Source organism: Apus apus, chromosome 5 (genome assembly GCF_020740795.1).
Source record: "Apus apus isolate bApuApu2 chromosome 5, bApuApu2.pri.cur, whole genome shotgun sequence".
In the NCBI taxonomy this organism is placed as follows: Eukaryota; Metazoa; Chordata; class Aves; order Apodiformes; family Apodidae; genus Apus; species Apus apus.
Window position 1 is genome coordinate 26,774,314 of NC_067286.1, and position 142,367 is coordinate 26,916,680.

A 142,367-nucleotide genomic window follows, 5' to 3' on the forward strand; every position below is an offset into this window, starting at 1 on the left:
TCATCAGCTGGTGGAGCTCTGCTCTGCAGTCGCTAAAGGAACTGGAATCAGAGTCAGACCCAGGTCAGGAGTAGCAGTGACTGCTGAGAAATGTGATGCCCAATCCTCCATTATGCTGAAATAAACCCTACCATTACCATCTGCCACTTCATTTTGTCCTTCCCAATTTCTGCTGGTTTAGAATGCAGGAAACACTTTGGAGTGACTGTTCAGGTTTCTTGCAGTTCAGAAGAAACTTAGGAACAGCAGTTTCTACTCCTTTCTCTGTGGAACCACCAGACGTTGCTGCTGGCTCTGAGACTCTGTTAGTCATGTACAACTGCTCCAAAATCTATTGAAATCAGTGGATTATGCCTCTGCTTGAGGCAAAATGTGGAACTAGGATTTCAGTTTACTGCACTGTTCATCTCCAGACCAGACAAGAGTGCACCACTGATTTTACAAAAGGGTTTGTCAGATGCACTGTTGGGAGTAGAAGACCTCTCAAACTCTGGGCCTTTGCTGGTGCTGAACTTAGGAACAATTTTCTGACAAACTTGATGAAAATATTTGGGTTCTCTTACCTGGACTATTGGCCAGGGGGGGAGGCCTTGACACTGGTTGAGTAGGAATGTGTTTGGGTTAAGTGTGGGGACTGTTTAGACTGTCTGACAATGACTTACCAGGTTAAGCTGTTCTGACTCTGGGGAATTTAATAAGTAGTTGTAAGGTCACTTTGACCTTACTGATGTTAGTATGGAAATGGTATAAATGCATCACTACTCATCCAGTGAAAAAGACCCCCAAAAGGTGTTGCACGATATCTGAGCCTACTTATTTTTTGATAAATCAATGCAGTAAACTAGATGGCCTGAGTCATGAAAGGGCCTGTTTGAGTTATGGTTCTTTGAGGTGGTACACCTGTCATCTTTTAAACTTGCAAGAGGTGCCTGTGGAGACATAACCAATTGCTTTGACTGAGTAGTCCTCTGATTCTAATAATAAAAACTGTTGACTTGGTCTCTTGCTTCCTGGTGAAGTAAGCCTGTACCTTTCTGTAATACTTCTCATGTGAATGGTCAGCATTGAGCTAACACATGTTATTTGAGTTATATCAAATCTGAAACTGATCCTTGGGTCAACCAGGCAGAACTGGTCGCTACCCACAGATGGTAATCTTGACCTGATTGTGGGGTGGCATTCAAGCCTGACAGTCTTAAGTATTTTTGCTCCCTGATTTCTCTTACTGTGTTCTGTGCCCACACACAGTCACTCTTAGCGTGCATGTGAATTGGGAAAGACATCTTTTGTTCAGAAAGATATAAAAATGTACTCAGAATACATTCAATTTTAATTACTGCAAGACAGGAATACTGCCCATCAAAAATGCCAGAGTTTTATGTATCCTTTCTTCATTCCATTAAATTTTTACTTTCAGTTTTAATAATACAGTTAAGGGCACTATATATAGCTTATGCTCTATTAATAAATCATGCTTGTGCATCTCCATATTTATTCAATAAATTATAAGTACCAACACACTTGCATGGATCTGCTAAGGTATTCTAGCAAAGAAATTCCCACCAAACAATCTCTAAGAGTCATTGGAGGTGAACTCAAACATTCCTCACTCAAGGAGACCTATTTTATGAGACTTTTGAAAGTCATCAGTCTTGTCATAGGCCCTGACAATCTCCCTCTTCCTTTTCTTCTAGCTTCCCACAAGCAGATAGACTTTCTGAAGGGTGGTTTTGGTCTTCCAAAGCAGAGGGAATCATGAGAGACCACAGCCATGTGCTTTCTCACTGGATTATAACAGAGAGGGGTTCAGATTGACAAAGACAGTACAGCAGTGGCCTTGGTGGTATCGGAAAGGGTAAATCCATCCACACAGTAGTATTGTGTGTGTTGTAGAGATGATAAATATTAGGACAAGTTGTCTAAGAAGCAGGTGACCAAGGAGACAGATAATCCTAGTGATTTGTTGCCAGAAGACAGAAACTGAAGTCAAGAACAGAGTAGCTGGAGAGCAGGGTGGTGGGCAGCAGATAGGTCTGCTTGGGAATGGTGAACAGAGGATAATAAGGCATCAGTCCAAGATACAAGCCCTTACTTGTGTTCCCTTTGAAAAGAAAGTTGAGTCTCATAGGAAAAAATGTTCTGTAGTAAGTCGTCACCTGTGCTAAAGGCTAAACTCTGCAAAGTAGTAAGCACTGAACTCAGGAGGAATGGTAATATACCATGCCTCAAGGCAGTGGTTGCACTGCATGTCAACACCAGTGTCTGCAGGAATCCACCTGGAAGAGTGAGAGTCCTGAGCCAGCAGAGCAGGGACGCACACACAGCAGAGTCATGCACAGCACATGGGGGTCTCGGTGGTAGTAACAAACTACACGTGTTCTTAAACAAATGTGCATGCATGAGAGCAAAACTGGGTTGTGAGCAGCCAGCGGCAGCTTTCTTCCTGGTGGGAGAGCATGGCAGGTGACCAGGGACAGTGAATTTGTCCAAATATCCTCAGAGATCCACCCATGGGGCCTTGAGTGGCTTTTTCTGCAGCTCTGGTCTACTTTTGGGGTGGAACCCTGAGACCCCATGGCAGTAGCACCTCACTGAGGAAAGGCTTCTGAGTGTCCCTGGGAGTGACTAGGTGAAGCAGGGTTATTTTAAATCAAACCTCTCCTTGCTCACTGGTAACGAGCACACGTCCATGCCCACTGTGCATTGATTTAACTGTGTCAGGCAGGGGGAAGGGTTGTGTATTTTAAAAGCCCAAACCAGCAGAGTATTTACTCATCTCCAGCAATGCATCTGCCAAACATTATGTTGGCTTTTGAGTGTTAGCATGGGATTTCCTCTTTGTTGTTTATCAATTGTTTCTATAGAAATGCCATTTTTATCAGACTACATGGAAATATCCTGAAATAACACACATCTTCAGCAAATAAAGATATTTCTTGCTCAGTCTATATAACTTCTTCGTATCACACTGGGGTTTCCTCCCCTCATTACAACATCAAAATAAAAGCCGGCTAGAAATGAGCTGCTGTGCAGCTGAGACTCCAGAGAACAGACTGCTGTGGAAAGGGGCAGTCAAGGAAATGTGTTTCTCAAGTCAGGTCATTCAAATGCTGCCTCTAAAGAGTACTGCAGGTGAAAAGCAGTGTTTGCACAGATGGTGAATGCGTCGTCATTGACAGCCACTGCTTCACAGAAGGCTTAAATGAAAATGGTCTCTGAGCTCACCCTGCCTGACCATGCCCTCTGCCCCTGCTATCTCTAAGGAAAGCAACATTTCTGGCAGCTTCTCGGGGCTGAGGGCAGTGTCTCTCATGGCTGCTGCTCCAGGATCTGTCTGCCAAAATCTGAGCAACAAAGTGGATGCCTTCAAGTCTACTGTCACAGATTTTAAAGGGAGCCTGTCAAAGTGCCTAAGCCTGATATTTCACACAATTTAAGACAGTTTAAAGCACTGGGTATGCTCAGATGATTATCCTCCATGGCAAATCTCCCAAAGAACTGGCTGCTTTTTTGGCAGTTCAGGATTTGTTCCTTTCTTCTTTATTCTCTTCAGATTATTTACTGTTGTTTCATAGGGAAAAACCTTATACTTCTGCACCTGAGCAGGATGGGAGTGATGCATACATGCTGTGTCCAAATGTCACCTGAACTAGGCAGCACAGATACCTATATATACTGCAGATGCATAGTGAAAGGAGAGCCATGGGTAGCTCTCTGCTCCCAAGCTCCAACCTTCACATCCTGGGAATGGAAAGTGTGGCCTCTGCAATGCACTCGCTTTGGGGAGCTCAGTACCCAGTGTAGGCTTGTTCTGCAGGGGGACCCAAGCCTGAAGTACATAAGTCTGAATATCTGTGCTAGTGCTGCTAGATCTGCCAAGAGTTTTTAACAGCAATGATCATGATGTCCTGACGATTTAAGCGGTCTGGCAGAACTAACTGCAATCACTCAGAGTTGGGTTTTTGCCTTCATCTTTAGAAATGTAAAGGACTGAGGTGGGCAGCTCTGCCTTGTCTTCATGAATACTTGTCCATGGAGCCTTGTGAAACCAGGCCAGGCTGGTTTCCCATCTCTTTGGGAGTGACAAGAAAAGCTGTGGGTTTCCAGCGGATCGTGCTGGGGGTGTGCATTTCTGCTTCTCAAATAGCAACACACACACCCAACTCTCTGGGTAGGAAGAGACAAGCAGCATAATGAGAAACAACTGTGTAAAAGGACAGCCCAGCAAGGCCTGGGAGAGAGGTATTTTAAGGAAACTACCAGAAGTCTATTGTTATGACATGGGATATCTAGTCCCTAGATGTGGCACTGGGACATAGTGCCAAGTCCCCTTTGAACTCTGTTGCCACCTCATATACTGAAGAAATGGCTTTGCTAGTATTCCTCAGGGCAGGAACCTGCACCCTGTCTATCCAGAAGCTCAGTGCTTGTGAAGTTTGTTGTATACCTGGCACCAAGACAGGACAGTTCCCTCACTGGTGGTACTTGGTGATGGAAGTGAGATCACCAGAAAGCTTCAGCTGTACACATTTCTCTACCAGGTTGATGTGAAAGCATCTTTCTAGAGTACTCTCTTATGCTCACTCATTGCCAGACAACAAGTTCTCTTCAGTGTTGGGTTTTTTATTATTATTTTCAAGGGTATTTAGAGCTATTGTGATCCCTCATGACAGTTACCTATGCCAGGAGCAAAGAAGTTGACAGTGGCCAGAAGAAAGCTCACAGGCAGAGAGCCCCCTTCCCATGAGTGGCAAGTGGTACCTCTAGCAACACCAACATTTAAAAACCCTTTTCTTCAGTAGCAGAAGTAGAGGGGAAACAGCAGAGATCACTCCAATGCTTGCCCAGTGGCACCGTGTGGCAGCACTGATTGCTCAGATGCATGTGTACACCTTTTAATTTTGGTTTGTCACCAAGAACCATGCATTTTAAAAGTCTGTTTGGCACTGAACAACAGCCTTGAGTACTGGCAGGCTGCCTTCTAGAGACACAGAGCAGCAGCAACTGCTCAGCTTTCTTCCCACGGGAAAATGTTGGGAACTCTCCAAATTATTGATGCCTCTGGAATGGTACTGCCCATGGCTTTTGTACGTCAGAAGTTGTGAGCCATGGAACTCAATAGACGAGATTTGGGCTTCTGAGTTTTAACTTGGGAAAGAAGTTTACCAAGCCCCATGATAGTTAGGTATCTCCTGCTAAGGATCAGAGGAATTTGCCCTTCCTCTATCCATGTATGCCTTATTTTTGTACTTGGAGCCTAGGATTGCTCCTCTGGTCAGCTGCTCTGCCTAAGGACCTTTTCTTCCTGTTTAAGGTAACAAAACGTTGTGAACAGATTCTTCCATTGCTACCCTCTTTGATTTACAAAGCCTCTCAGTGCTGAGGAGAGAGAATCTGGGGGCTCACATTCCTTGTCACTGTCTGTAGCACCCCACTAAAATCAGGATGCCTTTTCAATATTTGTAAAAAGACTTTTGTCCTCATTTGCTCCGAACAGGTTTGTGGACAGAACCTGGCTAGTTTTAAGCTGAGCTACCAAGACCCACTAAAAAGCAGAGCATGTCAGCTTGGGCTTGGAACAACATGAGCAGCAGCAGCAGCCTCAGAGGATGCTGGTGGACTATTCATATAACCACAGATTGTAGGCATGACTTTTGCTGCTGCCTGTCTCTAGGAGCATCTGTCCAGTTTTATGCAGGTATGTTCAGCATACATGGAATAAGAAATGTCAGCACCTGCAGAAAACAAAACCCCTGTGTACAGAGAGGAGCAGATGCAGCTCTAGGTCCTTTTCATGCTGCCCATGAATGTCCTACTGGAGGCTGAGAGCACAGTATCTGTTCTGTCTCTGGCAGTGGAGGTTGGAGATGTCCTCCCTCACCAGCAGCCTCAAAAAAGAAGAGCAACAGCTTTGAAGAAAAAAGAGAGGTTGGATTGTGCTCCAGTACAGTTAGCGGAGGAATAGCCTTTGCTTTCCTAAGAGCTTCTTAGGAATGACTCAAGAGAGTGCTGTAAGGGGAGATGAAGCTCTTGGTGAGCTTCATGAGTGATAGGAACAGAACTAGGAAAGGCTTCTCAAAACTTAAAGATTGAAAAAGCTGAAATAAATTGTGGGAGATTGTGACTGTTCAGGTATTGAAAATAACACATCAGAAGGAGCAAGGTAAGGGAAAGGTAGAAACAGGAGGCAGGTGTCAAATTTGAAAGGCAAAAGCCAGAGGAATAGAAGAGAAGGGAGAACACTTCATTCTGAAAGGAAAGAGCAAATGTCAGTACAAATTCTGGCATATCTGCACATGTCAATAATGTTACTAAGCCTGGAGCTTGAGAATAGGCATCACTGACACCAGGAAAAAGATCGTAGGAAACAGGACAGGGACACCTAGGAGAATGGGAGGCAGACAGTATGGGAGCAAAAATCCTAAAGTGTAGAGATAGATTGAGAAATAAAGACAAAACAATTAATAGTGTCAGGATGGTGGGACATGACAAGGGATGAGGAGAACTTCATCTCTCTAGAGATGGGCCTCATCCTGGGGCTCAGGTCTGTGTGAATGTCACCCATGCTGTCCAGCCCTGTTGAGTCCCCAGAGGTTTTGTACATTGGCTGCTAGAGCCCAGGTCTCTTGGGGCACCAAGCCTGCTGCTTACACCAGGGGTGCCTTTGTACCAGGGTGGTACCTGTACCACCTGGCTCGTTTTATGCTGTTAGTTGGAAAAGCATCTCACCACAACAGGCTGGCAGTTCATCCCACTGCAGCCCCTGGAGCTATGACCATCACATTGAGTCAAAGTGCCCCTTAAAATGAGGCATCCTTTGTCAGCACCAACATATCAGAGTAATACCTAAGAGACAACATTGCTTTTGTCCTCTTTTCCTCCAAGAAGGCAGAAAAGTACAAGCACTGGAGGATGTAATCCAAGTGCTAATCAATTATTGATGTCTCCCTTCAGCTTTTTTACTTGCTAAAAGGATACCAAAGCTCATTTTGTGAATGGTCCAGAAATATTTTATCTTGCTATATCCACAATTTAATTCATAAGTATTGCACTGATAATATTGAAGCAATGCAGTGCTCTCTATTTACAGGCTTTGCAACAGATAATTGACATGTTTTGGATTACACAGACTCATAAACAGATACAATAAAGGGAATGCCACTTGTTACTTCAATAAAGGTTTGAATTTGTAATTTTTAAAAGGCAAAGCTTATTATTAACTAGGGATATACTTTATATATATATGAAAAGCCTGATTGAAAGCCTGTTGAAATAACTGGACTCACTCCTTCTGGATAGTCTGCATAGTTTTTTGGCCCACACAAGTCATAGGACAATATGACTTACTTTATATATAGTAATAGCTTCTCTCTTCCAATATTGTTGTTTGTATAAGTCAACTAAGAAACCATCTATACTAGAAATACTTCTTCCATTACTGTCAGCTTTGGGGCAGCATGTGGCAGTTCCTTAACAGCATATATTAATTTATGCTGGTTTTTTGAGTAATTTGAAGTCATCATACTGCAATTTCCCTGGTGGGAGTCTTCCCTACACAGAAGGCTTAATATTTCTCTTTCAATAAAGTTGTCTGCAAGTTTTGATGGCCAGAAATGCTCTGGATATTGATAGCTGTCTCACCTGAAAGATAGATGCCAGATTCCCAGGTATATCTTAAAACAATACCAGGTCTTTGCAAATTTAGCCCAAATGTTGTGTATCACTAAAGAGCAGAACACAATTCTGCCTGTTAAATTGATGCAATGGCCCAGCTGAGCTCAGAGAAAGGATTATCAGTGTTTTAACAGGGGCACACTGAGTGACAGGGGCTGATTTTAAACTAACACAAACTGCAGTTCCTGACTGCACCGGTTTCTTCTTGCTCTGAATAGAGGCGGCAGTTGCTACGAATGCATGTTGCCTGTTCTTTACTAGCCATTTAGAAAGAGACAGTGACCAGGCACAAAGCCCAGGAGCAAGATCTAGTTTTTGCAATATGGTATACTTATTTTGCAAGCCAGCCTGCAAACTGCTTATCACGTTTTGGTGCTAGATATATAAATATTCGTAATTAATCTGTGTTAGAATAGAGCGAAAAGCTTCTAAAGAACAAAAATAGCCCCTTCAGGCAGCTCATACCAGTGACAGTGATCCTCTGCATTTCTGAAAGTAAAGAATTAGCTTCTTTGCATAGATTTTGCAGTACTCTCTGGAATCCAAGCTTCCTTTTTTCTCATGTTCCTTCAGGTTGTGAAGGCAACCTTGATAACAGAGATCAATGCCTTGAATCTTGAGCTAGAGAGGTGGAAACAAAGGCACAAAGTGAGAGATGACATTTCTAAAGCTTAAATCTCAGGAAAATCAACATGCACTTTCCCTTCCTGAAGTCTCCTTCATCTCTAGGCCTTTTTTTCCCCTGTGTCTTGGTTTCAAGTGCTTGCAGAATGCTGACAGAATGGCAGCTGGGAAGAGGTACATGGCCGGTCCTTTCAGATCGAAAGCCTGCATTCAGCTGGGGGCTACATGCCCTCAGAGACAGCTTCATTCCTTAAATGTGGAAGGACCAATTAGGCAGTCCTTGGGAGTGCTTGCAGCCACAAGCCAAGCAACAGTCAGGATAGGTTTAGATGAAATAAAATCACAGTTTATTCAACATCAAAAGTGGAGTGTCTGTGGAAATGAAAACAAATTAAAAACCGTAATGAAGCTGTTTGGGCTGCCCCAAAGCCCAGTGGTTATTAGATGTATTTATGAAATAGCTGTATTTCTTAAATGAATTAAAAAAACAGGACTGGAGTAGCAGACAAACCTGACAGGCTGAGCTCTGCCAGGTCTTTGTTTTCTGGCCTTGTCTGACTCAGCTTTTCAATTTTATGCTTTTTCTCCTGGGCTGCTTGGCTTGCCCAGCTGCACGTTTTTTGGTGCACACCCTCCCCTTGCTGGGTCTACAAATGTGGTCCCTAACTTCAGAAAGCTGTCACCCCCTTCTGCCTTACAGAATGGGGCTGCTTCTTCACAGCTGTTTCCTGGCACACTGAAGCCTGGTTTTTCTACCTCCCTTCATGGTGCCTGTAACTGTTGTTTTTTAACAGTCCCAACAAGTAAAAATTTGGCATTAATGTAGCATTCAGCCCAGATTCCTCAGTGCACAATTCTCTGGCTTGGCGCATTTCCCCTCTAACCACAGCACTCCATTACATCCCAGCACAGCCACAGACACTGGTTTTATAGTGTATATGAGGTTGCTGAGGCCATCTAAACACACATGGGTTGATCAAGCAGCATGGGGTTTTAATTTCCCTCTTCCCCTGCAGATCTTGGCCAGTAAGTCACAGGCACTCCTTAACGTATTTTTTACAGCTCCTCCTCATGTCCCAGATGTGACCAGCTCCCTGCCCATCTACTGTCTAGCTTATCCCCAAGAGATTATTTCCCATTGTGCTACTTATGAAAAGGAAGCAGGGTATTTTAAATGTGTGTTTTCATGTGGTTTGTAAATCTGCATTGTATTGCCTTCCACTGTGTGCATCCGGCAACCCTTCTCCAGGGCTGAGGTGAGCCAAAGCCAGATTACTTTGCACGTATATATTGGATGCAGCCAAACAAATGCCATTCCTGCCAGAAGGAGGTATCACCAGGGGAGGACAAAGCACAAGCTTGTGGAGGTCCAGTGGCAGTATACATACTGCAGTGTGATCCAGAATCACAGAAGGCAAAGGGAGTTTGTCAGTTGTCTCTCCTGGACATCCTGCACCTCCAAAAATGGGTGGGTTTCTCCATCTGGCATCAGCCAAGACTTATCCAATGCAAAGAGTATCTTGAAATTCATATTTAGCAGACCCCAGCACTTGTAGAAAATCCCAGCTCTGAGGCTTTTTTCCTCTCTACACTCACACACTAAGCCCCATTCCCTGCTCTACAGTCCTTCTAACCAACCTCTTAACACAACCTGAATGCCTTGAAGCTGGAGTGGAGTTTTCCAGAGAAGCATGCCTGCAAAACAGCAAGCATGTTGTGGCAGGAATTGAGGTGTGAATATTAAAGTGAAGGGTGATGCTTCAAGCATGCACACTTGCCTGTTTGCAAGATTTTATGAAACATTTAAAATATATACAGCTCTAGGGCACAGAAAGAGAAATGGATGAAATGAGTCGAGCCTCACAAGGCAAAGAGTGTAATGAAACATGAAGCAAACATGCAGAGATAAGATGGTGTGGTACACCTGTCCTGGTCAGCAGGACAGCAGACAGTGAGTGCAGGATGCAGGCGGAAGGAAAAATACGGACAGTACAGGGAGTTTGCAGGAGGCTGCAGCTGTGGGGAAAGACCTGCACCGGAGGCAGATGAAGCCGTAGGATAGGCTCAGGCTGCAGGGAGGGGAGGAAGAGGCAGGAGCAGAGGGTGCCTCCATATCTTCTGCCACCTGCTCCTCCGGGATAAAGGAGCTGAAGGTGGGCAGCAGGGCGGGGGTGCGGGGGCAGCTCCGCGCCAACGCTCCCGTAGCACCGGAGGCAGCAAAAATCCCACTGCAAGGAAAGGGGGCAGGAGGGGGCGGCTACTACTCCCCGGCTCTGCTCGAAGGGGTTGGGATGGCAACGTTGCCCTCTACCCCGGTGCGAGCGTCCAGCGACCGAGGAGAGGAGTGGGACACCTCCGGGCGGCGCCGGGCAAGTTCGGCTGCTCCATTGCGGGAGCGCTCCCGAGGCAGCCTTCCTCCCCTTCCTCCTGATGCTTCCTCCTCTTCCTCCTGATGCTGGGCCGCGTCCCGCCGGGGGAGTCCCGCCAGCCCGAGCTAGGTGCGGGCCCTGGGAAATGCGTGAGACGCTGCCGGAGCTGAGCTGCGAGCGGCGAAGCCGTGAAGCTGCACTGGGGGAGGGTGGCCGGCGGCGCGGGGGCACGCCGGGGGGAAGGGGCGAACCTCACCCCGAGAGGGAGACGGGAGGGGGCAGGCAGGGGCACCGCGGGGAGCGTAGGGGTTGGGTCCCCCGTGAGCGGAGGGCGCACCCCGCAGCTCCCAGCCCCCCGCAGCTCCCAGCCCCCCGCAGCTCCCAGCCCCCCGCAGCGGCGCGCCCGGAGCCTCCGGGCGGTCGCCTGCCCACCTGGGGGGGGGGGGGGCGGGAGTGGCAGGGGCACCCCCCTCCGCCTCGTCTTTCTCTCCTCCCCTCCACCGCCTCCTACCCTCCCTCCCTGCCCGCCTGCCTGGGATGGTGGAGGGAGCCGGGAGCACCCGGCGGGGCGGCCCTGGGCGCGGGGGGCGGCTCGCCCCGGCCCCGGCCCCTGCGCGGGGGGCCGCCCGCGGGGGGCTCCGCCGTCTCGGGGCGCCGCAGCCTCCGCCGCCACCGCCGCCGGTGATGGCCAAGGATGTCCTCGGAGAGGGAAGCCGAGGCGGCTGCTGAGAGCGGGCCGGGCAGCACCCCCGCACCGGTGGCCGCCGCCGCTGCCGTGCGGGAGGAGGTGAGCGGCGGCGGGGGCGCCCGCCCCACGCCGGGCCGGGGGGGAACCGGGGGCACCGAGGCAGCCCCGCCGCGGAGCCGGGGTGCAGGGCGGCGGGGCGGGCGTGTGGAGGAGCCGGGGAGCGCGGCGGGAGGAGGGTCTCCCGGCTGGGGGCTGTCTGCGGTGCGGGGGGAGCCAAGGAGCCGGCCACAGCCCGCCTGGTACCTGCACGCGCGGCGCGGCGCGGCGCGGTGCGGTGCGGTGAGCGCCGCGCCCTGCAGCGCCGGGATCGGGCGGCCTCTGGATGCGGGTTTTACCGACGGGCCCTCAGCCCTGCAGCCGGTACCGGGCTCGGGGCGGTGGCTCGGCCAGCGGCTCTGCGCCGAAACGGTGCGGTGGGGGCGCGGGGGCCTGGCCAGTGGAAGTTTGGCTAAATAAGCCCCTTGGGGTCTGGCCTAGGAGAGCCCCCCTCTGCCCTGGGACTTCAGGAGCGCCTCGCAGAGTGGCAGCTCTGCGAGGCGCTGGTGTAACCGGCAGGAGGGGGCACAGGGCGTGCGGGGCGGGAGTGCAGCCTGGGGCTCCGTGGCTTGCAAATGCTTTGGGCCAAAGCAGGAGGTCACCCCTCTCCTTTTCCCTTGGGGCCTAGGCACTCCTGTTGCCTAACCTGCAGTAGAAGCACTCTAAAAACTACGGCTTAACGTGTCTAACATGAGCTGTGAAGCGCTTACCGTGGCCTAGCAGATCCTAAGACGTGTCTGAGTGTTGCCACAAACAATCCTGAGCTAGAAAGCATTGGCCAGACAGAACTGCAGGGCTCTGTGGCAGTCAGTGACAATGCATGTACAGTCCTGCGTATCCAACAGTGCTGTGTTAGGAAAGCATTAGGAAAGCCTGAGATTTTCTTCCATGCCTCATGTAGGCTTTGCTCCCAACTGGTTTTACAGATCTGCCATTCACGTTGTGTTATCCGTGTGCAGATCATGGAAGTGACTGAACATTCTTCATAACGTGGAGTTAAAAACAAATGTACATGCTCCCAGGAATGCAGAGAACAACCTTAATGCAAGCAGAGAAAACTGAAAACAGATGTGAAAGCAGCCCTGGAACATTGCTGTGTGCACTTAGTCTGCTTAAAGTTTCTGTTAATGCTCCTGTGGCTCATCAAGAGTCTCATGGTCCTGCAGTCAAAATTCAGTAGCCTCAACAAAGCCTAAGTGAAGCTGCAGTATACTTAGGCTAAAACCAGATAGCACTTTTTAAAGTAACTATAATAGGAAATTGACTTTGCAGCTCAGGTTGAAAAAACTGCCCTCCACGGGTGAAAATTAGGGTTTTCTCCTGTGCAATTGCTTTTTGGACACCTGCAGCACAGTTCAGCGCAAAGAGCTGTGGCTGGATCCAGGATACAGCTGCTGTTCCAAATCAGCTGTAGAGCTCCTCAATGTAATTACAGCCCTGCAGAAGATCAATAGATGGTTAATGCTGGAAGGGATTTTTTTTTTTTTTTGGTCTATGACCAGAAGCTACAGAAGGCTTTCCAATATATCAAGTCCACCATAAAAATGTCCAAGCCATTTCTAGACATGAGAGCACTTGATCTCTCTGCTAAGCACATTATATCTTGCTTCACTCATCCTCTTCTCCAATTTTCTTCTGTTCCAACACAAACATTTGCACATTTGAGTCTATATCTCAAATGCCTGTAACAGTGATGTCTTAACACTGCAGTCCTACAATACCATTCTTTTCCCCATGCTTTCTCCATCTCTGTGTAAATGGTCTTTGTGCACCTGGATGTGCAGTTGCATTTAAATGCCCAGTGTTAAAAGGGCATTTAATGGACTTCTGTGTTAGTCTTGTCATTTATGGATTTCACTCAGATCAAATGCATGGGCTTAAATCTTAACTGTGACTGAAAAATGCCTTTATTGGGTAATAAAACAATGTGAGATAAAACCCTGAGGTAGCACCAGAGACTGTGTCTGAAGTCTTAAGTTTCTACTCTTAGAAGCAGGACACATGAAGGTGCAGCTGCAGAGCAGGAGAGAAACAGGCAGTTTGCTTACCTGCACCGGGCCTTGTCCTCTTCTGCCAAGGGCCATCACTTTGGTTTGCTGAATGTCAGGCAAGCGGTTGGATTACCTCCTAGTATTTTGGTTTGGGTTTTTTTGTGTTGATATATCAATTGCTCAAGCTGGATGATCTGGAACAGTCATGCTTTTGGTGGTGATATAGGCTTTTACCATCCCATCAACTTTTGCAAAAAAAAAATCAAAATCTTTGAGGGGAAGGAATGTAGAGGACATGTTTTTACATATGTTTCAGCAGTTATTGCTGTAGATTGATTCCCTGGATATATTTTCCCTTTACTTTCCTCCTTGAGGTAGCAGAACCTGCTGCTCTGTATTGTCCTGGTTAAGCTGTGAACTGGTGTTTTTTCTTGTCTTATTACTGTAACAGCCTACACCTACACTGAAGAGTTGGTTGGGACTTTTCTTCATTTCTGCCAAATTACACCTCAATGGAAGGGAAATGGTTTTAGACATTTAAGTCTTTAAAACTTAGTTGGAAATTGTTTTTCAGGAAAGTGAAGCTAGTGCATACAAACGTAATTAATTTGCTACCATAGCCAAGTAATCATTGAAGAAAGCTGAAAGCAGCAGCCACTTGACATTTTTGAAGTATGTATTTGTCTTGTTGCTACTGGCAGAGTCATATAGCAGTTGCCCATGCTTGCTTTTGTCTTCTCTTCCCTATTTAAGAACTTTAATTGGGCATGACATAATGTAATCAGTTAAGCTATTTAAATAAAAGGGGGAAAACCTCATGGGTCGATGTTCCTGAAACACACGATCATCAGCTTACTGGTGAAGATGTTACAGAAGAGGGAGGGCACTTAATACTGTCTCATCTACCCCTTATTGTCAATGCAAAAGGCAACAGGAGCTTGTTTCAAAAGTGCTAATTGTGGTCACAACAGCACCAAGGGGTGTTATAAGCTAAGAAAATATACATACTGCTTGTTAGCAGGCTACAGCTTTACAGTCTGTCAGGTCAAAAGATAGCTGGGTCCTTTCCTCTTAAGTGTGCCACCAAAGAGACATTCTCTACTTGAGGGATTAACTCCATTTAGGTCTCCAGCTTTTGTATCCCTTTCCTCTAATATGAATGTCACATATATGTTTTATTTGTCAAGGTTTATTTTATGGCATTGAAAACATCAGGCATAAAGCCCTTCATAACTTAAATTGGGTAGCTTTAAATTGACTCCATCTATGGGTTGAGTCATACTCACATGCCTGAGCAGTGGTGGAGGAAGCAAGGCAGGCAACCCTTTCAAATGCACCTTCCTCACCAGCAGATCCTCTTGGTCTGATGAAACACGCTCTCTCACCGATCCATGGAAGCCTATTTGCTCCCCACTGCCTTTCTAGCAACCTCCTCTTCCTCTAGAGGCTTGTTGTCTTCCCGAAGAGTTCTGTGCTCAAGAGAAACAAACACAGGAGCAGGGGATGGAGAGAAGCCACAGGGCTTGTGATGGAGGATCATGTTCTTCCTTGCCACCTTTTAAGCAGAAGCAGTGGAGGGACAATTGGTTGCCAGTCTCTGGAGAGGGGCTGTTTCCCTCATAAGACTCCTTTCCAAGACTTGCATAGGGCACTGATCCAATGGCCACTGCCCAGAGTAGAGTAGAAAACATGACAAGCTTCCTGGGGAAGCTCTACTTTACATTACCTGCAGCTTTTCCAAACCTCCTGCCAAAGATCTGCTCAACTACCCTGAGTGGTAGCTGCTGGTTAGCCTGGTGGAAGATAGTTGCCATTCCAACACAGTATGACTGACCAAAGTGTTCTTTTCTGTGCAGTGCATGATATTCCCCCTCTTGAATGAGGGTCAAACAAGACAAACCCCTTTCTAACCCTCCTGCTCTTGGTTTATTGAACAGACATAAACCAAGGAATGCATCTCATTCCTGGGTCCAAGTGGTCTCTGTCATAGAGACAAAGGAAAAAGTCCAGGAGTATTGGTATTGGAGGAGCTGGAAAGCTTTTTTTCATGATCCTCTAGTTCCAGGCAATATTTGAATTGCAGATCCTGTCATAAGAAAATCCATGCAGAGGCATCACATCTTTTTTTTTTCTGTCTTTGTTCTTTTTGTTGTCCCACTTTATTTTCTGATCATGGGTCTGTTCTTGGTGCCCTGAGGTTGTCTGTCTTCTCTGCACTTCACACAAGAAGCTGCCAAGAATTAAAAAAAAAAAAAATAGGAAGCATCAAATGGATGTGACTGAGCTCTGAAGGGCAGCTGGGCTCCAGCTGCATGAGCTTCTATAGTCAAAGTCTTCTGTCTTCTTCAACAGAGAGTGCTCCCTTGCCACTGTGGCTGAGCCTGAAGTGAGTTACTCTTTCTATTTGACTTTCCCAGTTCCCTCTAGCAAGGGAATTTTCTTAATGGAGCACTGAGCAACTGGTGAGTTTATGGAGCTCCACTATTGAAGGACTGTAAGAACAAATTAGATATGCAGTCATTAAGTAGGTAGATGTTACCTCCAGAGAGATTAGGTGAATTGGTACTAGGTCCCCTCCAGACCTGGTTTCTAATGCTGTTCTCTCAGGTGGACAGTCAGCAGACACCAGTGGAAAAGCAACAGCTCTGCACACTGTTTTGGAGCCCCACATGCTCTCCTGGATCTCCTCACTTCAGAGACTCCAGGAGATGATCTCCCTCCAGAAGGGAAGAGTGGATACCAGGACGTTTTTAAATCAGTGCACACCATTGCAAGAGTGAGGTAGGAGGTATCTTCTCCCTGGGAAAAGAGCATGAGGCTTCCTCTCATCTGTTTCTATGCCTTGGAAGAAAATATCTCAGATCATTGCCAGTGACCAGGGACATCGTGGAAATGGAGATTAAAAAGAGTGAAGTGTCCCCAGGTAGTCTATAGAGAGTGGGGCTTGACTCTCGGTGTGTCCTAACACATGGCAGTGAGTTAACACCAAAAGTAGTGGCTGCTGAGCTGTTATCAGCACTGTAAGGCCCTTCTGGTGGATGCAGTGACACTGTTGTGACACTATAGATAAGGCTGTGTTTGATTTTTCACTTACAGCAGGAGTTCTACTTTTCAGAAAAGCGTGGTTATGTAGCTAATTAGTTTTTAAGTTCTAATCATGGAAAATATAGTTCACTCAAGTGTTCGCTTTCAGACTGTAATAATTCATTGGGCTCCTCTGAGCTTAAGAACTGTAAAGTTAAAAATAGTGCATAATGAAACTTTGTTGAGGTCACAGTTGTTAGAATGGCTTTGTTAACTGCCCAAAACTATAACAAAGCAACTTCACTTAAGCAGCAGCACACAGAATAGCTGGTGAGACATTCCAGTGGGGATGCTGCCAGCAGTGGGGCCACCAGGGTCTCTGCCAACAGGAGCCCAGGGTGCAGGTCAGGGGTGGATGCTGGCCCCTCCCTGAGCACCCACTTCTCTGCCCACAGCACATCTCATCCACAACAGTAAGGAAGAAAAGTGCCTGAAATGGGCAGGACAGATGGCGAGTGGGAAGGCTGGAGGAGCCTGGCTCAGCAGCACGGGGAGGCTGGCAGCCTTCCCAGAGCCCAGTTAAGGTTGTGAAGTGGTGCCTGGTGTACCTGGCAGCTGTTCTCATGGTGCCATGCCTGCAGCCAGGAAAGGACAGAGAGGATTATACCCCACTAAATGTCCATGCTTTCAGCTTCTGTGACTTTGCATCAGGTTAATAATGTACAGGGAATCCCACACACAGCACCATTTCTATATGGCTGAGGTATTGCACATCCCAGTTCAGCATCCAACCATCAGAGGCCTTGTTAAGGGAAGACTGGTAACACTGGGCCTCACAGAGGACAGGGGCTGAAAAAAGCAGGCTGGTGAGAGCAGGGACCAGCAGGTGGGACCTGGCAGCAAAAGGCAGAGAGCATGTCACGAGGGGCACACTCCTGACAAGGCAGCAAATAGTAGGTAATTGGGGTGACTTGCCAGTGTGGAGTCTGCATACCTGACCTTACCAGAGAAGTGGATGAGAACAGTCAGAGAATTGTGCAGGTCATGGTGTATTTAACTGTGGGAGAGAAGTGATTTGTGGCCATACATTTATGGCTAGAGGCCTTCTTCATACCCATGTGGTTAATTGCCCTTAGGAGCTTGACTGGAAATTGTGGAGTACATCTGATTGGTGTGGTAACAAAAGTGACTCAACACAAGGGATCAGCATCTTACTTTGAGTAGCTCTTGCAAACCAGCACAGTGTGCCCTGGAGGACAAGAACTAGAAGAGCATGAGTGGCCACAGGCACAAGCAGCATGAAGGCTGGAGTAGTAGCATCTGCCAGTAGGGTTCTGCCATGCTCTGAGGACCAAAAAGGTGGAGAACAGCCCCTTCATGGCTGCCTGGAGGTGAGTGGCCCACAAGAAGCACCAGTACCTGGTGGAGGAAGGGGGTTGTGAGGGCACATACTGAAAGGGTGGGAATGACCCTCTGTCAGCAGGCCAGGGCAGGAGCTAAGTCCTCTGGTTCCACCAGCTGGCACTTGGAGTGGCAGGATGCAACAAGCTCACTTGCAGATGAGATGCCTTCCTGGAGAGTGCTGCTGCCATATTTATGTGAAAGCACTTTATAAATGCTATTTCCTCAGTGTCTTTGGGAAGTATAAAAAGGTGTGCTGAAGCCAGGTCATGGCTCAAAGTCAAACCAATAAATAAATTCTGGGTGTCCGGGCTCCCAGGATCCCTTTTAACCATTAGATGTTTAAATAATTTTCTGGTGAGGTTTTCACCTGCTGTGCTGTCATGTTATTGCAGAATGTTTTGCAGAGAGAGAAGAGAGAAGCCAGAGGAAGAGAGAAGTGATATTTATGGTGAAACCTTGTTTCTCACAGGGAAGCATTAGCTGCTGGGATAGTACCTCACATGAACAGAAGCACCATTATAAAAAAAAAAACCTGATAGCACAGACGTTCCAGCTGTGCTCAAAAAAGGCCCAAGACAGGGAAGCACACACAGCTCGAGCAGTAGCTGGGTGTTATTGAGAGGGATGCTCAGCTCAGCAGCACGAGGGACCTGGCACAGTCACAGCCTGAGCCACGGCAGCCCAGCACTGCAGGGCTGGCAGGTCTTCTGCTGAAGACTGGCTGGCAAGCTCTGACTGGGATGTCACGTGGGAATTGGGAAGACCAGAGGTTGAGAGGTCAAATCACAGAGCTGTTGTTCTGTTTTTACGAAGTAAAAGGACAGCTTTGCAAAAAAGTGAGAATAAAAATAAAACTCCATAGTTCTGGACAAAGCCTGAATCACAGTTCACTTTGAAAGACTTCCCCTGGCTTCACTGGAGCTTGAATCAGTCCCAGATTGTATTTCTTCTGAGGACTTGAGAGATGTTTCTATCCCCCATTTAAATCTCAAGGTGTTCCTTCAAAGTAAGCAAAGATTAAATTATATTAATAATAATGAACTATTTTTTTCGTTTGCCAAGTCTCCAAACAGAGGCATTCAACATCTAGGCTGCAAATAGGTGGTGAGGAACTAAGACTCCTCGGGCTTCCTTCTCCCAAGGTGGTGCCCTCCCGGCTCTTTACTTTCACCCTCAGGGAAACTGGTCTGTGGATGTTGTCCAGGCTGGCTCCAGGTCAGTCCCTCAAGTCCCTTGTCGAGACTGAGGGAATGCTGGGCAGGACACATAGGACCTGTGGCAATGGTGAGAACACTGAGCTATAGGACATGCACTCCTCAAGGTTGGGGAGAATGCTTCTGACCCTAGGGACACAGGATTGGAAAAGGGCAAGCCTTAGGAGACCACTGAACTCTGGCTCTAACATCCACTACTGCAGGCTACTTGTTTGCACTGCACAGGAGAAAATACACCTGCTCAAGCACTGCTGGCCTCGCTGCTTGCTCCTCTCCCACCCTGGAGAGATGCATCGTGTGAGCAACCTGGATGCAAAGTAGGTATTACAGGGTCCCAGTTGAACCCAACGGGGACTTTGTCAAGCACATAGAGGCTGGCAGCTAATTATTCTCCCTTTCTCCCCTTCCAACTGTCCCCATGCCTCCTGCGCTGAAGCAATGGGAGCTGGTCCCACCAGCCCTCCTGTTTTCCCTTGGCTGATGTCAGTTTTCCCTTCATGTCAGTGAAGCTGCTGGTAACACCAGTGCTGTTGGCAAGTTGCAGCTACCGGATCCCCTGTGCCTGTGGTACCTCTGTGCCTCCTGCAGCTTGCCCAGGGGTGCAGGGAGCTGGGTCTGGCTTTCACAGGCTGGAGCACACTGGAGCCTGCTCCTGCCGAGGTGAGGATCACTCTGCTCTGCAGCCGTGGGATAGGTGGGGACACACACGCTGCCATCAGCCTGCTGCCATCAGCCCTTCCAGGAGCTCCCTGGAGTGCAGGAGCAGGGAAAAGGACACATGCCCAGAAGCCCCTGTGCAGTGGGGCTGGCCACTGGCTGTGGCTGGGGGCAAGTGGCCAGTTGTGAGGCAAGCTGCAAAATAGCAAGCAGCACAGCTAGGGCTTAATGCCAATCACTCAGTCGCACCAATCAGATGGTGGCTGGGAGCTGCATCCCAGGAGCTTTCCTCAGGATACATAATGCTTTTATCTGTTGACTGGTTGACTGGACATGTTGTTATACCTGTAAAACTTACCCTGTGTCTACTAGGAACCATTGATATTAAAGGCAGGGAAATGGGGAATATGAGCTAAGTCTGATGGGTCTGCTCAAAGCGTAGGAAAAAGAACCCTTCTAGGAGCTACTTGCTTGCTCTGAGGCAGCTCCAATTCCAGCTTTTCTTTGCTAATGAACTCATTCCCAGTATTGACATTATTGGGAAAAATCCTCTGCCCCCAGAATACAGAATATACTCTTTGTGTTGCTGCTGAGTTGAAAGCCAGTTGCAGCAATATCATTTGGGGGTAAAAGAGATCATTTAGTTAATGTAGCTTTTTTTTTGAGCCTGTAGGAAGCTGCCACTAAAATAGCCCTGATTTTTATTTTGCAAATGGTGACCACTTTGTTGCTAGGATTCCTTGGCACTCAAGATGTATCTGCGCGGCTTTGCTTGGAGCAGTGTGCAGGAGCATCACCAGCAGATGGGATCCCAATGTCTTTCTTTTCTGGGATTTCCTTTACTTCTGCTTTAAGAATTCAAAAGTATCCTGCAAGAGCTACTGCTGAATCTGACATTTTAGAGGACTGGAGGCTCCTGCCCTGACCTCTGCCTTATTCTTCTCCGGGAGGTGGCTTGAATTAATGAGGGCGAATGGTGTGAAATAACAGATTGTCTTTGTATAGTACTTCAGGGAGGTCCTAGCATCTGAAATCCAGGTGAATCTGCAAGATTCGTGTCTTTTCATAGTTTGTTTTGTGTTGTGATAGGCTCTGCTGGGGAGAGAATTTAATGCTGCCATTTTGTTCACCTTCCCACCCCGAAACCTTCCCTCTGGCAGCTCTGTGAATGGAAGGAGGAGATTAAATCTCTGCGAGGACTTAAACAAAAAAACAAGCGATCCCTGCTCACCACAGGAGGGCAACTGCCGAGGCAAATGCCTGAGTCAGTAGCAAATGCCTGTAGCATCAGTCAGATGCTACAAACACATGGAGTGCATGCAGATTATTCTTTTTAAACCAAGTAACATTTCTGCTTGGCATTGACATCACAGCCCCTGCCTGCAGGAAGTTTTCATTCTCACCTGAGTTCCATGGCAGAAAAGCAAATGGTGCATCCAAAACATACATGCAGCAACTGATGCGCTGTGTGTTCGAGGACTGGATGGAAATTCTCTTTGATGCAAAATGTTTTTTTCTGTGGCCTTCTATCCCTTATATTTCCCTTTCCCTCCATGCTGGCAGCCATGCTGAGAGCGCTTGCTACTGGCTCAGCATGAGCCAGGGGTAATGGGCTTCTTGCTGTTCAAGATGGATGGCAGGAGGGATTTTGTTTCAGGCTCCCCAGGACAGGATTTAGGAGGTGATTGTTGTAATATCTTCCTTTTCCCTCACCAGGCCTTATTATCGATGCCCCATGCAGTGCCCAGATCGTGTCACATGGCAGAAAAGCATTGCTGCCCGTCACAGCATTGTTGTGGTTGGAAGAGATCTTTAAGATCACCAACTTCAACCCTTAACCCAGCACTGCCAAGTCCACCACTAAACCATGTCCATAAGCACCACATCTACACGTCTTCTAAATGCGTCCAGGGATGGTGACTCCACCACTTCCCTGGGCAGCCCGTTCCAGTGCTTAACAACCCTTCCAGAAATTTTTCCTAAAATCCAGTCTAATCCTCCCCTGTAACAACTTGAGGCCACTTCCTCTTGTCCTATTGCTTGATACTTGGGAGAAAAATCCAAAACTCACCTGGCTACAACTTCCTTTCAGGTAGTTGTAGAGAGCAATAAGAGCCTCCTTTTCTCCAGACTAAACAACCCCAGTTCCCTCAGCCACTCCTCGTGAGACTTGTTCTCCAGACCCCTCACCATCTTCACTGTTCTTTGGACACACTCCAGCACCTCAGTCTCTTTCTTGTAGTGAGTATCCAAAACTGAACACAGTATTTGAGGTGCAGTCTCACTTCCCTAGTCCTGTACCTGTTTTAGCACAGCCCTCCAGGTTCCTTCCTCACCGTACTAGTGAGTATCTAATGTAGGACTTAATTTGGCCCTGGAAGGTGATAAGAGGTTGTACTCTGACTCTTCTCCTGCAGTTGTCTTCTCCCTGGCCACCCCAGACTTCTTGGGCCAGTCTTTCATCAGGATCACCTCAGGAGCTGTAATATATTTGCACCCACATCTGTTGTAGCTGCTTGGGGAAGGGGGGTAGAGATCTCCTCACTCTCCTTGAATCATCCCTGTCTGCTGCTTTCTGAGCACCAGAGGTTGGTCCTGGTGTCAGAGCTCACCTCACTTATGGTTAACAGTACAGCCTAAGGCTCTCTGTTTTATGTCCTGCCATGTTTATCAGGAGGTAGAACATTTTCCACTGCCCTCTCTTGATCAGAATGGAAGAGGTCTTTTAGGTATAGACAAAAATCTGGTTTCACCTAGGCAGGCCACCACATGCCAAAGTGTGTGACTTGTGGTTATTGATTATTCTTTCCCTTTCATCTATCTCATTGGGATATATTCATCACTTGTATAAAACTGCAGAGACAAATGAAATTATGACTGGCATTAATTTACTTTTTTTTTTTTTTCTTGATTCTCTTATTTCTTTTCTTCCAGTCCCATGTCAGTCTTTCCCCCACTCTTCTGTGTGAACAGGAAGATTATTGTTGATAAATAAAGGAGAAAAGAGAAAGAGACCAAAAAACCCCTCCTGACTTATTGTTCACACAAGTAATCCAGTCTGTGGGGTCATTTTGTTGTTGAAGACAGTGATAAAATTACCCTCTAGCCCTGTAGCCAGGCCTTGGCAGAGAGCAGGAGCATGCTGTGATGCCTACATCTCACTGAGACCCAGTGTCAGCCCTGCACCACGCTGTCACCTCCATGGGTGCCCCAATTTAGCACAACCTTATCCCACTCCCCAGGCTGTGGGGAGGAGATAGAGATGGAGGAGTGAAACGGGTAGCCTGGACATGCTCTGAACACCAGTGCCACTGGGGCAGAGGAAGGGTGCTGGCAGGTGAGGATGGAGACCAGCCAGCCTGGGCAGGGGGAGGAGGGAATCTGGCCCAGAGAAGGGACATGGGTGAGGATCAATGGGGGAAGCACTGAGCCTGATAGCACCTTTTCTCTCCTCCACCTCTTCCAATCCCCCATAGTTCCTTCTCATTTCTCTACTTCCACTTGGGTCATGTCTTCAGTGCCCCCTGTTTTCTCTCATTCATTAATTTTAGACATGATAGCATTTTGCTTCAGCAAAATTGCAGCTCTTGAGGTGAGCCACCAAGGACATTTACACATGAGGTTTATAAGGACAGGAAACACTGTTGGCATGAGTTCCCTGAAGGAGAATTGTAGTGCTTTTGAGGAACCCAGATATCTGACTGCAAACTAGACACAGACAGTCGAACTTGGGCCCAAAGCTGTCTGCAAAACAAACATCAGAATAAATTCATGCGGTGGCAGCATATTTTCTGCCTATACAGCTCATGCTGGAGTTCTCAAGGAGACTGAAGCATGAAGTCTGACAGAAGAAGAAAAAGCCATTTTGTCAATAGAAAGCTAAGGAGAAAGAGTAAACATAAGGCAAAGTTATGTATCAAATTCTTCAAGACTGTAACTCCAAAATAGTTTACTCCATTTCCTTTGAACTTCATGGAATATTCCTCCTTCTCTATTGGGGTCTATTTGGCAACATTCAGTTCAAATTTATTTTGCCAGTGGACAAGTGGACAAAACAAGTAGACAAAACAAGAGGTTTGTAATTGTCACCATAACCATTTGCATGCTATAATCAGTACTGAGGCAGCTAGAAAGAGAAGAGATGCTTCAAGCCCACACTGCTATACAGCTACTTTTGGAGTAAAATACAGCTAGTCATAAATAGCACACAGCAACAGCACACTAGGTGATAATGATCTCCAGTGAAGCTTTAGGAGCTTTTTTCTTAGTATTGTGTCTAAAGCTGCATGTGGGATTACTCCTGGAGGTGAGCACTGGAAGTGTGAGGAGCACGTCGGTGCCCACATAAAGCCCACAGCCTTGTTTTTATGATTGACAGCTTTATGAAGACAGTTGTCTTGTGTAAGTTAATGTGATATTTAGCCATTAGGTTGGCTGAGTTCAGCAAGAATAATTACCAGATTTTACAGTGTCCACTGGAATTTAGTATAAAATCACTGCTGGTAACATTTACAGTTGGCACAAACATTAGCAGGCTGGTCTGTACTGATGAGATGAGCACAGAGGAATCTGCTTCATTTGATAACTTCATTATTCAATCGAAAGCCAAAATTGAAGTTACACATTTCAGGATAGAGAGTCCAGCCAAGTTATCAGCTGTCCTCAGAAACAGTGACTCAAACAATACCTGGGAGCAAAGCGGGTGAGTGGTTGAACATGAGTTTCCAGGGTGATGCTGGGCAAAAATCTACTAATGCAACCCTTGGAGACAGTGAAAAGGGGGAATGAGTGGGAATAAGAGGCTGATTTTATGTTTTGGCATGATGCCAGGGACCTAAGCAGTGAAGTCCTGTAGCCAGTTGCAGGGTACACATTTGAGAGGGATCTCAAGGTGCTGGGAAGAGTGTAGAGCACCAAAAAGAGCTAGAAAAAAGGCTGTGCCACAGAAGTCTTCAAGACCTTGACCCGTTTAAATTGTCAAAAAGAAGGCTGAAAGGTGTCAGAATACAGAAGTATTGTCAGAGAGAGTAGACGGCAATATGAAAGGAGTCTTTTATCACCCAGAGAATGGACATCCCCGCTGCCATGAATGGGGGCTGAAGTGAGACAAAATTACAATGGCAGTAAAATTTTATCACCAGAACAAATTACAAAGGCAATTGTAGGTTCTTCATTTATTTCAGTCTGTCATTTAAAGCAGAGTGTCTTTATGGAGTATGAGCTTTTGTCAACTGTAAGGACTGTTAAGTGAAACTGCATTGCCTGTGTGATACAGGAGCTATGGAGAGAAGGCAATGTCTCCCAGTCTTAAGGTGTAAATGTAGTTTGGGTTGTAATAGAAGCTGAACCTTCCTTACCCAGAATAGCCTTGCAAAGTCAATAGGAGAAATTTCTGTGACTACCTGTAAGCGTCAAATAACTGTCTGGCTGTTCATTGCATCAGAAGTATCCCAGCCACCACTGAGGGACAGCCTTGTGGCTACTGGGTGAGTCCTGCTGTCAGATACACCTGTGTCTGGAGGTCAGCAAAAACAGCAAGCCATCACTGGTAAAACGGAGGCACCAGAGTTTCAGGTTAGGCACCCAAACACCTAGGCTGGTGGAATTTATCTGGGCTTCTCTGAGTGTGGCCCTTACTCCACTTGCTAATGAAGGGGAGAATGGAACTGCCCAGCACCCATCAACTTGAGCCCCAGGAAAATCATTAGTCGAGGAAGGGACCTAGAGACACAAGCACAATTTGATCACCCAGAAATATGTTGTTCTTTAGCATTGATCTGACATTTCAAATATGCCTTTTAAGGGTGAAATCAGGGTTGAGGGGTATGTGTATTTTTTAGCATTCTTGGCCACCCCAAATACAGTTGCTTGTAGGCTCACCTAGGATGGTTATCACCTACAACTTACCTGCCTGCATCTTATTGCTGGTCATTCACAAGGAGTCTAGGGAGGGGTCAGAGAGCCACAACCAGCCTCTTGCTCTTGCCACCAGATCACGCTCGGCTCCAGCTGCTAAGCGGGGGATGTACTGGGCTGTGCACTCCCCCTCTGCTCTCACTCCACCCCTTTACACTACGCAAGATTAGCAGCTCAAATGTGCATGCTACTACAACACAGAGCACGTTTTAATGATTTTAATTATAGTTGCTGCAGCCAGAACCCAACCTGGCTTCTGTTAAGCCAGGACAAGCACTGGGTGGGTGTGCCTGCAGGAGGGAGGCTCCTCCCCAGGCCTTGCATACCTCCTTTTGATCTTGGGCATCTGCCTTCGGGTATCTTTGAAGGCAGTCGCCCTCTCAGCCACCGCCTGGATGTTTTATCATTTGCAAACTAAGTTTTGCACAGAACTTACTTGGAGGAGAAATAATCGAAAAGTTGCCAGCCTGGAAACTCCAGTCTGCAACAGGTGCCAGCTGAAATTCCAGTTCTCTGTCACCATTGAGGACTTTCCAGTCTATTTTCCAGCAACTGCGCCAACAAATTAAATAGCATCTATCATTTAGAGTTTCAGGAGGCTCCACGCCAACAGAGAGAAAACAGACCATGAGAGGATGTGGAGCTGTCTCTTCATTTTGCATGGTACATAGATCCTGTGTTCCGCCTGAGCTTTCTGGAAATCATGGACCAAAAAACCCCAACACAAATGTGGAGCAGTGCTGCAGGGCCAACTGCCTGGGGCTAGGGACAGCTTGGGGCAGGGCTGTCCCCAACCCTTCACCCTCTCCACAAGGGCCCCAGCATGGGCATCTGCAGCCATCTCCACATATGTCACCTCTTGCCTGTGGCATTTTCCCCATTTGTGCTGAAATCTAGTAAGGAATTTGGGAAATATTTTTTGCTGTTGTCTTTAAGTGTGGAAGGGTAAACTGAATTTTGGCTTGTGGTTATGGATAGTTTGAGTAAGAGTTATCCAGAGTTTCCAATCCAGTCAGGTGCAATGGGAAGAGAGGCCCCAAAAAGCTGTTGAGCAGCATGCCAGAGCAGAGCACGACATCATTTACAGTGTGTGTTATTAACACAACTTGAAATTAATAAACAATAATAATGACAGCTTGTCTGTGCTCCTTCACAGCATTCCATACAAACCAGAAGATTTTTACAATTCGTACTGTCATCAGAGCTGGTTAAGACCTTTTGAGTGAAACATTTGATTTGGCAAATGCATCCCTCTTCACAGAAATGGTTGTAGAATCACAGCATGGTTTGGTTCAGAAAGTACCTTCAAAGATCATCTAGTCCAAGCCCTCTGCCCTGGGCAGGGTCATCTTGCACTAAATTGGGTTGCTGAAAGCCCCATCCAATTTGGCCTTGAACACTTCCAATAATAGGAAATCCACATCTTCCCTGGGCAACCTGCGTCTCATTTAATCTTCTGTCTAGAGGTTTATCAGGTCCACAGTGGAAATAAAGCCCAAAGCAAAGTCCCCAACATACAGGAGAGGAAGGACACCTCTCTTGATCTGGGTTAGAGACCCAGATCTGCATGTCTGCTCACAGGCAAAGTGTGTGGTGACTGAGCCTCTGTCTATTCTGGGACAGTCTCTGGCTCTGGCTTTCTGTCAGGTTCTCTGTCTTTGCTTTCATCAGTTGTATTTCTTTATTAACATTTTACAGGGATTATGCTTTTGTTCCACATCAAAACAACACTGATCCTGCAGCATTCCTCAAAGGACTCCCGTTCACTGGCTAGCCCAAGTGATCATGGAAATTATTAGTTTCCTTAAGCATTTATTGTACTCATCCAGAAATACAAGCTTGCCCTGTTTCAGTCTGAAGCACTGTGCGTGGAAAGGAGAAAATTCCATGTAGTGCCACAAACATCATGCTTGCAAGAAGGTGGTATGTTAATTAATAAAGCCTGGGAGCCACTGGTTTAACATATTAATGAATTTTTTATGCAGAGATAGATGGCAAGAGATATTTTCTTATTAGATTTTTGAATGTCTGATAGTTTTATTGTAATTATGTTCTATTTTGTGTCTTTCTTACCAGCACTGTAGCAGTGCTTCTAATAGTATAATTGTATTAGATAGTTCTTTCAGCAAAGGGAAGGAGAAATAAGGGGATATAGGCCAGACAAATATATTCAGAACTTAAAATAGGAGGGATGACTGTAGAGGTAGACCCTGGAAGAGAGATCCTTTTACAACCGAGGACCTGCAGAGAGTGGAATCTGCTTAGGAACAAAGGAGGGTATGAGACAGCGGGTCAGAAGAGCCAGAAGAAAAGAATCATGTTTTACCCAAACAGTTTTCAACACGAAGGCCCTGCTGAACTGGACTGGTAGGTGTGTGAATCAGAGAGATGTGGCAGTGGGCTCTATGGCTGCATGTCATTACTAATGCAAGGACAGAAGCTGCTTTTTTTTACAGGCTGCAGTGAGAATAGTGGAGGTAACCTGTCCTGGGCTGATCCAGCCCTTTCAATGCAGTGAGTTGAAGACCATTTTTTGAAGTGTTTCAAGGGGATGCATTCAGAAACATAATAATTGACCACCAAGCTTCTGAGTCCAGCCCAGTGATTATCCAGGACTGGTGAGACAAGAGCCACCTCTTCACCCAAAGGGGAGATGGAGCTAAACACATTAGGAGGCATTTGCACTCTCTGATAGGGCCGCTGATGGTGCTAAGCAGCAGAGCTGGTTGAATCACCCCTTAGGCAGAAGCCAACAGTGTGGGTTGTAAGTTGGACCACAGAGCTGCAGAGAGTAGAGAAGTTGTTAGTAGGGGAAGTGAGATAAAGGGAAGGTGGAGATTGCAGTGCCTTTGGCAAATAGTGCCTTAATTGGTATGGGACAGACCTTTCACATGGCTGTGCCCAGGGCTAGACTGACAGTGCTTCAAACAAGTCACAGACAAAAAAATTGGAGTTCCCAGAGCTGCAAGGAGTACTTAAGCACCCAACTTGGATTAAAACTGACTGTTGGACATCTTCTGCTGGGTCCAATGGCACTCATCACAGTGTTAACCATAAGCAATTTTACGTTATAGGTACCTGTAGAAACCTATGGCAGCTTAAATTCCTGTTTCAGAATATTGCCCAGCTGTTTTCTTCTCCACAGTCTCTGTGACTGAAGTAGAATGCTCATTGTTAGAGTTTTCTTCACCTCAGAAAACCTTCAGGGGGAAAAAAGGGTAGAGGTTTGAAATTCTTCATTACAGTCTATATTTTTGCATTACTATAGAACTTATAAATTCTAGCTTCTCAAAAGGAAGAGGCAAAGAATCAAAAACAGTGATTCCTGGTGGAGTTCTCATAAGTTTGGAGAGCCTGGGGCTCTGACTTGGGGTCCAATGTACAGCTGGGGCAGAAGCCTACATTGGGGCAGTGACAACACTGGGAGACAAAGGTGGGTATACAACAAGAGTGACTGCACATAGACTCAGGGATTCACCTGCAAAGCTCTCACAGCTATTTTTCAGCTGATTTGGGGACTGCCTAAAGCCACTTTGTGGCTTTCCTCAAGGTTTGCCTCAAAGGGCTAAGGGAAACAGCCCCATTCCTACCCATACTGAGGTCTTTTCACTGCCCTGCCTACAGAAAAGTTATGTACTGTGTCTTTTATAACCCACTTAGCTTCTCTACCCCATTTTGACCACTGTAAAGTGAATAAAGCCAAGAATAATTATTCTTTATTCTGACACATACAAACATAAAAAACATTTAGGATAAGAATAGAAATTCTTTAAACCTTCCTTCTGGATGCATGAGGAAGAATCAGGGACCAGATTTTGCCCTTAGCTGCAGATGAATACTGATATATCTCCCTAGAATCTGTAAAATCACTCTGCAATTATGCAGTGTCAAATTAGAAGCTATGAAATCAAAACCAAACCCCATGAAGCCTAGTTTGGCAGTGCTCACAGCAAGCCATAAACCCCTCTATAGTTACTTAGAAGTGGTTTTCTGTCCCCAAAAAAAGGCAGTATAAAAACTGACCTTAGGGCCCTGCAAGGCTAGATGCCAACACTTCCATCTCATTGAGAAGACAGTAAACTCTTCTTTCTAGTGTTGCCACGCTATTATTTCCTTATTAGGATGCTGTTCCTTAAATTTCTTGCTGGTTCAAGATTACTTACTGAATCTTAACTCCTGTGGGTCTGAGATAAGCTATACTAGTGGAGAACTTTATCCCAGGAGAAAGAAAGAGAGGACATTTCCCAAACCTAGCATTTGTTGGCATCTATGAAGCAGTTTGATGCATTAGAGGTGGCCTCTTGGGAGAAGGACTAACAGTGTGCTTCTATTTTTGCATGAAATCAGGCTCAGCAGAGGGCACGATGATGCATGAATATCAGTGTGTAACTGCTTTCTCACTGTCATTTCTTCAGAGTTAGGGAGGAGGCAAAAGATGGCAGTAACAAGAGGGATGCAGCCAGCCCTCCACATTACCTATCAGGGCAGCAGAGGGTCTTGCTTCACACACTTTCTACACATGGGTGGCTGTAACTCATGCTGCTGCTGCTCTTTGCAGGGAGACAACTCCGTTTCCATTAGGTGCTTGGCTCAATTTGGCTCTTTTTGTAGCCCAACATAGCATGACTATGCAGCTGATTCACTGCACCACGGCTGGCGTAAGGACTGCACACTCTCTTGGGGGGTACAGGGGGAGTATGACAGTATGAACTCCTGCTCTACTCCCAGCCTGACTTTTGGGACTTGAAAGAGAATGTGGATGTGCTACATTTTAAATATTGACATGTACACCCTTAGCTGCTTAAGCATTCAGGTATTTTAGGTCAGAGCTAGTCCTCTAACCAGCCTGAAGCTACGCTGCACTGTGCTGTAATCCTGACAATTTTTTCAACTAAATGTGCTTGGATCTAGTAATTTTCCTGATGGCTCACCTCCAAGAAAAATGGTGTCGATCATTTGGTAGGTTTCAGGGTTGGGTGTGAGTCAGCTCTGAGTCAGGCAGCAGCTCCAGCTCCACAAATCTCCTTGTGCTGGCACAAGCCGTGAGGCCGCAGCCCTGCAATGGACGCTGCTCCTGAGCTTTCCCAGCAGCACCGTGTGGGAATCCAGGCACTGGGCACTTGCAAAGCAAAGGAGCAAGTCCACAACCCCTCACTTTCAGCTGTTCACATGCTGCAAAGCCCCCTTGGCCTTGGAAGATGGCAGGGTGCATAGATCATGTTGCTTCAGGCAGGGAGACAGAGATGGGGACCCATCTCACAAGCTGTGGAGGGGCCGATCTGACAGGCGTGAGGGCACAGTGAGTCCCTGCCTCAAAAACAGCTTCCCTCCCCAGAGCCAGGACAAAGTAAGGAAGGAGTCTTGTCTGGAGAACTCTGTCCATACCACGGTGTTCCTGTTTATATTCACATTTATGTTAAGCAGGGTGGTGTCCCCAGTCCTCAGGCAGTTGAGAGCAAAGCCGAGAGTCACGACGCAGTCTTGAAGGCAACACTCAGTGTGTGCACTGTGCAAAGTGGTGTGACTGACGGGTTCCTCGCTCTCTCTTTGTCTTTCTCTCCCCCTCCCTGGTGGTGCGATTGAAGCAACGCCCTGTGAAGCAGTCCCTGAGTGCCTGCATGTGCCGTGAGTCCCACTGGAAATGCCTCCTCCTCTCCATCCTCATGTATGGCTGCCTGGGTGCAGTGGCCTGGTGTCAGCTGGCCCGGGTCACTAAGCTCAGCTTTGATAGCTCCTTCAATGGCAAGTCAATGATCTACCATGACAGCCCGTGCTCTGATGGGTACGTCTATATCCCACTGGCCTTCCTCTCTATGCTGTACGTGGTGTACCTGGTGGAGTGCTGGCACTGCCATGTCAAGAGAGAGCTGCAGTACAAGGCAGACGTGGACAGTGTCTATGAATGCATCAACCGCATGCAGCAAGCTACTCCGTGCATCTGGTGGAAGGCCATCAGCTACCACTTTGTGCGGCGAACGCGGCAGGTGACCCGGTACCGCAACGGTGATGCCTACACCACCACACAAGTCTACCATGAGAGGGTCAACACCCACGTGGCTGAAGCTGAGTTTGACTACTCTCACTGTGGATACAAGGACATCTCTAAGGAGCTCCTGGGCCTGGAGAGCTACACAGCCACCAAGCTGAGGTTCACCAAGTGCTTCAGCTTTGCCAACATCGAGTCTGAGAACTCTTACCTGACTCAGAGGGCTCACTTCTTCACTGAGATTGAGGGGCTGGATGACTACATGGAGGTGAGGGAAGGCATGCAGCTCAAAAATGTGGACTTCAAAGAGCTTATGATGGCCTATGGGGACCCAGATCACCTTCCCTGGTATGTGTCCCACTATGCTTTCTGGGTGGCAGCTATTCTGATGATCTCGTGGCCACTCAGGGTACTCATAGAGTATCGGACTGCTTATGTTCACTACCATGTGGAGAAGCTGCTGGGCCTGGAGTACACGGCATCCACGGGGGCAGAGGAGCCCTTGTACCGGTACCGCATGCCTCGAGACGCCACGCAGGACAGCGCTGAGCTGGAGTGGCACATCTGCACCAACCGGCAGCTGATCCCCAGCTACTCGGAGGCCATGCTCATGGACCTGGCTGGCTCCCCGGCCTACAACAGCTACAGGCTGTGCCGGTACGGCGAAACGGCTCATGGCTGCGACCGCTGCAATCGTGCCTCCAGCACCTCCTCCATCTTCTCACGCCATGCTTTCCACAGCTGCAGCGGCAACTCCCGCCTCTCCCTCAACACCAGCCGCTTCTCCCTCTGCCGTGTCCATGGGTCCCACAGGACAGGCCTCTGGAGGAGCCGCAGCAGCAGCATCGCGGACCGGGGCTGCCAGGATGAGCAGTGCTGCTCCTACTCCAGCCAGCTGGCTGTCAATGAAAACCCCCCAACCTACCACGATGCCCGCTTCTTCCCTGTCCTGATTGTGCACAGGCCAGAGGGGCACGAGGGGCGGCATTTCTACGTCAGGCGCTCCTCCTGTCTAGAAACCTCTCTGTGACAGGCCCCCGTGGTTTCTCAGCGCCTCTGCTCTGGGACGGGGCTTCCTGCAGAGGTGCCACCAGCAGGGAGCCTGCAAGCACCGGTCTCCACAGCAGCTCAGCATGACGAGCTTCAGCTCTTCCCCCTGCATTGCGAGAGGACTGTAGTCACTCATTTCCAAGAGGTTCTCCCCCTCCTTCAGCTGGTCTCCCTAGACTTTTGTTCCCCTCTTCTTTTTGTTCCTTCACTACTCAACCTTTCTTTGCTCCTCAGTTCCCTGCTTCTCCTCCCATCCTACCATCATTTTTTTTATTTTTTATTTTTTACATTTCATTCACAGCATTTGCCCGCTGTTGCTGCTGGAGGATTTATAAAGCCTGTGCTTTGCAGTATATTTGCCCTCTTGGATGCCCTGCAAGGTAAGAAACTCAGAAAGGCACACAGCCAGCCAGAGTCAAGTCAGAAGGAGAATTCAGATCTGCAGGCACTGAGTCACCTCCTGCAAACCCCAAACAAGGTGCTTTTTAAATGTATTTGTTTTCTGTAGTCTTTTTTCCTCTTCTATCATTTATTCTCTCCTTCCCTCCTTCCCTCCTGTTATTCTCCTCTCTCTTTACCCTCATCTTCCTTTTTTTTTTTTTTTTTATTTTCTTACTTCTGTTTTCCAACCTTTTGGGGTCTTGCTGGTGAGGATGTCTTTCAGGGTGTAATTGCCTTCCATCAGGGAAAATTAAGGCATTCACGGCACAAACGTCACTGACTGCTGACACAACCACAGACTATGCCCCTGAGAAGTGCAGAGGACTTTCTTTCCAGAGCAGTGACATAAACCAATAAAGCAAAAAGCCCTTTGCTCACCTTGCCCTGCCTGGTCTGCAGCACAGACACTGCTGCTTTTCCAGCTGTAGTTAACCTTGTCCAGCTCCACCCCTGTTAGGAATCATTGAGAGCTGTAATGTAAATCAGTGCCCTGTTAGTGCCACTATTTTTAGAACTGTGGATCTGGTTTGTGTTGTTTTTTTTTCCATTCCTACCACTTGCTCAGAGCAGCACAGGCTGGAGAAGGGGAGAGGGGCTGGAGAGAGAAAGGTAAATGTGGTATTAGCCCTCCCACCTATAGTCTGGAGTTGTTAGGAAGCTCTTCCACCCACAGTCTCTACTAGAGTAGTTGCAGGACTGCTCTATGTTATCCTTCAGTTTTCCATGTGCTCTGGGGAGAGCTTTTGGCCCATAGCCCACTTCCACCTTCCCACCTTCCCAGGCAGGATGCAGTGCCACCCCAGCCCCGGGCAGAGGGCACAGTTGGGAGCCAGCCCCACCGGCTGCTCCTGCTGGGGCTACAGGCTCTTCCCACAAGGCTTTCCCCAGAAACAGGTGCAGCACTTTCTGGAAACTATCAGATTAGTGCCAGCAATGCCAAACCCAGGTGTACAGAGCTGGCAGAGTAGACTGCTGCACGCTGGGCTATGGGCTGCCCTCTTTGCCCAGCCATAGTCCTCCCCAGGAGCCAGGAACCAATCGCAGAAGCTTATGGCCACACTGAGGACCCACCAGGGTCCTCACATCTGCCAAACCACCATCCCACAAAGGAAGGCCATCCACCGAGCAAGCTCTGTACCTTTTTGGTGTGTGGATGGCAGAGATTATTATCCACCATGACTCACAGGAGAATGCAATACGATCGAAGCACAGTCACTTTCAAAAACAAAGTGTTGTCACTCCCCACAGCAAGTAGGTAAGAAACCAGCCCCCCAGAGGGGCTGGCAACAAATGCTTCCTCCTGAGTCCATTCTGTGTGTATCTACATGTAATACAAGGTTGGTAAAGTCATATTAGTATGTGTAGATTATATATAACTCTGCATACTTATATGGTGATTTCTTATGGCATTGACTGTTGCACTGTGTTAAATACATTTTGGTTTGGTTTGATGACTCTGTTTTGAAGTGCCGTTTTTATTTCAACTCCAGGAATAGAAACATTGGCAATAACAGGCTAGCCTGCTTCAAATGATGGCACCATCAGAAGGGATGTTTAAATTCATCTGAGTTGATAGTTTTTAATGTAAACACTTCATGTATGATTTATGCGATATTTTCATTCTGACAGCTTGGCATTTATTACAAAATACAGATAACACATATGATGTGTTATTTTATCACCTCTAAAAAAGAATAACCATCCTAGACACATGGAGTAACCAGGTTTGGGCTAAGGGTAATGATTTTGGTTGGTCTGGGGCCAAACTGGATAACACTGAAACTTGGAGAAGAATCCAAAATTAGATCCACCCTACAGTGATCCTGTTCTAGCCCCCAACTACACTGCCACCTACCAGCCCCAGGGAGAATTTGGCATCTAGGAAAGGATCATGCCTGAACTCAAACCTCAGACTCATCCCTGATTTATTTGTATTCTGAAGACAGAGTAAATGCAAGTCTTTAATATGGTTCCCTGTCATAGAATCACATAATGGTTTGGGTTGGAAGGGACCTTAAAAAATCATCTAGTTCCAGCACCCCTGCCATGGGCAGGGACACCTCCCACTTGAACAGGTTGCTCCAAGCCCCATCCAACCTGGCCTTGAACACTTCCAAGGATGGGGCTTCCACAGCATCCCTGGGCAATCTGTGCCAGTGTCTCATCCTCACACTACAGAATTTCTTCCTAATCTCTAACCTAAATCTCCCCTCTTCCAGTTTAAAACAATTAGCCCTTGTCCTATCACCACATGCCCTTGTGAAAAGCCTCTCCCCAGCTTTCTTGTAGGCCCCTTCAGGTACAGGAAGGCCACTATAAGGTCTCCCCCGAGCCTTCTCTTCTCCAGGCTGAACGAACCCAACTCTCTCAGCCTGTCTTCATAGGAGAGGTGCTCCAGCCCCCTGATCATCTTCATGGCCCTCCTCTGGACTCGCTTCAGGAGCTCCATGTCTTTCTCGTGTTGGGGGCTCCAGAAATGGACTCAGTACTCCAGGTAGGGTCTCATGAAAGCTGAGTAGAAGGAAAGAATCACCTCCCTCAACCTGCTGATCACGCTGTCCTTATGTTCATTCACACAGAAAGTTAAAACCAGCACATGTGGAAGATGTAAGAGCTGGAGGTGGCTGAAACTTCACAAAACAGAGAGGCTGGAATATTTCAACAGAGTTTCTTAGTGAAGGAGGAGGTAGGGATGATAACAAGAAAGGAGGAAGGAAGAGATGGTGGAATAATATAAATTAAAAGAGAACAAGAGTTCAGCTGCAGCTAAGACAATTCCCAAATGAGCAGCATAACTCAGTTATGGCCAGCATAGCCCAGACACAGGCAGGATGTGTTCCAGTCTTTTTGTGTAGATGCTGCAGCCACCTGTGGCTTTAAATACCATGCTCAAGGTCTTGACATGGCCAGTTTGGTCTGATATGTAGTTCAAGATGGAGAGTTATATTAGGGTCCTCAGAAGTGGCCATGTTAAACATTATTATTACCCAAATTGAACAAGCTCTGGCAATCCCAACCCCATGGGTTGGGCTGAGAACTGAGACAGTTTATGCCCAGTTTATCCTTTCCAGGCCCCTCAAAAGCCACTGTAATACCCAGCAGCTCTCAAGCTGTGTCCTCGGCACGGTTTGGAAAGCCCAGAGGGTTTCTGCTTCCTCACTCCTTGTGTTTTGGCCCGACTTTGAGGCATTTGAGAAGCCCTCCCTAAGCAAAAAAATCCTCCCCACACATGCAGCTCCTTTCTATCACTTGCTGCAGCCTCTCATGACTGAGCAGCTGGGAGCAGTTCCTCTTCTGACCTGGTGATGAATATGCTGGTTTCAACAGTCTCCAACACAGCAGAGCAGAGCTACTCTTGCAACCCTTGAACGTGACCACTTCATCGTCGCTCCTGCCATTGCTGCAGCTTCCTGATGCAGAGTGAGGGATCTGTCTCCTAGCAATGGAGGGGGATAATGCTGACCTTCAAATCCCAAGTTAAGATGATGGAGCAGACAGGTTCTCGAATCTGAGTGGAAACCAGGCAGCTGTAGGGAAAACTTGTACAAAACACAGGGATTTTGTATCCAACTTCAGACTGGCTACTTCGACAATGCAGTAGTGGCATGTGCCAGCAGCTTTTGCTGAACTTTAAGGGCTATGGTTTCTCATGTAGAAACAGGTATTTTGGGGGGCTTTCTCACTGGAATAACCCATCCTTGTCCTGTTGGGTCTCAATAATTAGAATAGGCTGAACAACAGAGAAGGCGAGGAAGTCCAGCAAATACTTTCTCCCTCATGCCTTCTCTCTTCCCTCCCTCCCTCTCTTCGTTTCTTCCTTTTTCCTGCTCCCTCATCCTCAGAAGTCTCCCAGCACTGTTGATTGTTGTGCAGCTCTTTAGGCATTTTCTAGGACATGCCTACATCACCCAGCAAATCCTGTAAGATGTGACAACACACCATTGCAACAGAAGTAAGAAAAGGACATAAGCCAGGAAGACACTGGCTTATTTACAATCCACTGTGTCTGTGTCCTGTGCCTGTGAGCAGTGAGCACTGCCACTGGTGTTATGGCCTGTAGGACAAAGCCATGTTGCTTAATTCAGTGACACAAGGGGCCAGGAGAGTTTATTTGTCTTCAGTTCCGTAAAGCATTTCAGAACCACCAGTTCCTTTGATTTCTGCATGGTAATATTGCACTCCTCCATAAGTTTTCCCACAGCAGTTTGCACTCCAACTGGCAACACCTACAGGATTTCAGTTCAGTTTTCATGTGGCTCTTCCTGCCTATCACTGTTGACACAAAGCCCTTCTTAGAAAAGCTGAAGCCAGATCCCCTGCTGGGGAAAATTTCCTTTGGTCTACTGCTTCCAGCACAGCTTTGCTCTCTTACACCAGCCCACAGTCTAGGCTATGCTGTGCTACAGCAACTTCCTATCCCATATTCCTCTTTGCAGATGAAAACTGCTTTCCCATTCTCTTTCCCCTTCCCCAAAAAGTTTGGGAGCATTGTGTATGACATTTGGAGCAAGCACAACATGCCCGTCGAGGCAGAAGTGTGCTCCAGGAGCAGAACCCTGGAGCATGCCTCCTCTCTCCTGCTCATATACTAGAGCATTTCCTGAGCCCACAGGGCCAGTATAGTGTTATAAGCCTCTGTAATGTAAGGCTGGAAGAAATCCTCGGAAGGAAAACACTCCAGAAACACAGTGTTATTCTAATGGCGGGGGTTTTTTGTGGTTTGTTTTGGTTTTTGTGTTGTTTTTTTTTTCATGAGAAAACTAAAATCTGCAAAAGTAGCTACTTTCTGGAAGGCTCTATTGCCATGAGTAAGTGCACAAACACACTTGGGCAGCTGGGTATATCTGGATACAGGGGGGAGAGAGAGCAGCGACAGCGCCGGTGTGTGAAGCTCTCAGCAAACACTGGCACAGAAGCTCTCAGCCCGAGAGCCGTCATGATCCCAGCGAGAGGCATGCCACAATTTCCTATCCCCGAGAGCACCCAGGCTTCCTGCAAGCTCTCGGTGGATGGCTTGTCAGTGTCTCCTCCAGGCTGCCTCATTGCAGCAGGAGGCACTGGGGAGGGAGTGACATTTCCATTCCAGTCGTTGCTCCAGTCCCCTAGGAATTCCTATCAAAAATGCAAATTGCTGGAGAGGGGGAAGATCAGAGCTTGGGAGGGAACTACATGAGTTTTTCATACCTCAGTTTCTCTATCCTCTTGATGAGGATAACACTGTTGCTCCATGCTCCTCCAGTTAGTCAGGTTCCCAGACTATTGCAGGAGCTTCTGGGAAGTGTTGCACACCGGTGGCTGTGGCAGAGCTGGAAGCTGTATCGTGTTGTAGCACTGCTGATCCTCACCGTGCCTTTCAACCCAGATTCTCCCTGTAGCTTCTATGAAAAGGCAGCACCAGATTTTTTTCAGAATTGCCCGTGACTTTTTCCACACCGTGCTAGTAACTCAGTGGCAGCACAGATCTCCTTCCTCAGATCTCTCCCTACTTTTCCACTAGCGGTAAAGCGGCCGAGGCTGAGCTTATCCTGCTTGAAGGGCACTGGTTTATCTCCTGATGTTGCCGGTGCTTCTCACAGACCAGCAACCCCGGAGATGGGGTCTCGCTGGTGATAGGAGCGTGGCCGAGGCAAGGAGCTGGAGAGGGCCGGCCAGAGAAGACGGTGCTGGGGCTGCCGTGTGCAGGAGGTGCTGCTCATTCCGGCAGAGCCTTGGTTGAGCCCCGATGGTGGCTCTAAGCCATGCTCCCCCAGGGGGGTAAAGGGTGCAGAGGGGCTGCTGGGGGGCCAGGCTGGCCTCCTGCTTCCATAGGTAGGTAGCAGAAGCAGCGACCTGGTTTCCCCCCTGCCCGGTGCTCGGCGGCTCCCGCGGATGTGGGTCACCCGCTCCGGAAAGCGGGCTGGCCCGTGGAGCGGCCCCGGGGCACACGGCCCCCAGAGACCCCGGCCCCCGCCCCGGCCCGCCCTCCGGAGGGGCCCGACCCCCGGCACGGCGGGGGGCGGCGGGAGCCCTGATTCGCCGCTTCGGGGGCGGCGGGCGCCCGGCTCATGCATATTCATGAGCGTGATGTCAGAGGGGGAGCACAGCTCGCGGTGACCGCCCGAGAGCGCCATTTCCTGGAGGAGAAAGCGGCGGCTGAGGAGGGGCGGACGGACGGACGGACGGACGGACGGATCCGCGCGGAGAAGTCGCCGAGCAGCCGCGCGCCGGCAGGGGGAGACCGCCCGGCGGCAGCGCCCGAACCCGACCTCACCGACCGACCCACCGACCCGCGCCGTCGTCCCCCGGAGGGGCCTCCTGCCGCTCGCCCCGGCGGGATCCGCAGCCAGAAGTTTGAGCGTCCCCGCAGCCTCCCAGGGAGTCCGGTGGCGGGCGGCGCCGCGGGGCTGCTTGGCCGCTGTCGCCGCCGCCTGCGCCGGCGGTGGGAGCCCCCCGCGGCGCCGGGAGCTGGGGGGAGGATGGTGCTGCGGGAGCGATGGAGCTGAAGCGGAGCATGACGATCCCGCGGCTCCTCTTGCTGGGACTGTGGTGGGCTGCGGCGCTCCGGGACGTCGCCGCCGTGGCAGGTGAGAAGGGCGGACAGCCCGCCAGCGGGCGGGGAGAGCGGCCGCTGCTGGTCGCCGCGGCTGAGAACCGGGAGGGGCGGCTGGGCAGTGCCCCCCGAGCCCCCAGCATGGGGTGGAAGGGGCTGCGGGGCACGGCTCCCGCCGCCGGGCCGTGAGTGGGGTCCGTCCTGCCGCCGGGCCCACTCCCCGCCGCTGGCCGCGACCCCCGCGCGCAGCTCCCGCCGCGCCGCCTCTACAGCTCTCGGGAGCCCGGTCAGAGCCACCGCCGGGCTTGGGCCGGCAGCGGCTGGATGTCCGCGGACCGGGCGCCGGGCTTGGGCGGCCTGCCGGGGCGCCGGGGTGCGGGGTCCGCCCGGGGTGGCGGCCACGGAGCCTCGGGCAGCCACAGGTGGGAGTCGGGGCCGGCCTGTTTTGGCTCCCCCACTTCACGGCAGGTCGCAGGGGATCCGCCGCCTCCGTGGGTCCGTCGTCTGGGCAGCTACGTGGCGCCCGGGAGCCGGCGGTGCCCGGCGGGGAGCCCGGGCTGTGCGGGGTGTCGGCAGCCGCGCCCGCCCGCCTGCCAGTACAGAGTGTTAAGTCGCAGCCCAGATAATCCTCCTCGTTGTTTGCGGAGGCATTGCTCTGGTATTTGCCGAGCGCGGATCGCCGCCGAGGAAAGCTGGGCGCTGTGGCATTCCTGAGTGGCTTTTGTTGTTTTTTCCCTCCCGAACTCATTTGCCGAAGTTTCACGCTGGAGCCGGCAGGGAGAGGCGGCGTGTGAGAGGCTCCGGGCGCCCCGGAGAACCTCCCGCCGGTTTCCCCGGGAGCCTGGGCTCCGCGCTGCCTGCCGAGCGGTCTGCGTGCCGGGCAGGAGCTGCAGGGGCTGTGGTACAGGTGGGACCGCTAGGTCAGGGTCCGAAGGCATCTGAAGAGCGAGAAACCTTTCCCTTGGCGTGCATGGGTAGACTTCCTCTCCGCTCCCAAAAAACTTCACAAAAAGCATGCTTCTGTTCGTAGGAATCAAAATATTCAGAGGTGGCAAGTTTTAAAGAAAAGCAAACAAAAAAACCCGAAACCAAACCAAAAACAACAAACAAGTATGTCATGTGTTTTGACAACTAGTATATTTATTTGCTGTCAATTCTTTCTGACAACTGCTTGATAAGAAACTTAATATCCTTTTATTTCCTAGCTGGCCATTTCAACTCCTGCAACTCTTACAGATAGACTGGGAGGAACCTATTTGGATGAGCTTATTTCTTGCACTGCCCAGAATGTTATCAGATGAGAAATTGTGAGTCGGAGACTAGAAAGAGGAATAGGTGGAAATTAAAATCTGTATTGGCTTCCTATGTGCTTTTTCTTGGTGCCTTCAGGAAGAGAGACATGCTGCAGCTAAAACTGCGTTTTTGTAAAAAAAAAACACCCTGAATTTATTAAAAATATTTGGTCTGTATTTCTTCATTTCAGCTACATCTTGGTGGAGGGCTTGTACTTGAGTGACGTGAAGAATTGCAACTCAGGCTGAACACTTGTATTCTGTATTAATTGCCTACATCATTAATTTGTGTGGGAACTGAAAACCAGAAAGGGTCTCTTAACAGCACTGCTTTCTTTCATTTGTGGGTAGCTCTTTCAGCAGGGCAGTTTGAGGAAAGCTGAGTAGCTTGGTTTTCCATGAAGGCACCTGTAATGAAAGTGTGTGTCAATCTATGTGTGCGTTCAGCAGCCTGGCTACATCAGTTTTCTGTAACACAGAGAGAGTTGCCATGAAGCTTTCATGTTTTATTCCAACATAGAGAGTGGTGGAAGGGAGGATGCTTTCTGGCATGCACTGGGACATGTAATTTGTGTAACAGATGAGTTAAGTAATGCAAAGTTAGATCATCCTCACCCAAGGTGGTTAAATCCTTAGTCCAGGAAATGAGCTGGAGCAACTAAACTAGAATTATCGTTGAACCAGTTTTCCAGTGCTCTCTGTGAATTTGCTAAATTAATAATAGCAGATAGAATAGCAAAACACTGAGTGTGGGGAAACCAGCTGTTAATGATCTGAGAGGTCTTACTAAGGAAAGGAATCAAGTACTTTCTGCTTGTGTTGTGGGATTGCTCCTGAACCACTGGTGCTCTGCTGGGCACTGGCTGCTGGTGGCAGAGCATGGGCTGGGCCCTTAGTGCTGGCTTCCCCTTTTTCCAGCTGTTACAACTGCGCTGGGAGTCCCTCTGCTGTTTTTCTGCCCTGTGGGGCGGTGCCCTCTTGGCTGTGGGAGGGTGGTGTGTCGGCAAGAAGGGAAGTGGCACGTGAGAAATACCTGTATGTGATGGTGGGCTGGGCTATAACAGAATGCAAGAGCACTAGGGCTGCTTACGTAGCAGCACTCTGGGTTTCACAACTGGCATTTTTCTGTCAGACTCTGTCAGCTAGTGAGGCATCCTGTGGGAAGCTGACCAGCCAGTGAACGAGGTGAAGTTGTAATGTATTGTAACAAGAGCTGCGAAGTGATCAAGTCATTTGTTTCTGAATGATGTTGAGGCCACTTCCAGGGCATAATACTGAACTAGGCTAGGCCTGTTCTGGGCTGTCAGTCCTGCCACTGCATAGGAAATGGCCACTCTCACTAACAAAACTAGCTTTACATTTATTTCCAACCTTTCTTGCTTTCCCACGGTCTTCTTTAATCCTCTGGTTCCTCCTTTATATGCCTTTCTTTCTTAACTGCACTTATACATCTGGCTTCCGTGTTTTCTCATGGTAACACATTCCATATATTAGCTTCTGCTTGAGGGAAACACTCCTCATCCACCCACACATGTAAAAGTGCTCTGGGCCAAATTCTGTTCACTTCTGTGTCAGTGTAAACCTGAGCAGCTCCACTGACTCCAGCCCTGCTGCTTTGGGGTCGCAGCTGTAGACCTCTGAGTGTAACGTGGTCCTTTGGCTGGACTGGAGGGTCAGGGCGGCTCATTTCAGCACACGCCCACGTCACATGACAGAAATATCTGTTCTGTAAACAGTTCTGCTCCTCAGCGAGGTATGCTGCGAAAATAGGCTTTGCTTTCATGGGTTTTGCAAATTGCAGAGAAGCTTTCTGTAACAGTGTACGCTGAATAATGAGACATAATTGATTCTTTCTCATATCCCAACTCTTTACAAATGCATACAATGGAGCAGGCACAGTGATTTCTTAGCAGCAGAGGAACACCATAGCTGAAATTCAAGCCTGGGGAAAAGAGCGAGGTGTGGTACCGTGTTGAGCAAACGCGCTTAGCCCTGCTGGATCACTGACACAACAAAGCTCCCAGCATTTCTGTCTGGCTCTGCTCTGTAGAAGCTCACCCTGCTGTTACACGAGTTGAAAAAAGCCCAGTGTACAGACTGAGCCACCACTTTTCTCTAGCAATTGTGCTTTCAGTGCTTGCCTTTGACTGTTGCTTAGCAGGCGTAGCAGAGCAGTGCTGAGACTAACAGACCCCTCTGCAGTGTGTGCTGATAGGGTATGTAGTTCCAGACCACCGACCTAGAGTAATTTGCTGTACTCCAACCCCCCTTCTTCTGGGGGTGGGGCGGAGTAGTATTTTTTTTTTAGGTATGAAATTTACAGGATCTCCAATCAAATTAAAGGTGTCCCAGGGTCAACCCGTCAAACTAAATTGCAGCGTCGAGGGAATGGAAGATCCCGAGATGTTGTGGATCAAGGACGGAGCAGTGGTGCAAAGCGTAGACCAGGTGTACATTCCAGTAGATGAAGAACACTGGATCGGCTTCCTCAGGTACAACAGATGCAGAGAAGGAAGAATATCATGGAAACTATTGCAGTTTTCTGCTGTCAGCTCTGTCTATGCAGGCGTGGTGCCCTCTGTGTGGCAGGGTCCTTAGGTCTGCAGTTCAGCGCGTGGCAAAGGCAAAACCGAGAGTAGCACTGAAGCCACTGATGGCTGAGATCTTATCCACTAGGTTTCCTGACTATTATGGTGACAGGTGCTTTGCTAATGCTTGTAATGCTTGAGACGTGACTTCAAGGTGAAAGGATGTTCTTGCTTTGTTTGTTCATCTTGGTCTGCCATGCAGCAGAAGACTAAGGTCTGATTTACATAAATAGGTTTTCTCTCTCATACTCATTCTGTTCTTTTACTCTCTTGAGCAGTCAGTCTACCTAAACGGTGAGGATTATTAATTGAAATGAGACTCCCAGGACTAAATGCCCTTCCTTTCTTTGAGGAGGAGTTTTTTGTCAACCTGAACCATCTCTGAGTCATTTTGCAGGGACTTTTCTAATGCAATTACACTGCATGTTATCAGTCCTGCCCTGCTCAGAGATGCAAAAATTATCTTCTGCAAAGCAGCTCTTTGTGCCTTTATTTCAGCAGAAGGGGATTGTCTGCTAGTTGTGGAAGTACCAAGTTAAACAAGACCCAAGGTTCTGCTCTGGCTTTTCTATGCATAAAGAGAGTTTGTACAAGCAAGTGTGCCATCACTGTGAGAGCTTAAAACTGTTGACTGACAGAATCGCTCTTCCCTGATCTCCAGCTTCATCTCCTGTTAAGTTTCTTGGATTGACAATGCTCAAATTCTACAATTCCAACAACTAACAGTCTCTGTGCTAAAGGTTGTCTGTAATAAACCTTTTTGAAGGGAAAAAAAAAGTTTGTTTCCAATAAAAGTGTTGCATAACATTACACTGTGAAGACAGTTTGTCTTGAAAAAATACCATACGGTTCCCTCCAGTTCCCCTAGTTAACTTTCTTTACCCCTCACAGTCTCTCAGTCTGATCTCCTTTCTCACCCTTCTGCAACACCAGGGCTAAGTAAAGGGTGCTAAATCTAGATGTATCCATATATTTTCTTCCTTTTTCCTTTCTTCTTCTAAAGTGATCATTTCTGCCACCCACTGTGTGACTCTCTGCTGCGATCGCTGTTTCAGAACATGTGGCTGGATGGGCAGGACAGCTGGTGCCATTTGAAGGTACAGCTCTGAAAATCAGGCTGTAGTGGGTTGATTTTGTGCATTTCAGTGAACACTCCCTTTTCTGTCTTCCTTCCTGAGACCATTCTTCCCCTTCCCCAAGGTGGACTGCTAGCATTAGAAAGGTGGGCATCAGATCTCCTGAGGATACTTGCATGGCAGCAGACATGTGGCTACACATCCTACAGTGGGCAATCAGCATTTATACTTTGACAGGTGCTCAGTCACACTGGTGCCTTTGGTAGCTGAGACCTTGTCACTTCGGGACCAAATTCTGCCTTTACTCACCATGCTAGTCCCTTATTGCTAAGGGCTGCAGGGATTCTGCAGGTTTCCAGCAGTGGAGCAAGGAGCAGAATTTCTCCCATGATCTGGAGGCCTATCACTTGAATGCTACTCAGCCCCCATGGCTGCCTTCCCCTGCTTGGATGCATCTTCTCAGCAGGGAAGAGCTGTTGCTGAGCAAGGGAGGACACAGAAGAGTTTGTAGGATGAAGTCCTGTGCTGGAGTAGGCCAGCATAACCGCTTGAAGTCACAAACTGAGAGGGCCAGGGAGTTTTGCAGTGCGAGGTACTCTAGGGATATGAATAACTGAGTGCAGTTGAGGTGAGGGGGGGCCTTTTCTGAGCCATCTGTTCCTGTATGAGGCTGTCACCAGTCCTGTCAACTAACTGCAGCAAAACAGTTGGCCTTGTTGGAGGTTTGTGATTTGGAGTATCCTGCTAGCTCAGACATTGTAGGACAAGCTGTTGCTCTTGAAGGCTAGCTAGAGTCATAGTACAGGATCAAGATGACCAACCCCTTCCTATCCTCAGAGGACACAGATGATGGGCTTTCTGTGATGACATCTTGGAGGAAAGCTGTCTGCTCTGCTGAGGATTCCCTCCACCCACTTTAGAGAAGAGCCTCCCATCTCTGTGTGCTTTGTGCTGGCTAGCTGTAGCCCTCCTCCCCAGAGCTGGCTGTCTCAGTGGGTGTTGTCCATGCATCTGGTTTGGCAAACACTGGAGGGTCCTTTGGGGCAAAAACGTGCTTTATCCACTTAAAATATCCATATGGCTTTTGACTTTTTTCAGCTTGAAATCCGTCGAGCGGACAGATTCTGGGAAGTACTGGTGCCAGGTTGAGAACGGGGGGAAGAAGGAAGAATCACAGCAAGTGTGGCTCATAGTGGAAGGTAAGGAGTAGTAGTAGTAGTGCTGGTTTTGTTTCAGGGCTGACCCACCAATATGCTCTAGGTGGAAGTGGAGCAGATTGCTCCAGTGACAGGCTTCTTGGCTCTGAACCATTGCTGCTAACTGCAGTGAAATCACTACAGAGCAGGAGTAATAAATGGTAGGAGGGTAGATTCAAGGAGAGGAGCTGTCAGTTTATTACCCTCTGGTTTTATTTCAGCACATCTGGAAACAAGGGAAAGGTCCTTTCAGGCTCATACATTTCTTTCCAGCCCCTCAATCAGTTGTTGCTTGGGTTTCCAAATAATTCTTAGAATTACAAGATGATTCAGGTTGAAAGGGATCCAGGGGGATCATCTGGTCCAACCCACTTCTCAAAGCAGGGTCACAGCCTGGTTCAGTGTATCAGCCAAACAGGTCTTTGAGGGCAAGGTACACTTTTAGTCCAGTTCCAGGCTCTGGGAGAAGTACATCAGCACTTCATAGCTATGATTGTTCTACGTAGCACTGTTTTGCCCAGTCTTGTATGATGATAATAATTTCTACGTGGTTGCCCAAAAGTCTCCCAGCAGCATGTATTGGTGTCTAACTGTCTCTAGTTTCATCTTCTTTGAGCCATGATTGTGTTAGATCCTCAGAAGCTGGTAGTTATAGGATAGCTTAATATTTGGTGAGGAAGTTGACACAAACAGTGCATTTGCAATAAGTGGCTTTTTAGATATAACTGGTAATATCTAGGACGGAGTCATAGGAATTGGTGTAGTCTGGGTGTTCTGCAGCAAAGGTCTCACTCAGAGCCATGGAAACATTCATAGCAGTTCTTACAGTGAGAGGCTGCCTTCTATAAATCCCTTCTTAGGTGGGCATTTGTCCACTTAAATTTTCAGGTGCAGTTTCAACTGCAGAACATTGTTTACAGCTTAAAACACTCTCTATTATGCAGGGTTTCTATTTCTATTCCAATTACCATGGCCTGCTCCAGCGGTGGCTGCGTTTGCATGGCTGGTGCATTAGGAGTGCTTGGGTAGCTCAGTGTGTTGAGCCATCTGAAAAACAAAGGAGCCCTTCTAGATAGCACAGGCAAGAAATAACAAGGTCACCAAAAATGAGCTGCAGCTACGTAAGGAGGAGTGTTCAGAATGAAGGCCAAAGCTTACAGTGGAAGTGCAAGCTACAAAAATACAACTGGTTGCCTTTATGAGAAAAGCAAGGTCAGCAGAAGCTGCTTAAACTTGAACTGAGCATGTAATCATGTGAAATGGGAGATAATGGAAAAAATTAAAAAATAACAAGTAGTGATAACTGATGGATTTTTATTAACATGTCAGCTCTTAGCATAAGAAAACACTGGGGAATGCAAAAGCCCATCGGTCCCACTATCCCTGTTATTGCTGGGTGCATTCCCTGGACATGCCAGCTTTGTCTAGAAGTTAGTAGGTTACTTTATGGATAACAACCCTTGGTCTCTGACTGAGAAAGGATCTTTACTCTGGTCACTTGCAACCTTGGGTAGGTGCTGACACCTTTCAGTGTGCCACGCAAAATGTGGACTTCTGGTGATCCAACTTAAAGTGAGCTTGAATGGGTTTTTATGCTATCTAGTATCTGTCTTGAGATCCACTTAGGTAGTCTGTATCAGGGAGAATTTGTAGCAATGGTGTTTGAACTGTCTTTGTAATACAGCTGAAACATTTGATCTTATGAAACACTCCTCAGTGAGAATTTAAAACAACATTATTTTGAAACTGTTTTCTGGTTTAGAAACTAGACTCTGGCCTTACAGAGAACATGATAGTGTTTGATGCCCAGAGAGGTAATCTGAGAGGCACCCTGTGCAGTGTGACCACCTGAAAAATACAGATTATGTTTCTTACAGAACTTGCTCTCTGAAATTACACCTCTGACCATGCAGCTGCTCTCAGGGCTGCTAAGAGTCCTGAGTCACACCTGTATGAACACATGCCCCTGAATTAACACTGTCTAAAAACTGAGCTGTAGAAAAAAAAATATGGCCCTGCAGGTTGGATGCCAGCTTGGAACAGGGAATAGACAGGTTAATTTCCTTGCTTTGCCATTGTTTTCCTGGCTGTTGGCTGCTCAGTGCCTCCATGGTACATCTGTGAAGGGAGCGGTGCTTTCACTCACCTATTGTACCAGAAACTGGGAAGCTAAGTGCGTTACAGACAGTGAGGTATCCAGGTAACATTTGTACAGGGGCAGTGCAAGTTCCTGAGCTGGATGAGTCAGCTGTGCTCTCTGAAGTATGTGAGTTTTTAATTGTAGTCTTGTCTGATGTGGTTAACTGCTCCCAAAGTGAGAAACTTGCCAAGCTGGGCAGGATCCTCCTGAAAGGTTACCTTGGGTGCCATGGCAAAATGACAGGAGGCAGGGATCCTGCTGACAGAAGAAAAAATGGTATTTTTCCCTTCTAGTCTTCCTTGGAGAAGGAGGGAGAAGCAGGCAGAGGTGTCACAGCTGGTATCTGAAAAGCTTATTCACTTTTATTGTTTATGCATGACTGCAATAAAAAAATTAAAGTAAAACATGTAAGCAAAGATCAGCAGTAAATCATGATGATGGATATACTTGTCCTGAGTGTTAGCCTTTGTACAGATAGGCACCATAATTCCTGAAGTGACCCATCTTTAGACCTGCTTCAGTTTGTTCATTTACATGCCACTCTAAAGGAAGTGGCCAGGAGATGAGAAAGGCATAAAGAAACTGCCACCTGGAAGACACAAATAGCAACTGGACAGCCAATGAAAGACCAAGGACACCAATTTCAGCTGGAGTGTAGGGCAAATGCCAAGTCTTAGGCTTCTAAATCCTTATTTATATGCCTACATTGTCTGCTGTTGGAGGTGCTCAGCATATGCCACACCAACTGGAGCCAGTTGGGCTTGTCGTCTTTGGCCAGGGACACAGTGTAAGTTAAGCGTGTGAATGCACAGTGGTGTTGGTTCCTCTGTTTCTGTGAGGCAGCAGATCAACAGTTTCCAGAACACAAGCTTTTCCAGCTGAGAAGGACTAATTTTGGTGTAAATGTCAGCAGTAGCAGCTGTGCCTGACCCCTGAAGTTTAGAGTATGAAAAGGAATTTGGGGTTTCTATGGACTTTCAGTTCTTCCACCAGCCACCAGAAGCACAGACTGGCTGTCCTGCAGGTTCAGCACTGGTGCTGATGGCTGGTGAATTTCATATTACTGGTTTGGAGCACTGAAACCACAGGAGGTTTGGCATTGCCCATAACAGGAACCACATCTCTTGATGTGTTGAGTCGTTACGCTCAGTTATTGCCACTTAGAGATGACCTGAGGTAGCAAGCATTGCAGCTGCATTTTTTTCTGTATGGACTTGACTTAAGGCCTGTTGTACCAAGCAGGAGTTTTTCTATGGTGGAGAACAGAGAGTTATCAAGAGAGCTGTGTCCATGGGTAGCCTTCAGCCCTGAAACGCATTACCCCTAACTCCAAGGCAGCCTGCTTCTCTTGGTGTTGGAGCATGCTGAAAGGCAGCTCCAGTCAATTAAGCTGTGGAGACAGCATTGCAAATGATCCTAGTCTCCCACCTGGGGAGTTCTTTCCTCATTCATGGGTTTGTTACAGCCACTAGTTCAATGCATTCAGAAGCTTCAGTTTTTAATGCATAGCAAGAAGTATCTGCAGCTGGATTAGTTATCTTGTAAAGTGGTGTCTGCCACCGCTCAAGTTGTTGAGCATTGCTTCTTTAATCTCTCCAGCCCAAAAAAATCAGCAAATACTGCTACTAAAAGCTTCTTCATAGGGGAATCTTGAAGGACAATCAGTGAAAGAGGTTTTTCTAAAGCATTTTGGGAAGCAAGCACTTTTTTGTCTCTGACTTCTTCTAGTTGGCCTATGTAGATACTCATGCCCTGAGGTGATCCAGTGTATCTGACCCTTGGTTCTTATGAAGGGCTTGGAAGGAGTCGGATTAAGCATAGAGGTGGGGCAGGTGAGTGTCCAGTATTGGGCACTGGTGTTAGTGGAAATAAACAAGAGGCAAAAGGAGTCTCTGCAGTCATTATCACTTGTTTGTTACTTTTCTAGGTGTGCCCTACTTTACTGTGGAACCTGAGGATCTGTCCGTGTCCCCTAATGCCCCATTTCATATGGCCTGTGCTGCTGTTGGTCCCCCTGAACCAGTGACAATTGTCTGGTGGATGGGAGACTCTAGAGTGGGGCTTCCAGACATCTCCCCCTCCATCTTAAATGTGTCAGGTAAGGCTGCTGCCAATGCAGGGGATCACTTTAAGGATCAGAAGAGGAGGAGAGCACTCTTCTGATCATGCCTGGTGACACTGGGTAGCCTCTTAGTATGAAAATTGTCTTTGACTGTATGTTGAGGGCTGAGAAATCAAAGCCAGATCATCCTAAGGGTTGATCATTGCTTTGTGTATCTTCTGCTGGCTTGAGATACACAGGCTCTTCTGAGCTTGGGTGGGGCTTGCACTATGGTAAAGATGCTACTGGACAGATGATGCATTACGTGCCTCTTTTGTTCCACCTTGTGGAGGATGTTCATGATTATATTAAGTGACTCTGTGGCATTTGGCTTGGAAATCTCCAAGTGTTCACATGTAGCAGATGCCACCTCTTTCTCTACACAGTCATGTCACACATTGCTTTCTCCTCTCTTCCCACCTTCTCTGTTCTTGCAGTCTTGCTGGATGCTTTTCTTGTTAAAACCTGACCACCTCATGTAATTGCTTGATGCTTTTAGAGTGGTTGTATTGGGACTGAAGTGGGCTTGTTGATAGCTTCAGAGACCAAGGTTTGCCCCAGAGTGGGCACTAGATGCATGGTGGTAAGGCTGCCTTCCCCAGCAGCATCAGCCAAAGAACTCGGGAGCCAATAGGTGTTCAGGCCTCTCTTCATCCCCCTTCCAGGGAAGGGGTGATGTATCCCTACCAGGGCCTGACCACAGCTATTCTTGTAGTTATCTCTTAAATGTAGCTTTGTTCTAGTCTGCTGTCCAAAAGCTTTGTGTTATTTCTTCTGTTTTATTGTTCTCAGCAGTCCTGAGTCAAAGTTGAACTAGCTATTTAGAAGGAAAAGATTTTATGACTTGGAGTCATCTCTGGGGCCTCTTCATCAGTGTTGATACAGTTACACCGGGGGGGGTAGTTTTTTTCTCTACATCTTTGGTCATCCTTTGAGCTCTCCAATCCTATTAAGCCTTCCCTTAGAACCTAATTTATATGTAAATCAAAACCTAGTTTGTGTTTTGCAATGGTTTTATCGTCTGCTCCCTCTCTTATATAGTCACTCGATACTGTTCCAAGTTGGAAATGAAAACTGCTCCCTTATGATATGATCTGCCTGTTGAAATGGAAATGGAAAAGACTGATAGACAAGAGAGGGAAAACAATAAAGAAATAAATCCCTTATTGCACTGAACTCATCCCATGATGCATCAAAACCTTTGTGATGCAGTGGCATGGAGACCTGAGGAAGGACATCTGCTCCTAATGGTTCTTCAAATAAATTGCTATTATATATATTAGTCACTGGCACATTTCGTTGCCCCTCTCAGTGTTCTTTGGGATGTCCCTTGGGGACATCTTGTCTTTGCAACAGAAAAAACTTAGCAGAACACAAGCTGCATGGTCAGATTGCCAAAGCCTGTCAAAAAAGACAGTTGGTAAGAAAACAAACATTGCTAACAAAAGAAAGTGTCAAATTCTGAAGGAAATAATAAAGTACTGCATAGAAGGCAGACAGTTAGAAGGTTCAGCAAGCAGTTGATTTGGTAAAAAGACTGTTGAATTTGGAAAGCAGTGCTGGCAACGGTGCAAGAGAATAAGGAAATCACAGCATGGTTTGGGTTGAAAGGGACCTTAAAGATCACCTGGTTCCAACTCCCCTGCCATGGGCAGAGACACCTCCCACTAGACCAGGTTCCTCAAAGCCCCATCCGATCTGGCCTTCTTGGTTTGTGATGTGTTTTGTGTTTCCCTCAGGCCAGGGCTGTGTTTGGTTCTATCTTAGGGACATGCCTACCACATCAAGTGCTGCTCTGTTCTGCTGCCTGGCTTTCAGCCTGCTGGCAGCATTTTTCTCTGGTTCACTAGGGTGAGTGGTAGAAGCTAAAATACTCTGCTCTTTCATTTTGTAGCAGTCCAGTGCAATTAATCTTAGGTTTAGAAGAGGAATCAAAGGGCAAAGACAGACACTGTGCAAGCTGCACTGTGCAGCTCTGAGGTCTTTTTCCCTCCTAAACTGTATGCCCATATTGTGCCAATCATTAACTTTTCTCAGATAGAGCCCTATAAGGCAACTGAGAGCCAAGTCAAGTGAAAACATGTGCTGAACACACTTCTCCAGGCAACTTTGCCAGTCTGTCTCAATTCTGATTACTTAGCAATACCTGTATGCATCTTGGAGCAGCTGGACATCAGTATGATGCCATATTTGAGTCCTGTGGGATGGATGGATGGATGGATGGATGGATGGATGGATGGATGGATGTTCACAGAAGAGAGGGAGCATAAATCTCACTTGCATTGTATTGCCTCAGGCAGGTGCCTCAGTGATGATGCAGTGGCATTTTACTTCCACTTCCTTTGTGTGTCTTTGAAAGTCTGATACAAGATGAGGGGCAGGTGGGCATTAGCTTGAAATCTGCAACATCTGCCTGGAAGTTTGCCTGGGATTAGAGCCTGGTTAGAAGACGGCTGTTGCTCAGGTGGCAGGCTGTGCTTGGGTAAGCACACAGATCAGCACGATCCTTGCTCCAAAGATGCTCACCAGAGTGAGGAGTGGATGTCTACTAACTGAGCACTGTGCACTGCTGTTCTGCCAGATTCGTTTTTCTTTTTCAGTGCTTTCTGAAGCTCCTGTGGAAGCTCTTCTGCATTGCAATGCTCTCTCCATTAAAAATGTGTTTAGCACGTTCATTACATTGAAATTCACCTGCCTTTGACTGGCACCCACCTCAGCCCTCCTATTACCTGTACAGCTTGAGCTGGATGTTGCACATAATGGAAATTCTGCTGAAGGTTGAAGCTGGATCATATAGCTGTTTGTGTTTCCTTTCCTTTTCTTGGCTGATCTCCAGGTATTAATCAAAGCACAGTTTTCTCCTGCGAAGCTCACAACGTAAAAGGATTGTCTTCATCTCGGACAGCCACTGTTCAAATTAAAGGTGAGAGAGTGCAAGAGAATGGGCAAGGGACTCTGGTTTGCTCTCTGGGGAGGGAAAGTAGGGCTTCTTGATGCAAGGGGCTGTCTCAAAGCTGCCAGCAACCAGCACCATTTGGAGCTCTGAGCAATTCAAAAAATGCTTTGTGCTCTAACAGCATTTTCTGCTTGCTGTGCAGGGCTGTATCCCAGGCTGTTGAAAATAAAACACATCTGATTCAGGAGTGGAAATGTCGTGCCAAAGAACAGTTTTTGTTTGAAAAGGAGAGAGTCAGAACAGTTAAATTGTTTGTGAGAGATTAAGCTGGATATAGATCTGTAGCTGGGAAAATCTTTCTTTCTTGGAGATAGATGGATCTTATTAGAGCTAAAGAGGCCATTACTTCTGCTTGCTTCCATTGACATCATCCTAGATGCTGAAAAAGAACAAGGAAGGTAATCACCAGTGACCAGTAAAGTTTGCTTATCCACACTGTTTTAAGGGATTTTATTTTTTTAATTCTTTGTTCTTTAAAAATTCATTCCAACAAGCAATTTCTAGCCTCTGCCTGACCAGTTGCCATTTGAAAGCCCCAAAGTTCATGTCACGTTTCCCCTGTTCCTCCAAGTGACTGAAACAAGGATAATCAGAGCAATCAGCTCTTCCCCACCTGTTCGTGTTGAGATGTTTCTGCATTTGAATTTTTAGTCATTCTTTAATGTGGATTAAATTACATGATTATCAGTTCCAGGAGAGGCATGTCACAAAAACAGTTTGTTCCAAGTAGTAGCTTCTTGCTCAGCACGAATAAGAGCAAGCATTTATGTCTGTATCAGAACTCGTAGTTGTATTAGCCAATATCCATTAAATAGTAGCTTAAAATCCAGCTGTAGATCTACTGCTCTTAGAGTGTATTTTTCTTCAGGACATTGTGGTTACTGCTATGCCAAGAATGCAGTGTGCTGGACTAGTAAGATTTATAACTTAATTTAAAAGTGTTTGGAGTTGTTGCCTTAAAGGCTCGTCTACACAGGGGGAGTTAGTTATTGTGGAATATATCTTCTGTAGATATTTTTATCCTGGGACAGGATTTAGTTCACAAAGCTATTATGTTTTTTAAAAATCTCATCAGGCTGTAATTTGAAATAACATTTAGCATAAACAAACTTTTTTTTTTAAATTTTATTGTAACACTGATTTTTAAATTTATTTTTTTTAGCCATTAATAAGATGATGGGTTACAGTCCTCAGAATTCTTGCATTTCCTAGCAATTACATCTAGCTAAAACTGCCCCATAGTGGTCAGTCATCAGCTAATGAGTCCACACAATTTCTTTGGGAGGGAGTTATCACCATCACATGCTTGTGTGTGCGTGATTCAGTAGATATTTCACTAGTATATGGATTGTCCTAGAGATAAAAAAACTGGTTTAAAGAGCAAGTCCAGTGTTGTAGTTGTTGAAGTTCTACCTGTAATGCCTCAAATACATGTCTGAAAGAGTAGTTACAAACTTAGGGAAGTGATGAGGCTCTTCTAAAGAGCAGAAGTTTTGAAGAACTAGTGTAGACCCTGTTAAAATTAAACCAAAGCTCCTAACAAGAGCATAAACAGGAATAGGAGCAGGCCTAGATAGTGTTTATTTAGTCCTTGATCATATGAAAACGTAGACTTTAATGAAATTACTCCTGGGAGTAGTTGTCTATACATGCATGGTCAGGGCCTTCCTCTCTTACACAAATCCATCTGCTAATGAGGACTCTCAAGTCTTCCTACGATTTATTAAACAATTTGTTTCTTCTGTGTTTCCAGTGGCAAATATTTTTGCTAGGACATTTACAAACTGTTAACATTTCCTCCTATTTGCTGCTGCTGTTGTTCATTATCTATTCTCTGTAGTGCCCACAATGTGCTGGGTTTACTCCAAGCAGAAAATTACTGTTATTGTAGCCCATAGTCCCCAGCATGTTCAAAGCCCCATTGTTCCAGCCACTCTACAAGCACAGATTAAGTTAACTCTCATTATGTTAACACTCAAGGTCCTGTTTTCAGACTGGCTTTGCTCTCCTTCATGTGTGCAGCTAAGACTTTTAGGGTGGTATCCTGTGTTTCAGAGCACAACAGGAGCAGCCACCCAGAAACAGCCTACCCTGTTCAGTGGCTGTCTCCATTGCAGAGTGGATGTGTTAGCAGTAGATTATTTATTTTCATTGGTGGTATAACCCATGCCTCCTTTGAGCCTGCTATCCAGTGTTTAAAATTACCTGTTGCTAAACCCAAAAGTTACTAGTATGCAACTTGAGTGAAGGGCAATTTTTCAGTAATACCCAAGGAAGGAGTGAAAGCACGCTCTTCCCAAAAAGAGCTCCAAACCTGAATACCCAACGTGAAAAGGGAAAGAATCCAAGACACAGAAGAGTTTTAAGTTAATTCACAAAGATCTTTCACTGAAGGGCAAAGAACACATCTGCCCCAGTGCTCTGTTGCCCCACCTCCCTCCCACACACACAGTTCTTATCTAGGTGGCAGCCCCCTGCCCTGAGTTCTGGTAACTGGTTAACCAGGCAACAAAAGCTTTATAGGGTTAATCTATGGCACAATCTATCCCCTGCCCCATCTTCCCCTCTGGGCCCTCTTTAGAGTCCTGGGAGGGAGCTTTGGTCTAAACCATTTCTCTTGCAAGATGGCCCTGTGCAAATGCTGAAGCCAGTATTGTGGTTGTCCTCAGTGCAGTGAGGGACAAAGGTGCTCTCTGGCAGAGTAGAAGATGCAGCTGGTGGAATCCACGGTTGTAATTACTTCTTCACTGCTGCTTTCCACTGGATACAGCTCAGGAGAGGTGGAAAGTTTGGTCTGTAGGCACTGCCTTGTCCTGAGGACCATTGGGTTTTTGAAAGAGGACTGCTGAGGGTACTACTTGTTGAGGAGCTGCAGGAAAAGTATTACTCATGGCAGCAGTGCAGGATTTTTTTAAATGAGCAAAAGGTCAGGGGAGAGGTTAGTATTCATGAAGCTGGCAATTTTTGCAGGAGTGAGGTACCTAAATAAAACAGACTGAGGAGTGAAAAAGAGCTGGTGAGGGATGTATTGGGAAGAACAGGAAGTAACTGTGGAATTACCATGGGAGAAAAAGAGAAGACAAAGGAAAGCACTGAGGATCCTAAACTGAAACCAGAGCTCAGGTTAATGGGACAACATACCAGACCCCCTGTGGTGATGGAGGTGTGTGGTCAGAGTGAGAGCAGGGAGGGGGCACAGCGCTCTGGGGCTGCTGTTTGGGGTAGGAAGCACAGACATCTGATTAAAAGGCCAGTCTGGGGTTCCTGATTTTGTTCTTGGCTCTGCCCTTTATTTTTAAGTGTGCAATCAGCCATGAAAGAGGCGGTCACTTTGCCTCGAATTGCGCCTCTATAATGCATCCCAAGCCTGGAGGATGAGGCACAATTTCAGTCCAGGCGCCATCCCAGGGCGTTTTGGGAAGGGTTTGTAATGGACACCTCGAGGCAGCACTTACACAGTGTGACTGCAAATCCAGCTGCTGTCAGAACAGCAAAACACCGGCAGAGCTGGTTTTAGTGGCCTGGACTGAGAACCAGGGAAGGGATTTTACAGCCCTGATTTGGTTCACAGTGTAGGTCCACAGGCAATTGTGTGCCCAGTGCTGGGTCATGCATTGCAATAGAGGAGGCAGGGAAGAGGACTGAGTAGCCAAGGTGTAAACATCACAGACTGGTTGTGATCAAAGAGATCAACCACTGCATCAAGCAAGTCTGCCGGGCTATTAACAAACGGGTGCCAATAGCTTGTTCAATGTTAAGATAATAGTTTCATTCACAACAGTCAGGGTCACTCACTTAGATGTGATATTGTACCATTCCTGTTAGTGGTTTCATTGCATAATTTCTAGCCTCAAGCCTCTGCCACTTTATGTGAATACCTGCTTAGTTCTGAGTATACTGAAAGGTCTCTTTGTTTCCCTTGTAGCCATGCCTCTGCCGCCTCTCAATCTAACTGTAAGCCAAGTCACCAGCAGCAATGCCAGCGTGGTCTGGGTGCCAGGATTTGATGGCCGTGCACCCCTCCACTCTTGCACTCTTCAGGTATGGCCCCTCTGGACTCCCCCTGCCCTGCATGTAGAATGGGACTCCCTGAGCCACAACACTGCTTGGGCTGACTTTTGCTCTCTTAACGATCTTGTAGCAGTGTCTGAATTCTTTATCCACAGTTTGAAAACATGGAAACTTAAGAGGATGCAACTCAGAGCATAAATAGGTGCCAAACAGCGGGGCCAGTTTGGAGCATGAGGTGTCCAGTTGAGAATTTGAGACTGGCTCCATTCTCCCTTCTGGCAGGTTATCCCATCCGTTGCTCTGTGGCAGCTACTCCATGCGGAGTCATACACTGCAGCACATGTGAACACACATGTGCCCTTGGGTGGCTGCAGGGTGCTCACAACATGAAGGAGCTGGCCCTGGGTAACTTGGTCCAGTGCAGTGGCCTATGACTCCCATGCCAGCTCAGCCCTGGTGCAGTGGCCTATGACTCCCATGCCAGCTCAGCCCTGTGCTCTGCAGTGCCAGAGGAAATGCTTGGATCTGGACATGCTGCTGAGTCCAAGGGATGAAGAACTTGCAAAGTCTAGGATGTGGTAGAGGAAAAGTGGGGATTATGGAGACAGGAGACAGACTGGGCTTTTTTATACAAAGTCAGGCCTGTTTTTATGTTTCTGAGTAATTTTACACCCTGCCTATAAATCTTGATTGGTTTTCCGTTGTCAAAGACCAATTCTGCACAGAAAATCAAGGGTGATAATATCCTTTAGTTCTACCAGATGCTGAGTACTCAACATCTCTGAAAAATTGGTCTGCTTCTTTAGGTTCCTGGGAACAACGGTTTGTGTCCAACTTCAAGCAGAGTTAGTTTCTAGCATTGCACACTTAACTGTAAAATCAGATCAAACAGCTGGTAACCAAGTGTCAGAAAGAAATGGTAATTCCTGAAGCAGGCCATGCAATCACAGCTAGGCACATTCCCCATGGATTTATCTGCCAGGTGTGAATATTGGGCTCCTGTGCTTTCCCTGCCTGATTATAGCAGTAGTGTGAGCTGGAGTGGAATTTCTATGGGATGTTGCCAGCTATGTTAGGAGGATTAAAACAAGGTATGCTGGAAGCAGCCTAGCTAATTTACTTGCAGTCCTCTTTTTATTTGGGGAGGAAACCAGAGATTTCATGCTCTGATGTTTATTTCCTTTCATAAGTCAAAGAAACCATAATCTTGTTTTAACTGACTGGCAGAAAGAATGTCTGAATGTAGCTGGCCCAGATCTCTGGGTTTTGTTGCTGCCTCTGTTCTTGTTCTTGTTTGAAAATGGTTTTCTTCCTCTGATTTACAATATGAGCTATCTCCAGTGGGAACAGCCTATTCTCTCTGGCTTGCACTGCTGCAATGCTGATCACCCTGGGTTTTGAGTTCCCCCTCTCACTTTTGGCAGGGACAGGGTGGGGGGGATGGGACATGTGGAAAAGAGGCTGAACCAGAGCAGCCCAGTTTCTGTCCACTCAGCAGTCTCTCACCACTTTTCTAAGCCTTTTCTGTTCTGTTTGGGGAAGACGAAGTTCCTGCATTTGGATCTGGGGGCAGGGTAACTTGGCAGCAAGCTGTGCTTCCTCTGCTTCCCACACTGAGAGATTTTGTGAGAGACATTGACCCACATTTCCATGTGAAAATGTGCACGCTACTGGCTCCCCACAATTACACTTAGGCTTGCAGCCTCCCAGAAAGAGAAGGGGGACTGAAACTTGGGTGAGGTTTTCTGGCTCTCAGGAATTGTAGCGGATGCCCTGAGAGCACCAGGTTCAGACAGGCAGGTTGCTTCTGGGGACAGCACAGGGACTAGCCCATGTACACACACTGATGTGCTCCAGGGCATAAAGAGGGCAGATGTAAGAGCCCTGACCCTTCAGACTGTTGAACAGAAACACATCATCAAACTGACAGGGTTTTACTCAAAAGTCTGCTTGTTTTTGCCCTGCTTTGGATGATGCTGGTAATGACAACAATATGCGATTCTATTAAGGAAACTTGAGATTCTTCCTTTTTATTAGCCAAGGAAATCAGTGGGCCAAAAGTGCATGTGAGAATGAGCAAAAGGGCAGAGAGAAAGGGAGAAAGACTGCATTATAAATTCCACCTGAGTGTTTCACTTTTGTCAGTACTCCTTGCTTTTACTCCCAGATTTGCTGTCTCATATGCTCCAGAGAAGAAAGATAGGCTGAGCCTGAGATCTGTGCAGTGATTTCTGCTATTGTCAGTACAAAAGCAGGAATACCAAACCTGTCTGTGCATTAAAAGCACACAGTGATATCAGATTTAAATTAACATTCACGTTGTTTGAAAGTTCAGATTTGGGGGGAAAAAAAAAAGGGTTGCAGGAGTGGTAAAAAGTTTTCTGTTTAATTTGGAACAGTGTGGTTGAATCTAGCCACCAGCATCTACTATGTCTTTAATCCACTACAAAACTGACAATATACAAACTTCTGAAAAGGGAGTTGGGAAAAAGGTGACACTAGGCAACAGGGAAGTTATCTACCAATTTTCATTGCCCAGATTTAGACAAGCCCCAGAAGCCAGTTGCTGGCAATCAAAGCAACAAGCACATTTAGTTTTATTGGAAGGAAATAATAATCAACTGTAGAATTTGTAAGGAAATGTTTTAAAATATGGAACCAAATTTTCAACTGGTGGAAAATTGTTGTACTGACAGAGTTAGGAGAGTGATGTCACTTAAACCAAATAAAGCTGTGGCTCATTAATCTTAGTTTGACAACTCCCTTTTCGGTATTTTAAACACTACTGGTACCATATATATTCTTGCACATTCCTAAACCAACCATGAAATGGATTCTTAGCCCTCTGGACCTGTTAACCATATAGCTTATGGTAACAGTCTTCTTCATTTCACTCTTGGCACAGGTAGCTGAGTCACCAGATGGCCAAGAGGTCTCCACTGAAGTCACCCCAGTGCCCCCCTTTGCCTATGGTGTGCAAGACCTGAAGCATTCCACCAACTACAGTGTCCGTGTGCAGTGCAGCAATGAGATGGGCAGCTCCCCTTTCACCGACAGGGTTTATTTCCAGACCCTAGAGCTTGGTAAGCAAATAGCAGACAAGAACAGGAAAGCAGTTCTGAGTTTGAAAAAGAAAGCATAACAAGCTTAATTGAACTCCTCCTTGCTAGTTCTGAAATGCAGGACACGTTATGCTGTCCAATGGTTTGTCCACTCTAACACATAACATAAGAATGTGGAGTCAAATGTGAGTTAACAGTGATGATGTGTGATGCACAAGTTGATCCAGCCAGAGAGTTTCTGCATGCTGGGCCTATGTCCCATTGGCTCTCTGAGATTCTTGGGATCTCAGAAGGAAATGAGACACTGACCAATCTTACCTTCTCCACTTGAAGCAAACATGCTGGCTTGCCAAAGTTGTTCTCTCCCCTCACGTTTACTCTTCAGGCAGACGTCAGGGAAGAGGATGAAACTGTCTTTTCAGCAGTTTTCACTGTGGGTAGTGCCTTATTTTCCTGCAGAGAGTGATTGTTTTCTGTCCTGTGCTTTCAGCTCCCAGCAGCACCCCACAAAATATCCATGTCATCCAAAGAGATCCTGGTCTGATTTTAGAGTGGGAAGGTGTGGCTCCAGATGTGCTGAAAGAAAATGTCCTGGGCTACAGGCTGGAATGGATTCAGGATAATGTAACTCAGGTAACAGATCAAGAGGGAAGCTAAGACGTTTGGCAGAGAGCTGGAGAATGCTCATATTATTACATTTTTTAGGCATTAGGGTCCTTTTTTCCTTATCCATACCAGGGGACTAGATTGCTGGCATTGCTTGTGTGAAAATGGATCTATTCTGATGTGCCTCAGCTCCTCAGTATTTGGCCTCAAGATTTAGGCTCCTTTCTCCATTCCTGGCATATTCACAATTCCTTCACTTGAATATTCATCTGTAGGCAGACCAGTTCTCTGACATTCTTTGTACAAGGACAATATAGAGAGAATTCAGTTCATCCATGCCTCTCTTTAGTGTTGTTCCAAAGGCAGCTCAGACAGTGCAGGATCTGGGATTTCTCTCACCTGGAACTGGGACTTTGCTTTCCAAACCTTAGCAGCAAAGGTGTATTTAACAAGTGAATGAGTTGTACTATAAATCACAGAAAGAAAGTAGCAGATTCCTTTATTTCATTTATAATATGTAGGGAGTTGAAAGGACCCTGTCTAGGTAGAAGGCCTTTCATTTGTTGTTCAGCATTGACCTTTCCCAGGTATCTACTGCCTTTGAAGTTCACAGCATTTGTTATGGTTTCTTGCTTCTTAATATGTATTTAGCCAGTACTTATTAATTATGAACAAGCCTGTAATCATAGACAGCTAGGGGGAAAAGAGACTTATTTCCTTTTTTGTGTGACCCATTTCATACTAGGCCAGTGTCATTGACTTTGACAGTTTTTAGAGTTCCTATTGAATTTACATTGTGTCAGTGGTGACAGGCAAATCTTCATGAGTTTACTGCAATATATGTGTATGAAGAAAATCCACAAAATTACTGAAAAAATGTTGGCCTTGCTATCCTAAGTGAAAATTGGCCGTGAAATTCAGAAGCTATTTGGGCTTTGGTCAACAAGTTAAAACAGACAGACTCCTCCCTTGGATTGTCAGATGCTTTGCAGTATGTTAGCCACAAGAAGGAGGTGTATCTTTTAATGGCAGAAAAAAACCCAAACCAAAACAAAAACATTTCTATAGCGAATTCCATGGAAGGATCTCAGAGGGGGAAATCACTAAACCTCCTATCTTCCTTACACTCTGGGAAGGTATTAGCAGTTTTTGAGAAGAGAAACCCAAGATAATAGCTCAAGTTAGTGGCAAAACTGAGACTAGGACCCAAGAGTCACAACTCCCAACCTTTGTTATAGCACCAATGAAGTAGAAAGTAGTGAGTTTTAAGGGTGACGCTTTATACTAGATTCCTTAGCCAACCATACCTGGGGCTGCATCAAAAGAAATATGGCCAGAAGGTTAAGGGAGGTGATTTTCCTCATATATTCTGCTCTTGTGAAGCCCCACCTGGAGTACTGTGTCCAGTTCTGGAGCTCACAACACAAGACATACATGGAGCCCTTGGAGTGAGTCCAGAGAAGGACCACCAAGATGATCAGAGGGCTGGAGCACCTCTGCTATGAAGACAGGGTGAGAGAGTTGGGGCTGTTCAGCCTGGAGAAGAGAAGTCTCCGGGGAGACCTCATAGCAGCCTTCCAGTACCTGAAGGGGCTTTCACAGGAGAGGGACTTTTTACAATAGCATGTAGTGATAGGATGAGGGGTAATGGTTTTAAGCTGGAGGAGAGGAGATTTAGGTCAGACACTGGGAAGAAATTCTTTAGTGTAAGGGTGGTGAGGCACTGGCACAGGTTGCCCAGGGTGGTTGTGGATGCCCCCTCCCTGGAAGTGTTCAAGACCAGGTTGGATGGGGCTTGGAGCAACCTGTTCAAGTGGGAAGTGTCCCTGCCCATGGCAGGCGGGCTGGAACTAGATGATCTTTAAGATGCCTCCAAACCCAAGCCATTCTACAATTCCATGATTGAGGCAGTTCACAGTTTGTTGCCATTTGCTTTCAGGGGGAGATGATCGTACAGGATACAAAAGCTAATCTCACAGCGTGGAATCCTCTCAAAGACCTCATCATCAGAGTGTGTGTGCTGAACTCTGCAGGATGCGGGCCCTGGAGTGACCTCTTCCTGCTTGAAGCCAAAGAGGTCATGGGTAAGTGTCCACTGTCTTCCCTTCACTTTGGGGAAAAAAGTCAGAAGTGCTGGGGCTGCTGTTTTTCTCTGACTCTTCTCCTTTTGGTATTTACAGCTGACTGAGCCATGTGGCTTTGTGCAACATCACACTTTTACAGGCAGAGTAGAAATTAAATAATTTTTAAAGAACTGGTATAAACAAAACAGCTTCTGTCTTCTTTAACAGGCTTTTGCTGTGCTTAGTGCAGAGCAGGGTAAGGGGAGACAATATAAAAAATGTAGATGAAGGTTTGAAGTGCTTCATTTAGACTTAAGCCACACACATTTACAAGAGTAAATGTGACAGAAAACTCCTCTAACATAGGTTCTGTTCTTTGATTTAATTTGAAGCCATTCCTGACTAATTTCAGTTGAGCCTGCTTTAAACCACGTCCACGTAGGGTTTTGTAATGCTTTTACTGAATGTGTTTATATTAATGCAGTTTAGCTCTCTCCATGGAAAAGTGGAGCTACTGGTAGAAGAGGGAGATGATGGTACAGAATCTGTACTATGCACCTGGAACCATGTGGAAGGGTTTGTTGAGGGCAGAGAACATACATGTCTGGAGTGCATTCCTGATGATACAGAGCATTTAGTCTTATCTGTGCTGGTTTGCTTGCTGCTTGTTTTTCAGAGTGAACAGGAAACAGGGGTCAGGCTATGGAGAAGAAGGACAGGATGTTATATGGAGACGTGGGCAGAAGGAGAGAAGAATGTTGCTTGTGAAGATAACTGTAGAACAGCTAAGAGGAATAGGTTCAGAATAAAAATATGTATTGGTGGACACTTACCTATGTATTGTAGCTTGGAGAAGAGGAGACTGAGGGGCGACCTCATCAGTGTTTACAAATACGTTAAGGGCGAGTGTCAGGAGGATGGAGCCAGGCTTTTTTCAGTGATGTCCAGTGATAGGACAAGGGGCAATGGGTGCAAACTGGAACATAGGAGGTTCCACGTAAACATCAGAAAAAAATTCTTTACTGTGAGAGTGACAGAGCACTGGAACAGGCTGCCCAGAGAGGCTGTGGAGTCTCCTTTGCTGGAGACATTCAAAACCTGCCTGGACACATTCCTGTGTGATGTGCTCTGGGTGATCCTGCTCTGGCAGGGGGGTTGGACTGGATGATCTTTTGAGGTCCCTTCCAACCCCTAAGGTTCCATGTTTGTGATATGAAGTCAGTGTGGTGTGATCATGCAAAAAAATCCCACAGTCCCCTGAGGTTTTGTTCCAAGTGCCTGTGACAGGACAAGACAGCAGTCTCTAATCTCTGGTGTTGACCCCTCTGCTGCTGCTTTCTTTCCAACCCACGTGTCTTTTGAGGAGTCATGCGGACATTGATCCTTTCTGATCACTTCCCACTTAAGGAGTCATCACATGGGGAATCTGGAGGGGAGTTCCCAGGCAAGCAGGAGGTAAGGATAGAGGTAGAGTAACCAGGAGAGAACTGTAGCTTTACTTGCAGCAATGCATCTAATGCTGGTTTTAACCTGCGTGTGACTCAGAAATACCCTTTGGCAACCTGGCTGTCGTGGCTTGGGCCTAACAGGACAAGGAACCAGCCACGTGGCCGCCCACTTAACTCCCCCCCCCTCCTTCCCCTTCACACACACTGGGATGGGGAGAACATGGGGCAACTAGAAGCTCGTGGGTCGAGACAAGATCAAGGAGCGTTCACTCACCATTTACAGTCCTGGGCAAAACACACTCAACTTGGGGAAAAATAAAGCAGGGCTTGCATATGTTACCCCACCCCTCCCTTCTTCCCGGGCCCAAATCCCTTTGTTCCCGGTTTCTCTCCCTCCTTCCCCCCAGCGGCACAGGGGGACAGGGGATGGGGTTTAGAGTCAGTTCACAGGCTGGTGGTTCCTGCTGCTCCTGCCTCCTCAGGAAGAAGGATTCCTTACAGTCCTTCCCTGCTTCCCCACGGGGTCCCTTCCCATGGAAGAGAGTCCTCCACAAACCTCTCCTTCATGAGTCCTTCCCACGAAGGAAGTCCGGAGCTGCTCCAGCCTGGGCTTCCCACAGAGTCACGGGTGCTTCGGGAACAGCCACCTCCCTTGGCGCCGGGGTCTTCCACAGCTGCGCAATCAGAGTCCTCTGGCAGCAAGTCCAAGTTCACCCCTCCTGCCACCTTCAGGGAATGTTCCACCATGTTCCTCTGTGAGTGCAGGGGGACAGCTGCCATCTCGCTGTGGGTTGCAGGGAAACTTCTGTTTGGGCACCTTCTTCCCCTTCTTCCTCATCAGTCTTGGGATGTCCACCCCAGCACTGCCTTTCACCTCTCCAGCACAGCCTTTTTTGCTTGCTCTCTGCTCAGGTCTTATAGCAGTTCGTTCGTCTCTCTAACGACCCAGCCTTGGCTACCTGAGTTGGGCGAGCTTTTTAGTAGCTTCTTACAGGAGCCACCCCTGAGGCCCCTCCCCTGCTACTGAAACTGTACCAGAACCAGCACACTGGTTCTGAAGTCAGTGCTGGCAGTTACGTGTGAGCACACAGTTACTGCAGGATCAAAGCCCTCAGATAATTAAAAGCAGAATGAAGGAGTGTGGAGATACAGAGCTGACTCTGCTAGAGGTTGGGCATCAGCTCCATCAATTTTACTCTCCTGCTTTTTGCTGAGTTATTTTCTGTGGCAGCCAGATACAGAGACTAGTACCTGAAAGGACTAGAAGATCCCTTTGGAAAATGGCCAACACTGGCAAGAAGCCCCAGGGAAGTATAGGGTTTGCATTTTACAGGGAGCTGGAATGGGATAATCCTGAAAGCACAAAATGTTTGTTTGTTTTTATTTACAAACCACTTCAAAAAAGTAGCATTAGAATTGGTGCTTATTTTGGCTAAATGCTCTCTGAAAGCACATGTATTTCTTCACAGGCTTAACAGACTAGAAATAAAGGTTCACTGTGGAAACACTGACAGGCCTCGAAAGCAGAGCTGCAGGAAGACTGCAGTTTTGTTTCAGGCCTGGTAGAAAATACAAGTCGCTTCATTTCCTCGATGGGCACTGGTTGCTTTGTGTGAGAAATGCCAGGGGTGGTTTCTGCCCAGCTCCCAGTGTAGCAGTAACGGTGACTAAGCTTGTATAAACTTTAAGTCATATTTGTCATCACAGCAAAGCTAGTGGGAGCTCCACCCTGCTCATGCAGAGATCTTGTGCACTATTAACAAAGATTGTTTTAGTATTTTCAGAAACGTTGTCAGTAGAAACCTCCTTTCATTGTGGAGTGAGGAACAGAGTGGTCTAACAGCTTTTCCCTGTCTGTAATCTTCATGATGGTATGCAGGAAGAACTCTTGGATTATGTTCTTTGCACACCTTTGTGATATAAAGTCTGCTACAGAGGTAAAAGGGGTTCTCTCATCATCAAAGGACTCCTGAATACTCATTTAAGCTCATCTGATACTGCCTTCTCTCTGCTGCGTGCAGTTTTAGGGCATATGCCAGCTGGAAAAGGGGGGTATGGGAAATGGGAGAGAGAAAGAGTTGAGGGAGGAGAGGCAACTCACTCTTTCCTTAGGCTGCAGTCATCCTCTAGCTCAGTGGCATGAGTGGGAAGCAATGATCTGTGGGAGGAGGAGAAGCAGTGAATTTCAGCACTCATTTCTGTTTCTGACACATTTTTTATAAACCATGGGATGGGCTCCTGATTCCTAGCAGTTTAGAAACAGGGAGAAGAATTTAGTTTTATTTTTTCAACCTTCCTACTTTTGGAGGGACCCCCTGGAAGGTGACCTAAATCCCTGCTCTCTCACCAGGCCAGCTAGCAGAGAGAGACTGGAAAAATAGGCTGAGAGAGGTTTGCCTCACCTTAGGGAGAAAGGAAACTTTATAATTAAACATCAGAGAGGATCTTTTACGTGAGTGTTGTTAATTGTTTCTGCCCTGATTGTTTGGTAGGAACAGCTCAAGTGTTTGGGAATTATGGAGAGGGTTGGAGTTACCTTTCATTGTATTTTAATTCCACTTCTGTTTCTGATTCCTCTCCCTCCTCATAAGCAGCCTTGAAGCCCAAGTCGAAAGGTACAGCAAGAGGGATTGTGATAAAACCCAGAGCCTATAAAGCCTTCTGGGTGGGAAAAGACTGTGTGAGTCACTGAAGGAGATAAGATGCTGACAAATAGATGCTAAAGCTCTGATAATTTTTTCAAGTGGAGAAGTACTAGTCTGCTTCCTCAATGGTCCAGAATTTTCTTTCCTTAAGCTCTACCTGTTTATTAGACTAACATTACTTCTTTAAAAACATGGATGATAAGGCTGGACAATGTAACTAGTAATCAAGCCTTGGAAGCCTTTTACCTGCCAGGACTCTGCCAGTGAAGACGTCTGGTTCCTTTTCACATACATCTGTGCAGAGGTTCATCCAACTCTTGGCCATTTAACCTAACATATCTTTGAAGGACAGTTTTTCTTATACTCTCATGACAGATAATACAATTACTTACATCATCAAAGATGGCTCTTCCTTAGGTTCTGGTAAAGCACAGCCAACTGCTGAAGGTGAGCAAGGGAGCCTGAAGATTAAGTGCTTAGGGACCACTTACCTGTTCTTGTTTGCTCTTAGACAATTTTTGAGGTACTAAACAAAACTTGGAAATATGGGAACTATCCTAGATTTTAATAAACCCATTCCAATTAGCATGTAATTTTTGGTAACTGTATTTGGAGAAGTGATCTTTTAGATAATTGGACTGATTTATCTGTTGTTCACTTGGATTGATTTATCTGTTGTTCACCAGGCATAGATAATATTATTTTATTCATAACCATATTGCTTATCTTTCTTCCCTACAGTTTACACAGATTGGCAGCATCTCCATTTCCTCTGTAGACAGTTTGCAATCAAAAGTATTCATATTCTGGGAGCAAATACTAGGCTGGAATTGGAGCCTGCATGCTGGCTAACTTATTTCTTGACTCGTGGGGCACTTTTTAAAATTTACCTTTTCTTTGGTAGTGAGATATTGAGAAATTACAACCAACTAACAACATTGAGAAGCTGCAGCCAATACCGTGTCCCACAGGGTGCTTCTCTTTGTGGGAGGGGTGAGAGGGGAAATTTAAATGTTTGCAACCAGATCGCCATGAGGCAATTGTCTTTCAAAATGTTATCTGTTTGTCATTCAGGCAGTTCTGTGTAGCCTGGTCAAGCTTCTGCAGGCTGCCTCAAACAGGACAAGGTGAAACCTGCACAGAAGATGCTCATATTAGCAACCTTTTTGTCTTGAGACTCCAGTTTAAAGTGCCGCAGCTCATGAGCTCGTGTAAAGTAGTATAACGTGGAGCAGCACTTTCTACTTTCCTGAGGCTCAAAACCAAGAATAGGTTCTGATAACTGGATGCATCTGCTTTGCCTTTACTGTGTGAAACAGCTAGTTTTTCTGATGATTCACGGAGTAGCTGTTTATGCCAAATTCTACTGTACAATGCCCCACTGTGTACAGCAGATCCTGCAGCATGGCTTTTCCATTTAAAAGCAAAAAGAAGAATTATCCCAATATGGTCTGTTTACCATTGTCAGTCTGTTATTTCCTGACTCGTGTTTTTTCCATCTTCTAGGTGGCCAGAGACAACCTCCATATGGGACGTCCTGGGTTCCTGTGGCGTTGGGCATTCTCACAGCTCTGGTCACAGCTGTTGCCCTGGCTCTTATTCTCCTTCGAAAAAGAAGAAAGGAAACTCGGTTTGGGTAAGGGAGGTTCTCCTTGTGCTGGTTAGACACGTCTGCTTTCTCTTCCAGTGTGGTTTCTGACTCAGTTATTTTTCAAAAAGCATTGAGTACTTTTGGCACTTTCTTTGCATAACTTTTTTTCACAATTTTGGGGGTACCCTGGATTAGAGACTAGCAGGAAAGTGCCCTACCTTTTCTTCAAAATGTGAACACCAAAGATATAGTAGAAAAAAATGTTATGTCAATAGCTGGGCTTTGTTAGAATATAAACAAATAAACTAGATAAAGGTAATTCTGTAAGTCATTGACAGTGCTGCTTAAGAGATTCAAAGAGAAAAGACCCACAAATTAATCCTCTTCTGTGCTCTTAGGGGCTGGGCCCTTTATCTCATGCTAGCTTTCAGTCTAGCAGCTGCTTGTAACTTCCTGACTGCCCAGAACTCTCTCAATCCCCAGGAAAGCCTCCTTTCCATCACCTCTGACAGAGTCTCCCAGACCTCCTTCTCACAGTAGTATCTCTGTTTATGTGATTTCTGCAACCTGCCCCAACCTGCAGCTTCTCCCAGGCACTCGGGAGGAGTGATTCCTTTCTTTCAAAAGGCTTCCACCCTCTCTAGGTGCATCAGAAAAGCGGCATAAACCCATTATTCCTCCTCTCCAGCTACACCCTCTTAAACAAAACAGTTGTAGTATTTATATGACAAGGTGTGAGAAATCATCCGTGTTGTTCAACACACCGTCTTAGAAGTGAATGGCCCATGTAGTCATGGCCCTGTGTGTCTTTTCTGCCTTCTAGCCATGCCTTTGGCAGTGTGGTTGGCAGAGGGGATCCAGCAGTCCATTTCAGAGCTGCCAGGTCTTTCAACAGAGAGGGCCCAGAGCTTATTGAAGCAACATGTAAGTAAAATGACCTGGGTGATTCTGCCTGAGAAGCTGTGTTCATGCATATACTGTGCTCTCCCTTTGTTTTCCCTGAAACTTATGGCTTTGGATCGAGAACATGGGATTAATTTACAAGGAGGTTTACACACTATGGATCACAGAGGTGAATTGCCAGAATTGCTGTTGCCATACCAATTACCTAGCACTTGCTAATTACAGCTACAGTCATTGTGTATATTAGTGCAAGGCATAAATTCACCACTCTGCCCCAGTTTCACACCACAGGGACTCCTTCGAATATTACGCAACAGTGAGAGAAAAATGGCTTAACAATGTAAGCAGTACAGTTTAAACTCAGTGTGCTGAGCTGTGCTACAAGCCTGAACCAATTGATCAGTCTTGGAAGGCCAGGAATGACTAAATTCTCAAACAGTTCCAGGAATGGCCAGGGTTAAGATGATCCATTTCTGTCTCCTGGTTCAGCAAGGTCATGGCTCTCTGTAGCAGTGCTGCATGGCTGGGTTAGGATGACGCTCCAGCTTTGCTCCCCTGGTTTTAGAGGTCTTTTCATTAAATCTAGTGATCATAAACGATTGGACTTTGTTACCCTCTCAGCCAGGGACTGTGAGACTTGTACTGTACTTACAAGTCTGGAAGCCAGTCATTGAGAGCTAGTGCAGCTTCATCAACTTAAATGAAGCTGTGTGAATCTAGTGTCTGTCAGTGTCCCTTCTGGTTGGATTTTGTCTTAGTGTTATTTACAATAATTCTGTATTCCTGTTGCTCTTGGTCTGTTGAAAGGTGGTGTCATCACACCTTCTCCTTTTAGTACTGTTGGCACATTTTCTAGTGGTTGAAAGTTATTGGCCTCTCTCTTATCTGTGGGGAAGCTAAATGACATGGAAGGGAACTCTGCCTTTTTCAGGTTTTCCTGCTTGCAATATGGGAATCAGATTGGGAATGGAGATTAGAGCAGGTGATTTTTGGTGTTGTCACAGAATATTTAAGTATCACTCATTTGACTCTTCCTTTTTTTTTTTTTTTTTTTCCAACCAGTGGAGAGTGTTGGGATCAGTGATGAGCTGAAGACAAAACTCAAAGATGTCCTCATCCAGGAGCAGCAGTTCACCTTGGGAAGAATGTTGGGCAAAGGTAAGAACCAAAACTGAACAAGGCTTTATATTGGAAGTCCCACTTGTGTTACCTTTACCGTTGAGCAGGGAGAAACAATTATAAGCAGCCCGTTTTCTCTCCTTTTGCTTGTAGATGAGAATTTACATTGAACTTTCCCTTCCACCGGGATAAGACTTTTCAAAGGTTTAGCATGACTAAGAGGATATTGGCTGAGCCATTTCTATAATATGGCTCTACAGAGTCATGAACTGTAGCCTATGCTCAGCTTTCTGAAGTATTGTTGATTGACTGGTGTGTGAATTTCAGGGAGTTAAACAAAGAAATATTCAGTTAAACTTCTGCTCTTTCTACTAAGTGGTGCTATAGAATTCCTTCCATTTGCGTAAGCATGCGTCAAATATTAAACAGGCTGAGACAATACAGAGACAGAGATTATCTACCTCAAACACTCTGACCCCTCATAAAAAATGTTGATTCAGTTTCAGACATTCTCAACCTTGGGGATAGTTTGACTTGAGATTGTTGTTTGGGCTCTTACAGAGACACATTTGGATCACGCACAGAATTTTGCTGACATTTGTCCTTATGCATTCAGGTGCTTAAGAACTCTTCTGTCTGTGGATGTCCATCTGAATCTTCCACACAGGCACTCTTAACATTTCTTGGAGGTTTTCAGGTCTGGACAGATGGCCAGAGTAAAGGTGGAATGCTTCTCCCTTAGCTTTAGCTAAAAGATTGACCCAGAAACTCTTGTGAGGAAACATGGTTTTGAATTTAGGTTTCCCAAATGGCAGATCAGTGTCAATCTCTAGAAATAAGTAAAAACATGTAATGATAAAGCAAACAACTAAGAGACGAGTGTAAGTCAGGGATCATAAACAAAAGGAAGCTGAAGTGTTTGGCTTCCTTTTTCTTTATAAAACTAGTTTTACTCCAGTTTTCTCTGACTGTTTCACACTGGGAGTGTTCTTCCGCTTCATCCCTCCCAGAACAAATGCGTTTCTTTCAGAGCAGGAAGATGACCTTCCTGCAGGAGTGGTCTCAGAGGACTTAACAATGCTAAGTAATTAAGCAGCTGTGTCACCTGTTTGTGAGTGTTACCTCTTGGCTAGTTTCTGGGATCCTGCTTCAACCTGTGTGGGCTGTCCCCATGATAGGTAAAAACCTGGAAATCAGCTGCAGGGTGTGGGGATGGCCTTGGTGGGAGGATGTGAGTTTGTAGTATCTGGCCTGTAGTGACAGCCCCATTCCCCCCAACCCCACTCTTAGCATACAAATCATTAAATGGTATGACTGTATTATCTTGAGCTCTGTGGACACTGCAGCTGAGCAACAGCTCCATAATGTGGAAGCAGTACAAGATGCTTTTGCTCCTTCCCGTTTTCCTCTTTTGTGGTCAGATCCGCTGCTTGTGGTTATTGTGAAATAAGCATGTGCCATACTCCTCTTGGGGTAGGTGTCCTGAGTGCCATATTTTGTTTCCTTCTTTGTAATACCACAGGTCCTCAAACTAGTGCATTTTGGGTGGGTTAACCAATTACAAAATTAGGGAGAGTAAATCTAGAGCCAGATCTAATGCGAAGAGGCTGTTATGCTGTGGTGTAAAGCCACATCAGGCTAAAATAATTTGGAGAGGGTTTGGCCCATTGCATTTCCTCTTATCTCCTTTAGAAAACACAGCAGGGTAAACCTTCCCTCTGTGAATTAGCGTATCATGCACACACAAGTAGGTGTTGTATATTTTGTCTGGTCAGCTGTGATTCATACAAGTAATTCCCTGAGTTTTGAGAGATAAAGCCTGATGGTGTGCCAACTGGTTGAGTCCTGGCAGCATTTCTCAGCTCTATTGGCTGTCAGCACTTAGAGGTTCTTCAGCCAACCATCTACTTGCTGATGTAGCTAATACTTCCCTCTCTGGTCAGAGCCTCACTCAGCCACATCCCTCATGATATGGCTTCCCCAGAAAAGTCTGCCTGGGATCCCAGCTTGTATATACTCTGGCTTTGCATTGTCTGTCTGGTAGAGAGGATTGCTTTCTTTCCCTCTTGTTTTACTTTGCCTTCTGGACTGCCAGCACAGTAGCCTTTGTCTGCTTCTAGTGCTGCCTCTCCCGGGCACACATGTGCTGAAAGCTGCTAAACAGAACTGCTGAATGGAAAATTAAGCTGGTAGCTGTATTTCGTATGGTTATTCAGCTTCTTTGCCATGAATCCTAGAGTGAACCTGCTGTGAATCATACTTTCTTCACAAGAAGCTGTTCCCTCACGGCCTGCTCTGATCATTTCTCAGGAGAGTTTGGGTCAGTTCGGGAGGCATTACTGAAGTTAGATGATGGCTCTTTCCAGAAAGTGGCAGTGAAGATGCTGAAAGGTAAGTGAGAGCCAGAGTACCCAAAGTACTTAAGAGAGTTTGGAAAGATGAAATGCTACCTGTCCTTTTCTCCAGCAAACATCCCCTGATGCTTGTTACTCCTCTCTGAGCTTCTCACCCAGCCACATAAACCCATGTTGTCTCCCATCCCTTTCATGTCAGTGTTTTTGTAGTGGAAGCTCTTCAGGGAAGGACCCATACCACCTTAGTTGCTTGTACAGCACTTAGCACGTGGTGAGTGCAACCAAAACCAAGTCATAGCTACAGCTTTTCTGTATAGAGGATCTTGTTCAGTTTCTTGATTCGACAGAGCACTACATCATGTGGCATAAACAGCTCAGATAGGTCTGCTTTGCCATAATTCAGCAGTGAAAGATGGTATCCCTCCAAGGGTGTATCCTAGAATAAACAGAAGAGTGTTTGGGCTGAATGCAGCAGTAAGCTAACTCATCTCAGTCAGGCATATTTGAGCAAGTAGTCTAACTCCCTTCTGATTTGTCATTTGGTGAGTGTACATAACAAGGGCAACTAATACATTCATCAGGCAGAAGTCTGTAACAAGAAGAGCAATTAATAGGTATAAGTCAAAGCCAGTGTGTGCATATATGTATGTGTGTGTGTGTATGTGTTAACCTGTGTTATTTCACTCCTGTTGCCTGTAAGGCAAAAATTAACTGACTTGACTTAAAGCAGAGTCACATTAACTTATCTCTGGAGCTGAGTTTGGCTGCCACAGAATACCAGTTAGTGCTAAACATACTAATAGCACATTAGTGTAAATTCCATCATTGTCTCCAGTTTCATCAGTAATTCTAATCAGTTTGCAATCTGTTTTGTGTACTCAGACTGTCTACCTTCAGGCATCTTACTTGGGAACTCGCTGTCACCCTCCAGAGGCACCTTCCTTTCTCCATTGACTATAAAAGGGAATCTGCTTTTGTCTTCTGAATTGTATTTATATTACTTGCCTAAAGCAGATAAATGTGAATGCTTCCCAAAAGGTCTAAGTCTCGTCTTGCAGCAGGACTGGAGGACTCCTGCTAAATTCAGCAGCAGCAGTGGAGGAAGTAGTCCACTGGGCTAATTATTGATTACATTGATATACTTCCATAAATCTGTAATAGCAATGAGAAATAATTTACTTCAAATTTATGCTGATGTGTGTCACTGCTGAATTTGCTCCAAGCTCTCCAGTAGTGTGGTTATTTAAGAAAACTTAGCTCTAGCATCTTAGAAGATTCAATCATGCTAACGGACATAGAAGTGTTGATCTGTCATGGCACCCTCATCAGAGAATTAGGGTCTGCTGTGCCAGCCAGGGGCTCCAGGGGCTCCAGGCCATCTCCTCAGTTTTAATATTTTATTTATTTTTTTATGACATCCCCTCTCCCCAACATTGTAGTTTAGGTCGTTTCAGCCCATTAATTCTTTCATCTTTAATGCATGCATGATTTCCTTGGCTTCCAAGGGAAGTTGTTACTGAGAAGAGAGCTGCTAATCCCTGGGTCTTTACTCTGCCAATAATCAATTTGCCAGATGTCCCTGATGTGTGCTTACTGCCACCCATCCCAGAAGAAAGCGTCACGCTCTGCTTTGTTGTAAACTGGCTCATCTAGCTGTAGTTCTGAGGATGTGCTGTGCCACAAAGAGCCAGCTTCTAATAATCATTAACTTTCAAGTCCCTTGGAGCCACTCACAAAGGAGGAGAACTTACAGACACATTTTTTTCCAGCGGACATCTTCACTTCAACTGACATTGAGGAGTTCCTGCGAGAGGCTGCATGTATGAAGGAGTTCGATCACCCACATGTCACTAAACTGATTGGTAAGCCAGCACTGCTGCTTGTGGTGCCACAGAGCACCTCCCAGCACCAAACAACCCCACACAGCCTCAGGGACACACCCCCAGTGCACTGTTAGTGCAGACACCTCTGTACTGCCCGAGTCCTGCGTAAATCAGTATTGCTACTTCTCAGGGCTAAAGGGAACTGGAGCGTGTGTAAGTGCTGGCGACACTTGCCCCCATACATCAGCAATAACCATCTCTTAGGTGAGTCATTTCTTTAGTTCTTGCAAACACTACAGAGAGAATCTGGCTGGCTGAGAAATGTCTGAGCTGCTGTGAAATGTGGACAGGTGGTTCAGTAGACAAATAGAGGGAGACAAGATTGTGCTTTTCCAAAATACTGGGTAAGAAGTAAAACATTCCTAAGTGTGCACTTTAGGACATGGGTGACTTCCAGAATCTGGAGGTTGTTCTGCAGATCTTGGGGTTTGGGGCTGCCTGTTCTGGAGAGATCCTGGGAACATTTATAGCCAGTCACAGAATTACCTTGGTTGGAAAAGATCTTCAAGATCATAGAATCCAATCACTAACCTAACACTGACAAGTCCTTAATTAAAGCATATCCCTAAGAACTATGTCTATACAACTCTTAAATACCTCCAGGGATGGTGACTCCACCGCTGTCCTGGGCAGCTTGTTCCAATGCCTGATAACCCTTTTGGTGAAGAAATTCTTCCTAATATCCAATCTAAACCTCCTTTGGCTCAACTTGTGGCCATTACCTCTTGCCCCACCAATTGTAATTTAATTGAACAGCCCAATCCCCACCTCTTTACAACCTCCTTTAAGGTAGCTGTAGAGAGCAAGAAGATCTCCCCTCGTCCTCCTTTTCTCTAGGCTAAACAACCCCAGTTGCCTCATATGCTCCTCATAAGACATACGCTCCAGATCCCTTCATCAGCTTTGTTGCCCTTTGGATACTCTCTAGTAGCTCAGTGTCTTTTCTGTAGTGAGGGCCCCAAAACTGAACACAGTCCTCTAGGTGTGGCCCCACCAGTGCAGGGGTAAGATCATGTCCTCACCAACACAGGGGTAAGATCATGTCCCTGGTCCTGCTGGCCAGTCTGTACAGGCCAGGATGCCATTGGCCTTCTTGGCCATCTGGCACGCTGCTAGCTCATGTTCAAGTCCTGCAAAGAGAGCTGAGAGCCACTGGGCACTTAGTACTGCATGTGGGTTAGAGGTATATTAACACCTTGTGGCACGAAGCCATGCGAAGGAGTTTGGAGCATGGAACTGACCCACCAAAAAGTTTTCCTCCAGCTTTGTAAGAGAAGGGCACAGCAGTCTGTAAGATTCCCCTTGGGACTGATTGCTAAAACCCCTTTTCTTGTGTGTGTCCTCATTAGGAGTCAGTCTGCGGAGCCGTCCCAAGGGCCGTCTTCCAATTCCCATGGTGATCCTGCCCTTCATGAAGCATGGAGACCTTCATGCTTTTCTGCTGATGTCACGGATTGGGGAAAACCCTTTTGTAAGTCTGTCTTACTGTAGAATTTCTTCTGGGAGAGTGTAGGTTTTACATGGGAGAATGTTATGGGATGTGATGTTGAATTATTTAATTCCATGCATGTTGAGGACTAACTCTCCCAATTATGTCCCATTCCTATATCTCCCCATCCCTGCTCAGTAATCTGGCAGCAATTCTAGCAGTTTTTCCATACATGATTGAAAGCTTCCAGGAACACAACTTAAACTGTTGCTTCTTTCAGAACTTGCCTGTTCAGACGCTCCTGAAGTTCATGATTGACATTGCCAGTGGGATGGAGTACTTGAGCTCAAAGAATTTCATACACAGGGACCTTGCAGCTCGAAACTGCATGTAAGTGACCCACAAGTTTTCAGAGGAAAGAAGGATGGGAGTGTGTGACAGAGGGATTAGAACCCTTTCATGTGACAGAAGTGAGAAGGGATCCTGTCCGAGGGTCCTGGTCCTTGCTTTAAAGTGATTGCAGGCATAGGGGAGCCATGGGGGTAGGGGAGTGTGGTGGTGGTGGTAGGGCCAGGGGGCAACTCCTAATGTCCCACTGAGCTTCCAGATTGACTGTGTTTATAAGGAACTTTTCCATCACTGGTCTGCACAGGTATTTTCATAGAGCTGATGACAGTATGTGTTTGCAATTAGTCATTCTCATGGCTGTGTGTCAGCATGGGCTACTTGTTCCAGGATATAATGTAACCAACTGGAGAGAATGGGTTTGGCTGTGTTAGGTGAAAGGAACTTTCATTGTAGCCTGAAATGTTTATTTCTTGTATCTATTTTGAGGATGTGATTGTAACCATAGAAGAAGTGTAGAATTTCCCTGGAAGCTTGTGAAGAATGGCTTCTGTGGAGAATGCCTTTGGAAATAATTGCATGTTGAACACACTGTATGATCCCAAGTTGCTGTTCTTTTACCCAAACTGCCTTGCCTGCTTTGAAGGAAATAAAAGTTCTTTTTTTTATTCTTTGCCCTCGGCTTCTTCCCTGAGAACAGAGTAAGGAACAACCCATTCTGGCAGAAAGAACTCTGCCTCTGAAAAAACCCACGACAACTGGTAAAATCCACAATGAGACAGATTTCCAAAGGCATTTGAATGTCCAGATGTACAGACAGGAGCCTGATAGTCATAATGAAAGATGATGGGTTAGCCTGCTTTGACATTTATGAGAAACACATACTGATTTACTATTTTTTAACATGTAGAAAACACAGACTTCCTTCAGAGGAAACTGAATGCTTGTTTAATCAGATCTTCTGGGAAAAGCAGGGCGTCCTTTATGAGACCTGGGAGCTTGAAGTCTTTGTGGGCTTCACTTTCACTGTCTACCAACATGTCTAGGTTTAATTGGGTGACAGCAATTCAGACCATTAACCAGGCCCGGAGAGAAGATCTTGCAGATCTAGTTTGACCAGTAGTAATAAGCAGTCTAGGGAAGCACCTCTGTTTTTTGATTGCTGATATAGGTGTACGCCTTAGTGGTAGCAATGAGCACTACAGGTGTCCTCTGTTATCTTGGAAACTATAGACAGTATCTGAGTTCACTTTGGCTGCCAGAGTAGACCATCTGAGCATGGCCATTTCCTTACTTCCCTAGTTCTAATTATCTCCCTGTTAGTCTCAAAGAACTGGTTTGAGACCACTGAATTATTTCACTTTGGTCATTAAGTAAATGAAGTCATTATCCTTCTGGGGAATACTTGGTGAATTATATACCTTAGTTCCTTCTCCAGACAAGGATATACCTCTTTTTTGCCTGAGGTGGCCAGTAAATGCTTTTCTCAGTCACTAAAACTTTCTTTTAGGTTGGATGAGAACATGAACGTGAGTGTTGCAGACTTTGGGCTGTCTAAGAAAATCTACAGTGGAGACTACTACCGCCAGGGCTGTGCTTCCAAGCTGCCAGTGAAGTGGCTTGCTCTGGAGAGTCTGGCAGATAATCTGTACACAACACACAGTGATGTGGTGAGTTTTGCTCTGGTGCATTTGGGGAACACCTGTATTCCTGCTGAAATGGAGGAATCTTTCTGTATTCATTGAGGATGGGAAGAGGCCCTGGTGATGGGAAAAGGAGGTTGCCTTGTGTTTGAGGGACAGTGCCACCTCTGCCCAGGGTGCTTTCAGAACTCAAGACTAAAGATGTGTAGAAGTAGTTTATGGCAGAAGGCAGGAACCCTTTTCCTTTTGTCCTTTAGTACTTCATTCTTCAGTGCCCATCCCCATCCCCTCCTTGACCAGTCTTCTTCTTCTTTTCTTCTCTCTTTATGCAATGTATTCTTTCTTACTCTTATTCTTTCTCCTTTCTCTTCGGCATGACAATTTGAAGGTGACATTTGAAATGCACGTAAGCCACACATGCATGGAAAGTGGCAGTGATGTTACTCCCCATAGAGAGTGAGGCTAAACCCGTTAATCTCAAATTTTTCTTCCTTTTCTTTTATCTTGTGTTTTTATTTTGATGCTTCCTCCCCTCTTTCTTGCTGCCTTATGATCTGTTTTCACACTAGTTTTGCCCTTCAGACATGTGGACTTGCCTTCCTAGTCACCTATGTCACAGTGTCCCTGAAGAGATCACCAAGAGCACCTCTAACTCAGCTGCTATGTTGTCCAGTGGTTGCTGTAACCACTGTAGACAGTGGTTAGTGTTCACTAGTTCAGCCAGTTTGCAATAGACGCTGGACAGGGTTTTGCTTATGAAAATAACTATTTTTTTGCACCTAACAAACCTTGCAGTTAAGATTTAAATGTACGAGTATGACTGTTGCAGTGCAAAGCACAAATGAACAGGAGCCCTTAGTGGTTTGTTCCTTGCCTTGGCTAAGCTCTGCTTTCACTTGTGCCTGTACATTTCCCGTAAGCCAGAATCTGGCTCAGTGAATTAAGCAGCTATTTGGCAGCCCCAAACCAAAATCGTCACGTAGCTGTGAAGCACAAAACTGACACTTCATGCCTTAAAGAACCAGGAGTGGGAGATGCTTGGGAGAGGTCTGGTCTGCAGGTGTAAAACAGGTCTAGCTCCCACACCTACCCCTCCTCCACTGCAGGATGGGGCTGAGCAGGGCCTTCAGCTGTCTTCCAAGATGATGTGTGAGCATCAGCTGGGTTATTTCTTTGTTTGCTAGCTAGAGTTTGGATAATCCTTGCATCACTGCTACTCACATGACATTACCCCAGGCTGGGAGGGTCAGCACTATCTGAGCATGCTGAAGCCACCCCAGCAAGCCAGGAACTGTCTGTTCACTTGTTCTGTGTGTGGTTCCCTTTCAGTGGGCATTTGGGGTGACCATGTGGGAGATTGTGACCCGAGGGCAAACCCCTTATGCTGGCATTGAGAACGCAGAAATCTACAACTACCTCATCAGTGGGAACAGGCTGAAGCAGCCACCAGAGTGCCTGGAAGATGTGTGAGTACTTCCTTGCCCTGTTGACATGTGATTCCGTGAGAAGTTTGGCTCTCTGGAAGGAAACAGGGGCAGCTGGCTTGGATGCTGATCTGAATCTACTTTCCAGTACACAAAGGCATTCACTAGAAAGTCTGGGTTAGCTACCAGATAATCCGTGTTGGCACCACTCCCTGGAACCTGTGGTAGCTATACAAGCAGCTAACTTGGCTCAAGGGTTTGAACTTTAGCAGCTCTTAGCTTTGTGGAAACTCTTAACTGTGTTTCCAGAAACTCACCTTCTCGAGCCAGCATCTGAGAAAAGAGATTAATTTCATGGCACACCCTGAAGGCTGAACAGAAAAGCAATCTAGCAAGACTACAAGGAAACTGGTTTGTGGAGTCAGTGACCTGCATGTGTCTTTCAAAGCTGGGCTGTTTTCAAAATTGGATCTACCACGCTCACAGAAATAGCAGGATGAAAGAGAAGAGGGCAGATAGGAGTATCTAAGGTTCTTAAATTACAGGTGGAAACAAAGCTGGGACAATCTTGTAGATACTGGTTTCAGACATTTTCAGACTTGTAGGAGGGAGTTGGGTAGCCCATGGAGGAGCAGGCAGCCACATGCTGCAGTCTGTGCTCCTGCCTTAGTCCTGCAGCCAAAGGCCCGTTCTTGGCCAGCAGGTTACATGAAATGTTTGCTCAGGAACCCTTGTTCTGTGTCTGATGGCTGGTGTTCATTGGAGTCTACACATAGGGCTGAGGTCCCCCAGGAGCATCACCATAACTTCTCCCAGGATAAAAGCTTGCCTTGTTTGGACAAGGTGAAATAATTTCACTTGAGTGCCCAAGAAAGTCTCTTGTTTTCTCTGTGTCAAGAGACAAGCAAGACCTACCTAAGAGCACTGACTTTAGTGGCCTTTTCAAGCCATCCCTTTTGTGTAAAATGTACAACATGAAGTCTGCTTTCCCCCCTCTTCCCTTCTGCTCTGTTGGTGGATTATTTCATGTGGTTTCCTTTCTCCAGCTTTTTTTCCTTGTAGGGAATAATCCGTACTCTTGTTACTAAAGCTGTACACTTTTATCTTCTCAGCAGTTCATTTTAACTCTTCCTGAGTTTAATTGAAAACATCGCTTTACCACTGCTTAAATTCATTATATGTCTGCATCTTCACTGCTGTGAGTAGCTTTGGTTCCCAGTTGTGGATCTTGTGGCCATAGGATATTATAGATGCCAAAAGTAGAGGAGGTTCAAAAAGCTGCTAAGCATTGAAGAAAAATCAATCAAAAACTACTAAAAAGGTGCAACCTCCATGTTGAGAGGCCCTTGAGCTACAGGTTATTGAGACCTGAGAGAATTTACTAGAAGGATCTCACTACACGCTCACCCTCAGCTTATGTTCTTTCTCCAGGTGTCTGCTACTGGCCACTGTCAGAAGCAAGGTACTGGGGTAAATGGACTTCTGTGCTGATTCAGTACAGCTAGTAGTTTTCTGTCTTTCTTTCAAATGGATTTCTGCTGGTTTTCAGTGAGGGTAAAAGAAAGTATTTAACTTGGTGCCACAGAACAGGAAGCTTCTATTTTAGCTGGAGGATTTAGAGTTATTTCTACTGTTTGTGAGGGATGTAAATCAGGATTAAGACAACTGAACCATAGAAGCTTTCTGTAAAACTAGTGTGAGATCAAAAGCAGTCTTGTAAAGCTGATAGTAAGCAAGGGACACAAAAAGTAAAATAAAAGCCATCACGAAATGCTCTAGTCCCCAGTCCCCCATATCAGATTTTTTCCCTTTACAAGTTCAACTGAGGTTCATTTGTCTGCAGTGTTTCTCAGCGCCAGTACTGTGCTTTGTTCCTGTTCCCTGCTAAACTGGCAACAATAATGCTGTAGGAATGCAGCTGCCAGTCTTGTGGGTGATGCACAAAGAGGAGGAGGACAATGGCTCTGGCCGTGCTCCAGCCCAGTGGGCTCTGGCCAGCAGGAGGCCAGCCAGTGCAGGCGCTGAGCTGCAAAGGCAGCCACAGGGGAGAAGAGCTCCTCGCCCCTTGCCCGAGCACAGGCCATCAGAGCCAGGGACATCTCCTCACACTGGCACTTGGGGAAGTGAAGCTGAGGCTGCTGGTGTTTGACCACAGGAGAAACACAGCAGGGGCTGGTAACATCACCGAACATGTCTTCTGCACAGAGGTGGTGCCTTTGTAGTAGAAAGGCTGTTTCAGCATCACTCTTCCAGCAGTGAAGCAATTGTCCATTCACACAGAATCCCACAGAATCACAGAATGGTAGGGGTTGGAAGGGACCTCTGGAGATCATCTAATTAACCCCCCTGCCTGAGCAAGTTCACCTAGAGCAGGTTGCACAGGATGGTGTCCAGGTGGGTTTTGAATGTCTCCAGAGATGGAACCTCCACAACCTCTCTGGGCAGCCTGTTCAGTGCTCTATCACCCTCACAGTAAAGAAATTTTTCCTTATGCTTAGGTTGAACCTCTTGCGTTCCAGTTTGTGACTGCCCCTTGTCCTGCCACTGGACACCATGGAAAAGAGTCTGGTCCCATCCTCCTGAGACCTCCTCTCTATCTGCTCTTCTCTAGGCTGAGCAGCCCCAGCTCTCTCAGCCTTTCCTCATTTGGTAGATGCTCCAGTCCCCATATCAAGTCCCTGCTTGAAACAAACCCACTGTGCCTTTTTCTGGCCCAAGTGGCAACTGGTTGGGCAGCAGCAGTGACACCCCTCCAATATGCCAGGAGTGCTGAGTTAACACAGTGTGTAAAAAGACTATTCTAGAAATAACTTGCACCTCCCACGGCTGGATCTCTCTTTTCTTTCTTCCTGTGTTTTATCTGCTCCAGAACTAGAATTCGGAGGGATGGCTTCAGCTGTGGCAGAGGTTGTCAGGATGCTTCCTGGGAATAAATTCAAAAGCCATTACTAAGTAGTGTCACACTCATGGTCCTATTCTAGCTCTCCAGAGGCAGTGGAATGAGGTTTTTACCAAGAAGTTCAGCATCCTTTGACAGGGCTTTTGGATTTTTTTGCTACTGTATAAACAATTATTTTGACTAAAATGAGAATGCCTTTGAAAATGGGAAGGAACAAGGAATTAGATCTATAATGGCTGCCCACATGCTGTCACCTGTGCCAGGCCAAAGCCAATAGGTTTTGGGGAAAGCATCTGTGCTTTTTAAGCTGCACTGTGCTGAGCCCCTGCTCAGAGGTGCAGGGGGTGGCTGCTCTGCTTCTCAGTGCTCTTGTCTCCCTCTCTTTTGCAGCTACGATCTCATGTGCAGCTGTTGGCATCCTGAGCCCAAGCTACGCCCCAGCTTTGGAGTGCTCCGGTCGCAGCTGGAAATGATTCGGGGGAGGATGTCCACACTCTCTTCCAGTCAAGATCCTCTCTATGTCAACATTGGGAAGGATGAAGAGGTGTCTGCAAGTGACCCTGCCCTGCATGCCTCCTTTGGAAACATGGACGGTGAAGAGACGGTTGCTGGGGCAGCTGCTGCTGTCACAAGTGACTATCGCTACATCATGAGCCCCTTGTGCCTTGGAGATGATGCCGAGCGTGAAAGGCATCCAGATGGGCAGGAAGGGGAGGACAAAAGCCTTCTGTATGAACTGGAGAGAGAAGGAGAGAAAAGTTGTTAGCCTGTACATAGCAGTGACAGTTTCCCTGGGACAGGATGTGAGCAGCCACAGTGCCATGTCGCCTGGGGCTCTGATGCCGGATCTGGGATGGCTTTGAACAGCACTGGCCAAAGCTCTTGGGCAGCTTTTGTAGCTTCACCACTTGTGTGTGCTGCAGTGGCGGATGGCTTGGAAGGACCGCAACCCGAACAGCCCCTTGGATTTGGGGGAGGAGGGCAGTAGGGTTACAGCTTGATTGTATCCGGCTGAAAGGAGTTCAAAGCTGAGGTGGGCAGCTAAGTCTATGCTCTGCTCCTTCCCACTGACTGCTGGAGTAGAGCTGAATACACCTTCTGTTCAGTCAGTGTTCGCTCTTGTGTAGATGTTGTCTTCAATCCTGGCTGCGTGACTTTGGGACTGGTACCTCTGAAAACACTAGTGGGTATTTGCACTGTCATTCAGGACAAGAGGGCAAAACTCCCCTTGTGTTCACTCAGCAGTGCTGCCTAGACTTGTTGCCTACCTCAGTGGTTCTCAAACTGATCTGCAGATCTGCTTCTACCCAGCACTGAATTTTAACCTCTGGCTTATTTCATGCAGTGACACTTGCTGCTTCCTCAGTCTGGGGCTCTTTTAAGAGTTTCAGACGTTTTGGTGAGCAGTGAAATTAGAAAAAAATGAAAATCCAGCATCTCTCTTCACCCCACGTACCTCTTTTATGTCTTTTTCTTCTGTTTGATGCCAATTCAGGCCCAACCAGACTAGCAGCTGGCATTAAAATGCAAAAGGAGGGAGAGCAGCGGGCATGTGTGAGGACAGACTCCAACTTCAAAGGGATGGAAAGGAAACAAGGTAGAGAGGACTTAACAGCAGTACTGGAAACAGTGCTAATAATGCTGGAGTGCAGCCCTTCAGGAGAGGGACTAGACAGCTAGGTTACAGAATGGCAGACTCGCTTCAGTTTCAGCAGAAGCAGGATTCAGCATTTCCTTTAAAATAGGATTCGTTTAATCTTTAACAGTCCTATGAGTTTTTCAAATAGCCAAGTGCTGTAGCTGCTGTAGTGAAGGTGTGTAATCGGTTTTGGGAAGGTGTGTGCCTTGAGGGGGAAGGGATCACCTGAAAGATCTCCTTCTGAAGAGCATCCTCATGATGAAAAAGCTTGAGAACCACTGGCCTTCCTATTTAGGAGGTCTTTTGGCATGCTGCAAAAGCCACATCAGAACATAGACTAGTATCACTGCAGCCTTCCAGACAGGGCAAAATTAATAGTTTTGCTCTTTGGGTTTTGTTTTGTTTTCCAATCAGCATGTCTGACTCACTATAACTGCAAGTGCTTGTGTGGTTTTTAATAATTTAATATTTTACTGTAAATCAGCATTTGTTTTGTGCAGTGGTTCCCAGCAAGGAAGTGCAGTTACATCTTGCTCTACTTATCCTAAATATTCACTAGATCTTAATTTATTTTCTTTCCAGTGTGCTGAAAACTTGGCAGTATCACAGGACTTAGGATTCCACATAGCTCTTCCTCAGAAATGAATACCACAAATGTCATCATGTTGGCAAAGGTGGGACCAGTAAGTTAAAGGAGATTGCTGACTTGGTATCAGAACACTCCACCCCTCAATGCTCAGTATTTGCATCTTGTGAGGTTTGGGGCTAACTACAAAATTCAGGTCCAGTTTCAGCCCCTAGTGAAAACACTTCCTGGGGAAGGGGAATTTCATCCTGGGGCTTACGCGTTGGTCCTTTCTATAAAGTATCCTACCAAACAGTGATGTCCTACAGACATCTCCAGAAGCTCAGTACAGTTTCTCAGTCACAGATACAAACTGCACTGTCTTATACCCCAGACAGTACAGGGTTTTCTTGTAATTCAGCTGGAATGCTGTAATTGCAGGTGAGAAGTTAACTCCTAACAACGGGTAACAGAAACCTGTGCGATGCACATTTACAGTGAGAGCAGAAGGGTATGCTTCCTGCAGCTGCCTGGGAAGTGCAGATGTACATACAGACTCTAACTTTGAGAAGCATGTCTTTAGTTTTTATGCATTTTTTAATAATAAAACATGTACTGTGTCTGAGTCCCAGCTTCTTATCTGTGGCAGAGTTTGTGATGATGCTCACTGGTCAGGGTCACAGCAAATCTGGTAGCCCCAGCTAAAAGCTGCCTTTCTCCTTTCACCATTAAGCTGCTTCTTGGAGGCAGATAACATGTTTGGCCTCACCAGGTGGCTGTTACTCTGCATTGCTCCAACCTTGAGACTGAAGGCTGAAATCTGGTGGGCATGGGCTGATGGTTCCACAAAGAGTCAGGCTCTGCAGCCATTGCTGTGTGGGAGCCTGGGGAGAATAACTTCCTGGGACGCCTGCTGCATCCTGCCTGGGAATGCAAAACAACTGCATCAGTTCCTCCCTGAAAACTGTTGCCTGCACCCATCCAGCAGTGCTCTGTGGAAGAGAGGTTTGAAGGTGGTGGGTGAAATTCAGCTGCTGAGTCAAATGTTCTAAGCAAAACATAAAAAAGCTCCTGGATTTCCAGCTCTCAGAGAAGAAAAGGTGAACCTCACGCTTCTGTTCCTCATCAGCAAACAGCACGTTGCACGCCCTCTGCCTGCCAGGTCACACAGAGAGGAAGAGTGATGGTAAACGGTACCAGCACTAACTCCCATCTGCAATGCAGGAAAAATGACTTCTGAAGTACGAAGTGGCTGATGTAGTTAATACTTTAAGGTACAATTGCCCAGTGATGTCCCTTGGATCGAGTTCAAATGATGATTTAATCCTTTTGCATGCAAGCCTGGTCAGACCAGGTACAAGTGAGGTTGTGTTGTGGGTGGGAGAAGCAACACCAGAAGAAGAGCTACTGGTAAAAAATTGAGGGAAGGAGATTGTAAAATGGGGACGATGGGATGAGCTGTGAAGACAGCAAACAAGGGAGTCAGAAAGTAGAGTTTGGGAATTTTATATATGAAATCCCAGAAGAGAGAGGTCCCAGCTGGGACCAGGCAGGTGTCTGAGAAGAGGGCTACCTTTTGGTAAAGGACGAGATGCTCTGGTCCAGGCCAGGTGCCCTGCAGCAAGTTGCTGTTAAATCGTGGAGAGGCTGTAAGCAGCTGGCCTAGCTCTGTGTCTGCTTGGTGACAGCACTGGGGCCCTGACCCCAAGGAAGATTTAGTCTCAGTACAAAAGTGAAGTCCTCCCATCCTCCCAAGCAGCAGCCCCATTCCCTGTGGTGGGACAGCTGAGGGGCACTGCCTGTCTCCACCAAACCAACCTCTGTTCCACACCAGTAAGCCTCATCCCAGTCCTCCTCCATCCATACGTCCCTGGGGATGGGACAGAGTCATCTCCTTTCTAACACTGCCTCAAGCCACTCAGGGCAGCTACCAGCTCAGTTGTGAGGCAGTGTGACCCCACAGTGCCTAACATGGGCATGGCAGGAGCTCACAGCACCATCTCTGTCATGTAGAGGTTGGTAATGTGTTAGGAGAGATGTCCCCATCAGCTCCAGTGCCAGGGCTGAGTGAGGGGACCTAGACCACAGGCTGCACTGGCAAATCAGCCTGTAGCTACAGCATTGCTCCGGCCCAATCCGATACCTGTGTGGCATGGGAAATAGCATGCTCAGGGCTGGAAGCTCAGCAGGTGCCTCCAGAGTGTGGAGATACCTCAGAGCTAATTCACAGCTACTCTGGGACCTGCCACCTTCCTTCTTGATCTGTGCTGGGAGGGACCTCTTGCAGTCTTGACTGAGTAATAACCCTCCCCGAAAAAAAAAATGTGGTTATTTTTGAGTAAACATTTGAGCCTGGCTGACCAGAGAAAGGAACAATATTTGCACGTGCATCTTTTCCTTATACATATTTGCTGGCAGTATTAATTTCCCCCTAATACTCAGACAGCCACCAGTTTTTACAAATTGCCATATTTTTAACCGGGGATTTTTGTGAGGGACCCTCATACACAGTCTTAATTTTATACTGCTTTATTACCTGTTACACTCTCTTAACATAGGAAGTTGTTGCACAAACACTTGGAGTGAAGGAAGCCTCACCTGTGGATTTGCATCCCACGGGTGATTGCAAGCCTCAGGTGAGGCTTGTCCCTAGTTAAGGTACAATTTCCCTCTGTGGTGAAGGTACTGATGTGGCACTAGCAGGGTCTGCCACACACAGCCTGCTTTTGGAAAACTTGTAGGAATTTAACTATCCTTCAGATTTCAAATCTTGCCATCGCATTTGTCTGAAATGAAGCAGTAGATTCAAAAGCCATTAGGGACAACATGTGCAGCCAGTGATCAGGAAGCCTTGTTACCATGGGAAACCGAGCTAAAAATCAATTATTTAGTCCAAGAACAGAAAAGACTGATGGACATAGTTTTTGATTGCATTTGCTCTGTCATATGAAAGGGGTTCAGCGTCAGTATGAATCAGACCTCAGTCACTGCACTGATAAAACAAAGATGATTGACTACTTGCTTACTCTAATTACTCTGGATTCTGCAGCTCAAGGCACACTAAGCCCAGTCATTCCCAAATGCAGTTAGGCTGGGAAAACAGAACACCTTTTGGTCGTATTTGACAATAGGACCAAAATTAGGAGCTGGGTATTTCAGTGGCTTGACTGCTGGCTCCCACCAAGCCCAGATTTCCAGACAGGTGCTCTGATGAGCCACCAGCCACAGCTTGGAAAGTATCTAAACAGCTTTTGTTTCCTCCAGTTTCTTTTCACTGGCTTAAATAGAACTGAAAGAAACATTTGACCTCAGGAAATGGACAGCATTTGTTGATTTAAACTTAGTTGAGTAGGGATTCAATGGGACTGGACTAGCTTCCACAAGAGTCTTTATAGGAGCTGGCTCTTGCCAGCCTGCTCTGTGCGGGAGCAGGAATTCCTGAAGAGGAAAGAGGGTTTGCATGCAAGAATAATCCCATATGAAATATAAGATATTGCACTACATGCTAATAAACACATTGCCAACCAAAGTGACAAAAAAGGGGGAGCAGAGAGAAACGATGGGGCACTGGAGGGAAGGACTCTCTGTACGTTGCAACATGGCAAGTAGTGCAGCAAATTGAAAAGGCTGCTGCTTTCTTAGTTAATAGATAAGACAAAGATCCTGGCTGCTACCCTGTCATTACCCGAGCTGCGTGGGAGACTGACTGTGCCTGCCTCACTCCTTGTGCTGCACCAGTGAAATCCTCCGCAACAGCCACCTCTGCTTGCGCCACGTGGGCGTTACCGGAGCAAGGAGCCCTTTGGTCGCTGGCTGCTGCCTCTCCTTGTTTCTTCTTGCTAAAGTACCTTAAAAGAAGCTAAAAAAACCCCAAGGTTCATGCTGCTACACGATATGAAGCCACATGCCTCTATTAATATCAGGTAAGGTTCAGGCCTAATTGATACATTTATCTGTATTATTTTTCTACGTTATCCATCCTCTTGCACAAAAATACACAGAGAAGCAGGAGCAAAAATATTTTGCAGACTTGTGGCTGGGTGTACAAGGAGGAAATGAGCTTTAACAGCCCTTCAGTGCCTGTGAACCTTGTACCAAGCTGCAGGTATAAAGGCAGAAGGAGGTGCAGGCTTGAGGGTTACACATGGAACCCAAACTGTTCTCTGGAATGAAACAGGCACTTCCTCGGCTGTTGCCAAAACTCAACAGTACTTAAAGAAACCTTTGTCAAAGCCCAACTTCAAGGCTTGGCACCTACTCAGCAGACAGCCATGGCAGTTCAAGACCCATCTCTCCACTATTTGTTTGCTCCCTCTCTGCTGGAATTAGGGCTCCCAGCAGCCCTGCCAGTGCTGAGGAAGGTAACAAAGACAGCAGACGATGCACAGAAAAGGATGAAGCACGGGCACATGTTTCTACCAGCACTGCTGTGGGGGTGGAAATCTCTGGCAGAACAAACAGCCAGTGACTTCTCACACTCCCTCCCCCGTCTGATTCACTCCAGCTTGTCTGCCAACACTACCAATTACTCCAAGGCACTCTCATTGAAGCTGATATGCTGGGCTGTACCTCAGGCAATGATGGGGCTCACTGCGTGAAATATTTCTCATGTTTTCCAACTATTGATAAAATCACTCTGGATCACCACTGAAATTGCTCATGGCTGCTGCCCTGCCAGCAGGTCGATTTTCCTGCAGGCATCATCAGGCAAGGATCCAAATGAGAGGAGCTAGACCTATTTATAGCAGAATATAGTATGGCTCGGTATTTCTCCTTTTTCTCTCTCAATATACTCTGGGATATATTGCCAGTCTGCTGAGCTCTGTAAGCTGTAGAGCTGTAACTGAAGACAACATCTGGCCCATGGGGACTTTATTTGGGGATTTATGCTCTCACATTCATCCATCATTGTTTCAGTGGAGCAGAGGCCTCCTGCACGGCAGGCCTGATATTAGTGTAAATCAGTGAGTTCTGTGGCATGGAAACAACATAACAGACAGAAGGACATAGCCTGTAATCTGAAAATGCACCCAGCCTGCCTTTATACCATGATCTGACCTTTCCTGGGTGAAGATGACAGTGAGATGATGGCGGTTTTCCTCCTTGTGCCTGTTCAGCCACTGAAGTGTGACTTAGCCCTGTTGTTGAAGGTACCACAGCAGGGCAATGCTTGGACCTGCTTTGACCTGTCACAAGGCTGGCCAGAGTTCAACATCATGGTTTACAACTTGCCTGTTTCTAAACTAATTTCTGTTGGCATCAGAAATCTGTGAATGCAGAAAATCTGCACTTGCCTTTGTTATGGGAAAGTACTAAACTTCCATGAGAAAAAAATTAATGGATTTATTTTCTCAGTAAACATCTTACAAATGGTCTGGACAACAGAGTTTTACTGGAAGTGAGACTGGTAAATTAAAAAAAAAAAAAATGTTCTTAGCTCAACATTATTGTGAATGTGAGTAAAATCCTTAAGAAGAGGCTTTCTGTGGTCTTCCCATGCATTAGCCCAGCAAGGTGTGCCTCTGTCTCCCCCACAATTCTATTTTGCTGGACTTGCTATTGCAGGTGGAAGCAAGGCACTGCCTTATTTTCACCAGGGATGGTGGAAGGGCACAACATACCTTTCCCTCGAAGCAGATGAACCCACAGATAATGGCAACAGTCTGTTTCCTTCTTACTTGAGCTCTTGCTTGCAGGGAGGATGTTGGAAACAGGAGCTGAGCTGGCTGTGCTGGCGTTGCTGGTGGGATCCCTCCTGAGGTGCACAGAAAAGCCCCGGGGCAGCCTGAAATGGGCAGGGTTCTATCCTGAGGATGTCTGAGATCAAATTCACTTTTGGCCCCCCAAGGTCGGCTGCAGGGCCAAGCAGCCAGCATCGGCTGCTTCAGTAGAGAGCCAGGAAAGTTCAGAAAGGGGGCAGCAGAGGGACGATGTGCCTGTCAGGGATATTTTTGTCTTCTGCATCGCGACTTTCGTGTCTTTCAGAAACACCAGCCTCCTCTCCTACAGCAGGTATTGGAATGGCTCTAGGGACTTAGCTGACACCAAACTTTGCCTTGTTTTTTCAAATCCTTCACATTTCACTGTTTACATTCGTCAGAAATGGGCCCATAAAGGTTATTGAACATGGGCCCTTTGGAAAGCTGAAGATGTTCACTTAACAACCTGCAGATGTATTGGAGAAACCCTTCACGATTTACCAGAAGGTCCTGCTTTCCCCAACAGCCTGCCTTCCACTTGCCCTCCCACCAGCCTAGCCACAAAATCCTATTTTGCATTATGCAAACAAAACCAATGTAAACACACCAGCTTGGCCACATTCTCCTTTATGTCTCTGCCCTGACTTGGGTGGAGAGCCACCATCCTGCCTGGTTTGGGGCAGCTCCAGAACCCACAGCAGCCCTGAGCTCCAACAGCATTTGGCCCACAAGGATGCCATGAATGCCTGTCAGGATCCTTGAGCTTGCCAACTGATTCCAGACCTTCCCCACCACATCACTCAACTGTCCTGGGGGTATGGGGTGGCAGGCATGCTCCCCCAGCCAGCCTCAGTGCTCTACTCTGTTTAGCAGTCTTGCTGGGGAATGGTGAAGAGTAATCCCACTTATGTTTCTAAATATATATTTTAGAGTGATTCAGCTATCAAGAGGTAGTAACAGATCGTTTAGCAAGAGAAAATTCTAGTCTCTGGCTCCACACAGTCTGAGAGTTGGGAGATTTTCTTGGCCAGACTTCTACTTCTGCTCAGTTACATGTGAGCCTGGGAAGTAACAAATAAAAAATTGGCTCCAAACTAGTAATTTTTCCTTTGCATTGACATTCAGCATACAAAACCTGACAGGATTTCTGGAGGTACAGTTGGTGAGTTTCTCTGTAAAGCCAACAGTGAAACTGACTTGGGAGAGATGCAGAAATGCCTTCCACAAGAGCCAACTCTGTCTGTGTGGAGTTTGTTGCACATTTGCTCCCTAGGATGCTTATGCAGTTTTGTGATGTGGTTATGTTGTTTATCAGCAGCATCTATGGAGAAAGTGTTTATCTGGATGCATTTCAGTGAAATACAGTGTGTGAACACTGACTTTAAGTGGACACCTTAGTGTGTCCTTGCTTTGAATAAGGATGCTGCTTTCATAGTGAATGTCCTGATGGTCCCTCCTCACCATGTATCAGGCAGTTTCAGCTGAATCCCCTCTGAGAGACGTGCTGCAGGAATGCACCAACTGCTTCTGTGCTGCTGAAGGGCCACCAGATCCCAGGCCCAGAGATGACCTGGACTGAAGCAACCATCTCTGCCCCAAATGGGTCCCACAAAAGTGGCGGGTTGCCAAAGCCAACTGCTTTGATCTGTGAATATGCTCTGGCTGCACTACACACTGATGCAGCTTCATTAAAGTTTCTGTGCCTCAGGTGAGACGGTGAGGGTAGGTGCTCTGCTGCCAGGTATCTAAGATGGTCTCTGGGTTATGTGCCTGACACAGGAGCTTTATTTTTCCTTTGCATCAGCTTCTAAGGTAGGACGTGTAGCAGCCAAGCAGGCAGGTGCTTAGGGCAGCAGTTTGCTTCAGGTGACAAAATTGCTGGTCCAGCTGCTTAGCTCTGCCAGGGCAGCACCCTTGAGGCTGTGGGACAGGGAAGAAGAGAGGGTGCCCTCATGCACAAGTGGGGCAGCTGGTGTCTTGGACTCCCCTCCACGGGGAGAGCAAAATCTTTGCAAATGTGCAGGAGCCTCTAAATAGCCTACAATGGTGGTTTCCAACCCACCCAGCAAACTTGGAGGCCCCACTGCTTCCCTTTTGAGTGGTGCCCCAGCCCCTTCCTTTTCCCCTTCTCTCTCTCTTGCAGGAGGGACAAGCTTTACCTGCTTAACATCTCCTTCCACCAGTGTAAGGCTGGATGGAGAGGCTGCAGGGCAAGGGTATAGTCTGTGTTTTAGTGCCATTTACATCTTTTATATCGTTTGGGCCTCTCAAAGCTGCTTTGAAGGAGGATATTGCAGCATGAGAACTACTGGCTTCACATATCTGAGAAATCATCAGCACTTCCAACTTACAAGGAAATAATTCTAGAAGCCAGCTGGCAGCTTTTGCCTCTGCAGGAAGGTCAGCCTGGAGCACTGGAATCAGGTGCCTCAAAAACGCAGCTGCTTTTGCACCGGTGCTCCCAAATGCGCAGAAGAGCGTTTGCAGCTGGTGCTTTCTGCAGGTCTCCAGGGCAGCTCCCTGCTCCTGTGGATCAAGAGTAACCGGCGTTTGCTTCCCGAGGCTAAACCCCCCGAAGGGGCCCGTGTGTCTGGAGCAGGGAGAAGGCCCAGCCCTCGCTGCAGCCACCAGCGGCCACCCAAGCCCCTCCGCCCTCCCTGGGAACCGGGGCGGTGGAGCCGGCCCCCCTCGGCTGCGCAGCGTCCTCCACCGCACAGCGCAGGGAGGGTTTATCCCTTCCCCGACGTATTAAGAGGTCTCAGATTTAAGCCGTTGCGATAACGATCTGCCCTCAGGCAGCTGCGCCGGCATCCGCCGCCCCCTCCCGCCCCAGCAGCTCCGGGGGGAGGAAGGTTTAACCCCTGGCTCCCGGAGCCGCCCACCGCGGTGGGAAAGGGCAGCACGGCAGCAGGCGGCTCCGCACGGACAGTTTTAGCCGTCGGGGCAGGGAGGGCTTTGTTCGGCTGCGGCCCCTTCCAAAGGGGAAAAGGAAGGGAAAAGAGCGGGCTCGGCGAGGCTCATTGCAGCAGAAGAGCCAAACCTCCAGTGAATAAAACAGTTGGGAGAAAAGAGTAAGGTTGGAAAGGCAGCGCTGGGACTGGTGTTTGCTATTCCCTCAGGGAGCAATGATCTTGAGCCAGACCCCAGAAGGAGTTTGTGCCCTTTCGGAACTGGCCCACAGCAAGAAAGCCACGTTCAAGCGTCTCACCACAGATGCATTCTTCCCAGGAGGTTTCTGCCCTAAATAAACGCGGTGCCAGGAGCGAACTGCAGCGAGAGGCGCCGCAGCACCCGAAGGAGGGAACTGCTGCCTGCGGCGTCTCCTCTGTGGAAAGACAGAGGGTGGGGGCTGAAGTGCAGTTCTGGTGCTGCCCTGTCTTCTTTGGGCTGGGGAGGGCAACAGTTTGGGAATTCAGAGGTCGTGACTGTGCCTGTGGAGGAAAGCTGGGACGGCGAGACCCTCGTGGAGAAGGGGACTTGGCCATCTTGCAGTCTTTGGTAAAAGGGAAAGCAAGGAGCCCAGGCTCTCGCGTGTGTCCAGAGAGGTGTCTTCACCACCACCCTCCGGTGAGGAAGATGTAAGAAGGAAGGCTACTCGGGGAAGCAGTCTGGAGACCACGAGTGAGTCTTGGTGGGCTTTAATTACATCTGTGAATCAAAAACAACGATAAAGGTAGGGGCAGGCAGCTTCCTTTGCCCTGCCGTCTTTCCTTCCATAATTATTTAGGAAAATGTGGACAGGCCTTCCGTCTAACCTCACCTCTCCAGTCCCAGCAGATGATCCCTGGCCTCAGGCTTTGGAAAGAGGAGCCTTTCCTGCTATACAATTATGCTGCTGCCTTTGCGGTGAGAGGTATAAAGGGAAGGATCAGGCTTAAATCATGACGATGATGCACAACAGCAACGGCTCCAAGTGTAACCAAGACAACTGATCTTTTTTAAAACTTTGCCCAATAAAAACAACATTAGGGAACTCTTAGAAAGCAACCACCATCAGTGACACTTCCCACATATTCAGATAAGAAAGTCCTTATCGGGAATGCAAAATCCACACTAGAAAGCCAGTAAATGCCACCTTCACAATTACCTCAGCAATCTTTATCTGGCTCCCATGTGCGTAACACTGATTTCATGAAAAATTCAGACATTATTTTCTTCATGTGATCCTGACTCATTCAGTGCCCAGGAAGTTGCATCCTTAGTTCTGACATTTTGCAGACTTTGAATGATTGATTAAAGCATTTAAATAGCATACATCAAATGTAAGGGTGGTGGTTGTTAAATGTAATTATTGTTGCCTAAATGTAATTATTTTTACATTATGACTAATTACAAATTGATATTATTAGTGGAAGAACAAAATTTGTTTATCAGGGTTTGAATTCTGTAGTCATCAGGAATAAACACACCAAGTAATGAGTTTGGAAATAAAATGCCAGCCTTAGGCATAGACCAGATTTAGCGCTGCCCTTTCTCTTTGTATCACACTTCCTTCCTCCCACGAACTCAGCCCACTCAAAAGCTGTATAAAGGCTTCCTATAAAATTATGTGCCTGTTTTTGCTCAGTTTTCTAAAGCATATGCCTTTATTTCCTAAATATGTTCCTTAGCAGAAGCTCTCCTAATGGATTTACAGGCCACTTTTATCCCTCTTACTGGGATGGGTGGGAATTGAAGAGCTGGAAAAGCTGAAGTTTGATTTAGAGTGAAGAGGAGAAGGCCTGTGGTGAAAGACGTGCAAACAGGAGAGCAGAGAGAAGTGGGATGGTGAGTGGGAGCCTCTGGGTGAGATGATGACGTCAAAGAGAAGGGTGGTCCCTGGGTAAACATGTCCCTGGAAGAACAGGTACTACTCTTCCCCAATTTTTTTAAAAGGCTTTATTCAGAAAGGAAAGCAGTGGGACAGGGGAATTTTTTTTTTCCCCACTTATTTAAGTTCCCTGAATCTCTAATGAACTCTCCATCCAATCAATACTCAGCTTTCAAAAAAACCTGAAAAGCCAACAAACAGAACATTGTCCGTAGGTGGGGAAAAAAAAAAAAAGCAGAGGGAAAGAGCAGCAAAGATTTTTTTTCTGCAAAACCTTACCCCATAATTTGGGCATCTCTGCTTCCAATCACTTGCACATTTTCAAAATTAAGATTTCCAGATCTGCCTTGCATAGGAACTTCAGTAGAGCAGTCGTGAGATCTGCTTCTCTCCAATAAAGGATGGGTTTTGCCCTGAGACACCAAAACTACACTGTTGGTTTTTTTAGCCATAGCACACTGTTGGATCATTTCTGTGATACGCATAAATACCATCAGGTTTCCTTCAAAACTGCTCCAGTCTTTTTCCCCTGAGAAATAAATATCAATGACCTACTTCCCCTGCATGTGTTGTATTTCATTTGTCCAGAGCAGCAGCATCTTTGATTGCCTTCGCATTCCTTCTGTATTCTTTCCTGGGTTTGCAACATTTAATGTCAAATGGTAAATGTCATTTTTGTCACATTTCCTGTGCTTGGTCTGCTAACTGAAATGCATCTTGCAGCTGGAAATTGGCCATCGCATCCCTTAGAGTAGCAGGAACTTCAAAGAAGCAGATGAACCTTGGCCATCAATCTGCTTATGAACTCCAAAAAGACAGGACCTAAACCCGCCAGTGCTTACTCCTCTAGCTGACACCCAGACAACTTGGGCTGCAAGATTGCACAAGCCCACTGAGCGTTAGCTTACGCATCACTTCATGTTTGTAAGCTTGATATATGGAATCCTCAAAAATATTAAATCTAATTGGTGAAAGAAGATTTTTTTTTTTTTTTAGCTTCTCAGTGATCTGGGAACCAAGCAATTCCAAAGGAAGCTCAGTTTTGTAAAAGTATACTTCTCTGCCCAAGTAGACACCTCCCTTTTTACATCCCTCATGGACTCCCAAGCCATATTGTCACAAGTTCTCAGGTGTGTTCCCATGCCTGGGGAATGCCAGTTGCTGCTGTGACTGAGAACCTTTCGAGGCCAAGACCTCCATCACAGCAATTTTAGCCCACATCATGGTACTGTTTGCCATCACCTTTTGTTTACATTTTAGTTTCCATTACAAATGATCTACCTATACCCAAGACAACCTGAGATTACTTTTCATTGTAGAAGATGCCTCTTTCTTTACTGCAAGGTTACCACACTGTTGGTTACAGTGGTCACTGGGTTCCTCCAGTCCCACCTGTGCTCACTCTGCCCTACAGCTCACAGGCTTCAGGTACTTCCTTTTCCTCAGCATTTGTTCCATTATCTGGACCAAATCTAGACTTGTTGAGTGGTCACCTCCAGAATTACCTTTTGTCTAAGCCGCACAGGGATTTTATATTTAGGTATTTTTTAATACATCCCCATGCTGAAGCCCCGTGCAGCCTTCACGTGTGAAACTCTTTCAGCTTGCCCATAACCTCAGTTAACTTCCCACCAACGGGCATGACGGCAGCACTGTGGAGGCTCAACACACACGCTGGGTATGAGGGGCTTGTGCAGGGTCGAGAAGGTACAGAAACACTTATGAACCACATTTAACGGCGCTGCACCACGGGACCTTGACAGCAGCTCCACTTCTCACCCGGACACCGCGCCCCGGTGCAGATGAACCCGTCACTGCTCTCTGCAGAGGCCGCTCGTCGGAAGGGAGGGCAGACGAGGCGGCGGGAGCACCGGCTGCCGCACCGGGGCACCGCAGGGCTCCGCCCGCTGCCCGCCGAGGAAGGCGCGGCGAGCGGGGGAGCGGGTGCGCCCGGCCCCGGAGCGCCGAAGCCAGGCCGGGAGGCGGCGGGCGGCGGCCTCCCGCGCCATGACGGGCCCGCCGCGGCCGCGGGAGGGCAGTGCCCACGGCAGGCGCCGGAGGGGCTGCGCGGCGGCCCCGCACGGCCGGCCCCCCGCGGCAGCGGGGCGGGCCCGGTGAGCGGGGCCCCTCGGCCCGGCCCGGGGGCGGCGGGCGCCGGCCCGCCTGGCCCACGCGCGAGCGGCGTGTTTCCTTCGCGCACTGCGGGGGAGGGGCAGGAAGGGCGTGGCCCGGCGGAGGGAGCGGAACTGCGTCGGCGGGCGGCTCCGGCCAATCGGCAGCGCGCCGCTGGCGGGCGTCGCGGGGCAGCTTGACCGCGGGCGCCGGCGGCTGCGCCCCCCGCCTCCCGGACAGGCCCTGCGGTGCCCGCCGTGCGGGGGCGGCCGCGGCGCGGGGTAAGGCAGCGGGAGGGGGCGGGAACACCGGGGGCGGCCCACGTGACGGGCCGCGGCAGCCAATGGAGGCGGCAGGAGGGTGCGCGTGGCAGGCGAAGGCCGCGGGAGCCGCGCGCGGGGCGCGTGGGCCGGGGCGTCGCTCGGCGCCCGGAGCCGGCGGCGGGAGGCGGGCGGAGGCAGGTAGGAGCCGGCCGGCCCCGGGGCGCCGCCGCCCCTCTCCCCCCCCCGCCCCGGTTTTGAAGTTTTATTCGAGGAGGTGGCGTGAGGTGTCCGCGTCACGTGAGCGCGGCGGCCCAATCACACGTGCCCGCTCCCTCCCCTCCGGCCCGGGCGGCCGCGTTTGAGGCGAGGGGCCCGCACGGCGGCCCGGGCGCGGAGCGGCGGGAGGGCTGCCCTCTCTCCTCGCCCGCGCCGCCTCGTCCAGGGAGGGATGCGGACGGGCGGGGGCGGGGGCATGGGCAGCGGCTGCAGTCACCTGACGCGGGGCTGGAGGGGCGGGGGAGTGGGTTAAAGGGGCAGAGCAGCCCCGCGGCTCCGCATCCGGGCTCTGACCGGGAAGGGTCGGGTCAGGCTCGGCCCCAGCAGCTGCCGCTTCGCAGCCATCGCGCTCCCGGAGGCCGTCCCCCGCCGGGGGCGTGGCCGGCGCCACCCGTGAGACGGGGCTGGGCTGCCCGGGCCTCGCCCCGCCCCGCTCCGGCGGGAGAGCCTTTCCCGGGGACCTCTCCCGGTGCTCGCTCGGCGCTGCAGGAGGGTGGCTGAGGGAGCGGAGGGGTTCGGGAGGGCGGCTGCGGGGCCCCTCCGCCGGGCGCGCTGTAGGCGGGGCGGCCCGGGGGCGGCCGCTGGCGCGCGTGCGCCGCGGCACGTCGCGTGAGGCAGCCGTTGGTGCCGGGCGGGGGCAGCGCCCCCTCGGCCCCGCCGACCGGCCCGGCCCGGCCCCGCGCTGCCCCGCACTGCCCCTGCCCGGCCCGGCCCCGCCCCGCGCTGCCCCGCCGCGCAGTGCCCCGCCCGGCCCCGCGCTGCCCCGCCGCCGCTCCTGCGGCATCTTCCGGCTGCCCGCCGGCTGCGGCCGGGCGCTGCCGAGCCGAGGACGCGCCAGCGTGGCGCGGGAGGCGGCTTCGTGTGGCGAGATTGTGCGCTCAGCCCGCCGGGGTTCTGAAGTTGCCGATCCCTCTGGGGAGAGCCGAGTGAATAAACAGCGGTGCTCTCCGGGAAGGGCGATGGGTGCGGGTGCTGGGTTCGGTGTTTTTTTGGTGGCCGTAGGTACCGCGCTGGTTGATAAGCGCGTTAAAAGGAGGTTAAAAAATGGTAGGCAGGAGGGACAGCAGTTACTTCACCTGGTTAGATGAGAGCTTTCCAGGAACGCGGTTTGCGTTGCTTGCATAGCTTCTTAGGATGCCAAAGCTCCACCCAGGCACACTGCCTTACTCCTCACACGTAGTGCCTGAGGGCCATATTTAATCGCTCTTGATGGACTGGGCTAAAGCCCTGAAGATGTGAAGTTGCTACAGATTTCAAAAACCAAAGGCCGTGTAAAGAAGAGGACACGCTGATGAATTGGTCCTGCCGCTTCAGGGTGTTCTGCCTGATGCAGCCGCATGCGGTGGGGCTGCAGCACCTTTTCAGTGCCCTCAGGCAGAGTTCCTTGTGACTTTGTATTGAGAACCGGCGTGGGGAATTGATTCTGCTTGGAAAATGCTGCTGCGGGTAAGCGTGTTTGTGTGTGGGGAAAAAAAGCATTGCTCTTAGGCCTGGCAGAGATGGGCAGCAGTCATTCAGTTCCACCTTCCATCTGGCAGCAGCGGACTATTAACCTCATCCACTGTTTGCTCAGCCTGGGTGCAGATGCTGTTGTGCCTGCCATGGAAAGGAAACGTGCGACTGGAAGAAACAAATGTTAGTCCCACTTGTGAATAAACTTGTTAGGTCACCTACCGGGGAAGAAAACAAACAAATTAAGCTTCTCTTTGAGTTTATGCCACTGACTAATTTACACTTACACCGAGTAGATAACTTCTGAAGTATGTGGTTGTGTATGTTGGCTTTTTAAAACCTAATTTCCTAAGGAATGGAAAGTCCAAGACATTCTTTTTGCAGACACAGTGGAATAGATCTCTGCCTAGAGGTGTGAGAAAAGAGTTTTCACCTAAGGAGGCTGTTGTCCACTTGCTGTTACATAGACAGCAAAAGATCTAAAGTCAGCCATGGTGTCTGCGTAGTAAACAGTGCCATTAGTTGTGATACCAGGAAGGCTTACTTGATGTCTTACTCTTCCATGATTAAACACATCATGTGGTGTGTGTTTTGGGGGCTTTTTGATGTTTTTCTTGTTTGTTTGTTGTTGTGTTGTGTTTTGTTTTTAATATTGGGCAGATTTAGAATAAAGAATTGATTTATGGTGGTGGAGTTGCTTCTCTCTCTCCACAGAAAGGTGGAATGCGTTTTCACTGTTGGGTTCTGGGTATTGTTAGTACCTATGATAAATCCTTGATACATCTTTTTCTGAACTGAATAAGGAAGAATGCAGTGAGAATTATATGGCTGAGAAGAATGATGAAGGTTTCTTATGACAAGAAAGCAAACAGAAGAAAGGTGGTTTGTGTGTTGTTTTTTTTATCAGGCCCAAAATTAGCTCAATCAGTACAGTGCTTTCTGCTGATAGGGTGTGGTCCCCCTGAGCACAGAGTAAGTCAGTAATGAAGATGGATATAAACCTGGAACCTGTTACCAACCGTCTGATATTTTAACTAGTGTTACTCCTTTTTACAGTAACTTCAAAGGGTAATGGAGGTTCCCTGGCAGTTCTAACTTCATGAGCCATTGGTGACTGTAGCATTGAGTATTGCTGTTAAGACACAGCTGAATGAGTAGCATAGTACTGAGCTGAGGGCTTTTCTACTTGCCTGATTTGTTTTCCTGAGTTTTCTGATTTTTTACTCTCGGTGGTTGTTTTTTTTCTTTTTCATATTATGTGGATGAGATTCCCAGCTGAAGATTCATGTGTATCCTAAGTGTTCCTCATGATGGCAATAAAGGGAATGAAGTTCACCAAAATGGTGTTATTTCTGCTGATTATGACCTGTTTCTGTCAGTGTGGCAAAAAACACAATATATCACTTTATTCTTTTATTTTGTCATTTTCAGTAGTTGAAATAGTAATATATTGAAAAAGTACAGCAATCATTGAATATATGAATAGTGGGCATATCAATGATTTTCTGATAAAATATGAAAAGTAATGTAAAATACATTATTTTAAATGTTGGAATAGCAACATATTTTATACAGAAAAAAAAGGCAGTTACTTGTGGTGAATGTGGTATTTTTTCCCTGCCCTCTTACCGGTGCTTCATACTTTATAGAAATGAACTGTGTGTGTGTCCATTTTGAAATCTTCAGTGTTTGAGAAGTTCAAGTAACTCTTGAGAGATGGAGAATACTGTGAAACAAAGCACCAGCTTTATGGGGGAGTAAAAGTTTGGACTTTTGTGGCAAAGTATTAGTATTGGAAAGGTGAAACAGTTATTTTCCCCCTCCCACTCAACCCCCCCAGTATTTGTCCTGTTCCTCCAATAGAAGCTGCTGTTTTTGCAGGGCTGTAGCTGACAGTTGGTGAAGTACTTCCTGAACTACCACCTATTGGTCCTGCAATAGTCAGGACTATGAGTGTTAAGAGAGTTTGGTTTAAGTATAAAGTACTGCTCTGGGTGCACAAGCTGTGTCATACTTGCTGTGGGGATAGTGCATTCTGCGTGTGGCTGGATCATACATCATAGTGGGTTTGCATCAGCAAGAAAGCCTCAGTTTGCAAAAGCAGATTTCTTGCCTTTTTTTTTCTTCTGCTTCCTACAACAGTCCAGTTCTTGCAATACCTTTTTTTTTTTAACTCATACTTTTTAGCTAGAGTCTGCCTCCACCTGCACCTTTAATCTTCTTGATGATGGATTATACTTTCTCACTATAGCTAAAGGAAGAACTTAAGCTACTTCTTTGTCATTAATAAAATTATGTAAACTTTTTTTTGTAAGTAGATTTGGGCTGGGATTCTGTTGCCTAAGGATAGAAGTCAGGAGCTGTCATAGATGCTGCAAGGTGCTAGACATTTCTGTGTAGAACAAACATTCTACTCCAGGAGGCCAGTACTCTTCTGGAGAAGCAGTTGGAGACTAGTGTGGCCTGTTATGGTATAGAAAATGGGACTAGATTCCTTTCTAGAAGCAGTTAAATCCAACCTGGAGTTTTAACAGACTTTCTTGTGGCGTGCGCTGTGTTCTCCAAAGTGGCAAAACATTGGCTAAAGAAAGTATGGTTTTGTATTATAACCCTTTTAGTGTGCACATTGCACAAGATTTCTGACTGTAGCATCACTAGATGTTCAGGTCTTTTATTTTTTAAATTTTTAATGGCTAAAGCTTGGGACTTGTATGATTGTCAGGGCTGCCTGGTCATAGTAACAAACTTGTAGACTAGGCTTTGCTGACTAACTACTGCTCTGGGTGTATTACATTGGCACAGATTTTTCTGATACATGTTGTTTTCAGCTAGTGAATCTAGTTTCAGCTAGTCCTTGGTTTTACCTAGTGAATTTGAGAGCTAAAAGCCTCCTTAATGCTCCAGTAATGCTCCAGTAGTTGTGCTTTTCAAAGTATACCGTATGATAGAGATATTGTGATTTGTATCTATATGTGTAGTAGAGATCTTTGTATTCCAACTGAAAAGGTTTATGCTTATAGGCGGTACTGAAAGAAGGAATGTGATTTATTGGGTGCTGAAATGCAGTTTGTGAAGATTGTAGTTTTTACTTTCAGGGTGCTGCAAAGCAGAGAATATGTCTAGAAAGCATTTTGGGGAAGAGGGTACTTCTTGGTAGTGAACTTCAGCATTTCAAATATGACCATCACATTACTGGTTAGAATAAGGTAACTACCTCTGACCATGGAGGGCAAGTATTCAGTCAGTGCGAACCAGTTGATTCTATGCCACTAACGGGTGTTTAGCACAAACAAGGTCTTAAAACTGGTGTTTGTACTGATCTAAATTAGATGTAGCTCTTTATTGCAATACTTGTATTTCTTGCCAGCTATAAGCTGCTCAGAATTGGGTTACTTAAGCTGGTGTGAATCTGTGGTACTGCTGTGACTTCTCCTCGTGAGTCTGTTCTCGTGATAAACTAGAGGTTCTGCTTTTGCTGCAGGCAAGGGTTTCTACCTGCATTAGGTAAAGTGGTAGCAAAATCCCTGGCAATGTCAACAGTCTTTGGTATTGCTTCTCTTATTGTCACTGGAATACATGGCTTCTGGGCCATGAATGTGGCAGTCTGCCATTCAGTTCTGTGCAACTGCTCTTAGTCATACAAATGGTCCTTTTGCTGAAGAAATATGACTTCTGTATTGTCACTGTTCAGAAACATAGTGCTTAAAAAAAAGTGTCAATATGTCCTGTGACTCTGAAACTTGGTAACTGCTATACCTGCTATGTGATTGCTGTAAAACGACTGATCACTTTTGGACAATGTGGCTTAGTTTTTTAACTGGTGTAATTATTTCTGACTGAATTTGTTAAAGGAAAAACACTGTGCTGGATCTAACAGCCTAAGGCTGCTGCAGCTCTGTGCCCCTCAGTATAACCAGTAGTAAGGCTGAAAATGTATTCCTCACCAGCACAAGCATATAGAACATGTGTGTACATGGCATGTGCTGTCTGGCCCAAAGATGAGGCCAGCAACATGAATCCTTACAGCAACACAGCAGCAACAGCCTTATCCTGCTCCCCTACCCATCGAAGCAGGACGGAGGTCTGCTAGTGACAATGTGTGTGCGTATATGTGTGTATGACATATATATGTCGGTATGTACAGGACAGATTCCCTCCAGCAGCTAGGCTTAGGCACTTGGTCTGCTGCTCGGCAGCTAGTTCCTGGATCCCAGTCTCCTCCCCAGTTGCTGACTTCTGGACACTTAAGCCCCCAAGACCGCAGCCTCAGGTGCTGATACGTGCTGCCTCTCTCAGCTGGCTGGGACTACCCTGGCTCCCCGATGTCCAGCACCCCTCCAGCTCACATGACCTTGCCCTTTAGAGACAGAGGTGTGTACACACACAGAGCTTGTGTTCACAGCTAAATTGGAATGCTTTCTTGATTCCTTTCTTCCCTTTACTTTCCATTTGCCTAGTGCAATGTGACAGCACTTGGCTGTTAGCTTTGGCTTTTTCTTGTGCAAAGATAATTTAGAAACTTCTGAGAGAGAACCATAATGTGAAGCTGTTTTAGAGAATGGCTGAACATGATCCTTAACAAAAAGAATATATGCACTTTGTGATTTTTCATATATTTTTCCTTCATACTCCTCTGAACCTTTTTTTTCCTCTCCAAATCTGCTCTTGCTAGCATTTGGGGTATTTCCCTTCCATTGTGCCAGCTTTATTTAGTATATGGATGTTGTGGTTTAACTCCATCTGGCAATGAAGTACCACGCAGCTGCTTGCTTCCTCCACCCCAGTGAGATGGGGAAGAGAACTGGAAGAGTAGAAGTGAGATCTTGTGAGTTGAGATAAAGTCAGTGTAATAAGTAAAGCAAAAGCTGCGTGTGCAAACAGAACAAGGAATTCGTTTCCTACTTCCCATCAGCAGGCAGGTGTTCAGCCATATCCAAGATTGCAGGGCTCTGTAACACATCACGGTTACTTGGGAAGACAAAATGGCATCACTGTGAATGCCCTCCCTGTCCTTCTTCCCCCAGCTTTATATGCTGAGCATGATGTCATATGGTCTGGAATATCTCTCTGGTCAGGTGGGGTCACCTGTCCCAGCTGTGTCCCTTCCCTCTTGTGCACACCCCCAGCCTGCTCACTGGTGTGAAAAGCAGAAAAGGCCTTGACTGTGTAAGCAGTATACTGTGTGTTCAGCAATTAAAAAAAAAAATCTGCATTATCAGCACTGTTTTCAGCATAAATTCAGAATATTGCCTCGTATTGGCTACTGTGAAGAAAACCAACTCAATCAGCCAAAACCAGCACAATGGGTTAAAGCTTCCCCTTTGCCTCTCTCCATACCTCTCCTTTGTAAACTGCTAGAAGTATAAAAATCAGCCTTACATTCCTTCATATTTACAGAATTTTGTATTTAAGCAGTTTCTCTGCACAGCAAATGTTTTTAATCCTCATTTTTTTTTCCAGTCTGAGTAGTTTTTCTAGTTAAAAGGGAAAAATATTTTCTATGGTCTTCTCCTACAGACCTGCCTATGCTACTGTTTGGATGCACATTTTTCAAGTGTCTTAAAAAAACTTAGAATCGTAGAATAGTTTGGCTTAGAAAGGACCTTAAAAGACCATCTAGTTCCAGCACCACTGCATGGGCAGGGACACCTCCCACTGGACAAGGTTGCTTAAAGCCCCATCCAACCTGCATTTTTTCTTTGCATGTGTTTTCTTTACATGCTTCTGAAATGTTCTCCCACAACACAAACTTCTGTTGCCAAGAAACCTTCAAAAAGGTACTGGCTTTTGTAATGTTACTCTGGTTTTGCCCATTTTCTCCACCCTCACAGCAAAGGCACAACTGCTTTAGTCACAGAGAGGAGCAGCTCTAGGGAAGTTATAGTCAGAAGTAGGCAGCAATCAGGACAAAATTCTGGTCAGCTGGTGACTCTGGATCTTGGTGTCAGCCTAACAACTCTGATACCTTGACTTTTTTCCATTTGTGCTGGATGCAGTTTTGTAAAATATCCTTAATGGAAATAAGGGGTGGGGGAGCTTCCTGGAGGTGTTTAGTACATGAATGTTCCCGTAACATCTGGAATTCTGTTGTAGTGGGCCTATTCTCAGAAGTGCCTCGTTTACAGCATGTTATTTCCTTGACGTGCGTGAAGAAGGACTGTCAGCCTAAGGATGGTGTGGCAGACGGAGTGTTAGGTTCTGAGGGCGGAAGCTCTGTTAAGGTCGTGGCTAGACTGCGCTCAGCAAAGTTTTGTTTGTTAACTGCTTAGCCTCGCATCACAGGGGGCAGCGCCAGGCCTTGGGGACTGGGTTAACGTGGGGCAAGGTTTGACAGCTTTGTGAGCCGTCTGAAAGTCGTGGGGCACTTCTGCAGCTTTGGTGTTGTAGGGCCAGATGCTGAGGTGAGCTGCGGCAGAGCAGTGAGCACCTGCACAGAGGGATGGCGGTTGGCGGTGATCCCAGCGTTAGCGTTACCTCCTCGACTGGCGTTTCCCTTGGGGACGTGGGCGGTGTGGTGTGTATCCACGTTCGTGCCCCGGGGTGCGTTCTCCCCGGTGCTGCCGAGGCGTGCTGCGCGGGAGGCAGCCCCGCGGCTGGCGGTGCGGTGCCGCTCCCGCTTGCCCGCAGGGGAGCGGGCCGCGGAGGAGCCCGACGAGCGGCAGGGCTCTGCCAGCGCCGGCCCGGGGAGCGGCGACCGCCGGCCCCGCTCGGCTCTGGTGCGGCCGGCGCCGCCCCCCGGTCGTCGCGTGCCAGCGCGGGAGGCGCCCCCGCCGCCGCGGGCCTCGGGCCGGCGCGTGCCTGAGGCGGCCCCGGCGCCGTCGCTCCGAGCCCTGCGGGACTTCAGGGGCCGCCGCGGGGGTCGCGCCGCTGCGCCGCGTCCGCGCCACTTCCAGAAGCTTCCCCGGCGCGGCGCGGGCGCGGCGGGCCCTGCGCGCGGCGCGGGCACGTGACGGGCAGGCGGGAGGGAGGGGGGCGCGGGAGGGCGGCGCGCCTGCGCGCGCTGCGGCGCGGTGACGTCACGGGGGTGCGCACGCACGTTGTCCCCAGCTGGCGGACACACGGTCCGCGTGAGGAGAAAGGAAGCGGGTCCCTGGCGTCACCGCACGGTAACTGCCCCGCGCGGGGCCGGGCTGCCCGCCGCGCCCCGCGCCTCCCGCGCGCCTCCCGCGCCTCTCGCCGCAACTGCGAAAATTGACACCAGGCGCAGGCACGAGGCGACGGGGCCGGGGCCCGCGCGCCGCTCCCCGGAGGCGACGCGAGGCGCCGCTTCGGGGCCGCCCCGGGGCCGCCTCGTCGTGCGCGCCGCGGGGGCGGGGCCGCCTCGGGAGCGCCGGCGGCGCCTTGCAGCACCGCCCCGCACCGCACCGCACCGCCCCGCACCGCACCGCTCCGCTGGCGGCGGCAGGGCCGGCCGCGTCCGGCGAAGAGCGGCGCGGCTTCCGCACGTGCGCTGGCCCCGCTGCCCTCCGCCTCTGCCAGCCCCCGCCGCTCCCGGAAAGGCCCGGGCGGCTCCCGGCGGCGGCTGCCTGCCCCCTTCCCGGGGCTTCCGCCGCGGGGGGGCGGCGGGCACAGGAAAAGCGACAAGTGCGCGCGCGGCCCGTGGCCGTGGCGGCACCTGCCCCTGGCGGGGCGCTCGCCTCTCCCTGCGGCGGGCCGGGCCGGGGCCGTCCCTCCGGGCGCCCGAGCGGCACCGCCGCCGCGGGGTTGAACGGCAGCGCCGCGCGTTCAGCGCTCGCTGCCATTGGGCCCGGCGCGGGCTCCCGTCGGCAACGCGGCGGCGGCGGGGCTGTGCCGTGCCGTGCCGCGCCGTGCCGTGCCGCGGAGCCCGCGCTCCGCCGCTCCCCTCCGCCGCGCCATGGGTTTCCTCACGTCCTGGCATCGAGTCGCTGTGCCCGCCGGTGTTCGTCCTGGTAGAGGGCCTTGCCTGCGAGCACTGTGTGCAGAAACCGTGGTCTTGCTGGCAGACCGGGGGAGGTTGATGTGCTGGGTTGTTTGGGGTTTTTTTTTGAAACTTCTATTTTTTTCCCATCCGATTATCTTCATGCTTTTAGCACATTTTGGTTCAACTTTTTATTATCTTTGGCCATTGCTGTCCAGTAAGGTGTTGCTTCCCAAGTGTAAGGTCTATATGTGGGTAGAGAAGTGAAGTATCTGAGGCTGATTGGAACTTCAGTTTCCAGAAATACACACATTTTCCTTGAATTTCTGGATTAGAATAATTCCATGCTATAATAAAATAAGCTGCTGTCTATGACCACGTGTAGTAAAATGACTGAAATTGTTCTTGTAATAGTACTGAAATAACGTAGCTTTTGGCTACTGTAATTGCATGTAATCACACTGTAACCACATGCATCTTTGAATTGATACTGTGAGCAGAGCTTGTGGTACAAATAGCTACAACAGTGCAGTGTAAGAACTTTTAATGTTGGAAAACAAACTGTGACTCAGTAGCTCTTTGTATACAAAGCCGTTTTGCTGAATGCACAGTTGCAGTACCATTTTGAATTTGTTTTTTGGCATAGGTAAGTTCTATCTTGGGTAAATTTAAAGGTACAGGCTTTCTGCATATCTTAAATCAGATTTGAAATAGCTTTGATAGTGTGTTTCCTCCGTGAGCTGGTGCAATTTCTATGTATGTTGCACAGCATTCATGAGAACTCAGTTCGTTGCAGTATAGATCTATAAACATGCTTTATGGAGAAGAGGGTAAGTTGGTGCAAAATCACATACAAATTAGTTTGTGATTTCTTTCTCCACACTCCATATATCTAGTTTTTAACACTGAATTTCATTCCTGTTGGGTTTTTTTATAGGTGAACATGAAAGAAACCTTCGCTTTGGGGGGATAGTTTTTTGTGTTGCTGGGACTTCAGATGTCCTCTACTGAAAAAGCAGTGCAACATTCTTAAAAAAAAAAAAAAAAAAAAGGCAGCTGATCTTGAACAGCTAATTCATTTTTTGTTAAGTAGTCCTGGGTGGGTGGGTGGCTGTGGGGTGTGTTTGTGGGGTAGTGTTTCCTCTTCAAAGTGAAAACTGAAAACCAGATCTTGTAATTTTGCAGGTCTCAAAACCCGTGCAGAAGAGTTTTGGGTTTTTTCCTCCAGTTTAACTTTTACATGAACTTTTAAAGTGCAAAGTCTAAAAGGTGGAAGTACATTTATTGTATTTCCTAGGTGTCAAGAACATTTATTATGGAGTTTAAATTTCCTGCCTTCTGAGCTTTGTGGTCATTTTCCACATACGTGTGGCAGCTGGTGTGCACAGAGGCTTGTTTTGTCCTACAGTACCTCAGTCATAACAAAATAAATGTGTCTTTATTCAATAATCAGCTCACTTAAAACTCAGAGAATTTGAGTTAATTCTCCAGAAAGAAGTGTGATTGTTTTCAAGCAGCTAACTCCTAGTGATGGTGATTCAGTCTTGTCTCTGGTTCCTACCAACTAGACATTTGGTACAAGAATAAAAAATTTTTTGTCAGTGTTGTATTCCATATATAATAAGGATCAAAATACAAATGTTTACATGTGAGAATGACATTCCTGTAAATTACCAGAAGCACCTAATTTTTGCATTGAGAAATGTACAGGCTGTTTGAAAAATGAAATTTGTTTCTAATCCTTTGTTAGAGTGTTGACATAGTACTTAGCCTGTGAGGTAGATACGCAAAAGGGGAATTGTATATGTGCAGAAAACAGTAACTTTTTTAGTTCCCCAAACAGTGATTTGGCTGATCGTAACAGTGCAACTGTTTTCTCATTCAGTTTAAATAGTTTCCATAATTTAGAGGATAAAGTTAGCTAGGGTTGCCTGGTTCATCCATTTAATCTTAGCTGAGTGGCCTTTTGGGTCGTTAGTTTGCCTATTTTTCCCTCAAGCTTATCCATTGGAACAAATTTTTTCTTTCTAGTGTTTGTCTCTGCCTTGGACAGATGTTTAGAGGTTCTTGGGGTTGGGATGGGGGTGGAGCAGAGAAACCCCAACCACACAAGCTTAGTCTTTTATAGTAAAGAAATTTTGGGGAAAAAAATGGTAACTTTTTTTCTTTTTCATTTCTTTCTCACTTTCAGTTTTTGAGAATTAAAATCTGGCAACTCTTTTCTTTTTCAAGAGCAAATGACTTCTGCCTTTGTGTCAGAAATGTGCCATTAGCTTTTCTGAAAACTTTTGCACATTTTTCCAAATTCTCTTTGTTAAGTGAATGATCAGAAGAGTTGAGACAACATCAGGAAAAAAAGGGCACTTTGAAATACCGAGCAAAGCAAGGAGTCTTGTTATAGCAAAGCATTATATGAAAATGTGATTTAAAGTTGTCATAGCCTGCATGTTTATAGGACCTAAATTATAGGCATACCTTGATTTGGTATATCCTAATGGTGCTTAATTTTATAGTACTGGTTATCTCAAGTTTTTCATGTGGAGAACTGTTACAGAAAGGATTTATCTTGAGACTTCATTAGTTTCTTAGATGGTATTTGAATTACTTTAACTGGGTTTTCCTTTTTTCCAGAATGGTGAACACTCACAGAAGATCATTAGAACTGTAGAATTTGCATTTGATTTGACAGCTCCTAAGAGTGCTCAACATGGATAAACAGCAGATTGTCTTGGGTAGCCGAGATAGTGGGACTGTGTCTGGTGCAGCACCTGCTTTTTTTGTCATCCTGAAACAACAGCAGGGAAATGGTAAAGCTGACCAAGGAATCCTAGTAGCCAATCGTGATGCTTGTGCTCTCGCCAGCAGTGTATCAACTCCAGTAAATCCCAAAGTCAAGACCTGCCTCCCAGCTGACTGTGTCTCAGGGGGCATCACCGTCACCCTAGATAACAATAGTATGTGGAATGAATTCTACCATCGCAACACAGAGATGATTCTGACTAAGCAGGGGAGGCGTATGTTCCCATACTGCCGATACTGGATTACAGGTCTGGATGCCTTTCAGAGGTACATCCTAGTCATGGACATATCCCCTGTGGACAATCACCGATACAAGTGGAACGGCCGTTGGTGGGAGCCCAGTGGGAAGGCAGAGCCGCATGTTCTTGGGCGAGTATTTATTCACCCAGAATCCCCTTGCACTGGCCAGTACTGGATGCACAAGCCAGTATCCTTCTACAAGCTCAAACTTACCAACAATACCCTGGACCAGGAGGGTCATATAATCTTGCACTCTATGCACCGTTATCTGCCACGACTTCACTTGGTGCCTGCAGATAAAGCCACAGAAGTCATTCAGCTCAACGGCCCTGATGTCCATACATTTACCTTCCCACAGACAGAGTTCTTCGCAGTTACAGCCTACCAGAACATCCAGATTACCCAGCTGAAAATAGATTACAATCCTTTTGCTAAAGGATTCAGAGATGATGGGTTGAATAGTCGACCTCAGCGTGATGTGAAACAGAACAGTAAGTTAGAATTGGAAGGAGGTGATACTTTTAGTGCTGCTAGTGTTCGTGGTTGTCGTGCTGAAGTTGATGCATTAGATTTGCATCAGAGAAATTTAGATTCTTCATTCATTGGTCAAAACCCATCAGATGCTGGTGAGGAAAAAGAGTCCTTTAATGCAGAAAGGGACTTTCTGCGTTTCCTGGACACTGACCTGTCTTCGGATGATGCACCAAAGATAAAACAAGAAGTCTCTGAAAGGTGGGTTAGCATCCTCTTTTTAAAAGCACAAATACTGCTTGAATGGGTTATTTGGTAAAACATTAAGTAATGGAATGCTCGTTATGCAAATATACAGGTAAATTTTCCCAACCTGAAATGGTGGAAACTTAGTATTATTAAAAGCTTTTCTTGACATAAATAGTCATGTAGCAGTCTGGACTTTCTAATGTGCCTAAGGAGTGTAAGAGTTCAATACTTTTTCCTATATTGCTTTAACTCCCTTCATAAGGTAGAGTTGAGGGATTTCTCTTAACCCTTTTTGCATTTTAGCAGACTACAAGTAGTTTGTCAGAGTTTTAAGCAGAGCACGGTGCAGTTATTGAAACGTGTTTTGCTTCAGGATTGCTTACCCCAGGGATGTGCTGTCCCCATGTCCTCAATTTTAATTAGCGGGTGGGAGAGGATGCGTGGTGTGTATGAGTGTTTAGGTTGGGTATGTGTAGGGATTGCTACAAGGCAGTTGTGACTGGCAGCATGCCACTGTTTTGTCAGTAACTGCTCCTGTGGATTCTTTTACTCCACAAAGTAGTATGAGGAAGTCTGCCTGTTGGTTTTCAGTTGCCTCATGTTTGCTGTGAGGTAGGAGATTCCACACCAAGGACAGTACTTCACAATAATTGCAGTACTGTTCAGACCTTAATTTGCTCTGAGGTAATCTTACAGGTCTGTTCTTATCCAGCATTGACTTTTTGAACCATTCAGTTCCTATTGCATGAACAGTAGTAAAGCAATCTGTGTTGAGAGCCTACCTGTAGCATGAAACCTGCTAACCAGTGAAGGATTGTGTTGGTAAAACAAGCAACAACAGGCAAAACCTGTTATTTTACTGCTCTTTTGTATAGTTTCTAAAATATAAGGAATAGAATAGAGCAGATTGAGTGAGTAGTTAGTCTGTGTCAAGGACATGCTAGAAATACTTCAAACCTGAAGAAGGGATTTAAAAAAAAAAGTTTTTCTCCTGCTGGTTTTCTTCATGTCTGTTTGTGAATACCAGCCTTAACCAGTCAAAGATGGAGTGACAAATGCAGCCTTATGTAGATCAATACACCAATAAATTATTTAACTGCAGGATATCAGGATGATCTTAATAGTGTAACGAGAGGTCAGTTCTTAAAAGAGAAAAGTTATATTTACGACGTAGTTTTACAGCTTGTTTAAAAGGCTGTATTATTACTATCCTACTTTGATGTGTTTTAGAGAGGACAGAGATTTGCTCAGTTGTTTTTTATTTCCCTCGAAGAAAGCATCTACTTGCCTTTTGAGTAAATTAAGAACTTCAAATTACAAAGTTCTCCATTATTTGGGTTTAGTTGTAAGAATTCCTAAGACTATTAGAATTGCTTTGGGCTCTAGAGTGTCCTTTTGCAGTGTTTTCCAATGTCAGTGTATTAGGAAGAATAATGTCTTCTAGACTTCTTACATTCTCCAAAAAACTCGTAAATTCTAGAGAAACACATCTTGAAGACTGAAGGTACACTGATGGGCTTTCTTTTAGATCCTAAGAATACAGCATAGAGAAGTGTTTAGATAACTTTGCATGTTGGAAGTAAAACACTGAAATGCTGAAAATAAGGTTGATTTTGTCTTCAAAGTGATGGTTTTTTTTCTCCTTGGGGTCAGTTGAAAAAAGTTAGAATTATGGTGTGTTTGTTTGCTTTTTGGACAGCTTGGGGTTCTTTTTCTTTCCTTTCTTTCCTAAGGAATAAAACTCCAGAACTGTTGATGGTGTTTTCATGCTGTGCAGTTGAGATCCATTCATAATATGTCAGCCTTTCAAGGACAGGGGTGAGCAAGTGGAATTTTTCTTTATCAAACTGGACACATGTATATTTATGTACTAGTGAAGACTGGGCAGTTTTTTTGGTCATAGGCAACTTACTATTCATCATTGATAGGTACTGTCTTGTCTTTATGCAGGGTAGTGATTTCTACTGAGTTCAGGTTTGGGTGAGAGTCAGCAGTTGGGAGCTGCTGCCTCTCAGATAATGTTCTCCAACAGAAGTGGAGTTGCTAGTGCTGTAATGTATGATATTTCCCACCAATGCTCTATTTTTCTAATGTTTTTGAGAATGGAATTAAGAGGTTGCGTATACCTGAGAATAACTTTAATCTTGAGTTATTAGCACACTTTGGAAATAAAGGACTGTTTTCTTTTTTCTTTTCGTAAAAGATGGTATGTATTTTTTTTTCCTTCTGTGGCCTGGTAGTATGCTTAGTTTCATCAGGTATATTGTAAAGAAAATAAATGTTTAATTTGAGTTGTGGACACTTCTGTAGGAAGCTTATGCTTGGATCCTGGACAAATAAACTTTGCTAGTTCCCTTCCAAGTTCTTCCCTCCTTGCCTTTACTTTGTAAGAGGAAGGGGTCATTCTTTAAACTTCAGCCTCAGATTGCTAGATTAATTCCAAAAGACATCCAATGTGCATATCTCAGTGCTTTAAAAAAATGAACAACTAAATGGTTTTAATTTGGCAAAATGCAAGAAAATTATTTCTCTGTTTTTACTGTTTTATTGTGAGAGTACCAAATGCTTTATTTGGGGTATAAATAAGTTTGCTTAAATATGAGCATTGTTCCATATCAGGCAAAGAAAGAGCTAGTTAAGACATTATTTCACCATTTTTGCCTGATACCAGATTCAGCTGAGGGTTTTGAGAGGACTAACTTGCATGGTGCCTTTTGTTTTACAGCTGACTTACCTTATGGCACTTTGGGTAAACTAGGCAATGAGTATAGAGGTAGGCACAGATCTTTGGGGCTTTGAGGAGCCTGGTCTAGTGAGAGGTGTGTCTGCCCATGCAGGAGGGTTGGAGTTCGATGGTCTTGAAGGTCTCTTCCAATCCAAACCGTTCGATGATTCTTCTTCCCATAGAATCTAGGAAGAGAAGTTTCTGTGTCTACATTGCGCATAACTTCACAAACTAAGGGTCAAATTAGATTACTTCAGTGCTGAAAAGCAACTGTTTTATTTCTTGAAAAGTTAGTAATTGGATCTGACTTAAAAACTCTGAAGTGCTGCTCAGAATTTTGTGCAAGTACTTGATCGTTTCATACATATACATAGATGGGTCATACCTCACTCTTATCATCATCAGGCTTAGGGTTGCAAAATGCAGGGTAAAATAGCATTTTGTGTATAGAAATTTCATTTTTACAGTAGGGCTTCTTTGTTTTGGATACTGTCAAGATCCTTAAAAGAAAGGTAGTCCTTATCTTGAATATACACCTTGCAATAGATAAAGGAAAAAAGTTAGACAAATGCAGGCTTTACTGGGCTTTCAACTGGAAACAGTAGATCTCAGATGGGGAAATTTATTCCTGGCCAGCAAATTTATTAGGTTTTTTTGTCTCTTTAATTTAGAGAAATTAAAGATATAGGAGCAGATGACTCAGATCTTCTTAATAGCAATCAGTAATTTGGGAACTGCTGTACTAAATCAACCTCTAGCTGTAGTGCGACAGAATTTTGGGTTGCCCATAAGCACTAAGATGATTGTCTTAGAAGTTCTTTCACAGTGAGCTCACTGAAGAAGAAAAGCCTTTTAATTTTACACTTGGCTTTCTTAATTAAATGAAAGCTAGAAGTTTTCTAATACGAAATTCACTGACCAGAGAAGACCATAGACAAAACAGGACTGGTACGTGATTCTCCTACTGCTTGTTGTTCCCATCACAAGGCAAGTTTTATGTCCAGCTTAATCCTGATTACTTGGTGTCCTTCTGAATTGCAGCAGATTTTATAGATAGGTTCTGTCTTATCCTTAGGAATTTTATGTGTGAATACATAAATCTGTTTCTTGACTTTCTGCTCTATTTCAACACTGCAGTCTTTCTTTATGAGGTGGAGACTCCCAACTCCATGTTGTGACTCTAGGGTGTCTGGCTTAAGTATGTCCTTGGTCTACAGTAGGCAGAAGCAGCCTCTTTCTCCACATCTTCCCCTCCCTCAGTCCCAGCCAGGGGTTCAACTGAGTATAGTCATTATTTAAAGGGGGGGGGTGGATAATAAAAAAAATACATATACATGCAGAATATATAAAACAATGTTCCCTTTATATATAACACATTGTTGTTTGAGTTATATTTTAAGTTACATTATATTAAGTAACATTAAAAATATTGTCATTCCTAATAACATGTCAATAACATTGTTATCATTATTTGAGTAGTAATTTAATATTATTAAGATTATATATAGTATCTTCTATATATAAAGGAAAGAGTAGAATATTACCTGATATGTTTAGTAAATAAGTTCTGACTTTTTCTGAGGTTCCTTGTGAATATGTTTCTGGTTTCATATCTTAGTTGTTTCCTCTTAGGAAGAGAAGCCAGCTTCTAATGCACTTAACAAAACCGCTGAATGCAATTTTTTAACTGGTGGTTGTCCCTCAAAGAAGCCCATCATCAGAGTCTTAACTGGCTTTACCATTAGTCTTTAGTATCTAATGCATTATAAAATTCTGATTAGGTTAATACTCAGACTTAGTGGAAGTTGGAGCATAATAGGATATTAATATTTGGTAAGCATTAGAACAGCTGTTGAATTTAGGAATTGTCTGTATGTGGCTTCATGATGAATTAATTAAAATTTTAGTTAAGTCATATAAATTTAAGTGCATTAGGCACTCACTTTTCTTATTTGCAAGCACAATGGCTTTATTAAGGTGACTTAATGACAGGCTAATTCTGAGCATTTAAAACATGGTAGTATAGCAGGTAGTATATGCAGAGTCTTAAACAGGAAAAAGTACAAATGTCTCCCTGGTATTACTAGAGAAGGAAATTGTGCTGCTGCCTTCTGATAAGAAGGTGGATTGTTTTTAATGATGGCAATTTTTTATTTTTTTTTTTTAGGGCTTACTTCTAAAGCTGTAAGTTTGTAAATGACAGCTTTTTTAAGAGACTGATTTCTCAGAGCTTTTTTAAAGTTTTCTATAATACGTAACCAAGGATTGTGGGAGGTAGTGGAATTTTGTTTAAAGGAAGAGAGTTGATAAACATCTTGTGTCTTGTTTTTGTCCCCTCCCACCCCAGTCCCATTGCTAGCAGTTATGAAAGCAGTTCCCGTGTGGCATCCCCACTGGACCCAAACGGACACTTTAATGTAGTCATTAAAGAGGAACCAGTGGATGACTATGACTATAAGTCAGGTATTTGCACACAAGGTGTAACTGTGAAACAGGAAGACACAGATGAAGAAACTGATGAGTATTCCAACACTGATGATGATGATCCTGTCCTGCAGAAACACCTGTTGAGACGCAGTGAAACAGATGGAAATGATGGAGAATTCAAGTCTAGGAAGCGTGTGCTAACCAGTCCCTCAGGTGTTGCCAAAGCAAAAATGTTAAAACTGGATAGTGGGAAGATGCCTGTGGTCTATTTGGAACCTTGTGCTGTCACGAAGAGCACAGTGAAGATATCTGAGCTGCCGCAGACCATGCTCTCCTCTTCCAAGAAGGAGAAATCCCCTTTGAGTGCAATGCAGGATTTGAGTGCAATGCCTGTGTGTTTTGAGAATCACAAAGACTCTTGCTCTGGCACAGACACTGTAAATGAGGATTTAGTTACAAAAAAACAATGTCCTGGGAGTAAAACATCACAGAAATACTCTTCAGTCAAAGAGGCCCGGTGGGCTCTATCTAAGTCACCTAATTTTAATCTCAGGGGCTCAGTAAGTTGTCACTTTTCAGCTAAAGAGAACTGTGGACGAAAAAGGCCTGGCATGCTGAAGAATCCCATGTCCCTGAAAGGTTCTGGTAGCAATCAAAACACCCTATCATCAGTTACAACTAAAAGAGGAAGACCACGGAAACTGAAAATTTCCAAGGCTGGTAGACCACCTAAAGGTATAGGGAAAGCTGTAATAACAAACAAGAACACCTCTCTGGGGACTGGGAATATCATTCCAGATGTTAAGCCGGACCTTGAAGATGTTGATGGAGTCCTCTTTGTGTCCTTTGCATCAAAGGTAAAACCTAACTATTTTCAAAGACTTTTCAAGTGTCTCACTTTTAAGCCCTTAGTTCTTACAAGCTGAAGGTATATTTTCTTTTAAACAGAGTTTTGAGATTTACGGACTCTTGCCAAATATGTTATCTTGTCCCTATGTTAATTGTAAGGTTCTCTTACTTCTTAGCAATTTAAAGAAATTGTGGAACCTAGAGTTCTGTATAGAATAATGTGTTCTTGTTTATTAAAAAAAGTCAAGTTTTGAATATTTCGTGATGCGGCCTAGTTTGCATCTAAGTCAGTGTTAAGATATTTTACACTTACTCAAGACTTTTTACATATGTAGGAAGCTCTTGACATTCACACTGTTGATAGAGCTGGAGAAGAGTCACAGAATCTTCAGGCTCCCTTGCTAACTACAAATGGTCCAGGTACATTTTTGTATTTTTTTGTAAGTGGTTATTCCCAGCAATAAGGGAATTTTTAAAGACACACTGAGAGATTAATGTTACTTTTTTCATGATAGATGTTTCGTACATGTTCTCTCTTACTTATTTTGTGTTTTTCTTGTTGCTTTAAGTAGATTGTCAAGCAAGAATACAAGTACTGGAAAAGGAATTGATGGAAGAGCTGAAGACCTTGAGGCATAAGCAAGTAATACATCCTAGTCTTCAGGAAGGTAAGCAGGCAGTGTACGTGTTGTTGCACCTGGTTGTATGTTATACTTAATCATTCTGTGCTGGTAATTGTCTACTGCTGTAGTACTGTGTATGTACATTTGGGATCTGATTTTGGTGATTTTTTTATTTTTATTTTTTTCCCAAGTGTGGGAAATTTATGTGAAACTGTCGGTTTCCCTCTTGCCAGTTGTGGCAGTGAGAGAGCATCTGTAAAGTCTAACCCAGTTGTTTTTTTCATAGAGGCTTTACAAGTAGTTTCAGCCAGCCAATAAAGATGTTTTTGTTTTCACACATTTATGGTGCAAACTGGAAGAGCTGGAGGAGGCAAAAGATTAATTGTGAATCTCCAAGAGCAAAGCAGGAGGCTGCATGGCGTTGTATGCTTCTTGCAAAAAAGATGCTTAGCCTTCAAACCTCCTGTTTTGTAATGAGCTAATCTTGAAGAGGGCAGATGGAGTTGATTTTACTCAGTCATAGAAAATAAGCATTTCATGGTAGCAGAGGAGCTAGAGATCCAGAAAAACTTAACTAAGACTACATTTGCTGTCTTTGAGTCTGTATTTCTTTCATCCAGGTTCCACTAGGCACGTAAGGGGGCCAAGAAAGGTACTTGTAGCTTGTGATCTTTCATTTATATACAGTATTATCCTGAGGTCATGTGGGAGAAAGTCATAGATAATACAGCAGAACTTGATGTTCTTTCCACTGATGGTGTTGAAAGCCTTCAGCAGCAGTAGTTCTGAGACGTGTGGTGTTAACATAGATATCAAAGCAGATGATGAAGGAATTGATCTGAATGGAAGCGTTGTACCTCATGCTCTTGAGGTTCTGACTCTGATTTTAATTTTTTTTGAAACATATAGCTGTAATGCTGTAGTGTTGAGACTCCAAATACTGATCTTTACTTTGATACTAGTTATTTTGGGTCCTCATAGAACTTCTACTGGAAGAACCCTGGACTATCTTCAATGGCTTATGCACAGAGTGTGATGGGAACTAGCCTGGCATTTTTTGTGTTGTTTAAAGAGATGCCTTTGCTTCTTTCTAGTGTTGAGCTGACATTCCTGTCTTCCACCTTTGCAAAGCGGTCATATGAAGGGTAGTAGAGAATTCTTAAAGCTCTATCCTGGCTGTGGTGGGAATGAAACAGGATAACCAATCCCCAGTCAAGTTGTACCTAAGTGGTATACCATAGTATTAATAGTTGTGTCATGGATGTGTAAATACAGTTTTCCCCTCCCATAACTGCAGAAATAGGCAACTCAGTTTTCTAATGACCACACTGGCCAACCTGTCTCCACAGGTGTACATCCATTGTCATATTTCAAGAATGGTTGTAAAATCTCTTTTGTGGTCAGCTGCTGGTGATGCTACATACAGTGCTAAACAAATGTTCCAGCAGTGTTAAGGCTTTAGGATTTTATTGTGGGCTTCCTAGATAGTATCTTTACCTAAGAAAAGTATAATAAAATATGTTGACAGCCATGTGGTGTGTTAACAACCATGACACTAGTGAAGGATATTATACTTGTGAGATGATCCTGAAACTGGGACCATGTAAAATCCACATGCTTTTCCTCCAGCTTTTAAATGAGTGGTGGTGAAGTGTGTGGTACCTTCTAAAGGGTGTCAAGCAATTCAGAGATCCTACAAAATGGACAAGAAACATCAAGCATCAGCCTAAGAAAAAAGGTCTGAAGAGTTTTGATTTTCTTGAGTGCTTGTGACTGTCACTTCAAATTTTGGATGGTAAAATCTGCTGAGCGTGTTAAGTGGTGAAATTGTAATTCAACAATGAAGACAATGACCCTCCCCTATCTTAATTTTTAGAGCGAGAAGTGGTGTGAAGTCTGTTCACAGCAAGCACCTTACTAGACACAGGTACAGATTTAATTTGATCAGGCTGTGAAGTGAATTAAAATACATATATTTCTGTTGTTAGACTTTAGCTGCTGCATATGAATTGGAATCAGTCTGTATTCAGATTACCTTCACCTTCCAAAAAGTTACATGTCTATTGGCTTTCCATTGCAGACTTGAGGTTGGGTAAGGAACACAATGGTGTCAGTGAAGAGAGGGATTGTTAGGGTTTTTTCCGTTTTTTCCTATCTCCACAATATCGTCAATGAGACATAAGAAGGTGCCTGAGGAGTGCCTGTAGGCCAAATTTAAGGGCTATATCTTTTCCCAGCTATACTGATTCTTAATTTGTATAATTTCCTAAATTTCATAAAATTTCCTAACCACAGATCATGACTAATTCCTCCTTGTCATCTACTACAGAGCAGGCAAAGAGACGTGGTTCGCTTCTGTCCGGAAGATAAGAATACATGTTTCTAACTGGGCTTTAAGCCATATTGTAGATGCTTACTGGTGTTCTTGTCCTCACTGTAGTATGGGAAATGGACATAGCAGTTTTGATGCTCACTGCTTTTGTTTAGACAATGTAGTTGAGTAGCTTAAGTTTCTTTTTGAGATTCACTGATGATATGTTGGAGCTGTGCCTGATTCAGGCTACCTAGATCTTACAGACACCAGGACTGCAGAAAGAAGGTGTTTAAGGAAGAAAGGAATTCAACTTAAGCATGTTAGAGGGAAAGCTCCTGTTGCAGTACTGGAGTGCTAGGGGATACCTGTTCTGTCTGAGCTAATTTGACCCCATTATGTTCCTGAAAATCAAAGGCACTATTGCCAAACATCGTATTTCAGATTTAGCAGCTGCATCTGATGGAGAGGAGAAAGTGCTAAAGGAGATAGTTCTTAATTTGCTATTTTTTTATTACAGCAGCTGAAATTTAGCAATGCTAGGGATGGTAGAAATTAATAAGAATGATAGTTCATATGTCATCTCTGGTGATGTGTGCATTGACATAATTACTGTTACTGTTTGTTCTTTTTAGGCTGCCTACATTCATTCCATATTGCACTTGTTGGACTAATCCTCTTTTTTTTTGTCTGGGTTTTTTTACTTCATGATCCTAAACTGAAATAAACTGTATTCTGTGTGAGTGATCTTATTTTTGTTGGGGTGTTAAGCAAAGCTAGGCTAGTTTTTGAAGGTGACAGAATAATTTGAATGGAGCGTCAAGAAAAATAAACTGTGAACTCTTTCAGTGTTATTTTAAATTGAGTTTGAAAATAAATGGATGGCATCTTGACATGTGTCAGATGACATGTTTTTATAGCTGGTTTGATTTGCTTATTTTCCCTGTGTAGATTTTAAAATTATATCTCACTAGACTGACTTTGATATCTGTTTAACCATGTTTGAAATTTGTTCCATGTTGATAGGTTTTGGGCTGCCAGTAATCAGGTTACTCTGTTGCTACTTAGGAACATAAATGTGTACCACAGGCACAAGGTTTCTGCTGTATGTGTAAATTCTACTTTTTGTGTCCTGAGCCTTGTCAAGTTGTACGTTTTCAATTCCAAAATTCACATATTTAATACATTAATTTCAAATTTGTTGGCAACAGGAGCAACATTTGTAGGTTTTATAGCTAAAAACCAAAACAGATGTTCTCAACTCCAGATTGTGAGCTGGATTTAATTGACAACAGTAATTTCTTTAGTTCACTGTAACAGTGTTCTCTGAAAAAAGTCAAATTTACTAGCTGCTTCTCAGCATTTCTATATCTGCATTTGTTTTGTTGTGAAGATACCTTTTGTGAATAGGTAAGGCCTGTCTTTAGAGCAGGTTTTCCTGCCTCTCCCTCACCCCCCCACCCCCCCAAAAAAAAAAAAAAAAGTAAACAAGTTTTTTTCCCAGGCTTGGTAGTTTGCAATAATAACCTGCTGAGATCTGGATTGTTTGAACTAGTCCTGAGAGCACTGTTTGAATACAACATTGTATCGTAATTTCTGAACAAGCACATACTCTTCTTCAGAACTTAAATGCGTTTTGCTCTTATCTTTATTAGTGGGTGAAACTGAAGTGTGTGTGGTATATGTCTGTGCTTAAGAGTAGGTTTCAGTAGAAAAAGGGATGTATAAACCACTGACAGAACTGATAATTTATGTAGTGATGCAAAATGTGAAAGTTGGCTGAGTTGTTTCAGGCAGCAACTCCAGCTTTTAAGGATATAAACTGTGCTAACTTCTTCAGAAAATGAACAAACAAAAACTTACTGGCACTAAGCAACGACACTGGCACTTTGGTTAATAAATTTCTGTGGAAACTTCAGTAGTAATCAAGAAAACGATGAAAAGTAATTGCATTATTTTCCTTGATTTCACATCCCCTAAAAATACACTTCCTTTCATACCTGCTGCAAATCCAGTATAAATAACTGTTGTAGTTGCTAATGTTCTTTGACATGTCTCTTAAAATATTGGATGAATGCTGGAAAACTCTGTATCTAACTTACTGGTTTATTTTTTAGTAAATATCTTGAATTTCTCTTTTCTAACATCTTGCTGCATTTACTAATGAGACATTTATTGATAATTGATTTTTGTAGTGGGGCTGAAGTTGAATTCTGTGGACCCAACAATGAGCATTGACTTGAAATACTTGGGTGTGCAGCTTCCTCTTTCCTACTCAAATTACTCTTTGTGGGGCTATTCAGCAACCAATCCCAATTCTCCAGGTGGGTAGAATATAAATCTCAAGTATTACCCTTTTATTTTCAGTGATCAGAAGGAGGCAATAGCTGTTTAGTCGAACTTGATGTCTTAAAGAGATTACAGTGATATTAAAATGATAAAACGTGAGAACTTCCTTAAATCGTTACAGGGTTACTGGCCAAGGAATCCTAAGTAGTTCTGGCCAGATTGTCTTTAGCCTGCATTTTAGTGGTGGTTATGATCCTGTAATAGTATCTGTCTAGCTTCTTTTGTACAGGCTTTCTAAATATAAATATGCACATTAACTACTCTCAGATGTCTCAGAAAAAGCCTAAGCAATCTACAATTCTTTGGGGTTGCTTATGAGCACAACAAAAAAGTTGTCTTTCATGGAGCTGAGTATCAGAACATTCCACATAACTTCATGCTAATTATTTAGGACAAAAGTGCTTACCAGTTGTGCTTTTTAAAAACTCTTGTTATCTGAACAGGTGCTTTTCTCATTATGATGTTACTGTAATTAATTTGCTGTTTGTAAATACAGTTTTAAAAAATAAACTGCTTGGACAAAGTATAGAGTTTCTTATCTTTCCTCTACTTTCCTCTTTCATGTACTTCAGAATTCTGATTACTGTGTCTTTCTCAATCTGCTGCTTTTGGGAGCTGGCAAAGAGGCAGATATCGTATCTCCCCTTTGTTTACACTGCAAGAGGCAGATTGAATTTGTACTACCTCAGCTCAGAGTGAAATGCAGTTATTTCTAGTGTAGCAATATTTAAAACAGCTACACAGATCCCTGGTAGTAATTTTACATCACAGCTGAGCTCCCAGAGCCAATGGTTAACTTGACAGAGATGTTCCTCTTTGCAATTTGTGATTATCTTGACTCTGCCCCTAACTGATACTCAACCAAATGTGACAGAACAGCAAATGTTAAATGATGTTTCTATAGGTCTTACAGAAGCAATTTGCTCAGTTGAGGGAGGAGACTCAAATTAGTTTCCTTGCTGAGAGACATTGTAATACCAGCTCAAAACCTGCTTCCTCCATTTTAGCCTTCTAACTTGCTGATTGACCTGTTTCGGAGTTTTCAAGCAACTGCACCGTTGCTAAGGGGACTAAAAAAAGGAGACTAAAAAAATACAGGAGAAGATGTCTTTTATATTGGATAGCAGATGCATGGCCAGCAGAACTCCACAGGAAGCTTGGCTTTTTAAAGTATTCTGTTCACAAAAACACCCATCTAAAAATCAAGTCTCTTTATTTCTCCTGTTCATCTATCCCTGAAAAGGAACAAGCAGAGTTTACTAGAACATTGTTACAATCAAGTTTGGTTCATAAGCTGAGACCTTTCTTCTTTTCCAGATACAGGATTTCCTTTTGTTTCCAGGACAGGAAAAACAAATGATTTCACAAAAATAAAAGGCTGGCGAGGGAAGCTTCATGGTGCTTCTAGAAATGAAGGTAAAAAAACAACAAAAAAAATCAGTATACATGTTTTCACACATGGCTTTTTTCTTGACCTTCCATAGATGTGCAGTTTGATTATTTTGTGTGTCTTAATGAGATACTTTATTTTTTTTATATTGAAACTGTCATGAATAAAGAATTTTTTGGTACTGCTTCCATGGTGAGAATGGAGGTTTATGAGGGAAGAGAAGAAACTTACTGCAAGGTGAAAATACATGTATTCTGATTTACGCAGAAGTCTTGAGTGAAGATCAAAGCTGTAATAGTTTTAGTATTGTTAGATTTGAGTTTGTTTGAAGTATTGTAACTTCAGAATTCTGTTGCTCCAGGGACCCTAATGAACTAGAGTACTTTTCATTTGTATCAGTGTATTTTTAACTCCAGTTAGATTAGATACTCCTTTTATTTTGTCCTTCATCAGCAAGAAATGGGTATTTGGCAACTCGCTAAACTTTATATTGATGCAATAAATACTTAGATTACACCTACTGCACTTCAGTACAGTGTTGCTCTGGGTGTTGCAGGTCAGATATTAAAAGACAAAGGAAGCCTTCAGTAGGCAGTTCTTCTATGCAACTTAGTGTGTTTGCGAACAAATACACATGTGAAAACTCCACAAAAATGGTTGTCCATACAGCTGATTGTGCTCTACTCTTCTAAAATAATTGTGTATGTATTTTTAGAGAGGTATTTACCTTTTCTATATTATTTAATTATTAGAAGATTTGTCAGTATGCTTTCCCAGGAGCTAGTTACAGTGCTTTTTATTTGTTTAGGTGGCAGTTCAGAAGGTTCCCTGAAGAATCGCTCAGCGTTCTGTAGTGACAAGCTGGACGAGTACCTGGAAAACGAAGGGAAGTTGATGGAAACGAGTATGGGATTCTCTTCTAGCACTCCCGCTTCTCCCGTTGTGTATCAGCTTCCCACTAAGAGCACTAGCTATGTGCGAACACTTGACAGTGTCTTAAAGAAGCAGTCCACAATAGTTCCATCTACATCTTACATGTTCAAGCCTGTTCCTCTGTCATCTACCTCTAGGAAGACAAAGACTCAAAACAAACAGACATCTACAAACAGTAGAGTGAAATCATCTTACAAGCCTATACTGCCTTCACCTTTTTCTGCAAAGCAGAGACAGAACTCGTCAACATCAGGGGAAAAGGCTGCTAAGTCTGTCTCAAATAGCAGCCTGACTAACCAAGCAGATAGTTTTGTGACACCAGCTCTGGATCAAAATGTACTTCCAAAACAGATTAGTTTGCACCAAGCACCACCACAGCAACAAGCAGCTCGTCCACCAGGTTTGTCTAAATCTCAAGTGAAGTTAATGGACTTGGAAGACTGTGCTCTCTGGGATGGCAAACCACGGACCTACATTACAGAAGAACGAGCAGACATCTCTCTGGCAACCCTGCTTACAGCTCAGGTAGACCTGTAATAGTTTTTTTTCTGTAGTGTCACTGTGCACTTGGGATACTGCATACAGATGCAGAAAATGAGCTGCTAAGGAGCATGACAAAGCATGATGTAGTGATGTATATCATGTACATCATCTACATGTACTACATCTTTTGTGATGTAGTCCTTGTGGTGAAAGTTTTAAGTGCTGACTTAGCAGTATGTAAAAAAAGCTTAATTTTGGTATTAGTATGTTGATAAGAATCATAAATCAATAGTTATAATCAGTGAGTTATCTCGAATTTTCACCACTAAAAATTCTGGTTAATACAATTGCTTTCAGTAGCTGCATTTCCTTACTATTTGTTGCCCTTTTTTTCAGTTTATCTGACTGCAGAAAAATCTTGGTCACTTAACTTGGTTGTCACACGATAACCTCTTTTGCTTTCTTCACATCCTGCTTACTACCAAGGTGGCTTGACTGTCTGAAATTCCTTCTCAGAAGACTTCAAATGCGAACTTGCCAGTGTCCTGCTTTTTTCAGTACAGATGACAAATTTTTCTATGTAAACATGTAGTTGGTTATTCTAAATTAACTTTGAATAGCAATTTTACGCAGGCTTGATTTAATCTTACTAAAATTTCCTCATACTTAAATTTGAAGTGTCTCCTTATTTAAACCTTTTTTTAGGCTTCTCTCAAAAACAAACCCATCTACAAAATAATAAGGCGACGAGCACCTCCTTGCAATAACGATTTCTGTCGACTGGGTTGCATATGTGCCAGTTTACTGCTGGAGAAACGTCAGCCTACCCACTGCCGCAGGCCAGACTGTATGTTTGGATGTACTTGCTTGAAGAGAAAGGTGTTGCTGGTGAAGGGAGGACCAAAACATAAAAAAATAATGAAAAAGGCTGCACGTGGAAATCCCGTGTTCTGTGGAACGCCAGAGGATCAGCCAGAGGATGAAGATGTGGAAGAAGAGGGTGATGGGGGGGAAGATGAGCTGAAGCAGAAAGACAAGAAGAAGAGAAAAAGGGTGGAATACAGTGAGTATTGCTGAGCAAAAGTGATTACTTGCAGCCTTGCAGAAACCACTTATCTTTGTGGGCATTTTTATTAGAGTGTAGAAGTGAAGCCATTTCTAAATCCAGAAATTTGGAATGAATTCAGAGAGGTGTCTGCAACACCTGCGTTTGTATAGCCAGCTAGCAGGAAATAATTTTTGCTTTTTAAAACTGATCAACATTTTGGGCGCTACTTAGTTATTTATTGTGATGGAATAGCTGGAGTTTCTTTCTGATAATTTTAAATTCTTGCTCAACTGTCCTCATATCTTTAAAGACTATTGGTAATCTTCAGTATCATCGTGCTGTTTTCTTTCCCTCTTATCACATGAGCATGTATAGCTGTATTTTCAGTTGCTGTACATAGATGCAGAGTTCATTGACTTCAGTGGAAATACTGTGATTTACAGCAGTTGTAGATCTGGCCTAAGGCATGCTGTGTTAGATGGTTCTTCATTTTGTAAGTAAGTTGTTTTGGTTTTTTTCCCTTTTTTTTTTTTTTTTCAGCCATCTGTGACTCGGAGCCAGAACAACCTATTAGGAATTGTCCATTGTGGGTGAAAGTAGAAGGTGAAATAGATCCAGAGCCAATTTATATCCCAACGCCGTCTGTTATTGAACCGGTTAAATCAGTGGTACAGCCTAACCCTGAAGTCTTGCCTCCTAGTAAGCACAGATCTTCCAGTGGAACAAAACCAGGCAGAGTGTATACTCCTAAACCAAATCCAGTGGTAAGAAAAGATGTGTTTAGTTTTTTTGTGTTGAAAATTAAAACACACTGCCAAAATCTTTTGTGCTAGGCCATTTTAGGATGAATTGACTGTGCGTAAATCTTTAACTGTTCATCTTCTGTTGAGAATTTACTGTAGTAATATGAAGTTGGTGAAAGGTGATTATGATTCACTAATGGCATAATGTAAAAAAATGCAGCAATGTATGCTATTTCTAGCAAAATGATTGCTAGTCCTGTAATGTTTATGTAAGTTACAAGCTGCAAATGTAGCCTCTATGATTAATGAATTCCTTGCAAAAAAAAATCGGGATACAGACTCAGTGTTGAGCATAGCGCTGGAATCTGGTTTCATTCTCATTTGAGGCTTCACTGCTGATGTTAGAAGAATCTGCATTTGCTTCTCCCCTCACCTTAGTATCTAAAAAAAGCAACAGCAATAGAGGAGGAAGAGCAGTAGCTTGAGTCTAGTTATATCTGAAGAACAAACGTATGAGAGTTGCTATTTAATGTATACCAGGTAACATTAAATAATGCATAACACTTAGGACTTGTTTCCCTACTTTACAAGAGCACCTGAATGGCTTTGGGTATCTGGGGCGGGGGGGGGGGGTGGTTCTCTGTTCCCCTCCTGACCTGAATGTGTAATTTGGAAGCAAGAGGTAGAATGGGCTATATGATACTAAGAGGGCAGATTCAGCTTTAAATGCTAGACCTTTCCTTTGGTGTTTACTGTTGAAGTGTTCTTAGAAAGCAAGACTGTTTCCGTAATCTAATGTGCATCTAAAATGGAGAGGGGTTTTTTTTGGTTTTTTTTTTGTAGGTTCGAGAGGAGGACAAAGATCCTGTCTACTTGTACTTTGAAAGCATGATGACTTGTGCACGGGTCCGAGCGTATGAGTACAGGAGAGAGAAGAAAAGGCAAAAAAAAGACAAAAGTGATTCACAGAGCTCTAACATAAAGGTAACTAGCACCTGTAACTAGCATGTGTCATAGAACAGGCAGAAATACTGAAAATGTTGAAGTAATTTCTTTTCCCAGAAACTCCTGTGCAACATGAGGTCTTGACTTATATTTGATGGTGATAGGGCTGTGAAGCCTGAAGCCTAAATCACCTAGGAATGCTGGTAGACTTACCTTGGTACTGTGACAGAGATTGCCTTGTCTGTGGAAATTCCTGGCTGCCAAGTGCATTACCCTCTTTAAGTTTAAATGTTTATTGTTAAAATAACTGTTCTAAGATGAAAATTTTAACACTGTTAATATTGGCCTATGTTTTATGATTCAGAACACCAATATGGTGGACTACGTTTTGTGATGTGATTTTTAGTGTGAAAGAGATACACAAGTTAAGTATTTTTCTTGTATTTCTTTCCTCCCACAGGAGCATGAACCAGAGCTTCAGTCCCCTGAGAAAGCAACCTGTGAGACAGACAAAGATCCTGATAAGTCAGGAGGTAAGAACTGAGTCTTGAGTGTAATTCAGCCTCTTTCTAGTTGTACGTTTTTGTGGGGTTTTTGTATTGGCTTAATTTTTTAAAAAAGATGCATCTATTGATGAAACAAAGTTCAATATCCTGGGGAGTTATTACAGTTGTCAATAAAAATCTTATGATAAGCTTACAGTTTCCTCTTTTCTTAAGCAGTCGTGTGTGTCATGTGGGAGATACATCAGGCTAAATACCCAGCACCTGCTGTTGCTCTAAGGTTAAAATTACCATTATTACAGTAGCTTGTTTAGCAGTAAAAGGTAATACTGCACAGCAGACTTGTCTTGAAGAGTGATAATTAGATACTTGGGCAGGATTGGACATCTCTATGCATGGTTTGTCTGGGTTCTTTTTCCCCTTTTTTGCCTTACTACTAATTTGTAGTTACTAAAGAATTAAAAAATATCCAAGTGGTGTTGAGAGGATGGGATCCTCGTGTTCTCCCCTTAAAACCATATGGGATAAGGAAGTGCCTGTACTTTATTTGGAGTTGTTTGATGTTTAATTCTTTTAGTTCAAGTTGAAGAAGAAAGATGGAAGTATTGTTACATTATATATGCTGGGTTTGAGTTTCTAGTTGATAATGCTAGACATCTGTCTAGCATTCTGAAGTGGCCTGACTCATGTTATGAACTTTAAAATGAGACATATGCTAGAGGCATTTTATCATCCATTAATGAAATACAGCTGCCTTTTTGAGCTGACTTTTTTCACTTGTTTAATGCGTACGACAGTGCACTCTAAGGATTGGAATGGAAAAATAATACAATCAACTAGTTGAAAATGGCTGTGAATTGGTAGGTGAAATTAAAACGGCCAGGACACAGGGCTCAACATCCTTACAGTTTTGCAAAAAGTGACATTGGATCTCTAGTGACAACAAAAGGTCCTGCTTCCGTTACACATCTTCTGCAAAAGACAGTTCTGCTGGCAGCATGTTTGCCCGCCTTGCCATTATAGGACACTGGTCCTTTTCTGCCTCCAAGAGAAAAGTGCCATCTCTTGAATAACAAGTGATGCTTTCTACTGCATGTTGATGTTGCTTGGAGATATTTCATCCATGTACTGAAACAAGCCAGCTTTGTTTAGCTGGTGATGCAATGGGATGCAACCTGATATGGTATGGCTGCAGGGAATGAACTGTGAGAAATAGTTATCTTAGTTTTGCAGTGAGGTGTTGCTTGCTTGTGGAGCTCTGCGAGGGGATGTGATTTAATAGTTCTTTTACTTGTTGTTGCCCTGCAGCTGAGACAGGGGTGGAGATGTGGGCAGATAAAACTCTTTGAATATCCAGGTGATTAAAATGCCACAGTATTGCAGAAACCTATTTCAATTCTTTCTCAGAGAAAAGCTGGTGTTCGTCCCATAGTGAGGGGGATTCATCCTCCACCTCCTATGTTCATCACACCACTCCAGGTGAACCAACCAAACTTATCGAGATTATCCCTGACTGCAACTGGGAAGATGATCACAATAAGGTCTTGACCATCTTATCACAGCATATCAACAGTAACGTGCCACAGTACCTCAAAGTGGGTAGCTTCGTTATTGAATTGGCTTCGGAACACAAGGCCCAGGATGAGGACCACCCTCCTGTCTACTCCTCCAGAGTGAAAATTTCAGTGCCGTCCTCTCAGGACAAGGACGAGAAGCCTGACATACCTGTATTGGAGACTCTTGATAGTGAAGAACCATCACTCACAACCCCAGAAAATCTAAAGTTCTTACGGGCAGGCAGATTGGACCAACTGCGGGAGAAGTTGCATGGGGGCAAAGGCTTGCCTTTTTATGCAGGGGTTTCTCCTGCAGGAAAGCTGGTCGTCTACAAACCTAAAGCTAATATGAGCCCCTCAGGCTTGATTCAGGTGGGTTTCTCTGCCTTTACTGTGGAGATTAGATTTGGTTTCATCCAGTATCCCAGAAATCCTTGAAGGAGAGAGTTCTTTTATTTGTCTACTTAGTCTTTTGTCTGGCCAGAGAAGGAACTTAGTATCTGATGGCATCCCTGCTTGTCCTTTTCAAGATTGACTCAGTAACAGGAGATCTGATTGGAAGTTTGAAATCTGATGGGTTAGCATGTCTTTTTGGCCCTTTGAGTCTTGGTGGCCCAATTACAGAGTTTCTCAAGATCTTTTTGGTGCTTTGGAAAACTAGCTGCAGATGCATTTGACAGATAATACTTCTAAGTGAATGGCTTTTAGAGGCCACAGAATATTTTCTGAGGAAGCATACACTGGGACAAAACTTTAAAATTAAACCATAAGCATTAAATTGCTTTTGCTACAGCTTACTGTTAATCTTCATTAATAGCCTGCATCATCTGCAGAATTTATGTTGTTCATCAAGAGACTTCATGATCCTATATTCAAAGGGAGTCCTTTCCATGTAGATTCATGGTGCCAACTTGGTATTACAAACTGGTGGTAGAACTTGTGGGGCTAGGATGAAGATCTTTTTCAGTCAAAGGTATTTGTGGTTATAGTAGCACCAGTCTCAGAAAAAGCAGAGGAATTAGAAAATAAAACTTAAGATTTATTTTCATGACACTTGGCAGATATGGCACCTTCACAAAGAGAAGTTAGTGCAGAAAAAAAATGCAGAGGGAGATTTCTTATTTCTACTAAAAGTTCATCAAGAAATAAGAGTCAAGGCCTTATTTAGTAGTGTGTTAAATGTGTGTTTAGTAGTGACTTGGCTTTTAGGTGGTGTTATCAAACAACCTGAAGGTAAAATGCAACAATACCAAAACTTCCCAGTGTACAGTAGAGGCATAAAGCCTGACAATTCCGAAGGATCTTCTGTTTCTTCTCTCCCATGCAGTCAGTTACCACTACACTTCTGAATTTGAAGTTAGTCAGCTCATCGTACCTTAATTACAGTGTCAAATGACAGTACAGATAAGAAAGCTGGTAAAACTTTTACAAGCTCCTTAGAGTTTTGTCCCAATGTGTATGATGTAAATGTTCTTCTGTTACTAGGTATTAATTAGGTTTCAGAATTTCATCCAAAATTGTCATTGAGTGTGGGAACCCATTTTTATTCAGAACTGTAGCATGAGGCACAGGAAAAGTAAGTGCTAGTGTCACTCAGATTATCTAATTTCAGTGATTTCACATGCTTCTTTGGTTTTGGTGGTTCTATGTGAGAGTCTGAGTAGCATCTCATATCTGTTCTATAAAGATATAACAGAGTTGTTTGAAGTTCTCCTGGGCAGTAAGAAGATTAGGCATTCCCATTCTGAATTGCAATGTTTTTTTTAAAAACAAACACTTGAAAGTCCCATGGAATGAAACGCCTCTCCAGAGGTGGTGAATTAGCATTCTTTTCACAAAATTTCCCTTTTCCACTTTTTTCAGGTTAATGATAAAAGGTATCCTCAGGCCAAACTGCTTTTGGGACAGATGGGGGCATTACATCCCGCCAATCGGCTAGCAGCTTATATCACAGGCAGGCTGCGACCCACAGTACTTCATATCTCAACCCTCAGTACTGTGATCTCCAAGGTAGCATCCAATGCTAAAGCAGCTGCTTCTGGGACACCATCAGTCGAGGTGCCCACAACATCAACTCCCAAAACTACATCTTCCACCAGCACTACTTCAACCCCCACTGTGGCGACTCTGAAAACCCATGTCCCAGCACAGAGACAGATAGGTAGGTTGGAACTTATTACTGTTTTAAATTGCGTGGAGCTGAAGTAAAAAGTGAGTGTACAGCATTGCTGCTCATGTCTGTGCAACAGCGCATGCTGCCTTTGGCTGCATTGCCTACCTAAACTGCCTCTGCAATGAATAACCTCTTTAAAGTAGGTTTTATTTTGACTTCAGAATAAGATTACGGATGTTGACTATTAGTTACTTATATTAATGCTACTAGAGCGTATTTTTGAGAGACAAGAAAGAGTGGATGGAGTCATGCTGAATGTTAAGCTTGGATTTTTGTTTTGAGAGTTTCCTTACTATGATTTTTAATTGCTTTTCATCAAACATCAACTTAATTTAAAATGAGTGAAGGATTTCTTTAATCTGTGGTTCTTCGGTGTCAGTTTTCCTGATGATGTTGCACTTGGAATTCTTGTCACCACGAAAGATGCATGAAGCAGCAGTGGAAGACGAGATGGTCCAAATCTGGATTAGTGAAGCAAAAGGTGTGCAGCCAGTAAACACACCTGCCTGTAATCTCATTGGATTTCACAAGCTAAACAGGATTGGACTTAGTCAGCACTTTGAGTTAAAAAAGCAAAGAACAGTATTGGAAGAAGCGTGTGGTACTTGTGTCTGAGTTTGTACTGAACCAGTTACCACAGTGTGGCAAGTGAGGAAGTTGCCTTTAACTATTACATTTTAAAAAACAAAACAAAATCTAGTGCCCATCCACATAGTCCCACACATTCATTAAAGATCTGAAGAAGCTTTGCAAGAGAAAAGGATGTTGTTACCTGTGTCCTGGCAAAACTTTTAATTTCTGGTTGATTGTTTTGGGTTTTTTATGCTTAAATTTTCATTGCCTTGTAAAAGGGACTGTTGTTCTTTTTGTCCTGTAATAAAACTTTTTGTTCTGTGTGTTCATGCGATATTAAAGAGCTGGCTGCATTTCATTGATGGGTGAAGTGATGGTTGCATATATGATTTAAGTGTTCTGGTATATTCTGGGTTAAAAATGTTATATGCATAAATAACTACAATGTTCATGTTGGGCTTGCTCTGTATTGTGGTGTTGTACTCATCTGTAGGCATCTGGGGTGATGTAGAGGCACTATTCTGATCCATTGAAGAGCAAGGGGTGAGGCTGGTTAAAATGTGTCCCATCCAGTCCTCAGTTACACAAAAGTCACTGCACTGAGAAGGGGATATGGCAGACTGTCTCCCTCCCACCTCCTTCTCCCATGGCTGTATAAGATGTGGATACAGTTGAAAGGGGAGGGAAAACCAAGAAGGAGTGAAAAGTGGAAGATCACACAAGCTGTTACAGGAAGAATTTGAGGTTTAGAAAATAGTTTGAGCCTATTATTTTACTTAGGTGTTTGTTTTCCTGTACTGTAGTTAGAATTGTCTGTTCATAGTTTCATGATTAATGCAACCCCCTCAAGACCTGTTCCTTTGTTTATAGAAATGGCATAAACCAGACATATTTCTAATATGTAAAGCATGTTCAGAATGGCCTTAAAGGTTTCAATTACAAGGTACAAAGAAAATGGAGGGTCAAATTCATGCTGAAATTACAATTGTAGCATCTCAAGAAAGGCAGAGGGAATCTATTAAAATGTTGACCTGCAGGTTTTTATTTGCAGCTCCCCGACCCTCACCTGGTGGTGTGTTCACGCAGTTTGTGATGAACAAAGCTGGAGCTCTGCAGCAGAAGATTCCTGGAGTGAGCACACGCCAGCCTCTGTCAGTGCCACAGAATTTCAGTGTCAAGCCTAGCCCTGTAATGATTGTTGCTCCCGTGGTTCCCTCAAGGCCATCTCCAGCTCAATGTACAGTCTCTCCTGGGATCACTACAGCCACCACCACTTCTCCAGTTACTGTAGAAAGTACTGCAGTGGCAACATCTACTGTGACCACTTCCAACCAAACAAGAGCTAGTGAACCTGCCTGCTCTCCTCCAGCAGTCACAGTCACAGCTGCTCTGGCAACACCTGGAATCAGTACCTGTACTACTCCCTCATCCACCACTCCTCCTGCCACTGTGAACACAACAAAAGCAATGGAGACTGTTGCACCAGTAGCAACCACATCATTACCTAAAACTGTAGTAACACCACCAACTGTTACTTGTCCTGTTGTCACAACATCCACTTCTACAGTTGTACTAACAACAACAGCTACATCTGTGGTGACCTCACCAACTTCCTCTGCTGGCTCTGTTCCACTTATACTGTCAGCAGTTAATTCAAGTCCATCACTGACTCCAAAAAAAGGTAAAGCTTAGGTGCTTTGGGCTATTACTGCAAATACTTTTTTTATTCTGTCTCCTTCATTGCTGGGACTCAGGCTGCAACTGTACAACCCAATTTAAATGTAGATTCACTTGCTCACCCTTCTTTCTGAAATAGGGTAAGAAATGTAATCTCTTAAGTTGCTTATTTTATCCCAGCCTGGGTAGGAAAGGAAAAAATGGAAGCTGTTTATCTGGTCAGTGACTGTGTGATGAGCTGGCAGGCTCCCTGCTTTTCTTGCCCCACAGACACGTATAGCACAATTACAGATACAACTGCTAGAATTTCACAGTTGGCATAGAGTCCAAGAAATAGGTACAGAATTACTCTCTTGTTAACATGCAGGTCTTCTGAGACATGGTTGAGAAATGGCAATGGAACTGCATGAGAAAGACTGTTCTGACCTGGTTGGTTCTATATGTGTTCTGTGAATAAAACCAGAAGAAAATGGTTTGGAACAAATTTGAAGAAATCCAGTTGTTTCAAAAAATGTTTGTGCTTGATTTTATTAAACCTGACTTGCAGGCTGTTCCTTTAAGCTGATTTTTATATAATGTTTTAAATGTTTCAGAAGATACTACTCCACAAGCTATGAGTAAGAGTCCCCAGAAGATGTCTCCTGGAACAGACAAACGTATAGGACCTCGACTGCTGCTGATTCCAGTGCATCAGACATCTCCTGCTTTGCGACCGCTGAACAACGCGCCACTTGCTCAGAGGCAGAGGATGGTCCTTCAGCCTCTCAGGAGCCCTGGTGCTGTGAACCTGTTCCGACATCCGAATGGGCAGATCATCCAGCTGGTCCCCCTGCAGCAGTTTCGAACGGGAGGTGCCCAGCCCAGTGTGCAGCCAGTGATGTTCCGTAATCCAGGTACAAAGTGCAGTGCTTCTTTCTTGACTGATCGGTGTGTTGATTAGAAGTGAACCATGTAATAAATATCTCTGATGCTCCTTTCCTCTGCTGGAAGTAAACAGTCTAATTTGTTTCTGTGAGAGTATGGAAGTGGAGCCATGTCTATTGTACAATTGTACTACTAAAATTCTGTTGATCTGATGATTCAAAAATAGTTCTCTTGAAGCGAATGAGCTGTTGTTACCCATGTCTCATTGGATGTGCTGCTCTGTTTCTATTGGGTTTGTGAGTTTGTTAGAGCTTTTACATTAGATGTTCAGATAAAACATTACCTTGTAGTACAAAATTGCTGTGTTTTTTCCTCCTTAGTGTGTAAGAAGAAAAATAAGCTTGATTTTTCAGTTGTTTCTCTAGTGCATAGTTGAAGACAGGGTTCAAAGTGTTAGAAATTGCATGTATCTGACAGAAAACAGGTAGGATGCTTGTTGAGCATACTGTTGTATATATTTGTAAATAAAATGTTTATAAACAAAATATACTTTAAATGTACTTTTCAGTAGGATTTTTCTTCTGTTCTTTTATAAAGAAGCACCTTTCGGAGAGGCAGGCAGAGTTGTGTTGAAAAGAAAGAGGCAAACACAAGCATGGTAAATGAGAAAACTGTGAGGAGGAGCTAAAATAATCCTGTGCCTAAGTTGAGGTTTTAGCATAAGGTGTGGTAAAGAATTGGTCAGAAAGTTAATTGAATTCCTTTCTGGTTGGGAACTTTTGCTGTGCAGGATGAACTGGTTGCCAGTGGTGGTGTTTTTCTTCCTTGTTTAAAGAGTTCTGAAATGCTGAAAATGTAGCATAATGTGGTCATAGTTTTTCTATATGGAAATCTTGTTCTGAGGAAAAAAAAATATATTAAAATTAAATAGTATCTTTTTTTTTCTTTAAGAAAAATCCAAATTTCCCTCTTTTCCAATATATAGATAGTGAAATGCAGAGGACTTCAACTAAATGCAATGTCTTTTTGCCTATTTTAATTAAAAAGTTTAATGCTATAACTTACCATTAGAATCTGTTGGTTTTAGAGTAGCCACCCGATGTATTTTTTTGGGGTGTTCCATATAATAATTCAGCAGTTCATGTGTCTTTGTGTGGTATCAGCTCTTTTAGTGAGAACTTACTGTCAAATACATGATGACATTGTGATCCTTGAATGCTGTCTTCTTTTTGTACAGCATAACATACTAAAACTAAAAGAAAAAAATAGCTTTCAGGAAGTTTTAGTTAATGTTTTCCTTTCCTTTCAGGGTCTGTTGTAGGAATTCGGTTGCCTGCACCTTCTAAGCCTCCTGAGTCACCTGTGTCTCCTACTTCCTCTGTGTCTTCCACTTCTGCCACCAATTCAGCTGGGCAAACTGCAGTACCCAAGTTATCCCCTACATCTAACCTAACCACTCAAGCATCTTCTCTTCTTCCTTCAGTAACAAGTTTTGTGTCACAGGCAGGCACTCTGACTCTCAGGATCTCTCCTCCTGCTGCTAGCACTGTGACAAATCAAACAGCTGCTGAGTCTAAAGTAACCTGCAGCTCAGGTGGTCTGCCAGGTACCACTGCTAATCTCATACCTTTACAATCTGGTAGTTTTGCTTTACTTCAGCTCCCAGGACAGAAGACTGTGCCGAACTCCATTCTTCACCATTTTGCATCCCTTCAGATGAAGAAGAATTACAGGAAAATATGCAAGAAAGAGGACTCTGGTGCTGCTCAGCAGAAGGAGAGTGGGAAATCTTCACACTCAGATAACACTGAAGTTACAGAGTCTGAGGTCACGGTGTCAGATAGCAAACAAGAAGAGAATGAATTGCCAATTAACCAGTCAAATAATGTCGAAGAGTCAGCATCTGGCACAGTTGCACCTGATAGAAATTCTGCTATATTAGAGGTGGTGGAGAAGGACTCCAAGGTGCTAGAGAGTTCTTGTGATGATAATTCTTCTCTACATGATGTTTCCACAGATGTCATATCATCTGACCATTCGTATATCAGTGAGAAGCCAAATGATGAGGAAGGAAAAGGGGCCCCTGAGGAGAAAGAGGATACTTGCCATTCTGAAACTGCAGTGGAGACTGTTTCAACTAAGTCTGAAACTGTTTGTGAGTCATCAGATCAGTCTCTAGTTGCTCCTGTGGATCATGCACATCTACAGAGTCTCAAGAATCAAGAGACTACGCAGCTGAAGACTCATGGAGAGGAGCAAATACATGCTGAGCAGGAAGAGAGACCTGTAAAAGAGGAGGAGGAAGATGTACAGACACAGATAAAGGAGGAAGAGGAGGAGGAAGATGTACAGAGACAGATAAAGGAGGAGGATATGGGAAGTTTTTGGCAGCCACAGAGTGAACAAGAGCAAGATACACAGCTGGAGAACAAGGAACAGGGAGGGACTGAACTGTCTCAGTACAAACAAGAATATCAGGGTGATGCCATGCAGCCAGATGAGGAAAGGAAGGAGCACAAGGACTCTACAGAAGTAGAAAATATGAGAGAAAAAAAAGGAAGTGAGTCTGAAATCAGTCCTGCAGAAGAGCGGGATAATGCTTCAGGAGAAGACCATACAGTCAATAGTCAGGAAGGCAAAGCAAACACAGCTAGACAGGAAGGCAGTAACAACAAAGAACAAGATGCTTTTGATTCTCAGGAAGAAATGAAAACAGGTCATGATCTCGTAACACATATCAACAGTTCTTGGAGCAAAATATCTAGCATTGTGCCTGCTTTAGAAAATCAAAATTATGAGGATAACAAAGCTGATACATTTGAGAAAAGTGACCTCCTGACACCAGAACAGAGGGCACAGGAAGCCGGGCATCACAAAAAGGGTAACATGCCCACTATTGATGTAAATACTGATGATGTGGAAGAGGAAGAAGAGGAGGATGATGATGAGGAAGAGGATGAAGAGGATGAAAAAACTGATGATTCTGCTGATGAGTTGCTGGATGGTGCTTCTGACTTCCTAAGTGAAGAGGAAATAGATGTTGAAAAAGTGGTAAGCATTTCACTATTTATGAAGGGATTTTGATTTTTTTTTTTTTTTGATTGGCCAACTAACATGTCACAACCCGTGGATTTGAAAAACACAGTAGGATATTTGTGTTCAGGACTTCAGTTTCTTTAGAAAGTCTTGATTGGGGTTCTAAGTGGAAAGTCTTATTTATTCTTAGTTGCATGCTTTTTTATAAGCAGCAATGTAGTGGCCTTTTAGAAATTGTCAGTTTTTCAGATAATGGGAGTTACACTGAGCAAGCTGTAATGGAGTCATTTCATGTTGTCTTCCTCCAGTATTTACTCAAGCAGCTTGGTTCCCTGTAGTATGACTTATGGTCATAAAATGTAGTAGCCAATCTAGTATTTCTGTTATTTTGTTTCCTTCTACTTAGTTTTGGTAGCTCTTATTTAACATTTATTTCTCCAAGGAATGTTTTAATCACTCCATAAATTCCTCTTGAAATTTAGTAGTAAGTTTAAGTAGTCCTTGAAAGCTGCCATTCCATATTTGATAGGTAACAAATTGCTCTGGAAGTCACAGAATAAGGGTAAGACATTGTGTTTGGTACAGTTAAGATGTATTTAGATGGCAGTGCTCATAGAATTTCCATCAAATTTCACCCCAAAATGAAAAGAAAATAATTCTACATGTAACTTCTTGATGTACTTTTTATATATCAGTATGTGACATAAGAAAACAGTGCATTTCCAAGGTTGTGGTTTTGTGAGTCAGTTGAAAGGACATAAGAAATAAGGTAGCAGTTTCTTGGGATGAGATACAAGTGGAAAGAGAGGTTGAACTGGAGAAGAATTGAAGAAAAAACTAATTAATAATAGGAGAGGTGATGTTAGTGTCTTAAGGAATTTGAAAGTATATCATTCTTAGAATCAGAGTGCCAGGTTGGAAGGGACCCCAAGGATCATCTGGTCCAACCTTTCTAGGTAGGAACATGGCATTCTTTTAGCCCTTTTGTGTTAATGTAGTCCTTGCAGTTGAAAACCATGTGAGATTCCTCACAACCGTATCCAGAGTAACTCAACTAAGTCTCAGCAACTCTGGCTTACAGACAATCTATTTAACTTTCAGGAAAACTGACTAATCAGTTAATATTCCAGCTTGCTATTCTCAGGCAAGATGGTAGCATCTCAGCTGCAGGAAGGTGAGGAAACTGAAGGCAGATGTCATTTCTGAAAGTTCCGTCAAGCTGAAAACTGGGCTGTTGCTATCTTATCTTGAGATGGACAGTGACAGTTGGATAACTCCTGTATCCTTCAATAACTTCAGCAGAGTTAGCAACAGGTTTTGAGAACCACAGTTAATTTGTGCCTGATGCCTGATAAAGCTTCCGAACAAGGTAGTCTGAAGAACGTGTTTGCAAGCCAACAGGTTAATGTTGAGGTCACAGAGTAGCTCGTCATCAGGTTTGATGTTTTAAAGATGAGTTTCTTTTGCCCTGCAAAAGGCTGATTAAATGAAAAAAATAATTACCAGGGATTATAAGAAATGTTTGTTTTGGAAGAAACTTGGTATGCAGGTTTTGACTAATGTAGTCTGGTAAGCCATGTAAGGGTATATCTTCCCCACCAGCTTATACAAACCTGAGTAATATAGCGTTGGTTCCAGAGCAGTAAACCTGAGGAGTCAGATTTCAGGGATTCAAAAGACCTGTTTAGAAGTCTTGGTTTGTTAGTCTCTGATGCCTGCAAGCTAAATTAGCATATCAGTGCCTAATGGAGAATTTAGTTTTAAACCTAAATATGGAAGTCTGTTATTTTTCACTGGCATGTACTCTTTTATCAGTCTAGCACTTAAAAGACAGGCTGCAGTGGTATTGTTAGCCTTGACTGGATGAAGTCAGATCATATCAACAGACTGCTAGAGGATGTTTATTTGTTTCTTTAAGCTAGTGGAAACATAGAAGCACAGTGTACAAACATGTCCACTAATACTTTTGTTTAGTGGAAATGACTAGATGTTTACTAATGATAGCTCTTTCACTACTAACGTGGAATAGGGACTGGTTTTAGTTACTCAAGAAATAGCCATTAAAAACCCTAGAAAACTTCTGTGAGAGTCAGGGTGATTGGTGCTTACCTGTAGTAGCTATTACTGTTCCTTTTTTGGTACATTTCCCCACACTGGTTCTCATTGCAGTATTGACTTCATTGTTCTTAATTTTGCATATCATACTCTTCAGAATGTCATAAGTATTTAAATAATAATTGCACAGCATTTTGGAAAGCGCCAAAATCATACTCTTTATCGTGAAAGCAGTTTACTGTGTGACCCAAAGAAGCCTGGCTGTATGATGATCTGACTGTAGCTATCTTAGGTATGAGACCATTACCAAGGTGATGAGTGTCTCAGCTTGTGTTAAAAGAATGTTAGTTAGCAAGAGTAAAGGTTGTAAAGGCAGTTTGGTCTTATTTTTAATTGGAGGCAGGAAAACTCCACCCTGTGGAAGCTTTTTATCTTGCTTGTAGTGAAAGCATAAATGACAGAGATGGCTTTTGCCCTTCCCAAAATGAATTTTGCAGAGTTGGTAGTGAAAGGAATTCTTAAGGTGACAGTTAACCACCTGCTTAGCACTGTTTATGGGCCAGCGTAGCTGGAGATGTTGATTCTTTAATGGTTGTTAATATTCTAATGTAATCTCTTTTGAGACTGAAGTGAAACTGTTTTGGCCTGAGCTCTACTGCTGAGTAGATACTCATTTTAAGAAACAAAACAAAACAAAATAAAAACTGTTCCAGGATGTGTGTGAATACAGTGAGGATGACGAGCAGGTGGACGTTGAGACCGTGGAGGAGCTTTCAGAGAAGATTAACATTGCCCGTCTGAAGGCCACAGCTGCTAATATCCAACCTTCCAAACAGAAGTAAGCATCCTTGGAGAGCACTACAGCTTTGTATTTTATTGATGAGCTGGCGTTGAATGAACCCATTAAACTACAGGTTTAAAGTGATGGTAAGATAAAGCAAGGCTTGTGTCAGGTCTTCCTGAGCACTGGGCCTTCCCAGTGTCTGTGAGGATGGGGCTGTTGGAACTAAGAGTAGATTCAAAGTGTCTTAGCCTTTTTTCATGCCCCCTTCTCCCCCTAGTTAATTTGTTCATGGGGATGAGTATCTTCTAATGTAAAATTATGATGAGTGAATTGCTGCTGTTCTTGCAAAATGGATATGAGCAGGGTCATCTTGTTTTTAATGTGATTTTGAAAGCTTTGTTTATTCTCACTGGTAGACTTGTTATTTTTAGGCAGGAGCAGTCATTGGCTTAATCTCTAATTCTGTAATTGAAAGTTTGGTCTTTGGGACCATTGCCCCAGGAAAGAAAGTATTTTCTTATTTACATATAGTCTGCCATGGTTGGCTATCTTGGCTTTTTTTGTTGTTCTAGTTTTGTTTGTTTGGTTTTGTTACTGTTGCTGCACTTGTATTTATAATGATAAGATGCGAAGTAAAAATACAGTCATGACTGTTTCCCTGTTGCACCAAACTTTCCTTTAAAGGTACAGCTCAACTTATATCCTTAGACGGTACTTTTCTATAAATTGTGAAGATCTTTTCAGTGAGAGAGAGAAAAACAGATGTCATGTTTTGTAAAAAAATAATTCCTTCAAATTTATATTGTTTTCTGTTTTCTTGACACTCCTGAGATATAAGGAAGCCATTATTATATATTAGGATAGCAGTAAAAATGAGGATTTTGGTTGTTCTTGGTGGGGGAGGGATTAATGTGCTATCTGTACTGAATCTCTTTTTTTAAAAAAGAACGAAAATATAGCTAAAAAACCAAAAACTTCCTGCAGCTGACAGTCGTGGGCTGAATTTATTCTCTTTGACATATACTGAAATAGTTTGCCTTTTGCACGATGGGATAATTTTACAGCTTTCAGAATGGCACATTTTTTTCCAGGATGATGGCACTGAAGAAAGCTCAATAGTATTTTTATTTCATTTAGTTATACAAGGAAGAGGTAATTTTAAGGGATTAGAGTGAGCAATTCTTGGCTATTGGAATGTAGTTAATGAGGACAGAGTGCATGAGATGAGTAGTGTTGGGAAAAACTTTTTACCTTTCTTCCAGATACCATGCTCCTAATTCTTCGGATGAAAAATATTCAGAAAAATCTCCAAAGGTATATGTTTGCTCTCCTCTTTCCTTTTGGTATCACACCTCCATTTTAAAGATAAACTTTCATCCCAAGTGCAGTTCTTACTGTGATTTCTCTACCTTCCACTTCATGCTTAAAA

General features: G+C 45.3%; 3 protein-coding genes across 20 annotated transcripts in view; all 3 read left to right on the plus strand.

Annotated features, from left to right (window-relative positions):
- Positions 1 to 11,421: 11,421 nt before the first annotated feature.
- LOC127385498 (transmembrane protein 151B-like) lies at positions 11,422 to 34,588 on the plus strand. Its single transcript, XM_051621306.1, has 2 exons — positions 11,422 to 11,454; positions 31,243 to 34,588. The coding sequence occupies exon 2, from the start codon at positions 31,276 to 31,278 to the stop codon at positions 32,671 to 32,673; it is 1,398 nt and encodes a 465-aa protein (XP_051477266.1). The 5' UTR covers positions 11,422 to 11,454; positions 31,243 to 31,275; the 3' UTR covers positions 32,674 to 34,588.
- Positions 34,589 to 39,270: 4,682 nt separating this feature from the next.
- TYRO3 (TYRO3 protein tyrosine kinase) lies at positions 39,271 to 85,261 on the plus strand. 6 transcript variants are annotated; one of them, XM_051621567.1, is made up of 19 exons: positions 39,271 to 39,697; positions 43,264 to 43,447; positions 45,718 to 45,818; positions 49,883 to 50,053; positions 52,893 to 52,979; positions 56,938 to 57,053; positions 59,929 to 60,106; positions 60,576 to 60,718; positions 62,631 to 62,775; positions 68,354 to 68,483; positions 69,262 to 69,362; positions 70,404 to 70,499; positions 72,771 to 72,851; positions 74,584 to 74,676; positions 76,047 to 76,168; positions 76,407 to 76,516; positions 77,982 to 78,141; positions 79,444 to 79,580; positions 82,828 to 85,261. In XM_051621567.1, exons 1-19 carry the CDS (start codon positions 39,607 to 39,609, stop codon positions 83,201 to 83,203), a joined length of 2,622 nt encoding a protein of 873 aa, XP_051477527.1. In that variant the 5' UTR covers positions 39,271 to 39,606; the 3' UTR covers positions 83,204 to 85,261. The 6 variants fall into 6 exon arrangements, with proteins under 6 accessions (XP_051477527.1, XP_051477529.1, XP_051477531.1 ...); XM_051621568.1 differs by lacking the exon at positions 39,271 to 39,697 and adding an exon at positions 40,427 to 40,970; XM_051621570.1 differs by lacking the exon at positions 39,271 to 39,697 and adding an exon at positions 40,427 to 40,773.
- Positions 85,262 to 97,457: 12,196 nt separating this feature from the next.
- The window catches only part of MGA (MAX dimerization protein MGA), a 56,617-nt gene continuing 11,707 nt past the window's right edge, over positions 97,458 to 142,367 (plus strand). The window contains exons 1-19 of one of the 13 annotated variants that reach the window (XM_051620555.1): positions 97,458 to 97,543; positions 109,764 to 110,903; positions 115,964 to 116,900; positions 117,228 to 117,312; positions 117,465 to 117,560; positions 122,022 to 122,150; positions 123,493 to 123,591; positions 124,374 to 125,023; positions 125,687 to 126,044; positions 126,570 to 126,793; positions 127,616 to 127,756; positions 128,178 to 128,250; positions 129,628 to 130,148; positions 131,640 to 131,937; positions 133,574 to 134,203; positions 134,793 to 135,092; positions 136,373 to 138,114; positions 140,868 to 140,992; positions 142,201 to 142,252. In XM_051620555.1, coding sequence (XP_051476515.1) covers positions 109,840 to 110,903; positions 115,964 to 116,900; positions 117,228 to 117,312; positions 117,465 to 117,560; positions 122,022 to 122,150; positions 123,493 to 123,591; positions 124,374 to 125,023; positions 125,687 to 126,044; positions 126,570 to 126,793; positions 127,616 to 127,756; positions 128,178 to 128,250; positions 129,628 to 130,148; positions 131,640 to 131,937; positions 133,574 to 134,203; positions 134,793 to 135,092; positions 136,373 to 138,114; positions 140,868 to 140,992; positions 142,201 to 142,252 — 7,524 coding nt within the window. In that variant the 5' untranslated portion in view covers positions 97,458 to 97,543; positions 109,764 to 109,839. The other 12 variants (XM_051620553.1, XM_051620558.1, XM_051620556.1 and 9 more) reach the window with 12 other exon arrangements.

Coding starts and splice junctions, on each gene's coding strand:
- LOC127385498 (XM_051621306.1), top strand. CDS start 31,276: ATGTGCCGTGAGTCCCACTGGAAATGCCTCCTCCTCTCCATCCTCATG.
- TYRO3 (XM_051621567.1), top strand. CDS start 39,607: ATGGAGCTGAAGCGGAGCATGACGATCCCGCGGCTCCTCTTGCTGGGA. Junction 45,819..49,882: donor AGTGTGGCTCATAGTGGAAG/GTAAGGAGTAGT, acceptor TTACTTTTCTAG/GTGTGCCCTACTTTACTGTG. Junction 69,363..70,403: donor AGAGCTTATTGAAGCAACAT/GTAAGTAAAATG, acceptor TTTTCCAACCAG/TGGAGAGTGTTGGGATCAGT.